The following is a 144,179-nucleotide window of genomic DNA, read 5'->3' as shown; positions in this document are numbered from 1 at the left end:
CACCACTGGAGTCAAGCTATCCAGGCTGATGAAGGCTGATAGCCAGAAACCGGTCCTTGGATGCTTGATTCCGGCCTGGGAAAGACATGGCTTGGTAGTTCGGACTGGACTGTTCCCATGAGGCACAGGGTCAGAGCTGATTTGCTTATAGCCAGTGTCTAACCCAGGGTGGTGTGGAGTGCAAAAAAACGATGGATTTAGGCCCAGATCCTTGTACTGGGGTGAATGTATGACATTGTTCTACATTCTTTCCATCAACTGTGTTTTTTGCAATTTTCACCCCGAGTGGGCTGGGTATGCTCAGACGTGAGTCCCAGGCTCTCCACACCACTGGAGTCAAGCTATCCAGGCTGATGAAGGCTGATAGCTAGAAACCGGTCCTTGGATGCTTGATTCCGGTCTGTGAAAGACATGGCTTGGTAGTTCGGACTAGACTGTTCCCATGAGGCACAGGGTCAGAGCTGATTTGCATATAGCCAGTGTCTAACCCAGGGTGGTGTGGAGTGCAAAAAAACGATGGATTTAGGCCCAGATCCTTGTACTGGGGTGAATGTATGACATTGTTCTACATTCTTTCCATCAACTGTGTTTTTTGCAATTTTCACCCCGAGTGGGCTGGGTATGCTCAGACGTGAGTCCCAGGCTCTCCACACCACTGGAGTCAAGCTATCCAGGCTGATGAAGGCTGATAGCCAGAAACCGGTCCTTGGATGCTTGATTCCGGCCTAGGAAAGACATGGCTTGGTAGTTCGGACTGGACTGTTCCCATGAGGCACAGGGTCAGAGCTGATTTGCTTATAGCCAGTGTCTAACCCAGGGTGGTGTGGAGTGCAAACAAACAATGGATTTATGCCCAGATCCTTGTACTGGGGTGAATGTATGACATTGTTCTACATTCTTTCCATCAACTGTGTTTTTTGCAATTTTCACCCCGAGTGGGCTGGGTATGCTCAGACTTGAGTCCCAGGCTCTCCACACCACTGGAGTCAAGCTATCCAGGCTGATGAAGGCTGATAGCCAGAAACCGGTCCTTGGATGCTTGATTCCGGCCTAGGAAAGACATGGCTTGGTAGTTCGGACTGGACTGTTCCCATGAGGCACAGGGTCAGAGCTGATTTGCTTATAGCCAGTGTCTAACCCAGGGTGGTGTGGAGTGCAAACAAACAATGGATTTATGCCCAGATCCTTGTACTGGGGTGAATGTATGACATTGTTCTACATTCTTTCCATCAACTGTGTTTTTTGCAATTTTCACCCCGAGTGGGCTGGGTATGCTCAGACGTGAGTCCCAGGCTCTCCACACCACTGGAGTCAAGCTATCCAGGCTGATGAAGGCTGATAGCCAGAAACCGGTCCTTGGATGCTTGATTCCGGCCTGGGAAAGACATGGCTTGGTAGTTCGGACTGGACTGTTCCCATGAGGCACAGGGTCAGAGCTGATTTGCTTATAGCCAGTGTCTAACCCAGGGTGGTGTGGAGTGCAAAAAAACGATGGATTTAGGCCCAGATCCTTGTACTGGGGTGAATGTATGACATTGTTCTACATTCTTTCCATCAACTGTGTTTTTTGCAATTTTCACCCCGAGTGGGCTGGGTATGCTCAGACGTGAGTCCCAGGCTCTCCACACCACTGGAGTCAAGCTATCCAGGCTGATGAAGGCTGATAGCTAGAAACCGGTCCTTGGATGCTTGATTCCGGTCTGTGAAAGACATGGCTTGGTAGTTCGGACTAGACTGTTCCCATGAGGCACAGGGTCAGAGCTGATTTGCATATAGCCAGTGTCTAACCCAGGGTGGTGTGGAGTGCAAAAAAACGATGGATTTAGGCCCAGATCCTTGTACTGGGGTGAATGTATGACATTGTTCTACATTCTTTCCATCAACTGTGTTTTTTGCAATTTTCACCCCGAGTGGGCTGGGTATGCTCAGACGTGAGTCCCAGGCTCTCCACACCACTGGAGTCAAGCTATCCAGGCTGATGAAGGCTGATAGCCAGAAACCGGTCCTTGGATGCTTGATTCCGGCCTAGGAAAGACATGGCTTGGTAGTTCGGACTGGACTGTTCCCATGAGGCACAGGGTCAGAGCTGATTTGCTTATAGCCAGTGTCTAACCCAGGGTGGTGTGGAGTGCAAACAAACAATGGATTTATGCCCAGATCCTTGTACTGGGGTGAATGTATGACATTGTTCTACATTCTTTCCATCAACTGTGTTTTTTGCAATTTTCACCCCGAGTGGGCTGGGTATGCTCAGACTTGAGTCCCAGGCTCTCCACACCACTGGAGTCAAGCTATCCAGGCTGATGAAGGCTGACAGCCAGAAACCGGTCCTTGGATGCTTGATTCTGGTCTGGGAAAGACATGGTTTGGTAGTTCGGACTGGACTGTTCCCATGAGGCACAGGGTCAGAGCTGATTTGCATATAGCCAGTGTCTAACCCAGGGTGATGTGGAGTGCAAAAAAACGATGGATTTAGGCCCAGATCCTTGTACTGGGATGAATGTATGACATTGTTCTACATTCTTTCCATCAACTGTGCTTTTTGCAATTTTCACCCCAAGTGGGCTGGGTATGCTCAGACGTGAGTCCCAGGCTCTCCACACAACTGGAGTCAAGCTATCCAGGCTGATGAAGGCTGATAGCCAGAAACCGGTCCTTGGATGCTTGATTCCGGTCTGGGAAAGACATGGCTTGGTAGTCCGGACTGGACTGTTCCCATGAGGCACAGGGTCAGAGCTGATTTGCATATAGCCAGTGTCTAACCCAGGGTGGTGTGGAGTGCAAAAAAACGATGGATTTAGGACCAGATCCTTGTACTGGGGTGAATGTATGACATTGTTCTACATTCTTTCCATCAACTGTGTTTTTTGCAATTTTCTCCCCGAGTGGGCTGGGTATGCTCAGACGTGAGACCCAAGCTCTCCACACCACTGGAATTAAGCTATCCAGGCTGATGAAGGCTGATAGCCAGAAACCGGTCCTTGGATGTTTGATTCCGGCCTGGGAAACACATGGCTTGGTAGTTTGGACTGGACTGTTCCCATGAGGCACAGGGTCAGAGCTGATTTGCATATAGCCAGTGTCTAACCCAGGGTGGTGTGGAGTGCAAAAAAACGATGGATTTAGGCCCAGATCCTTGTACTGGGGTGAATGTATGACATTGTTCTACATTCTTTCCATCAACTGTGTTTTTTGCAATTTTCACCCCGAGTGGGCTGGGTATGCTCAGACGTGAGTCCCAGGCTCTCCACACCACTGGAGTCAAGCTATCCAGGCTGATGAAGGCTGATAGCCAGAAACCGGTCCTTGGATGCTTGATTCCGGCCTGGGAAAGACATGGCTTGGTAGTTCGGACTGGACTGTTCCCATGAGGCACAGGGTCAGAGCTGATTTGCTTATAGCCAGTGTCTAACCCAGGGTGGTGTGGAGTGCAAAAAAACGATGGATTTAGGCCCAGATCCTTGTACTGGGGTGAATGTATGACATTGTTCTACATTCTTTCCATCAACTGTGTTTTTTGCAATTTTCACCCCGAGTGGGCTTGGTATGCTCAGACGTGAGTCCCAGGCTCTCCACACCACTGGAGTCAAGCTATCCAGGCTGATGAAGGCTGATAGCTAGAAACCGGTCCTTGGATGCTTGATTCCGGTCTGGGAAAGACATGGCTTGTTTTTTAGTTCGGACTAGACTGTTCCCATGAGGCACAGGGTCAGAGCTGATTTGCATATAGCCAGTGTCTAACCCAGGGTGGTGTGGAGTGCAAAAAAACGATGGATTTAGGCCCAGATCCTTGTACTGGGGTGAATGTATGACATTGTTCTACATTCTTTCCATCAACTGTGTTTTTTGCAATTTTCACCCCGAGTGGGCTGGGTATGCTCAGACGTGAGTCCCAGGCTCTCCACACCACTGGAGTCAAGCTATCCAGGCTGATGAAGGCTGATAGCCAGAAACCGGTCCTTGGATGCTTGATTCCGGCCTGGGAAAGACATGGCTTGGTAGTTCGGACTGGACTGTTCCCATGAGGCACAGGGTCAGAGCTGATTTGCTTATAGCCAGTGTCTAACCCAGGGTGGTGTGGAGTGCAAACAAACGATGGATTTAGGCCCAGATCCTTGTACTGGGGTGAATGTATGACATTGTTCTACATTCTTTCCATCAACTGTGTTTTTTGCAATTTTCACCCCGAGTGGGCTGGGTATGCTCAGACTTGAGTCCCAGGCTCTCCACACCACTGGAGTCAAGCTATCCAGGCTGATGAAGGCTGACAGCCAGAAACCGGTCCTTGGATGCTTGATTCTGGTCTGGGAAAGACATGGTTTGGTAGTTCGGACTGGACTGTTCCCATGAGGCACAGGGTCAGAGCTGATTTGCATATAGCCAGTGTCTAACCCAGGGTGATGTGGAGTGCAAAAAAACGATGGATTTAGGCCCAGATCCTTGTACTGGGATGAATGTATGACATTGTTCTACATTCTTTCCATCAACTGTGCTTTTTGCAATTTTCACCCCAAGTGGGCTGGGTATGCTCAGACGTGAGTCCCAGGCTCTCCACACCACTGGAGTCAAGCTATCCAGGCTGATGAAGGCTGATAGCCAGAAACCGGTCCTTGGGTGCTTGATTCCGGTCTGGGAAAGACATGGCTTGGTAGTCCGGACTGGACTGTTCCCATGAGGCACAGGGTCAGAGCTGATTTGCATATAGCCAGTGTCTAACCCAGGGTGGTGTGGAGTGCAAAAAAACGATGGATTTAGGCCCAGATCCTTGTACTGGGGTGAATGTATGACATTGTTCTACATTCTTTCCATCAACTGTGTTTTTTGCAATTTTCTCCCCGAGTGGGCTGGGTATGCTCAGACGTGAGACCCAAGCTCTCCACACCACTGGAATCAAGCTATCCAGGCTGATGAAGGCTGATAGCCAGAAACCGGTCCTTGGATGCTTGATTCCGGCCTGGGAAACACATGGCTTGGTAGTTCGGACAGGACTGTTCCCATGAGGCACAGGGTCAGAGCTGATTTGCTTATAGCCAGTGTCTAACCCAGGGTGGTGTGGAGTGCAAAAAAACGATGGATTTAGGCCCAGATCCTTGTACTGGGGTGAATGTATGACATTGTTCTACATTCTTTCCATCAACTGTGTTTTTTGCAATTTTCACCCCGAGTGGGCTGGGTATGCTCAGACGTGAGTCCCAGGCTCTCCACACCACTGGAGTCAAGCTATCCAGGCTGATGAAGGCTGACAGCCAGAAACCGGTCCTTGGATGCTTGATTCCGGCCTGGGAAAGACATGGCTTGGTAGTTCGGACTGGACTGTTCCCATGAGGCACAGGGTCAGAGCTGATTTGCTTATAGCCAGTGTCTAACCCAGGGTGGTGTGGAGTGCAAAAAAACGATGGATTTAGGCCCAGATCCTTGTACTGGGGTGAATGTATGACATTGTTCTACATTCTTTCCATCAACTGGGTGTTTTGCAATTTTCACCCCGAGTGGGCTGGGTATGCTCAGACGTGAGTCCCAGGCTCTCCACACCACTGGAGTCAAGCTATCCATGCTGATGAAGGCTGACAGCCAGAAACCGGTCCTTGGATGCTTGAATCCGGTCTGGGAAAGACATGGCTTGGTAGTTCGGACTGGACTGTTCCCATGAGGCACGAGGTCAGAGCTGATTTGCATATAACAATTATCAAAAATAGAATAACGGACACTAGTTACACCTTATGGCCTTTGGCATAAGGGATAAAGATCAAAGTAGCCTCAAAAAACTCTGTGTTTTGATTGGAAAAGGTGCGGTATATGTGTTTCGTCCGCCCCACACTAGAGTTGTGGCAGTTATCATTGGCTACTCTGAAGTAGTGGGTTTGCCAGCCTCGCCCGAGGCGCCTCTGGTCTAGGGTGCAGTGTCCAGAGATTTTTACGTGAAAAAAGGTGTAAAGAAAACTGTGCAAAAAAGGAACAAATATTTAAAAATAAGGGAGTAAACAGCCCCAAAGTTCTTTAATGGGGGGTGTTCCTCACCACAGGTTAAAATTAAGTGGTACGATCTTAGACCGAGTTACTAGGTCTGATAGTGTAATTAAAAGAAGTACGTCGACATGTTTCAGCTCCTGGGGCCTGGAAGGGTCTGCGGAGCTTTCGTCAGGACTCACAAAACATAACATAAAGGTATTGTACTCACACAATTTGTGCAGTCATTTTGGTACAAACACTCTTGTTCAGATTGTGTATTTGTTAGGGAATTTCCCTTCGTAATCTGCAATGGGATAAACAGAAGTACAGGTTGTGCATACACATATACGCCTTACACCTAATGATAGTGAATTTCATTATCAGCGTTTTGTGACATTTTCAGCAAAACTACTAGACTTTAAAAAATGGCAAATAATGGAGAGTAGAGATGCTAGGTTCTCTTATGTTAAAAACGAAATACTGGTTGATATCTTTGTTGTGTATACTTAATCTAAAGTGCGCGTTAGAACTGTACTCATATTACAAACAATTCTACGATCTTACAGTCTGGTAGGGTATAGAATGTAAACAAGGCACCCGGTGTATAGCAAAGCGTGGGGTCAGGCTGTATACATGGCGCTATTTTATCGCATAAGGCATGTGCAATGTTTTCATACCTGAAAGACAGTACGTATTCTGCCTCACCGGGGTCTCATTATTTTGAAGCCGCTTGAAGCTCAGAGCTGTCGTAGAGAGCGTTCCGTTAGTATTTGGAGGGAATTATTTGTCTTACCGGTATCTCTAGGTGATCGCCGCCATTACCCGCGTGTGTGGATGTTTCCGCCTTGTGCTGACTCTGCCCCGGGGTGTGGTTAGGATCGAGAGCACTGTGATTTAAAGGCGCCAGGCGCGTCAGATAGGCGTGCTGGTTTCATTGGAGTTTTTTTATTCATTGAGGTGATAGCTTTATTGATCCAAAGGAACAAATTTGTTATCGGGCGGTTTTATCATGAAAAACAGACTGTAGCTTATCAATGATCATTGTCAGGTGGCAAAACGGTGCCAAGGGATGGCGTCGTTCAGCCCGTATTCACAAGTTTTAAGGCGATCCACCCACCTTTGCTCTTTTTCAAACAAACGGCGCTCACAGTTTGTGTTTTTATCGGTGAGCATCTCCAGCACTGTCCATTGAAGCTCTTCACATGAATGGCCCATTTCAATGAAATGGGCACACAGTTTTGTAGTGTTTTTCTTAAGGCGGATATTACTTTTATGCTCTCCAATCCTCAATTTGATCTTGCGACATGTCATGCCAATGTATCTCTTGTTGCATTTGCAAGTAATCATGTATATGACATGTGACGAATTGCAGTTCGTATGCTGGCGTTGTGTCCATACCAATTTTTCAGTTAGCTGCAGTGTTTTAGACATGGTGGTGGTTCTGCAGACTACACATGAGCCACAAGGATAGTGGCCTGTCACTGGATTCATACTCACGTCCCTCGTGATGGTTAGTGGTTGTTTTTTCTGGGGACGGGTATGGACCAAAACATCTTTGATGTTCTTTGTTCTGCGGTTGGCAAACCTGGGCTTAGGCCAGTTGAAAACTCCAGTGTTCAGAATATGCCAGTTTTTCTTTATCAATTTGTTCACTTCATATGTTGAAGGGCAGAAAGTGGTGACACAGGTCGTCAGATCTTGTGTTTGTGTTTTGGGGTAGCTTTGTAAAAGGCACTCTCTAGGTTGATTGTTTGCTCTCTTTTTGCAGTATTTTATTGTTTTTTCTTTGTAGTTTCTTTTGGATAGTTTCAGGCTGAGCTCTTGTGCTTGGATCAAATAATCTTCTTTCTTGCTACAATTTCGTTTTAACCTGAGAAATTGGCTGAAAGGCAGATTGTCTTTTAGAGGTTTGGGGTGGTAGCTCTGGTAAGAAAGCAAACTATTTTTGGCCGTAGGCTTAGTATAGGTTTTTGTTTGTAAAGTTTTTTCTTCCACAAAGATTGTCAGATCCAAGAAATCCAAACTGTTATTACTGGAAGTGTAAGTGAACTTGAGCCAAGGGTCAAGATGGTTGAGCCAATGGATGAATTGTTCCAAATCAGCTGATGTGTCCCAAATTAGGATCACATCATCTATATATCTCCTCCAATAGAGAATGTTTGGAGAGAACTCATTGGCTGCATTGTAGATGAACTTATTCTCAAAATTACTCACATACAGCCCGGCTACCGATGGGGCAAAGGCACTGCCCATCGATGTTCCATGGGTCTGGAGATAAAGATCTTCCTCATAAGCAAAGAAATTTTCTTTTAGGGCTAGTTTGCAACACTCAAGAATAAAGTGCCTCGGTGTGGTATATTGCCATTCTTCTGAGTAGAGTATATCCGCAAACTTTGCGGACGAGTTCCTGAAACCTATTGTACAGAGAACACCATCATATCTAAAAGACACTCGAGATTTGCTAGTACAGATCCAAGAAAAAACCTTTGATCCAGACACTATGACCCTAGTAGGTCTGGATGTGGAATCTTTATTTACCAGCCTGCCACAAGATGACACACTACAAGTATTAGAAGATATACTCTACTCAGAAGAATGGCAATATACCACACCGAGGCACTTTATTCTTGAGTGTTGCAAACTAGCCCTAAAAGAAAATTTCTTTGCTTATGAGGAAGATCTTTATCTCCAGACCCATGGAACATCGATGGGCAGTGCCTTTGCCCCATCGGTAGCCGGGCTGTATGTGAGTAATTTTGAGAATAAGTTCATCTACAATGCAGCCAATGAGTTCTCTCCAAACATTCTCTATTGGAGGAGATATATAGATGATGTGATCCTAATTTGGGACACATCAGCTGATTTGGAACAATTCATCCATTGGCTCAACCATCTTGACCCTTGGCTCAAGTTCACTTACACTTCCAGTAATAACAGTTTGGATTTCTTGGATCTGACAATCTTTGTGGAAGAAAAAACTTTACAAACAAAAACCTATACTAAGCCTACGGCCAAAAATAGTTTGCTTTCTTACCAGAGCTACCACCCCAAACCTCTAAAAGACAATCTGCCTTTCAGCCAATTTCTCAGGTTAAAACGAAATTGTAGCAAGAAAGAAGATTATTTGATCCAAGCACAAGAGCTCAGCCTGAAACTATCCAAAAGAAACTACAAAGAAAAAACAATAAAATACTGCAAAAAGAGAGCAAACAATCAACCTAGAGAGTGCCTTTTACAAAGCTACCCCAAAACACAAACACAAGATCTGACGACCTGTGTCACCACTTTCTGCCCTTCAACATATGAAGTGAACAAATTGATAAAGAAAAACTGGCATATTCTGAACACTGGAGTTTTCAACTGGCCTAAGCCCAGGTTTGCCAACCGCAGAACAAAGAACATCAAAGATGTTTTGGTCCATACCCGTCCCCAGAAAAAACAACCACTAACCATCACGAGGGACGTGAGTATGAATCCAGTGACAGGCCACTATCCTTGTGGCTCATGTGTAGTCTGCAGAACCACCACCATGTCTAAAACACTGCAGCTAACTGAAAAATTGGTATGGACACAACGCCAGCATACGAACTGCAATTCGTCACATGTCATATACATGATTACTTGCAAATGCAACAAGAGATACATTGGCATGACATGTCGCAAGATCAAATTGAGGATTGGAGAGCATAAAAGTAATATCCGCCTTAAGAAAAACACTACAAAACTGTGTGCCCATTTCATTGAAATGGGCCATTCATGTGAAGAGCTTCAATGGACAGTGCTGGAGATGCTCACCGATAAAAACACAAACTGTGAGCGCCGTTTGTTTGAAAAAGAGCAAAGGTGGGTGGATCGCCTTAAAACTTGTGAATACGGGCTGAACGACGCCATCCCTTGGCACCGTTTTGCCACCTGACAATGATCATTGATAAGCTACAGTCTGTTTTTCATGATAAAACCGCCCGATAACAAATTTGTTCCTTTGGATCAATAAAGCTATCACCTCAATGAATAAAAAAACTCCAATGAAACCAGCACGCCTATCTGACGCGCCTGGCGCCTTTAAATCACAGTGCTCTCGATCCTAACCACACCCCGGGGCAGAGTCAGCACAAGGCGGAAACATCCACACACGCGGGTAATGGCGGCGATCACCTAGAGATACCGGTAAGACAAATAATTCCCTCCAAATACTAACGGAACGCTCTCTACGACAGCTCTGAGCTTCAAGCGGCTTCAAAATAATGAGACCCCGGTGAGGCAGAATACGTACTGTCTTTCAGGTATGAAAACATTGCACATGCCTTATGCGATAAAATAGCGCCATGTATACAGCCTGACCCCACGCTTTGCTATACACCGGGTGCCTTGTTTACATTCTATACCCTACCAGACTGTAAGATCGTAGAATTGTTTGTAATATGAGTACAGTTCTAACGCGCACTTTAGATTAAGTATACACAACAAAGATATCAACCAGTATTTCGTTTTTAACATAAGAGAACCTAGCATCTCTACTCTCCATTATTTGCCATTTTTTAAAGTCTAGTAGTTTTGCTGAAAATGTCACAAAACGCTGATAATGAAATTCACTATCATTAGGTGTAAGGCGTATATGTGTATGCACAACCTGTACTTCTGTTTATCCCATTGCAGATTACGAAGGGAAATTCCCTAACAAATACACAATCTGAACAAGAGTGTTTGTACCAAAATGACTGCACAAATTGTGTGAGTACAATACCTTTATGTTATGTTTTGTGAGTCCTGACGAAAGCTCCGCAGACCCTTCCAGGCCCCAGGAGCTGAAACATGTCGACGTACTTCTTTTAATTACACTATCAGACCTAGTAACTCGGTCTAAGATCGTACCACTTAATTTTAACCTGTGGTGAGGAACACCCCCCATTAAAGAACTTTGGGGCTGTTTACTCCCTTATTTTTAAATATTTGTTCCTTTTTTGCACAGTTTTCTTTACACCTTTTTTCACGTAAAAATCTCTGGACACTGCACCCTAGACCAGAGGCGCCTCGGGCGAGGCTGGCAAACCCACTACTTCAGAGTAGCCAATGATAACTGCCACAACTCTAGTGTGGGGCGGACGAAACACATATACCGCACCTTTTCCAATCAAAACACAGAGTTTTTTGAGGCTACTTTGATCTTTATCCCTTATGCCAAAGGCCATAAGGTGTAACTAGTGTCCGTTATTCTATTTTTGATAATTGTTAATTAACCATTGGGGAACGAAAACGGAACCTGATCCCTTATCCCTCCTTTTGATTAATTTCTGATTTGCATATAGCCAGTGTCTAAGCCAGGGTGGTGTGGAGTGCACAAAAACGATGGATTTAGGCCCAGATCCTTGTACTGGGGTGAATGTATGACATTGTTCTACATTCTTTCCATCAACTGTATTTTTTGCAATTTTCACCCCGAGTGGGCTGGGTATGCTCAGACGTGCGTCCCAGGCTCTCCACACCACTGGAGTCAAGCTATCCAGGCTGATGAAGGCTGACAGCCAGAAACCGGTCCTTGGATGCTTGATTCCGGCCTGGGAAAGACATGGCTTGGTAGTTCGGACTGGACTGTTCCCATGAGGCACAGGGTCAGAGCTGATTTGCTTATAGCCAGTGTCTAACCCAGGGTGGTGTGGAGTGCAAAAAAACGATGGATTTAGGCCAAGATCCTTGTACTGGGGTGAATGTATGACATTGTTCTACATTCTTTCCATCAACTGGGTGTTTTGCAATTTTCACCCCGAGTGGGCTGGGTATGCTCAGACGTGAGTCCCAGGCTCTCCACACCACTGGAGTCAAGCTATCCAGGCTGATGAAGGCTGATAGCCATAAACCGGTCCTTGGATGCTTGATTCCGGCCTGGGAAAGACATGGCTTGGTAGTTCGGACTGGACTGTTCCCATGAGGCACAGGGTCAGAGCTGATTTGCTTATAGCCAGTGTCTAACCCAGGGTGGTATGGAGTGCAAAAAATACGATGGATTTAGGCCCAGATCCTTGTACTGGGGTGAATGTATGTGGTAAGAAAGAGTACTCCCAATTAATTTCAGGTCCCGAGGGGGGAGAAACAAACCAAGCAGAGAAGTATACAACCTCAAATATGGACCTATATTTCTTTTAGCATTGAATAAATCTTAAAACACGTCCCCAGAACCCCCGGTCGAGAGTGTAGATCTGTGAGAGCCAGGTAAGACCACTTTGAAATTCTGCCGTATTCGCGCCGTGCCTGACTCCGACGGCTACATCGCAGAAAGATTATGTTAGTCTTTTTTAATCACTCGCACGCCGGCATCTGCACATAGCCACCATACTCAGCCCTAGCCATGGGTAGTGATCCAGCGGGCTATAGAAAATATATCATAAACTACGCTACCCAATTTCATAACCTATAAACAAAATTCTAAACTATACATGGACCCATTTATGAACCTGATATATTTTTGGGCCTACTGAATCAGGTGGTCAAATAAATCTATATACACATTATTTACAAACTATAAACATTTTATACATTTGCAGAAAGAATATTGTCATTAGAATAAAACCCAATCATTTAAATGACCACTATAGGCGACGTGATCTAGCTAAAGGTAACCTATACTTCTAAATAACCAAGACCAGCTTGTTTGTCAAAAGTAAGATTTTATTTTCTAAATTATGGTATATAAGTTGTAAGTTTTATAAATGAAATTTATTTGCAATAAAGCAAGCATGATGGTAAGAAATAAGAAAAGTACAATTTAAGCAATTGAATCAGTTTAAAGAAACTATATAAAGTTTAGCATTTCTAAAACCTATTTCCCTAACTGAGCTAAATAGACAGAAATTAAAGTAAAGATCTTTGAGGATTCTTACGTGCTCCACGCAAAGTCCAGCAGCACATCACCCTCATCGGAAAGTCAGAAAGCAGCAGCCAGCCCAACCCTAAGGGCATGACTTTTTATACCTTTCTACGCTAACTAAACTAGCGAAGGAAAATTTTCAGAAATACTCGACGTCCCATTGGCTGAGAGTGACAAGTGACATGTCACCCGATTCTTAAAAAGTTCCACAAAATCATGTCTTACAAAGACCATTGTCTCTTCCACGTGAAGCCAGAGGCTTCCTGCGATTGCAACTTTGTTTTAAGTCATCCTCGCAGCTTCCATAGTCTTTCAGTGCAACTTCCGCGGATGCCAAGTTAAGGACTGACAAAAAGTTCACTTTCGACCTTGGCCATGTCCGACAGAATGATGTCAGCTCATCAGTTTTTGCTTTGTGAATGCAGCTTCAATAAACGTTTTAATTCAGAATGGGCGTCTCGTGACTTTCTGCAGAATTATAGGTCAGCTTTTATTTTGCGGCTCAAATAGCTAGGCCTCAAAAGCAGGCAACTTATGATTTCTAGTATAAAACAAACACAAGAAAAGTATTAATGTAAGAAATAAAGTATATTCTGTATCCACCCCATGGTTTACTAATTAATTAACCCACCCGATTAATCAAATGTTACCTAGCCATTGCAAACAAATAAAGCAGCGTTTATATTTACCAGTCTCCGTTTTTCTATGAGACCCATATGCACCTAGAATAGTAGAAATGACATCACACAGACAAGGAAAAGCAAAACAAGCACATGCTTATTTTAAATATGCAGCAGTTAGTAATGACAAAAACGAAAACAATAAATTATTTTATTATTTTGCACGAACAAAAAGATGCAACATTTATGCACGTTTATGAGCACACATGTTAGTCCCCCCACGTGTAAAGTTTAATCTAGGTTGTATTAGCACGACATATCACACATCATTAATAATTTTATTCATGTTATGGAAATGTGACTTTGCGAGTTTAAACAAAATTTTGTTTTCTATCTCGCTCCATCAACTCCCTCATCTGGTGATTAACAAATCACCACACCAGCACTCAAAATTTTGGAAAATTTAATTTATAAGAAATCGATTCAAATTCATTGTATTAGTAAACCTAAAAGTCTGTTTCAGCATAATCCTTGCAATTAACATGACGCTCTCTATGTAACTCCTGCAACTCAATCTCCCTTTCCTCTTCTTTTCTGAGTTTATAAATTCTCTTCTTTTCTCTTAAATGCTTCTTTCTTTTATGCAACAAACAACCTACTTTAGTCAAAATAAAAATGAATATAATTATAATCAAAGGTGCCAGAATCTTGCCAAGAATTGAACTTCCGATATTATGAAACCAGTTTTTAATTGCTTGAAACCTATTTGAAAGTTTCCCAGTAAAATCTTCTTCTTCTAAAGGAATTATTTCAGAATGCATTTGTGTAATATTCTTAATATACATTTCAATATTTTTACTTTCATCCGGTATATATGTACAGCAATGTTGGACATGTAAAATGCCACAGACTCCTCCCTCCTTTGCTAGGAGTATGTCTAAAGCAAGACGGTCTTGAATTACCATGGATCTAATTGCAATAACTTCAACATTCACTAATTGAAATCCATCAGCAGTGTCAGTTGATAATCTATCAACTATAGTGGACAATTTTCTGATTCTCCCTGCATTTAGGGTTATACCAACAAAAGGTATTACAGCTTGGAAAATATCTCCCAGAACTTCAGTAAAAGTTTCTCTTTTAGCTCTATTTACATAATTATGAATTTTAAATAATCCTTCTGAATCTCTGTCAACATGAAACACTTTAGGAAAAACAATTCCCACATAACAAGTTCCATACCAATGGTCTGGAAGGTTGTAGTAGGCTTTGTCACCACAAACAAAATAAATTCCAGGAAAGATAGGATCTTTTCCACCTTTAAATCCCCAACCTCCCATAATCTGATAAGTATCTTCACAGTTGCTTGCACCTACAAAATAATTATCAAAAAGTGTGTTATCTCTTCTAATGCAAAGCTTTCCACTAACAGGTTTGTCTATGTGAATTGCAATATTTTCAAGCATTTTGCCATTTAGTTTCTCATCCTCTTTTTGCCAGAATGATGACTTAGTCTGCTTGACTAATTCATTTCTCTTATAAATTGCTCTTCTCTCCTCAACCATATTCAAAAATTTCTTTCCTTCAGCACTTAATTTACATGTTAGATTATTCTTATAAGCATACTCATAAGTGAGTTCGTTAGTAACAAGGAAATATTCTCTCATTTGTTTAGCTTTCTTATGCTTATTTAAAGCATTATCAATCTTGACATTAGCAAAAATCTCATCATAATTTGAATAGTAATATTCTAAACGACCAGTTTGATAAAATAAACTAGTTAATACACTACATGTAACAGCATAAGTGAGAGGAAGCATATTATATGTTACTCCCTCAGAAACAGAAGCGGGTAATTTAACGCATACATAACAATCCTTTGCATCCATTACCTTTACATATTCACTCAAAAGCTTTGTGAAAGTATTGCTTGAAAAATCACCTATTGATTTATCTTGATGAATGTTAGGCTGATGATCAATTACTTTTGCAGATGCACTATGTTTAGTTTGGCTAACCAGAGCTTTGCTTGTTAAATTAACTTTGTGTAATTCTCTATTCATTTCTAAAGGTATAATCACAGCTAGTACCAACCAGAGCAGAACTAAAATGAGCAGACACACCAGAGTCATCTTACAGCATCTTTTAAAAACAGAGCATTTTGAAGTGCTCTCCTTAATGTAAGGCATTTTTAGGTTAGTTTTAGCCTCAAAAATAAAATAAAAAATAAAAATAAATTTTAAAATTTATATACACCCCCCTTTTAAAATATTTTTCTTTTTATAACCCTAAACAAGATTTCTTCGACCTTATGTCATACATAAGTTTTTCTTCTACTAGACAGTTTTTCTTCGACCTTGTGTCAACTAACAGGATTTCTTCAGCCTTATGCCAATTTAATAAATTTGTACTTCAATCATTGTCACTAATTTCTTGGATTTCGTTTTCTTCTTCACTACTATCATATATGTCTATAACAGGTGGAATTACTAAGTAAGTCCACTCAGGAGACTTGTATTTCTGGTTCGGTCTAATTATTCTCTTCCCTTTTCTTGATATCACTTCTATTTTCCTTCCAACTCCAACCTCTTTTCCAGGACTCTTTTGACTACTGATTTCTTCAACTTGTTCTATTGGCTTTTTAATCAATCTGACTCTCAATCTTCCACCAGGCCAGTAGTCTGCTTTTCTTACGTACTTTTTCTTTGGTTCAGAATTATTCGATTCTGACTTCCAAGTCCTTTTCTTTCTGCTTTCACTTCCACCTTCCACGTCACTTTCCTCAGTTTCGTAGTCTGAAATTTCAATTGACTCAGGAACTTCTCTATTCGGCAATTTCACTCCTTCAGGAACTTCACTTTGTCTTCCATCACTGGTACTCGGTAATTCGTTCTCCTCCTCTTCCTCAATTACCTCTAGCTTCCCAGATTTCGGATTTTTGTTCCTTACTTCAGAGCTTGTTCTCTGCCTTTCGATACTCTCCTGGTCTGAAACTTCTTTTGGTTCAGCTTCTCTGTCTTCAACATAGACAACCGAATCCTCAGTTATCTTTCCTTTTAGCAGATTCTCTTCACCTTCAGAATCTATTTCAATTATTTCTAAGTCTTTTCTTGTCAGATTTCCATTCACTGGCACAGTTTCCAGATGTCGACTTTCTTGTCGATCTTCAGAATCTGGAATTACTTCACCTTCTGTTCTGTCTTCTGCTTCAGAATCAGAGTCATCTGTGGTATCACTTTCAACATCAGAACTCTCAGGAGTTGGTATTGGAATAGTATGACTTGGATGAATCCAACGCTTCAATCCTCTGCACTTTACAGCATTAGTAGTGATCAAGATTACCTGCCTAGGTTTCTGCCATCTAGGAGATAGACAATTCCTCCTCCGATGTACTTTCGTTCTGACCCAGTCTCCAGGTCTCAGATCATGTGTCAAAACTTTGTCATTTGATTGTGCTTCAGTTCCCACCTGATTAGACACAGAAGTTACCATATCAGATAACCTTTTACAGTAATCCAAAATTGCACTGTCATTTATGCTCAACAGTTTACCTACAGGTACAAAAGCTTGCCTCATAACTCTTCCCATCAAAATTTCATGAGGACTCAAACCTGTCTTTTTATCTGGTGTACTTCTTATTGACATCAAAACAAGTGGAAGAGCATCAGTCCACTTCACTCCTGTCTCTAGACACATTTTTCCAATTCTGTTTTTGATAGTTCCATTTATTTGTTCAACTACACCTGATGCCTCTGGTCTGTATGCACAGTGTATTTTCTGCTCAATGCTCATAGCTTCGCAAATTAACTTCAACAGTTTGTTATCAAAATGACTTCCTCCATCACTCTCAATAGTGACTGGAAAACCGTACCTTGGGATGATTTCTCTGAGCATTAGTTTTGCTACTGTAATTGAATCACAATGTCTTGTAGGAAAAGCTTCTACCCACCTTGAGAACAAGCATACAATTACAAGTACATATTTCAAACAGTTGTGTAAGGGCATTTCAATGAAATCTATTTGTAACCTGGTGAAGGGACCACCTTCTCGACCAATTATTCCTGTCCCCACCACTGATTTTCTGTTTGGATTCATTTGTTGGCATGACAAACACCTTTGACAAAAAGATTCTGCAATGGTTCTAAATTTAGTATTGAACCATGTTTCTTTAAACAGTCTGACCATAGAATCTCTTCCTAAATGTGCAGGACCATGATATAATCTGGCCATGTCAGAAATCATGCAATTTGGTAAAACTACTCTCCCATCTTTGTAAACCCACACTCCATCTTCATCACGTTGTCTACAATCTGATCTTAACCACTGGTCTTTTTCTTCATCATCTGCTTCGTTTTGTAAATCTCTAATCTCATTCCATGTTTCTACAATAGTTGTTAGCATTAATGAATTTGAATCAGTTTCTGTGCTTCTATTCCGATTGTAAGAATAATTTTTCCTTGCGCAGTACTTTGCTGTTTCGTCTGCGAAGGCATTTCCTTTGGAAATATAATCAGTCCCTCTAGTGTGTGCTGCACACTTGACTATGGCAATTTCTTTTGGCAATTGTATTGCTTCAATTAATCTTCTAATGAAAACTGCATTTTTAATTGGTGACCCTGTTGATGTCATGTATCCTCTCTGTGACCAGAGTTGTCCATAATCATGCACAACTCCGTACCCATACTGACTATCAGTAATGATGGTAACTCTTATATCCTTTGATACTTCACATGCACGAATTAAAGCAATCAATTCAGCTACTTGAGCTGAACGAACTCCTTCAAGACATGATGCTTCTTTAATGTTTTCGACTGTACAAACTGAGTATGAAGCTTTCAAGACACCACCTTCGGATCTTAAGCATGAGCCATCTACAAAGTAGACAAAATCCGATTCAGGCAAAGGTCTGTCTTTGATGTCTTTTCTTGGTTTTGTGCAGAATTCCATGACATCTAAACATTCATGTTCTGTCTCAATGTCATTAACGATTTCAGAATCAGGCAGTAATGTAGAAGGATTTAGATTCAAACATCTTGAAATCGAAACATTATCTGCTCCTAGTATGATTTTCTCATACTTTGTCAATCTGCTACTTGTTAAATGTTGAGTCTTACCTCTTGTCAGTAATATTTCAACTGAATGAGGCACAAAAACTTTTACAGGAAATCCCATAATGATTCCTTCACTTTGTTCAAGACTAATACTTGTAGCTGCAACCGCTTTTAAACAACCTGGTAATGCTTTTGCAATTGGATCAAGAACTGCAGAGAAATATGCAATAGGTTTCTTTAGGTTTCCATGTCTCTGAATTAACACAGATAATGCACATCCTTCTCTCTCACTGCAATACAGTTCAAAATCTTTCTCATAATTTGGCATACCCAAAGCAGGAGCTTGGCATAAGCTCTTTTTCAGGTTCTCAAAAGATTCCATCTCAACATCATTGAGAATAATTGGATCTTTTACATCTGATTTGGTCAGTCTTTGTAGTGGTTTCGCAATTACTGAAAATCCACTTATCCATTGTCGACAGTAACCTACCATTCCCAGGAACATTCTGACCTGTCTTTGTGTTCTTGGCGGTAACATTGCTTGAATCATTTTTATTCTCTCTATTGTTACTTGTCTTTTTCCCTTTGCAATTCTGTGACCAAGATATTTCACTTCCTGTTTGCAAAACTGTAGTTTTGCTGGGGACACTTTATGTCCTTCTTCTGCAAGGCGATTTAACAGAATTATTGTGTCTGTTACACAATTTTCTCTTGTCTTTGCAGCTATTAACAAATCATCAATATACTGCACCAACGTAGACCTACCTGGTAAGTCTAAATCTTCTAATGATCTTTTTAACAGTTCGTTAAAGATTGAAGGACTTTCTGTATAGCCCTGAGGGATTCTTGTCCATCCAAGGGTCTTACCTTGGAATCTGAAAGCAAAGATTTCATAACTGTCTGGGTGTAGAGGAACAGTAAAGAATGCATTGCAAAGGTCAATGACTGTGTACCATTCAGCATCATATGGAATCTGAAATAGAATCACTGCTGGATTTGGAACCACAGGACAACATGGAATAACAATTTGATTAACCTTTCTCAAATCTTGTACGATCCTAAATGTTCCGTTAGCCTTTTTAACTCCCATAATTGGTGAATTACAAGAGCTACTCTTCATTTCTTCCAATACACCTTGCTTGATTAATTTTTCAATTACAGGTGTAATACCTTCAATTGTCTCAGTTTTCATTTTATATTGTGGAGTGTTTGGAAATTCTATTCCCTGCTTCAATGCAATTTTAACAGGATCTACGTTTTTCATCAGACCCATCTCATTCCCAGTAAAATCCCATATTTCAGATTTCACTGTTTCTTTTAGCTCTTCAGGTAAATCTTTTTCTTCAAATGCAGGAAACAATTTTGTTTCTTCTGCTTCCATCATCATCATTGTCATTCTGTACAAACCATCTTCCTCCATTGTTTGTAACTCAACTCCTTCAGGAGAACAATATATTCTGCAATTCATTTTACATAGGATGTCTCTACCTAATAGATTTACTGGACTACTATTACAAACCACAAATCTGTGTTTGTCTCTGTAATTTCCAATTTCAACTGGTACTGGATCAGTTAAGTCTGTTTTAATTTGCTGATTACTTACTCCGACAACTTGGATGGTATCCCCAGAGAGAGGTAGGTTTTCAATTTCCACTGATCTAACAGTAGAACGGGTAGCACCAGTGTCCACTAGAAAAGTGATGTCTACATCATTAACTTTCCCGTTTACATAAGGACCGGACTGGTCAACCTCAAGAGTGGCTCCAACAACACACTCTTCCTCCTCTCTCGGGCACCGTCAGCAATAATCATCAGAATCACTGTCTTGGCTTTCTGTCAATAAAAACTGTTGTGAAGCATTTTGCATTTGAACCCTTTGCTGCTTTTGCTGTTTTTGTGGTTTTATTACCTGTTCACATCCCTGAAATCCCACGTTTGGATTATATTTTTGAACTCCCCCACAATTCGGAAAAGGTGGTTGTGGCAACTGGTCCTGACGATTATTCACCTGTTGTTGTTGCTGTTGTTGTAATTGTCGCTGAATATTAAATTCATTTAACCCCTGTTGCATCTGTAGCTGTTGCTGCACGTTAACACCATTCTGCATCTGTGGATTCAATAAGGGATTCTTTAAGTTTCTAGGAGGATGAGGACACTCGTCCCTCCAATGTCCAATTTCGCCACAATTAAAACAAGGTAATCTTTGTTTCAGCTCTTCTATTTTTGGGCTAAATTTCTTTTGGAAATTATTACCTTTAAACTTTCCTTGTATCTGGTTCGTATTTCCAGTTTGAACAAAATTAGTGTTCTTATTTCCCATGCTGGCAATCTGTTGCTCAGCTACCTTTACCTGTGCCCACATGGCTTTCTCCTTCAGCTTTTTCTGTTTTACTTCTAATTCATCGCTACAATATTTTGCCTTTCTCAGAATATCATCAATAGATAGTGCTTGCCATCCGACAATACTAGTTCTGATCATTTCTCCAATTTCAGGCTTTAGTCCATAAACAAATCTATAGATAAAATGACTCATGTCTTTCTCATCTAATTTTTCATAACCACTGTATTGTTTAAAGATTAACAGTAGTCTTTCATAAAAAGAATGAACTGATTCTTTTGTTTCCTGCTCTGTTCTTTCTATTTTAACCCAATCAACTTCTTTGGGTGGAATTTTGTTTTTCATCCAAACAATTACTTTCTCGTAAAAATCCATTACGAGTGGATTTGGGGCACCTGTTTCTTTAATTCGCTCAGGTTCTGTTTTTGGCCAACTAATAGAAATTTTACATTCTGTCCAAAGATCAGATGGAACAACAATGTCAAAAAATCCATCCAAATCAATCCACAGAACTTTTGACACTTTGATAAATCTATCGACTTGTCTGTACCACTCAACAGGTTTCTCTCTTAATTTAGGAAAGTCATTTGTAAATAACAAAATGTCCTGTCTCGACCATGGGACATGAACATATCCTCCACCTGCAACTTCTCTCATTGGAAATTGTTTTGACATTCTTTCTAATCTTTCATCTTCCTTCCTTTTAGTCCATTTCACTCTCCATTTGTTCAGTTCTCCTAGCTTTTTGATATAGACAATTAAATCTTTAATGTGAACTATTCTTCCCATTGAGTTCAAACTCTCAATGTCGCTTTCTGAGAAATCTAATCTGTAATGTTTTGCAAAATTCTTTTGTTTACTCACATCGATTTCAAGTTCTGCAGCTAGATCCTCTAATTGATCATATTTATTTTTCGTTTTCCATTGAATACTTTTGCAAATGAATAATAGTTCATCATCCCGATAGTAATTTAAACTATCTGGGCCAATTGTTCCGATTATTAATTCTTCTATATTCGCCTTTAATTTGGCCACATCAAGCTTTGGTGTAGTTACCCTGACTTCAGGACTTCCTACATCTGACATAGCACCCATTGGTGTTTTTGGAGATAAATCCTCATTAAAGGTTAAATCAGGCATTCTCGATCTAGAAGTGTTTAATTCAGTCAAGTCTGAATAAAATTTTTCAGCAGGCTTTTGAATTTCTGTATTTAAAGGAATAGTTAATCCAGTTTTGTTTGTATTTCTTTGATCAAATACAGGCTGAACAGGACCTATTGTTACTGGAACTGTGACAGCTTCCATGCCTTTTGTCATTCTTTTGACTAATTCTTCTTTAGACCTTAAGTATTCATTATAATCATCATCCTCAACATTTCTTGTTTCTCTTGTATAATCTTTTGGAGGTTCCCTTGCTCTTGGAGTCATTGAAAAATGTCTACCCTCATTTCGAGCATTCTCAAATTCTGGTCTTCTAGGAGTTTCAGTGATTTCACAATTATTTGGATAAAGTTTAGGAGCTTCACTAATTGGAGGTGCACTCGGTGAAGTTTCAGTAGAAACCACCGGAGTAGACCATGATCTAGGAGGTCTCAAAGGCTGATTAGGCTGTTTATTTCTAGCAGTTGTATATATTTCTTCCATAACTGCATCCTCAGATTCACTTTCCATAGATTTTCCTGTAGGAGAACCCATTACCATTTCATGAATTAAATACAATCCTTCACTCATGTTTCCCTGTCTCCACATTCGTAATCTATCTTCATGAGTTTCTCTTTTCCATGATGGATTTTTAGAAGGTCTTTTAATTCCACTAGCTTCTCTTTGTAACTGATACATTTCATCTTCCCACTCAACTAAAGCTTCAAATTGAGTTGGTCTCGGTTTTGGAACAAGAGCATTCATTTTCTCTCGTAAGTTTCTTAAAACTCTTACATTAAATGAACCATCATCAGGCCAAGCCAAAACACCATCGTTTTTAGTATAGCGTTTCCAACTGTCGAACCATAAGACAGTATGATATCCGTATTCACCTTCCATGTACGCTGCAGGTGTTTTATACTTATGAAGTAGTTTACCACCTCGCGTTTCGATTTTCTTGTCAGGTGAAAATAAATTCTTAAATTTCTGAAATAATGTTGTCTTTTTCTCAACATGTTTAAAATGATAACTCATTTTTAAAAGTTAAATTTAATTCACAAAATCGTTCGTAAAATATTTCCGGGATGTTCCGCAAAACAACCAATCCGTGCGCGAAACACACCAACAAGCCAATGGCAGTTGAGCTACGTCAGTTTCCTGCTCAACCAATAATTTTGGAGATTTTCCTAAGGACCAATCAGCTCACAGGGCCGTCAGAGACTCAGGAGCCAATCAGAATACAGCTTGTGACGTAGGTCACCCAATCCCAGCGCGGCTCTGTGACGTACACAGCAGCTGCGGTTTCTCGCTTCTCACTCCTGGCGCTTACCCCTCCTTCACAAAATCTTTTCACAGCGCCATTTTAAGAACACTTTTCAGTGTAAATTAATTCTTAACAATGACTTATAAAGACAACATCTGTTCGTTTCACTAATTAGGATAGTTTACATACATTCAAGTATCCACACTTCGGAATAGTCGGCGCTATTCACACTAAGGATAATATTCAATTGTCAGTAGAGTAACCTTACCCCACCCTTCTAACACGTATAATTATGAACTCGCTTTGCTCTGAACCCACCGCGAAGTGAAAGTTCTAAGAGTTCCACTTGAACATAAAATACAATTCAAACTCGCACTTTTACACGGAAAATTCCCTAAATTCAAACACACACGAAATCCGTACAGGACTCTCACCTGTTTATAGAAATCATGCACCGTTAGCAAAATAACGACGTTATCCGTACAGGGCTCTCACCTGTTTATAGATATGAAACATGTACCCGTACAGGACTCTAACCTGTTTATAGATAATCATGCACCGACGTTAAATTTTACCCTTCATTCAAGCTCGGATATAACTATTACTCTCATCACAGTGAGTTTTATGGAAGGCGCTTTGTCCCTATTCTCATGCTGCTTTGATTTCTTAGAAAATCCTCACTATACAAGATTCAGACCTAGCCCTAAAACTGTGCTGCTCGGCGACAACACTATGGTACACGGCGATACCTCTTGTGATACTCGGCGATATCACTACAAACGAACAGATGGCTTGCGTGACTAATTTCTCGCCACACAATCTATACCGGTATAGCTTACAGATAGGCACGAAAAACGAACTTAACGAGTGTTAAAACATTAATCCTATTTGCATACCATGACGCAATCCTTAGCAACCAACATGTTACCTTGGTTACCGCTTAGCAACCATCAATTTCTGCTACCAGATAATTGATCCAGCGGGCTATAGAAAATATATCATAAACTACGCTACCCAATTTCATAACCTATAAACAAAATTCTAAACTATACATGGACCCATTTATGAACCTGATATATTTTTGGGCCTACTGAATCAGGTGGTCAAATAAATCTATATACACATTATTTACAAACTATAAACATTTTATACATTTGCAGAAAGAATATTGTCATTAGAATAAAACCCAATCATTTAAATGACCACTATAGGCGACGTGATCTAGCTAAAGGTAACCTATACTTCTAAATAACCAAGACCAGCTTGTTTGTCAAAAGTAAGATTTTATTTTCTAAATTATGGTATATAAGTTGTAAGTTTTATAAATGAAATTTATTTGCAATAAAGCAAGCATGATGGTAAGAAATAAGAAAAGTACAATTTAAGCAATTGAATCAGTTTAAAGAAACTATATAAAGTTTAGCATTTCTAAAACCTATTTCCCTAACTGAGCTAAATAGACAGAAATTAAAGTAAAGATCTTTGAGGATTCTTACGTGCTCCACGCAAAGTCCAGCAGCACATCACCCTCATCGGAAAGTCAGAAAGCAGCAGCCAGCCCAACCCTAAGGGCATGACTTTTTATACCTTTCTACGCTAACTAAACTAGCGAAGGAAAATTTTCAGAAATACTCGACGTCCCATTGGCTGAGAGTGACAAGTGACATGTCACCCGATTCTTAAAAAGTTCCACAAAATCATGTCTTACAAAGACCATTGTCTCTTCCACGTGAAGCCAGAGGCTTCCTGCGATTGCAACTTTGTTTTAAGTCATCCTCGCAGCTTCCATAGTCTTTCAGTGCAACTTCCGCGGATGCCAAGTTAAGGACTGACAAAAAGTTCACTTTCGACCTTGGCCATGTCCGACAGAATGATGTCAGCTCATCAGTTTTTGCTTTGTGAATGCAGCTTCAATAAACGTTTTAATTCAGAATGGGCGTCTCGTGACTTTCTGCAGAATTATAGGTCAGCTTTTATTTTGCGGCTCAAATAGCTAGGCCTCAAAAGCAGGCAACTTATGATTTCTAGTATAAAACAAACACAAGAAAAGTATTAATGTAAGAAATAAAGTATATTCTGTATCCACCCCATGGTTTACTAATTAATTAACCCACCCGATTAATCAAATGTTACCTAGCCATTGCAAACAAATAAAGCAGCGTTTATATTTACCAGTCTCCGTTTTTCTATGAGACCCATATGCACCTAGAATAGTAGAAATGACATCACACAGACAAGGAAAAGCAAAACAAGCACATGCTTATTTTAAATATGCAGCAGTTAGTAATGACAAAAACGAAAACAATAAATTATTTTATTATTTTGCACGAACAAAAAGATGCAACATTTATGCACGTTTATGAGCACACATGTTAGTCCCCCCACGTGTAAAGTTTAATCTAGGTTGTATTAGCACGACATATCACACATCATTAATAATTTTATTCATGTTATGGAAATGTGACTTTGCGAGTTTAAACAAAATTTTGTTTTCTATCTCGCTCCATCAGTAGCACCCCCTAGTCTCGTGCTCAACGGTCTCTAGGCTACCGCCAAACCATTTGTATCGAGTTAAGCAATTATATCCTGCTCGCGCAAACTGGTATTCCAACTAGCGGGTCGCGTTAATAACATGCCAGAAACTAGCCAGCCGAACCTTTAAACTACACGAAGGACATCGGGCACTTCTCTAATTGCCACCAATGCTCTTTAGCTCAGCCATAGCTAGGCGCGACCACTATCGGCCAGCTGAACTGATCTCGTTCTTGTTTTTGTTTTTAATTTTTCAACCTTCAGGCTAGTTGCAAAGCTTCTGTTGTTGGTCCTACGGACCCCTGTTGTTGGGCTGCAATCCAGGAACCCCCAGTCTCGACGACGGCATATTTGAAAAAGGTGAGGCATGTAACTGAATTCGGCCGTCCTTTCGTTTATATCTCACATTTTGAGAATTAAACACCCACACCATTGGTGGCGCGCTAAAATTAGACCTTGAGGTCTAATAGCCGCATGAGTGACGTATTTAGATGAAATATTTTCGCCGATATTCACACAACTGGGCTCCCCCATATGTAACTCCCAACGCAATCTCCATAGTGCTCCAATTAGTAATATATGCACGCTCCCTCTCAATCTCTTTATCAAAAACGCCCTATGCTCTAAAAACTAGTATTAACATGCCTAGTACACCTAACTCTTTGTCTTTTTACATTCAGATAAACAAAATGTCAAAAAAGTAATACCGCAGAAAATAACACCTCTGAAATCAGTAACCATCAGGTAACTATATCTCTCTGTGGCTTTTCATTTTATGATATCCTTTGAACTGCACAGATACTTAACTGACTGCTCTTACCCCTCCACCCTTATAGAATTCACTTCGCACGTGCAACAGTCTCCTGACTCCATCACCCGACAGGAACCGCAATTAATATTCTTAAAGGGATGTCCAATCTGGAAACTGAGCTCATACCCTAAAGATATTACTTACCCAAACCGGTACTTGCAGTACCCTAATCATAGGTAAATTCATCCCCTTTATGTCAGTACGACACAATATAATTTGAGTAACACATCTTTTCAAGCACTGGAGTTTGCCTTTCTGAGCACATTAGGTGATTCATCGCTATGGGAAATTACTTTGCTCGGCATAACACCACTCTCTCTGGGTTTCCTCTGTCTTTCCCCTTTTCCTCTCTCGACCAGAACCCTATGACCACTTATAATTAAAATGGGCACAGGGTACCAACTATAGCTATGAGTACTAATACAATGTAAATTAATGAAACTTTGTACATAGCCGATGCCACTGATCTGCAAATGTCAAAACAAACCAGTAACAATGATATTTATATATGTCTTTCTTTGTTTACTTTTACAGAAAATTGCACTTTGCCCTCCATTTGTAATTCTATAAATATTTATGTTTTTTTGCTCACACTGTTCTTGGCCCTGAGGAAGGTGACATTCACCGAAACGTACGTCGGCCTAACATCTACTTGTTGTGGATACTTTCTGGTCAACTCCACCAACACCATCAGAACTTTATCATCTGGTTCTTTGAGTTCCCAACTCAACACACCTTAGAGCTGTCACTTATGTTTGTTCTATGTTGTGCTTCAGTTAGTATTTGAGTCTGTGTTGATAGGTTGTTTTTCTTACAAATAGGAATGGTATGATTGATTTACAAGTATGCAAGTATGAGTGGTAAAAATAGCTACTATTAGAGGGCACACTTTCAGCTTCAGAATCTCATCGTTTTTTGTGGAGAAAAAATATGTATATAAAAGTGATGTATTTCTGACTGACGATAAAATGTTAAGTTGTACAGATGCATGTAAGTTCTTTTAATGAAATATTTTTCTAAAAAAATAATAAACATATATGTTTTTATAATATTGTGAAACTTTCCTCTTTGGCATCCGCTTCTAATATTTTAAGATTTATTCAATGCTAAAAGAAATATAGGTCCATATTTGAGGTTGTATACTTCTCTGCCTGGGGTGAATGTATTACATTGTTCTACATTCTTTCCATCAACTGTGTTTTTTGCAATTTTCACCCCAAGTGGGCTGGGTATGCTCCGATGCGAGTCCCAGGCTCTCCACACCACTGGAGTCAAGCTATCCAGGCTGATGAAGGCTGATAGCCAGAAACCGGTCCTTGGATGCTTGATTCCGGTCTGGGAAAGACATGGCTTGGTAGTTCGGACTGGAATGTTCACATGAGGCACAGGGTCAGAGCTGATTTGCATATAGCCAGTGTCTAACCCAGGGTGGTGTGGAGTGCCAAAAAACGATGGATTTTAGCCCAGATCCTTGTACTGGGGTGAATGTATGACATTGGTCTACATTCTTTCCATCAACTGTGTTTTTTGCAATTTTCACCCCGAGTGGGCTGGCTATGATAAGACGTGAGTCCCAGGCTCTCCACACCACTGGAGTCAAGCTATTCAGGCTGATGAAGGCTGATAGCCAGAAACCGGTCCTTGGATGCTTGATTCCGGCCTGGGAAAGACATGGCTTGGTAGTTTGGACTGGACTGTTCCCATGAGGCACAGGGTCAGAGCTGATTTGCATATAGCCAGTGTCTAACCCAGGGTGGTGTGGAGTGCAAAAAAACGATGGATTTAGGCCCAGATTGTGGAAAAGTAAATTTTGCCATGTTCTGTGTCCCTACGTGTCCTCCATCTTATGTTATGTGTGCATGGTTAATATGCATATGTATTCCCCATGTTTGATTAAAGACGCAATTACAGTTGTGTCCATCTCTAGTATGCCAGTTCCCAGTTCTCGTGAAAGCTACGAGTATTAGGCCTATGTAAAGTTACGTTGCCACGTTTCTCAGTGTGCACGTTATTTCATTGTAAAGTCCCCGTTTCTAGGCCTCAAAAGGGCCTGAACACCAGATTCAGCTCCTGTCTCCTGAGCCCTCGCTGAGGAGCGATACAGCCCCCACCTGTATCCTCGACCCTTCACTTACTTCCTGCCTCACAGTGCCCGGCTCAGCCTGGCTCTGTCTACGAGTCTGCCAAGAGTATGTTATGATTCTAGTTATCAGTCCAGCCCTCCTTCTCTGCATTCCTAAACTACTGAATCGCATCAATAGTTTCCGTCACAGTCTAGCCCTTACGTCTCCATGTAAGAGAAATACTGTATTTATGGTCATTTAATATTATTCATCACGCACTACATGTAGAATAATGCATGCTCCAGTCTTAGAGTCTGTTAGCCTTTACCCCGATAACTTTTAGTTTATATCAACATGTTCCCTAAACATCAGATACTAGATATTGTTTAGGTACATGTCGCCCTGACTCTCCAGACTTCAGTCTCTACTCCTAGCACAGAGTTCATAGCCCCCAGCTTCTCCTAGTAACACGTCATTGTCAGTTTGCGCGCACCATTAGGTCAGAAGTCCCGGCTCCTTAGGTAGCCCCCTCCATGTTTCCGCCCCATTTATGACATATTCTGTTACGTTTACATCACATGTCCATGTATACGCCTCTTGTTACACCTACTTTCACCCTTATCTTTCGCGACTGCTATTGACCACACCCACTGCTCCGCCTATCATATGTATTGCAATGCAACTGTTTTAATATATATGCTTGTGTACTGTTATTAAAGTTAGCGCGCTCATCCCAGATCCAGCCCCGGCAGCTGCCGGGCCACGCCAGTCATTTCCTGTCCCCCCTGCCGGGCCCTGTCATCCTATTCCTGTGCAGGTTGTCCTGTTCCTGTCCTTTATGCTGTATTAAACCTGCAAACTCCTACTACCTCGAATCTTGACTCTTATTTATTGAGCTATCTGTTATTATTATGTCCAGTAAAACCTAGATCCGGTATTATTTATTTATATACCACATAATGGCGCCCGAACAGGGACTTGCCCTTTCCCCACGCGCCGGTGAAGCCACGCCGGCCCCCTGACCCTCTGCAGCCGTGACGGAACCATACCGTGCACGTGCAGATATTTCTGCTTCAAGTATCCCTCAGGCCCACGGAGGAGACGGAGGTGGCGGTCCAGCATCCAGACGAGGCGGTGGAGGAACGCGGCGAGTCCCGACCAGAGCCCAAGCCGAGAGTCCAAGGTCCGAGGTATCCGGAGGCCCACCCGTAACAGAAGTCCGAAGTTCGTCCGTCCGGCGTCGAAGCAGTCCAGTCCAGTCCGAGGCCTTCCGTTCTTGCTGCCCGGTGAGTACCGTTGCTGGGGTAGTATCTAGACAGGGTCAATCTAATTGTCTCTGGTCCGTGGGGTTTGGTGGTACACAGATCCCAAAACGAAGTGTCCACTCCGGTGGATGCGGGTCCTGACGTGTCTCTTTATGAGACCGGTAAGTTTCGTACTGTTTCAGCAGTGCATCTAGTCTCTGTTCTAGTCCGTTCTGTTCTCAAGAAGATTCATGTATTCTGTTTTCCGTATTCCAGGTAGTATTCTGTCCGAACTGTTATTTTAAATGTTCTTCATGTATTTTAATGTCGTGGTATGAATGTGGTGTAATTATCGTGTTCATTTTGTATTGTATTGTGTCTAGATTACAGTCCAGTCATGCCGTGGTTTTCCAAACTACGTCAGTTAAGAACTAGAAAAGGTCTGTTAGAAGAAGCAGTTCCTGTCCCGCCTAGGGACAGTCCAGGTCATTTTATGTATCAGAAGCATGGCATAAGTGCCATATTGTATCTAGATTTATGGGTAGAGTATACCAAACAGTTAGAAGAAAAGTATAGATGGCCCGTATCGGGTACATGGGATGCCGAGTGCATCATGCGAGTAGAAGAAGCATTATGGAAAAAGAAAGCTAGACAGTCACAGAAAGATGCCATCGAGTTATGGCGCAAAGAATCTCATAAAAGAACCGAAAAAGAAATCAGGAAGTCAGAATTAAGTAGAGAATCCTTAGAAAGAGCCCACGAAAGGGAATTAATCAAGATAGGTGAACGAGTTAAAATCGAACAGTCAGACAGACAGAGGCATGCCCTTATTAAGGGTATGTATCCTCTTCTTGCCGAGGGCTTGCCAAAAGCGACCCCGGAGGCATCCAGTAATTTTCCGCCACCATTGGTTCCGACCAAGCCACGTCACAAACCGACCGCAGCTGATATTTTCATCTCGTCCTACTTGGACGACACAGTCCCAGAATATGCAAATCCTGTTCCGCCAGTCCCTGTAAATCAAGCCATTCCTGTTCCTCCAGACACCGGAGTACCTGCTACGGTACCCCCGGTCCAGCCCACATTACAACTTCCCGCCACTCTGCCAGCACGAAGAGTATCAGTCGACGATTCTAGTTTAGGGGCCGCAGGAGGAGGTCCTCCTGGTACCCCGCCACCACACCAACGTTTAACATTAGTCGAGTTACATGAAAGTGCGTTACAGCGTACGCCCAAATATAAGTCCGTTGCAGAAATCCGACGAGCTCTTACTGAATGCCGCTATGATCCAGTTGCAGGTGATGATAGTACAGTTATATATTCCATCCGTGTAAGACGGGTGACCGGGTATTTGGACACCCTACCAGATATGAAAGAAGATCTAGACAGAATATATCGTTTCATCCGTACAGGGGATGATCCAGAAAGTATTGGCGAAGCCATGTCTCAAAGGAAAGCTGAGATCCAGCTCATGATATTAAAGTTTCTGATTAATTGTTTAATAAGGGAACAAGATTATCCGACCAAAGATCCGGCCGAAATGAGAATCCTGACAAGGTGGAGTGATAATATAGCCGAGGGTAAGCACAGAACTATCAGTAGTATAGAGAGTATGTACAAGAGAATCCGTAAGGAAATAATAAAGTTACACGAACAACGTAAAGCAGCACAAGTAAGCGAGAAAGAGAATGACTCTTCTACAGAAGAGGTAGAGGACGAGAATCCCGCCAGAATAGCGTATGTAGGAAAATCTAGATCTCCAGACCGCCATTTACGCCTAGAACACAAGTCAGTTTTTCATCATCCAGCACCGGAACAAGGTTCTCTAGAACAAGTATTTCAAGCTATCGATCACATTCTGAAATCACGAATCGGTTATAGTGAATTAAGTACTATGCATGAACAAGAACTAGCCCGATCAGCAGTCCGATGGATTACTGATTCTACCACTTTTCCAGACGAAATAGTGGCACAAATGTTTCTGAAACTGCCCCCAGCCGAGCAACGACTGGTGGGTATGTATATGGTCCAGCACCTCATTACTCTGTATGAGGGTCAACATTCTGATCCAGGTCCGTTACATGATGTCCTGAACGAGTTACTCCAGTATAGATGGAAAGGTTTAGGTACCGATTTAATTAGTGTCATTCTAGAACAGCGCCATAAATATAGTATGTTTCTGAACCCGCATTTTGTTCATGTTTCACCTCCAGAAAGTAAACCGTTTTACATAGACAGACAGAATCCGTTACGAGAAGTACACCCAGTCAGGACAACAGATGGTGAAATGCAACGAGTATTTGTTTACACCCCGATTACAAAGATGGAACTCTTAGAGATGAAGAAATTAATTCCCTGTCATGACAAAGATCCAGCAGGGTTCCACCGAGAATTAAAAGACATGCTCCGTATGGGAGAATACACGTATCCAGATATTATTAAAATGTTAAAGGTCCTGTTGCCCGCAGGGGTATACGAGAAACTCAAGGAAAAAGATTGGGAGGTGGGAGAGAAAAAGATCGATTGGGCAGTTTTAGAAACTGAAGATAAGATACGAGTACCAGGTACCGGTCTTGGAGAGAAATGTAAAGAATTACCAGAACTGTTAATACAAGTTTTGCCCAGATTATTAGCCACTAGAAAGGAAGACTGGGATGCAATCTCAGCCTGTAAACAGAAACAAGATGAAGACACTAGTGATTTTTATTCTAGATTTGAAAAATGTTTTATTATAAACAGTGGCCTCAAGACAAGTAGTGAGTCATACCCTCATCTTTTTGTTACTAAATTAGTCGAGAATTCAAGTCCACAAGTTAAGAATCGAGTTTTGAAAGTCGAAAGTACATGGCAAGCTAGTACCCCGTCCCAGATGTTACAGATGCTCCAGTACCACCAGAATAGAATCAGAGAAGAGCAAGAACACGAGAGAAAACGTATGAAAGACACGAAAATGAAAGTACTAGTTGCACAATCCGTTCCTCAAGACAGTCAGAAGAGGGGTCCGATTCAAGCCAGCCATCCAGTAGCTCCTGTTAAAGGGACATGCAATTATTGTAAACAGCCAGGTCATTTCATAAACGAGTGTGCAGTTCTGAAACACAATATAGCCACTGGTAAAACTAAAGAAAGACCACGTCCGCCTAGACAAGAACAAGTTTCACAGACTTCTCAGCCACAGAATGCACAACAGACAGTTCCAGCACCGCAGCCTATTGCTGCAACACAGCATGTTACACAGCAGATGTACCAGTATGCACAGTCCGAGTATCCAGAGTATCAGCCATATTCATGAAACAGCCTAGAGAGGGAGGTAGGCTTGCCTCTCATTGAGATTCCTGTAGATCAAGAAGGTCCCTATGTTCATAGTCAAGTACTAGGGAAAGACAGAAAGTTTCTGATTGATACAGGGGCAAGTAGGACCACCATCAGTCACGCCGAAGTTCCAGGGGCTCCGCTCTCAGGCTCTAGAAATGTTTCCCTTGGATTTTCAGGAAAGCCTATTGTAAACGAGATATCTAAGCCAGTTACTCTAGAAGTAGGTCCATTGTCCCGCACTACTGATCTGTTACTTACGAAGTCATGTCCAGAAAATTTGTTAGGCATTAAAACACTGAAAGAATTAGGTGCAGTTATTTGCTGCTCCCCAGAGGGAATACGATTGTTCCTACGTGACTTCAAGGGTCACTATGTATTACGAGATTTTGATCCAAGATTGTCTAATGTTCCGCAGCATCTATGGGCGCAAGGTCCAACTGATGTAGGTTATATGCAAATCACACCCCATCGTGTGACTCTCAAACCAGGTGTAGTGTTACCACGAATCAGACAGTACAGATTACCACCTGAGGCTGTAGCAGCCTTATCCAAAATTATTGACGAGCTCATCGCTCAAGGAGTAGTTGTAGAAACTGACTCCAATGTATGTAATTCTCCGATCATTCCAGTCATGAAACGTACTGATCCAAATGCACCCCCAGTATATCGATTAGTGATTGATCTGCGAGAACTTAATAAATGTATTATTCCCCAGTACCCAGTTGTCCCAGATATCTCTTCCCTATTGACAGCCATTGATTCCGAAGCCTCATTTTTCACAGTCATAGACCTCAAGAACGCGTTTTTCAGTGTCCCCATTCATCCAGACAGCCAGTTTCTTTTCGGATTTTGTTTAAATGGAAGAAGCTATATGTTCACACGAGCTCCTCAAGGTTTCACAGAAAGTCCTAGTATTTACAGTCAAGCACTTAAGAGACAACTAGACAATATTCACATGCCAACTGACACTGCCCTGCTCCAGTATGTCGATGATCTACTGATCACAGCCCGTTCTGAACGTGCTTGCGAGCGAGCATCACTTACAGTCTTGTATTTCCTTGCCGAGATGGGCACAAGGTGTCCCCTTCGAAGCTTCAATTCTGTGTCCAGCAAGTGATTTACTTAGGCCACTTACTGTCCAAGTGGGGTAGGCAGTTGACACCAGACCGTATCCAGTTAATAGCGAGTCTTCCTCAGCCCAAGACACAGAAGGAGGTACGTGCTTTTATCGGCCTTACTTCTTATTGTAGACAATGGATTCCTCAGTATGCATTTCTAGCCAAGCCACTGATACAGTTAACGACACAGGAGGCAGCCGTATCGACTGTCCTCCCTTGGACATCTGAACATACACTTAGTTTCAATGAGTTAAAGAAAGCTTTATTCCAAGCTCCAGTTCTAGCTACACCGAACTACAGTAAGCCTTTTACACTTTTCGTCACAGAACGCGAAGGTACAGCATTATCTGTTCTCACACAAGATCAAGCAGGACAATACAAGCCCTGTGCTTATTTTTCGAGCACATTAGATCCTGTAGCCCAGGCTCTGCCTGCATGCCTCAAGTCAGTTGCAGCCACAGCACTAGCTATCAGACAAAGTGATTCCATAGTATTAGGACATTCCCTGACAGTACAAGTTCCACACTCCGTGGAAGTTCTTTTAAACCGAACACAGACTCAGCACTTGACAATTGCACGTTTAACAGGTTATGAATTGACACTGTTCCAGCCACACATAGAAATCAGACGCTGCAACGTTCTAAATCCTGCTACACTGTTACCGTCAGTTAATTCGAATCCTGCCACACACGACTGTGTGGAAGTAGTTAACATTATGACTAAGCCAAGACAAGATCTGACAGATATTCCATTACCAGATCCCGACCTGACACTTTATGTGGATGGTTCATGTATGAGAACAAGTACAGGAGAACTAGTAGCCGCGTATGCAGTGACTACTGACACTGAAGTTATTGAAACACACCGTATTGACACCCTGTCTGCTCAAGCAGCAGAGCTAGTTGCTCTGACACAAGCCTGCATACACGCCAAGAACCTGAAAGTTAATGTTTACACAGATTCACGTTACGCATTTGGAGTTGTACACGACTTCGGAGTGCTCTGGCAGGAGAGAGGTTTCATGACTTCTCATGGAACCAAGATTCAGCATGGTCTCCTTATTCAAGCTCTGTTAGATGCCATACATTTACCGACATCCATTGCCATCATGAAATGCAAAGCACATACGAAAGTTACTGACACTATTTCTCAAGGTAATGATCTAGCAGATCGCACAGCCAAGCTTACAGCACAGACTCCAGACATGTCAGTTAATCCAACACAGACATATACTCCAGATCCGACTACATGCATGACAGTTAAGGACCCTACTCAAGATGTCATAGATATCCAGATACATGCTACTCCCGATGAAATCAAGAAATGGTCCGAACAAGGAGGGGTCCAGACAGATCAGGGATGGGTAACGAAGGGTAGAGCCACATGGTTTCTTCCCGATTCTATGGTTCAAGTCATTATCAATACCGCACATAGTCCAGCACATTTAGGAGAAAAAGCTATGTTAGACAGTATCCAGAACATTTGGTTCAACAAGCATTTACGAGCTGCAGCCAAGCAGAAAGTCCGTACCTGTATGATATGTTGCCAGTTTAATCCAGGTAAAAGTGTCCCGGTGGAACAAGGTGGATTCCAGCCCCCTGACCACCCTTTTGAAGTCCTCCAGATGGATTATATTCAGATGGAGCGATGTCGAGGTTTCAAGTATGTCCTTGTAGTTGTATGCGCTTTGTCCAGATGGACAGAGGCATATCCAGTCCCAGATTACACAGCCACGACCACTGCCAAGCAGCTGGTTCGTGAGTTCTTCCCCCGCTACGGACTCCCTAGAGTCGTATATTCTGATAACGGCCAGCCATTCTCATCTGAGCTTATGAAACACATTTCCCTTTTGTTAGGGTACCAGTGGAAGTTCCATTGTGTACGCCATCCTGAAGCAGCCGGTCTCGTAGAGAGACATAATCAGACCCTGAAAATCCGTATTGCTAAGATTTGTAAAGAAAAAGGTGTGGACTGGCTAGTAGCTCTGCCAGTCGCTTTATTTTATATGCGCATGGTCGCGCATTCCAGATCAGGTCTGTCCCCGTATGAGGTCGTATTCGGCCGCCCCCTAATATGTGGGGTACACCTAGACCCCGAAGTATTACCGATGTTTCAAGTAATATGCTGACAGATTACCTAGCTTCCTTGATGTCTGCCCTACACTCTTGTCGTTCACAGGTTGCCGCCGCATTTCCAGACAATACCGAGGTGGCACCGCATGAGATCGTTCCCGGAAATCTGGTTCTCGTGAGGAACTTTGATCGTTCAAGTCCGCTGGAGCCTCGCTGGAAGGAACCCCGACAGGTCCTCCTGGCCACCCGTACTGCCGTCAAGCTGGAAGGCAGGAAGGGCTGGGTCCACCTGTCTCATGTGAAAAGATTTTACGGACTAAAGCCTGTTTCAAAGAACATTTCCGAGGATTTAAAAGACTGCCAAAGTACTATTCTTAAGGACTGTCCCGCAAAAGACAATGATACTGAACCCTCCCTGTTAGAGAAAACTCCGCAACAGGAGTATAAGAAAAAATTAAGGTCTATTAAAATAAGTCAGCCAGTTTGATTGTCTAAGTCCTCCCCTAGGTGAAACGGTTAGACCGGTTTCTGACATGTATAAAATAGACCCCCATAGTGAGAGAGTTAGTCAAAACTCAATCCGATGTATCGTTTTTCTAAGTTTCATATTGTTTCTCAGCCTTATGACTACCTGCACCAGTTATGCTTTTTATTTGTATTTTCCAGTTTCTCATGTAAATAAGTCTTCCAATGATATGGTAGAGCACACGTTTAGTGATCTGCCTCCTCATGAACTCTCTTATCGCCTTGCTATGCGCAATAATTCCTTTATCCGCATGTTACATTATTCACACCAGACCAGCAATGCCACTAATTGTTGGGTATGTGGTCGACTCCCCCCTTTCCAGACACCGAAGGGAGTTCTGCCACTCTTTCCTTATCCATTTTCACATAATGGTTCATGTGGAGCATGGTCCACGTTAACGTCATCCTCAACAGATATGTCTTTTCTTAACAGTACATGTTTTCCAGACAAGCAAGGTCTTCCCCACAGAACAGGGTTAGATCTAGAAAATGAAGTTTATAATTTAGGTAATTATTCTTCGAATTTCATGGTCCTGAATGTTCAGTCTGATACTACTCCAGACTTACCTGCTATGTCAGTACTACCAGTTAAAGGCGAATTATGTGTCCGAAAGAATGGTTCCGTACATGTAGGACATAGTGATTGTACTACTATTGTCAAGTATAGTGACAGTAGGAAATCTATTTTTAAAGCTTCACGTCATTATTATTTTGTTTGTGGTCAGACCGCATATGTTCGTCTGCCCCTCGATTGGGAGGGAACCTGTTACATTGCCTTCCTACTGCCACCAGTTTTTCTAGCCCCACCTGACTATCATAGGAATTCCCACCTAGTACATACTAGACACAAGAGAGACCTCCCGATTGTCGATTATACTGAAACTGCTCTAGAACAATACATAGATATCAATAAAGGTGTCTTTCCCTATTTAGGTACTGTCGTGAATAGTAAACTGATACGTAGATTAACCAGAACCCTTGAAGCAGTAGTGATTGAGACTACTTCTGCTCTAGGTAACTTAACCGAAGAGCAATCCTTTATGAGAATTGTCGTGCTCCAGAATCGTCTCGTCCTTGACGTCATACTGGCCGATAGGGGCGGGGCATGTAGAGTCATCGGATCTAGTTGCTGCATTTTCATTCCTAATAACGCACCGTCTGTTTATTCAGCTATAACCAGACTTCATAAAATTGCCCATATGTTACACCAAGATCCAGGCACCTGGACATGGTCCGGTTGGTTCTGGAATATAATTTACGTCTGGGGATGGAAAGTCTTGTCATTTATAGGTATTGCAGTAGCGATCATATTCAGTTGCTGCCTCTGTATACAATGTGGCCCTGCGATTTGTGGCATTTGTGCTACCTCTTGTATTCCTAGTCCCAAGTCCCGTTCTAGATCCCGTTCCAAGAAAATTCGAGACGAGCAAATGATACTGTATGAAATGATAGATGGTATCATGAATATTGATGTTTCTTGATGGAAACGTAGTGACAAGGAGGGAATGTGGAAAAGTAAATTTTGCCATGTTCTGTGTCCCTACGTGTCCTCCATCTTATGTTATGTGTGCATGATTAATATGCATATGTATTCCCCATGTTTGATTAAAGACGCAATTACAGTTGTGTCCATCTCTAGTATGCCAGTTCCCAGTTCTCGTGAAAGCTACGAGTATTAGGCCTATGTAAAGTTACGTTGCCACGTTTCTCAGTGTGCACGTTATTTCATTGTAAAGTCCCCGTTTCTAGGCCTCAAAAGGGCCTGAACACCAGATTCAGCTCCTGTCTCCTGAGCCCTCGCTGAGGAGCGATACAGCCCCCACCTGTATCCTCGACCCTTCACTTACTTCCTGCCTCACAGTGCCCGGCTCAGACTGGCTCTGTCTACGAGTCTGCCAAGAGTATGTTATGATTCTAGTTATCAGTCCAGCCCTCCTTCTCTGCATTCCTAAACTACTGAATCGCATCAATAGTTTCCGTCACAGTCTAGCCCTTACGTCTCCATGTAAGAGAAATACTGTATTTATGGTCATTTAATATTATTCATCACGCACTACATGTAGAATAATGCATGCTCCAGTCTTAGAGTCTGTTAGCCTTTACCCCGATAACTTTTAGTTTATATCAACATGTTCCCTAAACATCAGATACTAGATATTGTTTAGGTACATGTCGCCCTGACTCTCCAGACTTCAGTCTCTACTCCTAGCACAGAGTTCATAGCCCCCAGCTTCTCCTAGTAACACGTCATTGTCAGTTTGCGCGCACCATTAGGTCAGAAGTCCCGGCTCCTTAGGTAGCCCCCTCCATGTTTCCGCCCCATTTATGACATATTCTGTTACGTTTACATCACATGTCCATGTATACGCCTCTTGTTACACCTACTTTCACCCTTATCTTTCGCGACTGCTATTGACCACACCCACTGCTCCGCCTATCATATGTATTGCAATGCAACTGTTTTAATATATATGCTTGTGTACTGTTATTAAAGTTAGCGCGCTCATCCCAGATCCAGCCCCGGCAGCTGCCGGGCCACGCCAGTCATTTCCTGTCCCCCCTGCCGGGCCCTGTCATCCTATTCCTGTGCAGGTTGTCCTGTTCCTGTCCTTTATGCTGTATTAAACCTGCAAACTCCTACTACCTCGAATCTTGACTCTTATTTATTGAGCTATCTGTTATTATTATGTCCAGTAAAACCTAGATCCGGTATTATTTATTTATATACCACAAGATCCTTGTACTGGGGTGAATGTATGACATTGTTCTACATTCTTTCCATCAACTGTGTTTTTTGCAATTTTCACCCCGAGTGGGCTGGGTATGCTCAGACGTGAGTCCCAGGCTCTCCACACAACTGGAGTCAAGCTATCCAGGCTGATGAAGGCTGATAGCCAGAAACCGGTCCTTGGATGCTTGATTCCGGCCTGGGAAAGACATGGCTTGGTAGTTCGGACTGGACTGTTCCCATGAGGCACAGGGTCAGAGCTGATTTGCTTATAGCCAGTGTCTAACCCAGGGTGGTGTGGAGTGCAAATAAACGATGGATTTAGGCCCAGATCCTTGTACTGGGGTGAATGTATGACATTGTTCTACATTCTTTCCATCAACTGTGTTTTTTGCAATTTTCACCCCGAGTGGGCAGGGTATGCTCAGACGTGAGTCCCAGGCTCTCCATACCACTGGAGTCAAGCTATCCAGAATGATGAAGGCTGATAGCCAGAAAACGGTCCTTGGATGCTTGATTCCGGTCGGGAAAGACATGGCTTGGTAGTTCGGACTGGACTGTTCCCATGAGGCACAGGGTCAGAGCTGATTTGCATATAGCCTGTGTCTAACCCAGGGTTGTGTGGAGTGCAAAAAAACAATGGATTTAGGCCCAGATCCTTGTACTGGGGTGAATGTATGACATTGTTCTACATTCTTTCCATCAACTGTGTTTTTTGCAATTTTCACCCCGAGTGGGCTGGGTATGCTCAGACGTGAGTCCCAGGCTCTCCACACCACTGGAGTCAAGCTATCCAGGCTGAAGAAGGCTGATAGCTAGAAACCGGTCCTTGGATGCTTGATTCCGGTCTGGGAAAGACATGGCTTGGTAGTTCGGACTAGACTGTTCCCATGAGGCACAGGGTCAGAGCTGATTTGCATATAGCCAGTGTCTAACCCAGGGTGGTGTGGAGTGCAAAAAAACGATGGATTTAGGCCCAGATCCTTGTACTGGGGTGAATGTATGACATTGTTCTACATTCTTTCCATCAACTGTGTTTTTTGCAATTTTCACCCCGAGTGGGCTGGGTATGCTCAGACGTGAGTCCCAGGCTCTCCACACCACTGGAGTCAAGCTATCCAGGCTGATGAAGGCTGATAGCCAGAAACCGGTCCTTGGATGCTTGATTCCGGCCTGGGAAAGACATGGCTTGGTAGTTCGGACTGGACTGTTCCCATGAGGTACGGGGTCAGAGCTGATTTGCTTATAGCCAGTGTCTAACCCAGGGTGGTGTGGAGTGCAAACAAACGATGGATTTAGGCCCAGATCCTTGTACTGGGGTGAATGTATGACATTGTTCTACATTCTTTCCATCAACTGTGTTTTTTGCAATTTTCACCCCGAGTGGGCTGGGTATGCTCAGACTTGAGTCCCAGGCTCTCCACACCACTGGAGTCAAGCTATCCAGGCTGATGAAGGCTGACAGCCAGAAACCGGTCCTTGGATGCTTGATTCTGGTCTGGGAAAGACATGGCTTGGTAGTTCGGACTGGACTGTTCCCATGAGGCACAGGGTCAGAGCTGATTTGCATATAGCCAGTGTCTAACCCAGGGTGATGTGGAGTGCAAAAAAACGATGGATTTAGGCCCAGATCCTTGTACTGGGATGAATGTATGACATTGTTCTACATTCTTTCCATCAACTGTGCTTTTTGCAATTTTCACCCCGAGTGGGCTGGGTATGCTCAGACGTGAGTCCCAGGCTCTCCACACCACTGGAGTCAAGCTATCCAGGCTGATGAAGGCTGATAGCCAGAAACCGGTCCTTGGATGCTTGATTCCGGTCTGGGAAAGACATGGCTTGGTAGTCCGGACTGGACTGTTCCCATGAGGCACAGGGTCAGAGCTGATTTGCATATAGCCAGTGTCTAACCCAGGGTGGTGTGGAGTGCAAAAAAACGATGGATTTAGGCCCAGATCCTTGTACTGGGGTGAATGTATGACATTGTTCTACATTCTTTCCATCAACTGTGTTTTTTGCAATTTTCTCCCCGAGTGGGCTGGGTATGCTCAGACGTGAGACCCAAGCTCTCCACACCACTGGAGTCAAGCTATCCAGGCTGATGAAGGCTGATAGCCAGAAACCGGTCCTTGGATGCTTGATTCCGGCCTGGGAAAGACATGGCTTGGTAGTTCGGACTGGACTGTTCCCATGAGGTACAGGGTCAGAGCTGATTTGCTTATAGCCAGTGTCTAACCCAGGGTGGTGTGGAGTGCAAAAAAACGATGGATTTAGGCCCAGATCCTTGTACTGGGGTGAATGTATGACATTGTTCTACATTCTTTCCATCAACTGTGTTTTTTGCAATTTTCACCCCGAGTGGGCAGGGTATGCTCAGACGTGAGTCCCAGGCTCTCCATACCACTGGAGTCAAGCTATCCAGAATGATGAAGGCTGATAGCCAGAAAACGGTCCTTGGATGCTTGATTCCGGTCGGGAAAGACATGGCTTGGTAGTTCGGACTGGACTGTTCCCATGAGGCACAGGGTCAGAGCTGATTTGCATATAGCCTGTGTCTAACCCAGGGTTGTGTGGAGTGCAAAAAAACAATGGATTTAGGCCCAGATCCTTGTACTGGGGTGAATGTATGACATTGTTCTACATTCTTTCCATCAACTGTGTTTTTTGCAATTTTCACCCCGAGTGGGCTGGGTATGCTCAGACGTGAGTCCCAGGCTCTCCACACCACTGGAGTCAAGCTATCCAGGCTGAAGAAGGCTGATAGCTAGAAACCGGTCCTTGGATGCTTGATTCCGGTCTGGGAAAGACATGGCTTGGTAGTTCGGACTAGACTGTTCCCATGAGGCACAGGGTCAGAGCTGATTTGCATATAGCCAGTGTCTAACCCAGGGTGGTGTGGAGTGCAAAAAAACGATGGATTTAGGCCCAGATCCTTGTACTGGGGTGAATGTATGACATTGTTCTACATTCTTTCCATCAACTGTGTTTTTTGCAATTTTCACCCCGAGTGGGCTGGGTATGCTCAGACGTGAGTCCCAGGCTCTCCACACCACTGGAGTCAAGCTATCCAGGCTGATGAAGGCTGATAGCCAGAAACCGGTCCTTGGATGCTTGATTCCGGCCTGGGAAAGACATGGCTTGGTAGTTCGGACTGGACTGTTCCCATGAGGTACGGGGTCAGAGCTGATTTGCTTATAGCCAGTGTCTAACCCAGGGTGGTGTGGAGTGCAAACAAACGATGGATTTAGGCCCAGATCCTTGTACTGGGGTGAATGTATGACATTGTTCTACATTCTTTCCATCAACTGTGTTTTTTGCAATTTTCACCCCGAGTGGGCTGGGTATGCTCAGACTTGAGTCCCAGGCTCTCCACACCACTGGAGTCAAGCTATCCAGGCTGATGAAGGCTGATAGCCAGAAACCGGTCCTTGGATGCTTGATTCCGGTCTGGGAAAGACATGGCTTGGTAGTTCGGACTGGACTGTTCCCATGAGGCACAGGGTCAGAGCTGATTTGCATATAGCCAGTGTCCAACCCAGGGTGGTGTGGAGTGCAAAAAAACGATGGATTTAGGCCCAGATCCTTGTACTGGGGTGAATGTATGACATTGTTCTACATTCTTTCCATCAACTGTGTTTTTTGCAATTTTCATCCCGAGTGGGCTGGGTATGCTCAGACGTGAGTCCCAGGCTCTCCACACCACTGGAGTCAAGCTATCCAGGCTGATGAAGGCTGATAGCCAGAAACCGGTCCTTGGATGCTTGATTCCGGTCTGGGAAAGACATGGCTTGGTAGTTCGGACTGGACTGTTCACATGAGGCACAGGGTCAGAGCTGATTTGCATATAGCCAGTGTCTAACCCAGGGTGGTGTGGACTGCAAATAAACGATGGATTTTGGCCCAGATCCTTGTACTGGGGTGAATGTATGACATTGTTCTACATTCTTTCCATCAACTGTGTTTTTTGCAATTTTCACCCCGAGTGGGCTGGCTATGCTCAGACGTGAGTCCCAGGCTCTCCACACCACTGGAGTCAAGCTATCCAGGCTGATGAAGGCTGATAGCCAGAAACCGGTCCTTGGATGCTTGATTCCGGTCTGGGAAAGACATGGCTTGGTAGTTCGGACTGGACTGTTTCCATGAAGCACAGGGTCAGAGCTGATTTGCATATAGCCAGTGTCTAACCTAGGGTGGTGTGGAGTGCAAAAAAACGATGGATTTAGGCCCAGATCCTTGTACTGGGGTGAATGTATGACATTGTTCTACATTCTTTCCATCAACTGTGTTTTTTGCAATTTTCACCCCGAGTGGGCTGGGTATCCTCAGACGTGAGTCCCTGGCTCTCCACATCACTGGAGTCAAGCTAACCAGGCTGATGAAGGCTGATAGCCAGAAACTGGTCCTTGGATGCTTGATTCCGGTCTGGTAAAAACATGGCTTGGTAGTTCGGACTGGACTGTTCCCATGAGGCACAGGGTCAGAGCTGATTTGCATATAGCCAGTGTCTAACCCAGGGTGGTGTGGAGTGCAAAAAAACGATGGATTTAGGCCCAGATCCTTGTACTGGGGTGAATGTATGACATTGTTCTACATTCTTTCCATCAACTGTGTTTTTTTAACAAATAATTCCATTCAGAAGGAGCAGATTGTGTACTGCAGAGTTGTAGGAGTACTTATGAGTCTCAGGACATAGGATACACCAACAGTGTTGGAGGGACCAGTGGACAGGCCATTGTGTAAAATAAGCTGCCAGCACAGGAGAGGATGCAGGGCGGGTGCTTAATCTGTGGCTCTCAGACACAATTGACATTGTTGTTCTCAAACCAGGGGATACAGGTACACCTTTTGGGGATGAGGGATATGCACAGGATGAAGTTTGCTTTGTTCATATTTTGCCCTGAAACACTGGCCCCTAATCAGTGAAAACATCAAGGAGACCCTCTACAAAGACTAATCCCCTCAGGCTCTGTGGCAGTTTTTAATGGCTAAATGGGACCTCGTATGGACCCACACAAGTGTTACCCTTGTCAAACCTGAGTACAGGATGCATAAATATTGGCAATGCAAATACATGTGGAACTGGGTATACTGTTCCGGTCTCACATGTGTCTCTTGTAACAGTGCAATGCTTTTTCATCAGCACATTACAATGCATCCGTCTCCCTTGATGTCCTTATACGTCTGACATTTAAAGTACAAATGCCATTAGTAGCCATGTGTATACTTTAGTGAGAAGTGTGGGGATGCATTTCAGGAGTAGTCTGCCCTCAGGTGGCCCACCAACACAATCTCGAGTCTTCACTTGGTGGGGCTATGGCCCTCTAAGCAATGGACTGACATTCAATGGCCATGCATCACAACAGTAACATATGAGCACTCAACACCTCCATCCAAGAGCAGTATCCAAGGGCAACAATGAGCGATCAGTGGCAACATTTACCTACAAAGGGCACTGATGCCCCACACACCTCAGACAAGGCAAGGCTAGGTAGAGGGACATGCCCTGTGATGCCTATAGGTTATGCATTGCTAGTGTTCACCTAGCAGCCATTTCCAGAATCTGTTGTGAACAATCAGTGGCAGACAGCAAGCTGCAGCTAACACATACTACATCCTCAACTTTCACCTGCCTACTGTTTTTGCATACTTACATCTACCAAATCTCCACATGTGTACATTTTGGCATTACCACTTGCCATGCATAGTCTATACTTATGCTGATCTGACCCCTCTCTCACCCACCTCAAAGTACATGCTCATCTCTCAAACTATCCATCATACAAAAGCTCTTCATAATCACCCTCTGGTGCAGCTATCCTGAAAACCATTTCAACCCTCCAAGCTCCAACCTTGTACTCTAACTCTTCCACCTAGACTCGCACAATCTCATACTGACGCTGCCCTTCTTACACCCACAGCTACATTCAAAGCACCACTTTTCATCACTATGTACACAACACCACTCCCATACATGATATATTAGCAATGTACTGTACTCAGCATCTCTTCAGCTGACGTTAAACTTATCATGTCAAATGTATACCTCTCATCACGATTTGGACCCTCACTAATGTCTTAGACTGCACTGCAGTTTGATCACAATGTACAGCATCACATCCAACTCTGAAATTCACATTCAACACTTCACCACATCTCTCACCTAGACATCATACATTGCTCAATGAATATGTCCTCATTCATTTGCATCTCGCCATTCACTCACTCTGCTCTGCTTAAGTTCTATTGTTAGACATTTCACAAACTACTGCAACCACAGATTCACACACAACATACAAAAACTGGAAAACACCTTTCATCTCCTCCTACAAAACCCTAACTTACACAACAGGTATATACCCTTGACATACCCTTATCCACTTTGTTACAATTAACATGTTTATCCTTGTCTCACTGTGACCCTCTCACATCCACATATTAGTTCCATGCTGCATACCTTTATTGACTTCGGTGCTTTAACATCTACCTTTATCAATGACACTGCCCTGTCGCAGCCTTCTCCCACCACAGTGCCATAGACTACAGCTCTCATCTCCTGCCAGCCTCCAACCTTGTCTAGTTGGTTCCGCTTCAATCACATCTACCTATTCCTAGCATACCTTTCCCAGACTTTGAACAGTCTTACAAGGTCACACCCTCTGATTCCCACACCCCAGCATTTCCAAACATTCACAGTGTAAGAATGTGAATACTTCACATCTTCTATACAATAAATGCCTTTGAACTTAACTCGTACCGTCTAGTCTCATAAAAATCCTAACTTGACTATTACGTATGAGTCTGAACTCCATTACCAAAATGGAAACAGAAGTCTCTCTCACCCCTACCCTTGTTAATCTAGCTCAGCCCATGTAACATCAATCTGGCAAAAAATATCTGCTCCTAGGCCTTACATTTCAAGTTCCATCTCCTCCCCATCTGTCAACTTAGTGCATGGGTGTGACGCAGGCTCCTGTAGCATCTGCAGAGCAGACAGACCCACAACAGTTCTGTGCACTCACAGTCCACTCAGCGTACCACATGTAGCACAGGGCAATCCAATAGACATAACAACACTCCTAGTTCATCTCTTTCTTATCTGGGACAGCATTAAGAATTGCTGAAAAGTACCCTATTTGCCATCTATGCACAAATGACAACCTTCACATAAATCATAAGCTCCACTACAAATGATGCGTTGTCAATAGTCCTAGCTTGTACAGACAAAACAATTGTCATTAGAAAAGTCTGCAAAAATGTAATATTTCAACCATTCTCAACTCTTCTCACTCGACACTCATCCCTGTTAAGCAGTGCCCAAAGTGCTATGATTAGATTCTGTCTGACGTACTTAAGCTGTAGGGGTGTACTATAGAATTCTCCGATGTTCATCCAGGCAGGGGCAGGTTGTAATCACATCCAAGTGATGTGGCTACATGCCGTAGTGATGATGATGCGTTTTGTCCGCTGTGTGAGGGGTGACCACAAGTCAAGTGTGGCATGAAAGACAATGCAGTTTTAAAAATGAAAATTCCAACCCGTATACGGAAGGTGCGTTTGTGCCAAACACATTAAGATCCCAGCCCATTTCTAAGTGTCCCAGGTGAGGGGTGTTGTGTATTGATTCTCCATCACCTTGATGCGCTATGGATGCAAACCCAAGGGAAGGGCCTGTCCACCTGTAGCTTGCAACAGTGACAGCACACTAAAGGCAGTGCTCTGTTGCTGGGCTCTGTAGCCAGTAGAATTTCTGAGGCCCTGGGCAGCTGACCGAGGGCATCGTCAGCCCAGACTGGCACACAGCATCCACCCTGAACTACATTAACTCTACAAAACTCCTGTTACCAACAACTGAGGTTCAGACTGCCTGCATGAACTGAGCAAAGAATGAGAATTTTGCCGTGCAGTGTCATGCTGAAAAGCTACACATTCTGCTGTGTCCCATGATGGGGCTACAAGGGGCATTGGATGACCAAGCGCACACAAACGTTGGTCACTCTGAATGCACTAACAGGACTTGACAGCCTAGCATTCCCAACTGGACAATTAGATAGACCGTTTGAAATGAATAGACTTTGCCTAGATGTCTGAAACCTAAATGACACACACAAACCATGCAGAACCCGCATTGTCCGTGAACAAGTAGATGAGAATCTTAGACACAACAAGCACAATCTACTGACAGTATAATGGCAACTACTAATCCATATGTAGTTAAGTCACATGTGTGTCACCTAACTGATAAGTCTATTACAGCCTTTGGTAAATACAAAATGTCTGCCATCTTAGGTACAATGTTACGTGTGTAATATCCCATCTCTGAATCATATGCCTGAAACAACAACATTTAGAACTTGTGCCATATGTGAAATGCACAAGCAAGTTGCTCAGTTGGGTGGAAAAGGTAGACCCGTACTCATGATACATATCCCTTTGACGGCACAGAAACAAACCCTTGCCAAAACAGGATACAAAGTAGGTTTCATTGAATGAACAACTTAAAGCTTTTCACAGTGCTAAAAACAAGTCGAACAAACAACAACGCCATCTTGGTTACAGTTAGCTTGGTCATGTAGAGACACTCAAAGTCACTTATCACACAAATACTTATTGAAAAGCTTGGACAACATATCACAACTAGCCTGGGATAGACCATACATCTCCATACCTCTGCTTAACATACTATTGTCTGGTATATCAAATATCTGGCTGTAGGAGCAAAAGCACAGCTATGTGTTCCCCAATGCAGAATCCAAAGGAACATCACATGAGCATGATGTGGCCAAAGTACTTTAGCCAGAATTGGGAAATGGCCTGACTCTCATACTCTAACAGTGGCTTAAGGTCACAATGAGATGCACATTACAATGCTAGGCACTGTACAACTCTACAATTCACGCGTGTCATCACTAGCATTTTAATTGTGTGACAACCATTCATGCACCATATGCTGTGCACACATGCAATGAACACCTACCACAATTGTGACTCTGTAAGGACTGTAGAACACTGTAACTTACTCTGACAGGTCCTGGACACACACTATCCACATGATGTCCAAAAACAAAATCAGGTAGAATTGACTGATCTCTCATTGTACAGGGCCTGGACAATACAGATCCCAGAAACCTTGGCTAGCAAGTATTTATGCAGAAAGTGGAGTCCTGGGAGGCAACAGGGTTGAGACACTGTCAGAATAATGCTTACCTCACACTCACCATGGGCACAGGAAATGTTTCATATGGGTACACAGCCTTGAAGGGTATTGGCCTACAGTGGTATGCCACCAGTGGCAAGGCTGTCATTGCCAGTAGTCTATAAGATATATAGAAGACACAGACATGGGTCCACCACTATCATGTCACATACAAGTATAGTACCATTACTTTGTATACATGGGTATGTCCCAAGTCACTACCATGCAGTCACAGTCCATATGGATCCAGGTGTATTGATTGGACAGGGTGTCTTTCAGCCCATTACAAACATATGCAGCATGCTTCTCCTAAAGTATGTTGACATCTGAAAGCATTAACCATGGGGAACTGTGTTTTCCTAAACAAAGCTTTGTGACTTCATGTCACACTCATAGACTAAACCAATGCTAACATTGACCACTAGCCAAAGTAGGGACAACAATCTAGGATACATACTAACCATGTTCTTGTACTCCATTGAACATATGCAATCCACGACACACTAACATCATTGTAAACTGACATCACAAATTACACCGCAATGACAGTTAACCCACCAATCCATTTTGAGGACACAAAAATGTGAAGAAATAAATAGGAAATGCTTTATTCAGCAAAATATATGATGATTGTGATGAGAAAAAGGCCAAAGGCCAGTCCAATTATGTCCACGGCTTTGAGGGCTACAAATGTCATGCCCTGCATTGTTTGCCTGCACTTCTCCTGCAAAGGGAAACTTCCCACGGTAGGGGCATCTAGGGGGCAGGCCAGACACCAAAGGGACAAAACTAGGGAGGGCTGAGATGGGTTTGTGGAGGAATGTAATCAGGTGGGGTGGTGGGCCATTAGCAGGGGTGGGTCAGATTGACGGGATGGGTCAACTGCAGTGGGAGGGTGAGATGGAGGGGGGTGGGTCAACTGCAGTGGGAGGGTCAGAAGGAGGGGGGTGGGTCAACTGAAGTGGGAAGGTCAGATGGAGGAGGAATGGGCTGAGCTTCACAAGTTTGGGGATTTTATAAATAGCAATCGTGTGAACGGGAAGAGGCAGGGGATTTGACTTCCTGGGGTATTTTTTTTATGGGTGTGGAAGTACTGGGCTTGGCTGGGGAGTATGGGTTTCTGGAAGGGGTTTGGACCTCGGAAACTGGGGGAACTTTCTTCTGGGGGTGATTTAGTTTTTTTCTCCTCAGTAGGTGGGGGCAGATGTAGGTGGCAGGGCCGGGGTGGGTTTTCTATTCTTCTTGGGCAGGGGGTTGGTAGGTTTGGGTAGGGAAGAGGTCAAGGGCACAGAGGGGGAGTGTCTTGGCAGAGGGGGTAACCAAAGAAGCAAGAGTAGGGGTTGTGGAGGCAGAGGGTTGTGAGGTCTGCGGCGTGTCTGTGGATGCTGATGTGGTATGTGGTGGTATGTCTGTGGGGATGAGTGTGCTGTCTGGCTTTTGAGTGTGTGTGTGTGTGTGCATGTGAGTTTGTCCTTGTGTCTGTGTGCTGTGTGTGGCTTTTGAGGTGGATGCCTGAGTATATTTGCGTGTGCTTGGATCAGGGAGGGTAGTTAGGCCTGTGAATGGGGAAGAGGCAGGATGGGGTGGGCCACCTAGGGTTGGCACACTGCTGCCATCAGTGTGGATGCCAGCACCTGATTGGATCTCTGTAGAGCAGAAATGTCACAGTGAATGCCCTTCAGTAATTATATCCTTTGAGTCAGATGATTGGCATGCACCTGGAGGACATTCAACACTGCTGTCTGCCCCACAGTGATCTGCCTCCGGATATCGATGGCCTCTACACTCAGGGCAGCAGAGGAGACAGGGGCTGGAGGTGAGGTACCTGGCACAAAGGAGATGCCTCCCCTTTGTGGGAGTGGCCACGGAGAGTGGGCTGGGGGAGCAACTGGGAGGGTGGAGATGGTAGGGGTGCTGGTGGACTCGAATGTACAGGATTCAGTCCCTGGGTCATCCACCACCACTTAGGAGTCCTCACTGGAGCTCGAACTGGTTGGTGATCCAACAGATGTTCTGTCCGATGTGCCCTCAGTGAGGCTCCGCTTACCCTCCATGCCACTGGTTCCCTCAGGCTAAGCACCGGAACTAATCTGGCGAGCTGCTTCCCATTTATCCGTGGGGCTGCCTCCTCAGCTGGCCAGTTCTGATGCTATGAACAAGAAGGAAAATGAATTGCATGAGTCGTCCTTATGTACTTGATACATAGACATCATCACAGATCTTCACAGATCAACATCAATTGGACTTGTGCAATTATATTTGATAATGTCCCATAAATAGCAATTGTTAGTATGCCAGTTAACCTATGCTCCCTCACACGTGATGTTGTCAGCGACTTTGGCTGTAGCAATATCAAAAGCAACAACCACAATGTCAACTATGCCACTGTGTACCTTCTGTTGTATTGTCTTTCGCTACTAACGGCCTTGTGTCATGACATACCTGTCTCATCTAATGCAAGGGAGTTTAGACCTCACAATGGGAATAGGAGTCACACAATTGAATTGAGACAAGCTATCCATTCTGCAATTCCTATTAATCAATTTGGGAACCATTGGGTCTAATGTTACAGGTCATATAACTTTCTTGTCAGGCATCAAGCTAACAAAGTCATTGCATATGTCATATCACACAGATAACAGTGATTGTGCTCATTTGTCCTGTAGCATAATTTCTTTCCTGTCCAGTCACACATCCAATTCTTATTGTGGTGACATCAAGGTAGTTGGCATATCTAGGGTCAGAGGTATGTGGCCCATAGTCTTGTGTTACATATGCACAATGTTAGGAAGATTACTCAGAATGTTGTGCACAATGATAACATCTCACAACTTTCACATGTGAACAATGCTCAATACACTGCCAAGTCCAATCACTGCATTTTCACAATGATTCAGGTGGACCATTATGCCACTGGGCCGTCTGGGTGTATTGTCTGTACAGACTATTAGAAATGAATATCTTTTCTTTAAGAGTTTAGTCAATAATGTGTACCATTCTGTCCAGATTGCAGAAGTCCACATTTGTAGAGGCCAAGTATGAATGTCCCTCACTTCTTTTTGTGATTGCGCACACTTTGTACAGCTCAAACTGCTCTTGTTTACCACCTCATTTTGTTTAATTAGTTCCAAATACTGCACATGTGACACCTCTGAATCTAACAGTGATGCATTGAAATATATTATTGAAAAACGCAACAAGTATGAGTAGTCAAGAGCATATACACACATAGAAACCATATGAATGTGTATCTAACATCATACCTTACTATTCCAGCCCTGTTTCCAACAGTGACCACCTTTGTTTGCCACAGAATAGCATGTGTCGTCACCATTACAGATTCAGCACATGGACTAATTCTTTGAAATAGAGAGAATGGAATCTTACACCCATTCATGTGAAAGGCCGGTGTGACAAGTGGCTGAGTTAGAAAATGTGTAATTGGTCCATGGGATACTTTGGAATACACTGAGCACCATGGCTGGGACCTAACATTGGCACACTGACGAAGCAAAACTCACCAAGGCCTCAACATAGACATCACCTGCTACCGGGATGTATAGCATGGGCTTTCTACACTGGAGTGCTCCAACATTAACATACTTCAAAGATTTGTTGTGACCTTACTGAGAACAGTTCAAACATTAGTCAATGTGCTGACACATGTTGGGCAATGGCATTATTCCTGCAGGTTATATCCATGCACATGTTGTTGTAATTTGTTCAGATCACATGAGCATGGCAGTACTGTCACTAACCTGACATTTTTTTCCTCACACGTTCCAGATGAAAGGGGCATAACTAGGCATTCCCTTATCCTTGTGCATATGCATCTTTTGACACTGAACATTGGTTTTGGGTGTCTTGCAACCTGTAAAAGGGCCAGCAAGCTAAGATACTTCAATGTGCATGGTTAAAAAGTTGTGAAAAAAGGCACATACCCCCTCCTCTGATGCTGTGGGGCTTTCAACTTCCCATCCAGCTTAGATAAGACCTCAGCAAGGATGTGGAGCATGTGTGGAGGTCAGAGTTCATTGTACACTCCTCTCGCTTGGAAGTGACAGACCAAGCTAGACTTCCGTGATCTTCTGCATTCAGACACGAAGGTCCTGCCACCATTTGCAGCAATGATGGGTGTTCCAATTGATGACCCTCACTGAGAGGACCTTCAGGGCGACGGTCCTTCACAGGTTGGCCTTCGGATGGGAGTTGACCTGTAAGGATGACATGGTGACAGACCCTTAGTTCACATGCAACATGTTTCAGAGTCAAAAACTGGTACACATAGGTCATGGCCAGATTGGCAACAATGTCTAAGGGGTGGGTAAGTGGCATTATGTGTAGATCGCCTGTGTTCAATGATGACTCCATACCCTGAGAACTGTTATAAGATGTTTACCCCAGTACACACACTTCTACAGCAGTGTACCTGCCCAGAACAGTTATCTACAGACTTTGAAATGTTAAAAACAAAAGTTTACATGCTTGTCTGTGAGATTCCTAATGCCAGTAGTGCATGGGTATTGCACATGTCAAATGACAATACCGTGTAATCATCACTCACCTGCTCCTCTGGTTTGCCATACAGCTGTCTGTACAGGGGCAGGAGGGTGTCTAGCAGCACCTGGTTTTCCTCCTGGGTGAAGGTTGGGGCCCTGCCCTCTGCACGTGCCATAGTGGATCCCAGAGGATGTGGACAGCAGCAAATAAATAGGGAGGTGCAGGAATAATGCAGGTAGCACAGGCAAGTGAATTCTCCGAGGAACATAGTCTTATATGTAAACCGCAGAGGCGGTCTTCAGTCCATGCGGCCAAAGCGATAGGCTCACTATGGTCGCATTTTCAGAATCGGTCAAATGTATTACATTTCATGCAGAGGACACGCTTACCATGTAGTTTGAAAAAATATCATCGAACCGTGAGTGACTTTGATACATTGGTAATGGGAGGTTACCGAGGCAGTTTCCACGCAAGGCGGACACAATCTGAAACCCACGTCTGTCACCATGACAACAGCCAATGTATGATTCTGAATTTGTTATGATGCACCCACTGAGTCTTTTGAATAGAAACCCGTATCTGTCACTATGACAACTAACAGCCTATATCTGTGTCTGAATCAGTTAGGATGCACCTCCTGCGTCCTTTTAATAAAAACCTTTGTCTGTCACCATAACAACTAACAGCCTATGCCTGTGTCCAAATCGGTTCGGATGCACCTACCGCATCTTTTGAGTAATCAGTTGGCAGGGCAGACACTTGTGTAAATGTTGTAATTTTATGAAAAGCCATGGCTGGATGCAGATTTTTCCTGGTGAAGATAGAGGACATCTAACTGAAACGCTCACACTTCTATGATGACCGAACCTTGAAGGGCACATGACACACAGGGGAATATTCTCAAGGAGCTATCACAGAGTTAATGTCAATTTATCACCCCATTCACAAGCTGGTGCTAACAGCCTATAGCACCAGCTTACCTGCAATAGCAGCCAAAAAACCCATCCCCACAGATGATCCCCGCAACTATCGCTAATGAGATGCAGAGTAGGCGTTCCCGAGCAAAAAGCCGCAACAACACCACTCCGCAATATTCTCAATGACCAGCCAGATCGGCGATAACATCACAAAACATGCGATTAGGACCGTTAGCAGCAGGAAACTAACACCTGCTCTGACCTGGTGTAAAGTCGGACTACAGCCTACACCACAAATGGGAGCCCAGCCCAGAGCCACACCTGAAGAGCAACAGATGCCATGGAGCCACTGATCATGCTGCCCGGACACCCAAGAGGGCCACAACAGCCACCGCCACCACCCCCAGGACATCCCCTACCCTGGCCCCACCTCTCCGAACAAAGACATGCCACATCAACTACACAGGATCATGTACCAAATATTCTGCCTGATGTCACACAATCACATCTGGTTACATGCATGTGTCGATACAAAAATGAGCATCACACATTCACCTTCGAAGCAACAAAGGAAAATGTATTAAAACAAACACAAAACAGAAATGAAGACACATGGCGGCACCCCTAGTGACACTCCGTAGGTCACAGTCTGCAAAACAAAATTCATGATGAGAAGGTGTGTCCTTCACACATCAAGGGACAGAGAGAAAGCGAAGGAGAAAGATAGAAAGAGAGGGATAGAGAGATAGACGGACAGAGAGGGGAGAGGGAGATAGACAGACAGAGAGGGGGAGAGAGAGCTAGACGGACAGAGAAGGGGAGAGAGAGATATACGGACAGAGAGAGAGCAAAGGAGAGAGAGAAACAGAGAGGGAGATAGATAGATGGACAGAGAGGGGGAGAGCGACACAGACAACAGAAGAGAGGGACAGAAAGTGCCAACACTGCGCACCCAGGCCACACTGCTCACCTGCTGCCACCGGTGTGTCTCCAACCACGTGCCGGTATGTAGTGCAGTTCACCAGGTCCCGCATCTGAGACAGACCCGTTATCTGAAACAGAGTCCAGATGCAGGAATGGCAAAGTACATACAATTGCACATGCCATCATTGCCTGCCCGCCCCTGAGTACCCAGGCAGCTGCACCCCAGCTCCTCCCGCTGCCCAGAGGTGCATGCCCGTCCCTGCACACTCAGGCCTCACTGCTAACCCTCCGCCAAAGGCGTGTAGAAAGGAGGGCCCACGATGTCCCACTGCGAGCCACAAGCCCAGTGCCCGCGGCCATGGCACCCTCCATATCATGCAGCCATGCTCCGCAGGCCCCCAGGTCTAACATTTGGTGCTGGGTCTTGATTTCTCCATGTAAGAGGACATACCAGTGCACCCGGCATCATCGCAGGCTGCACACCCGCTCAGCCTCATAGGTGCCACTAACTCTGTGATCCAGGAGCCAATGCCACATGGTGGTAGGCCCACACTTCCCGCTGGCTCAGGCCTACACTGCGGTCCAGCAGGGCCCACAAAACCTGAGCTGTCCGGACCTCTGGGACAGGGCATCATCGCAGGCTGCACACCCGCTCAGCACTTAAGGTCCCCCTACCTCAGTGCTCCGAAAGTCACTATCCTGTGGCGGTGTGCCTGTGCCGGCCACAGTGTATCCGGTGTCACCAAGTCTGTGTCCCGCTAGTCATGGACCCTCTATGATTGGGTATCGGGGTGCGGACGCCATCATGTCTCCTCCGGGCCTGCGGAATGCGATGTTGCAGACCCCTAGGCCCCCATGCCTACATGCACACCACATGGATACACCCTGAGAGAGGTTGGAAATGGTATTGTGCACGTGCGCCCGGCCCTTTTTATTGGCAGGGTCACATGTGCTGTGACGCATATGCTGGATTGGTGTGGTGTGGGTGTAAACCAGCCATGAGGGAGTGGCGGTGGCATTCTGACAACTAGACCTGTGAGCAGCAGATAACTACAGGATAGACCTGAGATATGAGGCGTTGTTGTCCCCCCCCGGAGCATAAGCGTAGTGGGCTGGCCTGGCATATGCCAGTCCAGCGTAAAGGTGTGAACATTGACCCCGGGGCCCTAGGCATTGTTCCGTATGGGGCTGGACAAGGAAGTAACAAATGCATGTGTTGCTGTTGTTGCGTCGGCGCCACCCAGACAACATTCGGCAATGGGTCACCCAGTGACCCAAGTTCAACGACATGAGCCACATGGACGTAGGGGGAATTCACTGACCCTAAATTCATCAATACTCCCACACATGAAAGACCATAAACAAAACACATCTGTGTGAATCGGAATGTTTAATGCACATTCAGTGGAGTGTTGCATCTGGAGCAGTAAAGGGCCATGCAAACCCCACTTTACAATGTTGGCCCATGGAGGGCCAGCCAGAGTCCTTAAGGGAATGACAAGTCCAAAGGCAGAGGAAGAGTTCTGTCTGCAGTCTGATTGCTGTGTGATTTTCTGTCAAACAGAATATGGCACTCCATTGCGAGGTCCAAGATGAGTGTCTCTGAGTGTATCGGGGGACAGTGGAAGGTGGTGATGCAGAGGACCGAACCAAGCTGAAACCGGCCATATGGTGGAGATGAATGCTACTGCGTACTTCTACCATGATGGCGCTTTCATCCGCCTCTTCGTCCTCTGCTGTTCCATGTGCCTCACGCGTGGGTGGTGCTGAGCTTTCTTCAGCACAGTGTGGCAGTGACACCTTAGGGTGCAGAGATGTAAATGGAGTGGCGGCAGCAGCATGCATCAGCGCCAGACCTTGTGGCAGCAATGCCATGAGGATGGTTATGAGGTCATTGAGGAACCCAGCTAATACTCACTGGTGTGCAGTTGTGGCAGCCGCTCTTTCCACATTGGCCCGCTCCATGGTCTCCATGAGTCTCAGCATGTTTCCCACCTCCTGGGCGAGCTCGATGGAGCCACTCTGACTAGTCAGTCATTCTTGTCTCTGAGTCAGGACATGCGGTCAAAGCCCACCCGCACCTGTTTAGCCAGCTGCTCCTGGCATCCCAACACACGGCATTGGAAAGCCATGTGTTCTTTGTGGGGGTCCTGGGAGGCAGCCATGGTGGTGGGTGCTGCCTGCTGTGTGGTCTGTGCAGGTGGTGGGGTCTCCTTTTAGCAGCTGGACTGCCCTGCTCCTTGAGGTGGGTTGCGGAGGCTCTCCATGAGCTGTTGGAGGGCGTCGGAGTCGAAGCTGTGGTGGTCTTCTTTGTCATCAGAGAAGAGAGGTTTGGGCTGCTCTGCAGGAGGTGTTGTTTGTCCCTCTGCAATGTGAAGCGGAAATGCAGTTTAACAGTGTGTTCACATGTGTGTTGTCGCATTGTACATGTTTACATACAGACTGCATGACTGTGTACATCGTGGCTGTTTGGGAGGAGCTGCCTATTTGAATGGGGGACATTTGACACTTCGACAACAGACGTTGTCATCTTACATTTCCCTGCAATGCCACTTGTGATGGCCCAGTGTCTACACCCAGTCGGCACGAGTTGTGTCCTGTGTTCTGTTGTGGACGTGTTGCGGCTTGTGCCACATTGTTGTCAGTGTTGGTGTGCTCTGCATGTTATGTGTGTGTGCTGCATTTTGGGAGTGTGGCCCCTGCTGCTCTGTTTTGCCACCCCTTATCCCTTTCATGCAATGTGCCTTTGCCTTCTGTGCTTATATAGTGCTGAGATGTTGCATACTTGGGTACATTGGTCTTTTGGTAGGAGTTGGGGTCTGGGGCATGGTTTGTCCGCAGATATGCTCAGCTCAATTGTGCATTTGTGCCATTGTGCCAAACTCCCCCCGTCCCCCCAGTCCCTGGTCGTTACTTACCCTGGTGCTGTTGTGTCCGGTCATGTTGAGCAGCGTCCAGTCCCCCGACTCCAGTCACTGTCTCCCCACTAATGACTGTGGACACCATTTCCTCCATCTCGTCCAGCTCCTCCTGTGGCGCTGGACTCCCACCTCCAGTCTGTATTGCTGCCTTCCGGTTGTTGGCGAGTAACAGCTTGGTTTTTCGCTTGACGTCATTCCAGCGCCTCTTGACCTCTTCCATTGTCCTCTTCAGCACTCCAACTGAATTTCACCTTGTCCACATAGCCTGCCATAGTCCATTTTTGGTTGCCAATGACACAGTGGAGGTGACGAACAGTTGTTGATGGTGTCCGACCACCTCTGTTATCAGGATCCTGTTTTCCTGTGGACTGAAGCGCTTCTTCCTACTCTTCTTCTCCTTGGCATTCCCTGACCCCGAGGCCCCAGTCAGGTCCTGCGGGGGATTGTGGGGTTCTGGTTCTCCTCCGTACTTGCTTCGGCAACATCCATTGTGTTTCGCTGTTGGTTGGCATTTGTTTGTCCGTTTTATTTAAACTTTTATGGTGATTCTTCCCGCCTGATGCATGTCAATTGCAGGCATGTAAACTGGTTTTCGCTGATTCCAGTATCGTGATTGGCCTCATTGCAGCTTTTTTTGCGTTCACGTTTTGCATTTTTGCGGCGTGGCGTTGATTTTAAAGCGGTCATTTGACGCGTTATCTGGAGACTATCGCATGGTACCGCCGTGTTGAAAATGCTTGGTTAACACAGCTTAATTTTCCCGCGATACACTACGATTTTGGAAGTTGCGTTAAGTTACTTTTGTGATGGTTATCACACGTTCTTGAGAATATGACCCCCTGTTTGGGAGAATAATACCAACTGGGAAACAAACGTCTCCATTTAGCTCTTAGGGTTGGTCACAGTCACAATGCGTTTTTGGGACAATACATGTACAGTCTTTACCTAGTCACTGCATTATGGGAAAGTGAGACCCAGTGTGCAATCTGTGTGAAGTGAGACTGGAAAGGTGGTGTGTTTTTCAAATCTTGGATAATGCTTTTACCATAGAATGACTACACCATGACATTAAGCAGCCACATAAGCTTAGGTGTGATATGTGATTTTCTAGTGTATCTTTGTGGCTCACTCTTAACTGGACAAACGCATTATATGGGACTCCTACATAGTTCATGGTTTATGTATGTGATTGTATGTGTTTTGAAGACATGACAACATGACAGTGTCCACCCTGTGACAGTAGTGTGCAAGATTACTATTTTGAGACGCTGTGTGAATGTGGTGTCCCATATATCAGACATTGCATGATCCTATTGTGGGTACATTTGAACCAAGTGATTGTTCTCACAAAACTATATCTAGGCCTATTTGTTTGTGAGTTGTAAAGTATGCCATGCTAGCTTTACATGAACAGTGATAGGCACTAGTGAAGTTTACACTACTTCACTCAAATTGTTGTGTCACCTTGCCTTGGAAACATGTCCATCAAGGGTCAGTATGCTGTGATATGTATGTGAGGACAACCACATTCATTGAAAAGTGTATTTCCATTTACATCCAGTTTTAGGTGTGGTCATCTTTGATTTGCGGTTGGTGGAAGTGCGTGTTCCTTGGTACATTGTGAACTAACACCATCTGTGTTTACACTTTACACATAGGTATCACAGAGAACCTCCAGTGTACAGGTCCTGTCCTGACCTACAAACTATGAGTGAACAGGACATAATAAAGAAATATTGTTACACAATGGCAACAAATGAAGAGTTATGCCAGCAGTTGTCATCTCATTTGCAGGCTGGACGCACTTATCCAACAGCCCTCACCCCCCAAAGTGAAGGTGATGGCAGCATTGTATTTCTTTGCCACTGGGACATTCCAGTACACATACATGCTTGTAGGGCAACCACCTCAGTTTGGTCTAGTAATACACAATGAGCAATGGGCTTTACGTATGTGATAGATTTTAGATTCTGAGAGGCTTAATTTCATGGACTTTTTAGAAAAATCTAAAGACCATGGGCCTGATTCACCAAGGCAATCTAAGACTAAAGTCAAACTTTACGACTTTTGGTATTCACAGAGGTAATTTATGAGTCATATCTTTAGGTACACAGTTAGGCTAGAATCTCTGGCATGGGCCGTACTCTCTGCACCCGGGCCATACTCTCTGGCTCGGACGTACTCTCCGGCTTTGGCCAGATGAAGAGCAATCAATGGACCAGAATGCAATTTTAACAAAAAAGGAACATTAGGAACATGTGATAAATGGTAGAGGAGGTCCTGAAAATCATTTTCGGCATGGAAAAGAGTATGGCCGGACACCACATCATATCCCAGAAAAGTTTGTTCCCTTCCATCATGGTACATACAGTCTACAATTTGCGCTCCCCTCAGTGTTGACTCTAGTGTCAACACAACAGTCAGCACTAAGAGCTCTCCACTTAGTGTTGACTATAGTATTGAGAGTATGGCCCGAGCCTGAGAGTATTGCCTGATTGTGACCGTAAAGATACGACTGATAAATGACCTATGTGAATACCAAAAGTCGTCAAGTTAGTCTTTTTTCTCAGATTACCTTTGTGAATCGGGCTCCATTACTTTAATATCAACGATCTTCAAAATTCATTTTCCAGCACTAGATAATTTATTTCTTGTTTGTCTATTCACAAACCTTTTGTGCCGCACAATTTCATCGTCCTATATAGGTTTCTGTTAAGAGGGATGTAAGCATCAGGTAGACTGATGGACTGCTGCCCTGTCATGCCACTGGATCATGTGTGAAATATCACCCAGGGAAATTTTGAAAACTGTAAATATATAAATGAACCTTTGCGCTTCTTAATTTGTATTGTCCAATTTCGTTCATGGCATCTTTGTGAGCTTTGGTTGGTTGTTAACACTATTGATATATGTCCCTAAAGTCTGCTATGCTGTGCCTTTCTGACTTTCCCTTTCATACATGTGTTTACTTTTTGAGCATGAAGCACTAAAGTAATGAATATATCTAAATCATGAACACACATTTTCCCTAGTTAACCACATGCGGAGCATAAAATAGCCATAAGTTAGTCGAGCTGCTTAAATCAAATGGCTTTACATTTAGCTCTTAGTTCAGCTTGTTTCAGAATTTAAAGGAGTTCATATTCCACATTATTTTGCCTTGTAATTGACTTGGTAACTCAACTATATCACTTTGTCTTAAGGCCTGAGCACTCACCTTTTTATGCCGGAAGGCCATCCACAAGGAAGCTTATGGCCTTTCTCCATGTTAAAAAGATAGACTTTTTTTCGAATGCATGACGTTACAATGAATTCCGTTGCAACGCATGCCTTTACCACGCATGCGCTACAACGGAATTCGTTTACCACACATAACCTTTACCTCGACTACTTGCGTGGTGACGTCACACGTCGTTAAGAGGAAACGGAATTTTTTTTCCGATTTCTCTTAAACGACGCTGATTATGTGCAGATCCCGACGTGACTTCTGTTGAGTTTTTTTATTTGGGGGCGAGACCCCCCCAAGCTCCCCCCGTTTTACTTTTTACCTTTACCACATATGCCTTTACTACAAACCTCGTAGTAAAGGTATGCGTGGTAAAGGCTTTAGTGGTAACCACGCATGCGTTGTACTGCATGCGTGGTTAAAGATTTTGTGGAAACGGCTTTGTTGTAAAGGCCGTTTCCCCTTTTTTTCATTTGGAAATTTAGACTTTGGCTGTGGCTCTGCCCAAAATCACATGTGAAAAAGTCCTGCAGATTGAGACTATTAAGGGACATTATTAGGCATTACATCCTTCCGCAGTGTGCCTCATGGACCGGCTGTAAGGAATGATTCCTTCTATGGATCAGAGGTACTGTATGGAAGTAGGGCAGAAGACACTGCTTACAGCTCAGGATGGATTGAGCGTGGTGAAGGAATACTTCAAATCCACTTTTGCTAAGTTTATCTCAGGAAAAGAAAGTGTGTCAGTCATTGTGGATAAAAAAAAATCAAATATCAGGCACGTCCACCAATCCACCTATAAAAAGAGCAAACAAATTACCATGATCCTTTTGCTCATGCAATACTACCACCAGCCAGTAGATGAGTCTGTCCACATTCCCTGCTCTGTGCTTTCCAAAAAACACCACAGCGGTATAAGCGAAAAAGAGAGTCACACCACTCCTTAGGTTCTGCTGGATGGCGGGACTCTATATTCAAATTTAGCAAGACTCTCTTTTTGCACACATTCATGACTTTTGGGAAAATACTTGAAGGCTGCTACAAAGCGTGAGTTAAAGAAAGCTTCAAGTAATACATTCAGAAGCTGAAACATGTTGACCTTTAGCAATTAGGATGTATCTGGTCAATCTAGTCAGGCGTTGTAGCACACCAGAGATGCAGTAGGCATCTCTGGTGGAACCCTATGATGAAGCATGTCACCAACTAGGTTGGTGAGTGAGGGTTCTTTTATTAAATCTGAGTGATTTTTCCACTTTTTGTTTTCTGTTTTGGACATTCTCTTTTTTTTTGTTTGACAAGTACAGTCTAGGGGGACTAAGAGTGGCTCCTTGCCCTCTCTCTCTTGTTGTTTGTTCATTTTTGTCTGACTTGCCCACAACCCCCATCATGGCTTTGTGCTTTGAACACCAGTTCCCAGTGTCAGTCATTTTGGCGGTACATTTTCACTCACTGTCAGGAAAGCATGGTTCCTGGTAGGCTTGTTGGGCTGAGTGGGAGGAGGAGTGTTTGCAATGACTACATCTCCCATCAGGCCCTGTCCAACACACACTTTCCCACCCAGGCCAGCCAGCCCCCCTGAAACTCTGCTCTCCTGATAGTGAATGGAAATGTACTGTCAGGATGTCGGACAGTGGTGCCTGGTGTCTGAGTCGACCACAAATCCCATCATGGCCTTGTGCTCTAAACACCAGGCACCAGTGTCAGCCATCTTGCCAGTACATTTCCACTCACTCTCAGGAAAGCATAGTTACAGGGAGGCTGTTTCAGCTTGGTGGATTGGTGTTTTTAGGACAGGGCCTGATGGGTGTTGGAGTAAGGGCAAACACTCTCCTCCCACCCAGCACAAACAGCTCATCTGGGCCTAGGGGTACCTAACAGTAAATGGAAGTGAACTATCAAGATGGCTGACACTGGTGACTGGTGAATGGAGCACAAAGCCTTAAGGGGAGTTGGCTTCAAGTTCAACACCATGGACCAGTGTCAGCCATTTTGCTGGTCCATTTTCACTCGTTGCCAGCTAGCCATAGGCTCAGATGAAGTGGTTGTGCCGGATGGGAGGATGAGTCTTTGCAATGGCTACAACTCCCATCAGGCCCTGTACTACACACACCTTCCCACCCAGGCCAAACAGCACACCTGGAACTATGCATACCTAAGAGTGAGTGGAAATGTACTGGCAAGATGGCTGACAATGGGCACTGGGATTTGGAGCACAAGTGACTCTTCACTCGATGCCTGATTGCAAAGCGTGGGTTAGAGTTACTCACATTATCAATAATCAAACAATCAACGGTCACCACAGTTAAACAATGATGCATATTTTTTTTAACAAATGCTTTAGCCTTTATTAGGCCAATAATTCTTTTGAAATTCAACTGTTGCAGAAATATTTTTAATCACAATGTCCCAAAGATGAATGTGGTATGAACATCACACTGTCCCTGTAACAGAATCAATTACAGATATCCAAAAAAAATAGCATTGCCCAATGAATTTCGAAGTTATCAAATCCTTTCTTCAGCAGACTCTGAAAGAAAAAATTTAAACAGATTTCAATAAGACGAAATGATATCCACATTCAATATATAGGGATAGGTATTGTAGCACCAGAGATGCACATAGACATGGCAACAGTGCTCAAGCCAGTGACATATACGCATTAGTTCAGGAGACAACCACCTTCAACATACAGGGAGGCTCAATACCTCAACAATTGAGACAATTGAAATTCATCACCAGAAGAGTACTTAGTCAAATTTACATGCGTCTACTTTGATACAGTGCCATACGAAACAAAGGCTACCATGCGGCTTAAGATTACCGATTAAACCGTTGTTCATGTTCTTCATGGAGAAGTGGCAAGTGGTTTTAAATAAGTGCTCATTAGATTAAATCTTATTATTAATAGAAGACCTTTCTTGCACCGTTCAGGATCTAGAAGAAGAAGGAGAAACCATCAAGGCAGATTTGTCAACCAGGTGTGAACCAGAATATTGGAAAATCATACTTGACGATTTGAACAACAAATTGGATGCGTGTGGAAAAGATTTTCAAGAACGTAAGCTAAGGAAATTCCGTAGAGACACAATAGATTATAAATTGAATGAGGTGCACACCTGGGCAGAGGGGTAAGCTCGGAGGAAAATTCCACAAAAAACAGTATCATCATCCCAAGAAAGTGTGGTTTCCGACCAGGATTTGAAAACAAATAGAACTCTGTGAAGTACAGGCCAACACACAGCAGCTACCAGTTTACAATCATCAGGATCACTTACAAGTGAGATTCCAGCATCGTCTTCTTTGTCGGTTCCTTTTTTAACCAGCGGCAAAGCAGCCGGACATCCACCGATCAAAGTGTCTCAAAAAAACACGGAGAGGCAAAAGAAAAGGATCAAGATGGTCTCAACTACGGAGCAAGATCAAGATCTAATTATTAACATTGCATCAATTGAATTGACCCCATTACAAAGACGCACATTGAGTAAAGGGACATCCTTTGTACCAACATACCAAAAAAACGCTTTGGAAATTGAAGTATCAATATTTAAATTAATGAGGAACCTTCGACCCCCATCATGTTTTTACCAACATGTTACCATGTCCGATTCAACTGAACCCGATTGTTTTATACGGACGGAGACTCAGTATATAGAGTTTAAACCCCAGAGTGCGTTAGTGGTAATGGACACATGTTTTTCTAAAACAAAAGTCTTTGAACATTTACAGGCCACAAACAAGTACATCAATTTGGACCAGGAACCCACCTATCATTGGATCACATCCTAGACAAAGCTTTGGAGATGAAGTGGATTTCCACCAACACCAGGAAATTTCCCAAAGTTCAATATCCCAGACGACCGCGACTATATATATTGCCCAAAGTGCACAAAAATGTATATGATCCGCCAATCATACCCATCATATCTGGGTGCAGTTCCGTCTTTGAACCAGCTGGGCAGTATGTTGACCATTTTTTACAATCATTTGTTCAAAATTGGAAAAGTTACATCAAAGATATCACAAATGTTCTTTAATTACTCAGCAATGTGGACACTCAAAAGTATGAACATTAGCTGTTATGCTCTATTGATGCAACAGCTTTATACTCCTTAATACCATTGCAAGAGGGTTTGGATACATGCGAGTGGGCTTTGCTTCAACTTCCTGAGATAGGAGCCAACAAAGTATTCATCCTTAAACTTTTACATATTTGTTTACAACACAGTTATTTGGAGTGGATGGAACAATTTTAACTGCAAATAAGGGGCACATGTATGGGCTTTTCTGGGGCACCTGCGTATGCCAACATCTTAATGTCATCATCAGACATTTGTAAAGTGCGCTTCTCACCTGTGAGGGTCTCAAGGCACTGGAGGGAGATGGAAAGACACAGCTACTGATCGAACAGCCAGGTTTTGAGGAGTCTCCTGAAGGTCAGCAGGTCCTGGGTCTGCCACAGGTGGATGGGGAGGGTGTTCCATGTCTTGGCTTCGAGGTGGGAGAATGATCTGCCACCGGTGGTCGTACAGTGGATGAGTGGGACGGTGGCAAGGGCGAGGTCAGTGGAACACAGCTGGCAGTTTGGGCGTAGAAGGAGAGTCGTTTGTTGAGGTAGGCTGGTCCGGTGTTGTGGAGAGCCTTGTGAGTGTGGGTGAGGAGTTTGAAGGTGATCCTCTTGTTGACCGGGAGCCAGTGCAGGTCTCTCAGGTGGGCGGTGATGTGGCAGTGGCGAGGGAGTCCAAGGATGAGGCATGCGGAGGCGTTCTGTATTCGTTGAAGTTGTTTCTGGAGTTTGGCTGTGGTTCCAGCATAAAGGGCGTTGCCGTTGTCCGGTCTGCTGCGGACGAGGGCTTGGGTGACCGTCTTTCTGGTTTCGGTGAGGATCCATCTGTAGATTTTGCAGAGCATGCAGTGGGTGTTGAAGCAGGAGGAGGAGACAGCGTTGACTTGCTGGACCATAGAGAACGTTGAGTCCAGGATGAACCCCAGGTTGCGTGCGTGGTTGGTGAGTATCGGGGCAGCTCCCAGCGTGGTCGGCCATCAGGAGTCATCCCACACGTAGGTTCTGGAGCTGAGGATGAGGACCTCCATTTTGTCAGAGTTCAGTTTCAGATGGCTGGGCTACATCCACTCTGCGACGGCCTTCATTCCCTCGTACAGGTTGGATTTGGCGAAGGCTGGGTCCTTGGTGAGGGAGAGGATCAGCTGGGTGCAAATTTGAACAAGACCATATTTTCTCAGATGTAGAATGGCACTTAAATTTAGTTTTCTATTGCAGATTCATAAATGAAATTTTTTTTAATATGGAACAATTCTCAAATTCAAGTGGAACATAAGATTCAAGCACTAAATCAGAGGAATCCACGCATTCAATTCACTCATACTATAAGCAAGACATGTATGTCTTTCTTGGATATGCTGATTACTAGAGGATCAAACAACTTGGATACTACTGTTTTCAAGTAACAGACAGATAAGAACAATTTGCTGTTATTCTCAAGTTTTCATCCTCCCAGCCTTCTTCATAATCTACTGTTTTTGCACTTGCTGAGAACTAAGAGAATTGTATCTACTGAAGAAGCCTTGACCGGGTCCATTGAAAGCCAAATTATAAACTCTGTCTGATGCTGTAACAAGAATTTCTACCAAGCGCAGAAAAGATTTACTTTCAACACAATTGAAGATGCCACAAGATCGTCTTATTGAAATTGGTCTTCATTATATCTTTCAGAGGCCTCTGAAGAAGGGATTTGATGATCTCGAAATGTATTGGGCAATGCTATTTTTTGGATGTCTGTAATTGATTCTGTTACATGGAGAGTGTGATGTTGACACTACCTTCATCTTTGTGACATTGTGCTTAAAAATATTTCTGCAACGGTTGAATTTCGAAAGAATTATTGGCCTAATAAAGTCTAAGACATTTGTTAAAAAGAGAAATGCATCATTGTTTAACTGTGGTGACCCGTTGTGTACATTGATTGTTGGATTTTTGATAATATGAGTAACTCTAACCCATGCTGTGCAATCAGACACCGAGTGAAGAGTCACTTGCACATATCGCATGTTTGAGGGACGGGCTACCCCTTTCTGGTGTGCACGCATACAAGCTCAGTAAGTGTCATTTATTGAAACATTGGTTTTATACGTAGAGGTGTGCGCTAACACATCAATTTGTTTGGAGCACAAAGCCATGATGGGAGTTGTGGTCAAGTCAAACAACAGGCACCAGTGTTAGACCTCTTGCCAGTTCACTCTCCATCATTTTGCAAGTCCATTTCCACTCACTGTCAGAAAGCAGAGTGCCAGATAGGTTTGTTGGGCTGGGTGGGAGTAGGAGTGTAAGTTACACAAATAGACCATAAGCAATCAAACCTTAGCTCATGGAATTAGTTAGGCACAAAATAGCAGCAAGCAGAGTTTGTTATCTAGTCTGACTCTGGAGTAAATTTACAAAATACATCATCTGTGTAGGCACAAAGCTAACCTGTCACACATTTGGCGCCTTACAGGCATTCACTTTTGTGATATGAGATGAGAACAATAATCACCTCACCCACACATTGACCACAACATTCAGGGGAAAAGAACAGACAGTAAGTGTGTAGGCAGCCACACCTATGTGACTGCTGAGACATGGACTAAGCCCAGTATTCAGGCATGACAAACTCCAATATCAAAAACGAAAGAGTACGTACGTCACAGTAAAAGCACAGATGTAGAGAACACCATCCCACCAGTATCTTCCATAGTGTGTCAGGTACCGGTCAATGTCAGGTCAATGAGAAATAAGCACAACGTTCCCATTTATGCACATAGGTGGACATGTGGACTTGGCCTGGGCGGGGAACTTCGCTCCGTTCACGGAGTTTGCAAAGTTTTCTCCACTTCGTGATGTTCAGCTGAGATTTTCCCCTCTTGTGATTGCGAATGGTAAGTTTGTGAGCGCGAGCTGCCGCTAGGGTAAAAATTCTACCTGAGTGGCAGGAATACCAGCACAAACTTCAGTTTGCACTGCACTCCGTGAACTATGCCAAGGCCTGATGTTGACCAATCCACATCTTGTCAGAATTGCATTGTTCTCCAAAAACAGAGACCAACATCATGGATGAAGGAGTCCCAACCTGGCCCATCAGGTTTGGGTTGGCACACATCCCCAGCACCTGCAGCACGATCCACTGTGACCACTCCCATCTCTGCTGACAACACCCAGCTGACCCCTCGTCTGATGGACACAGCAGCCTGAGACACCACCAAAAGCACAGCAAAACAGAGCACTCTGGAGCTGACTGACAAGAACACCCTCGTCAACGAGGAAGGAGGCTCAGTGTTGACTGTGCCTGCTCAGGTGGGTTGGGGTGGTGGGAGGAGCTGTAGGGATTTGTGCCGTTAAGCAGCTGGTGCTGCCAATGATGATCACCCAAACCTCTCATGGGTGATCAATGCCTACCAGGCTTACCAGGGAGAAATGGGCATGGTAATCCAGATCCTTCATAACATCGAGCAGCTGCAGACAGGCCAGAACCAATAGCTACACTCATTTATTCAGAAAATTAATGATATGACTGGGGTGCTGTGGGGCTTTGGTACCAGCCTCTGCAAGATAGCAACTCACCCGACCATTCCTCCATGAGTACCGACAACGTATGGTGCATCAACATCTGCACAAGCATCAGGATTGTGTAGTCTGGCGGAGAGTCCCCAGTACTCCAGGAGACTGCAGCTGCGGGTCCGCCTGCCAAACGTGGGATGGGTAGTCTGCGGAAAAATTTGTGAGAGTAAGATGGCAATGCTCCACCCCAGGAAGCGTCAATGTGCCCCTGATATGCTCCAGTGTGTGTCAAGCGTTCACTTTGCTGACTATCAACAAGAACTTTCCCACATTGGATGGAGAGTTAACATTGGACTTTGGACTCAAACAACTGTGGCTTTACCTTGGAGAATTTCATCTAAAAACACTATCAACTCCTGTCAGCACGCTCTGTTTTTTTATTTTTGAGCACACCACCATTGTGTGGCTTTTTTTTCTCACTTTATGCACAAAAAGAAAACATTTTACACTGTAATACTTGTTCATGTCGTGACTTTGAATTCCAAAGGTACATATTGTAATGACTCACAAAATCACAAAGAAGAAAATGTCAACAACATTGGTAACAAAACACAACCAAAAAGTAAACTAAGGACTCGTGCGTAAATGTACCTTAGCACAGCATGATAGATATACACAGCCAGGGTATCACACAATCCATAGTACATAGTACAGATTCAATGGAAGTCTATTGTCTACAAACAATCAACATTTGCCAGCACAGTCATCAATCATGGTTAGCAAACCATCTCATCATGGTCAACTTTGATTAGAAAACTCTTTTGATGTATGATAACTAAACCCGGGTAGCATAATCCACTCCGCCAGCGGAGTTTGCAGAGTTTTACCAACTCCGCGCTATTCTGGGAAAGCAAAGTTGCAGCAAAACTATGACTTTGTGGCGGAGCTGAGAACGCCCCAAAGCCCCCTGCCTCAAGGCCCAAAAAAGAGTAAAAAAAAACCACTTACTTTCTCTTCTGTCATCTGCGGGCAGCCCTCCTCGCCGCGGTGTTTCCTTGCCATCGTCCTTCTCCTCGCGTTGCTGGTCACAACCTCACTACATTTTACATCTTGTGTGAAATGTGCATGCACAGTTCACACAAGTCGTAAAACATAGGCGCTGCGACCAGCAACGCCGTTGTGTATCGATTTAGATTCCGTATGCATTTCCCGATTCATGCCCTTATATAGGTACAATTCACATTGCCCTTATATAAGCATAGACATCCAGTCCTTATTTTGGCATAGCCCATGCTACCCAAATACAGGCATGGCTAATTCCATCCGTTCATCTACGTCACAACGGGTTCTTGGAAGACCAGACTCCTAAGCGGTTAGGGACTTCTCCTTGCTTGAATATTGATTTCTCCAAGAAACTCATTATTATGCATGAACATGTATTCCTTAGAGGTTCATTCATGACGCTCATATACCCGACTCTTACGTTAATACAGGCATTCCTAAACACCTTCAAGGTATAAATATACCTTCACTTGCTATGGCAAAGCACAGTGTGATTTGGTGCAGTGTGACTACTTACTCGCATGACCCAGCTCGCTACAGCAAGTGCCGAAGGAAGCCAACTCCACAGCTGATGCACTACCTAGAAGCTGTCATCCTCCTGCCGAGAATCCAGCTCCAGTGTTTCTGAGTACCCTTGCGGAGTGTTGGGAGATGCAGTCCAGGGAAAGAGATACAAACCTCTCTCATTCTAAGGTATGGAGCTGATTAGAACCTAGAGAAACCTTTGGCAATTTTTGGCAGAACTAAACGATAACTAAAGACAGCACCTACTTCTTCCTTCGTACTAGACCTAGGTTAGGTACACAGGGGTAGGCGTATTTTAAAAGCACCAGTTGAGTATTTTAGTCTGTGTTATTTATTTATGTATGTATGTATTTTTATATATGTCATAGCAACAGACAATCCTATTGCATTATTTTTTTATATTACTGTTTACGCTGTACGCATTATACTTCGCATTCTGTCTAACGATTGTAGCAGTTCACCTCTCTTGCATGAGAAAGAAGGCTGTTCAGTAAATCCTTTTATTGAAACGCCTGTCTCTCTATTTCTCTGCAACTCTGTAGAAACGAAGCATGCACGATTGACTGAGTGAAATAGTTATCTATTGTTTCCACAACTCTGAAGATACTGTTCCAATTCCAGGGGAAACAAAGTTGTCAAGTTTATGCGGTTGTCAGAAACGAATCCCTTCTTGTTTATTCGAGAATGTTTCTAGTGACCTCTGAGTTAGCTGGCATACACACAATTAAGTGTAATATACTCGATGGAGACATACAGATCTCAGTCTTATGTCAAAACTATAGTGTATATTCTTCCAATGCGCAGAGACTATTGGGAATATAGGAACTACACTACATGGCGCCCAACGGTTTGGTAAGGTACTAATTTAACACTAGATACTGAAGTAACTAAGTCGTGCTTTTCTCAGAGACCCCATACTCATAATACTCAAAAAGACGTCTGGAGTGGGGAAGGGATAATATCTGCCATAGCTGAGTAGGACGAACAATCCTATGTATTCGTTTTTGGTTTGTTCAACGTTGAAGGATTCAAGGTTCTAAAATATTGTGCACCTTATCTTTGTTCCCTTGAATCTTGCTCTGCAAAACTTTCATTAAATAAAATGTCTCTAAATGGGGATAATAACACCAAAACTGGCGGAGCTACAGGCGACAACGCCATACTAGCTTTTAATCAAACAGGTTTCCAACAAACCAACAAGAATGCTGTAATAATTCCTCAAACTTTAAGGAAAGCCATTACTATAAAACTTATAAAACATGGCTTTTACTTCCAATTTTAAATTTGATCATTTTCCATTAGTGTAAATTTTCAGTGTGTTTTTAGCATATTATCATATTTGTATCTTTGTAATGGTTTTAATTAACTATACAATAAAGTTTTTCACTTTATAAAACATGGCCTATCATCAAGAAGTGGTACAGCAGTTTTTGTGATAGAGGCACATGAATATCACCGGACAGAGGTATTCTATTCATGGATAGTATGCCCAGAATCAAATCCAATAACATATTTGTTTCACTTCTTCAAAAAAGATGAGCCACCGGATGAGTATATTCCTTTCGAGAATATAGAAATTCCACTCACATACCAGGAGCATGAGCTCTGGTTTAATAGTGCCCTAAAACATTTAAATCACATTACCAAGCTCGGTCCACTAGGTACACCAGGAGCAACATGGGTAGACCAGGAGACACATGGTCGGCCTCATCCGGCTACACACCTGACCCTGACATTGAAGCAATGTCGGATGATGAATTACTTAGTAATATACAAAGATTAGTTGAATTATACAGTTAAACCACAACTGTCTGAAAGACTGAAAAGGTCTTTTCTAAAAACACTCCTACATCTTCTCAAAAGAAGTGGGAAAATAGCAAACAAACTTCTAAAGAGAAGCATTCTCAATCCAGAGGTAGGTCTCCTCTAAAGGAGCCCTCTGAAAGGAGGTATTACTTCAGGAATAGGGATAATTTGAGAAAATCTGATGGATATCAAGATACTGATACACGTTTCTCTCGTACGTTTCAGACTTCGTCACAGAAATCCGAAAGAAGAGGACGGTCAGAAAACAAAGAGGAACGCGTGAAGTCCAAAGACGATCAACACGTTCAGAAAAGTAAACCAAAAACTCAATTCACCAAAAAGAATGTAGCAGCTATAAAAATCAGACATGTCGAGGTTCTTGAGGACACAACTCAAGAACGGGGAATGGGCTCAGACAATGCTAGACAGCGCATCAGAAGTGACAATAGCCTTCCAGAACCTGAAGGGACTTCTAGAGACAGTGGACTTGAATGAAGAAATTGAAGTTGAAACTGAGGATACCAGGGTTAGTGCTCCACATAGGTTATATGAAATAACACTCCGGATAGAGGGAGACATACCAAGCAAAATGAAAAGACTCTTTTAGGAGCGACTTTCCAAGGGTTACAATGTACTTCTGGCTGAAAAAGACTGGCCACCAACATTTGTCAGGGAGTGCCCACATGGCGAAGACATCATTATGCCAGCCTTCTCTAACCATATTCCAATTCATTTAAAGTATACATCTGCCAGGAAATGGGCAGCCGCTCAAGCCCCAGCATTATGAGGACTCGCCTCACCATAAAATCCAACTAAAAAAGCAACCAACTGCACAAAGGCAGTACCCAGTTAAGCAAGAAGCTAAAACACAGGTCAGGGAGATATTAGATCAACTTGAATATCAAGGGGTGATTGAAACATGCACCTCATCAATGAACAATCCTTTCTTTCCTGTCTCCAAACCAGACAATACATATTGTCTAGTGTTGGATTACAGACATCTAAACTCTTGTTGCAAAACATTTGCAGTGCAAAATGCACCCAGTACAGCATTAATGAATAACATTGTGCATAAAAAATATGAAACCACATTAGATATTTCTAACGGTTTCTTTTGTCAAAATATTGCACCTGAAAGTAGGTATTTGACCGCTTTCTCAATAATGGGGACACATCGTCACTTCTGTCGTCTCCCTCAAGGATTCAATAACAGTCCTTGGTTATTCTAAGCGAGGGTAACAGAGTTACTACACACTTATGATGATTAAGCATTGTCATATGTGGATGACATCTATCTGACAGATGATGACTTGGACAGGCACTTGAATAGGGTGAATACCATTACACTTGGATTCGCCTCTGAGGGTTTCAAAAAATCTAGAATTGCCCATTTAAATGTCCTCTTTATAGGATATGAACTTTCAAGTGCAGGCAAAAGCCTGGCAGCCAACTTTTTAGAAAAGTGTGCGCTGCTCCAACCTCCAAAAACGCTGAAAAACTTACAGTCAATTCTAGGTTTCATAAGTTTCGGAAGTACTTACATTCTAAACTACGCAGAAAGGGTTAAACCTCACTACGAATTAATCAAACCTGATTTTAGAACAGTAAATTGGACACAAAAACACACAGACATTTTGCGTTCATTACAAAAAGACATGTTAGCAACTACACATTTGCAAACACGCGTAAAGGGACGCAACTTAGTGATCCGAATAATTCTGGGTCAATGCGGATTCCCCTACTTAAATTTTAACGAAGGTGAAAAAGTACCGATCGCATACAAATCACATTTGTATACACAAGCAGAAATGAAATTCACTACTACAGAAAAAATTCTGACTGCTGTTCAGACCGCTGTAGCAAAAAAAAGCCCTAGCACAGGGGAATGCATTATGGTCGTAAATCCTGTACCTGCCTTAGAGGCAGTGACAAAAGCAAGCATTTTTACGGCTAAAGCTTTACATCCGAGATGGATACAATGGGTTAATTCTCTTACTGCAACAGATATTGAATACGTTTTTTAACCATAGCCATAGTTTATTTTATTTTATTTTGAAGGTTTTATATAGCGCAAACAAGACCCTTGCATGTATCAGAGTGCTTTACAGGGTAGATGTAAGAAACAAATACAAGCATAGATAAGTATAAGGAATTCAAATATATGGTGATAACTAATATAAACTAGTAATTATATTATAGTGATAAGTAAGTTGTTCAGGTAAATGTAGCCATGAGAATCGATTTCACTTCTTTTTTGAAGAAGGCAGTAGCAGAGTTCTGTTTTGTTTCTGTGGGCAAAGCATTCCAGATCCTGGGACCAATTCCTGAAGTGGCCTGGTTGTAAGTTTTCTTCTTGGCAAATCGTTGTGGTTTCAGAACAAGATTCCTGGAGCTCCTGGGGGATCTTTTACCTCAAGAGAATGCTAGTTTCTGAGCTAGATAACTCTGAGTATTGTGATGTAAGTCCTTGTTCGTCATACATTTGATTTTCAGTGGAATTCTAGCCTCAAACCATAGCCAGTTGAGGGTTTTAATGTCTGGGGAGATGTGACAGTTTTTTTTGGAGGCTGTGATGAGTCTAGCAGCTGAGTTGATTGAGGCTCTTAGAGGGGCCGTCCTCGATCTGGAAAGGCCGCATAGAGCGATACTCCCATATTTCACTCTTGGGACTACTGGAGCTTGTACTGCCTAATTGAAGTCATTTGCTGGCAGGAAGGGTTACAGTCTTCTCAGGGTGTTCATGTGGAAAGTTGCTCCTTTTGTAGAGGCGCTGATATGTTTCTGCATGTTTAGGTTTCTGTCCAGCATTACTCCCAGTGATTTCGCTGAGTTGACAATGAGAGGTTGCCCTTTGAGTGCTGTTAGGTGATTCAGCCAGTCAAGGAGTTGATTTGATATGAATTTACTATTTATAGAGCGCAGCGAATGCCGAGGCGCTAACTGTGATACATAGGTGACTGGAGCGACCTGACTCTAGATGTTTAGGTTTTAGCAAACAGACAAGTTTTTAGTTATTTCCTAATCCTCATCCAATTTGGTTGAAGACGTAAGGTGGATGGCATCTGATTCCAGAGTTTTGCCGCACAGAAAGTTAGTGTGCGCCCCCCATCTTACCTTGCCTGTTTTTGGAACACAGACGAGTCACTCTGTAGAAGATCTGAGAGTGCAGGAGAATACCAGGTGAAAAGTTTCCGTATCTCCCCGGAGATTCCTCCATAGAGGTCCTTATGCACTAAACAAAGAGACTTAAAATTGGCTCTTTGATGGACAGGGAGCCAATGTAGTGCTCTAATAGCCTCTGAGGTAGGGCAACCCTTAGGGACGTTCATGAGCAATCTGTCAGCAGCATTTTGCAGTGATTGTTACTTCCTCTTGTGTGCCTTATCAATTCCCATAAAGAGTGTGTTGCAGTAATTGTCAGATGCCTAGGATAATCCACAGGAGGGACAATCGTCCCACTGCCTCACCACCTCAACCGCCACCCGATAATGTAATCAAGGTAACGTCTAAATCAGGGGGAAAGGGGAAGTGGAAGAGAAAAAGAGACAGCCTCTGTCTTGCGTAGTTGTAATCTTCTTCACTCCTGGGTCTATAGAGAGCTCTCTAGTACTGCACCTAAAGAAAGACACAATGTATAACACACAACCAAAGCTATACTGTATATTAACTATTTCGTTTAAAATGTCTTTTAACCTCTAGACCAAGGCTATGGCTTCTCTCTTGGGTGGTAATTAATGCTTTTCTTTAAACACTTTCTGTGGAGGAAGACAATAATTTTCAGCTATTGGTTATAAGATTTGTAATAAACATGTTTCCCAATGCACCTTAATATTACCCTTGTTACCTGTTTGCTGTTTAATATTCAAGCTTAGTATTGCTTCAACTGAAGTCTTCTCTTGTTTATTTATTTGAGTGTTTCGGTTTCAATGAGTTTTCTAACCCCCCCTATAAGTAAACTATGACTAACCTAATAAGTCTATCTATGAACTATAAACAGTTTCCTGCTTTTAACATAAGGGAAAAGTCAATACCTCGGCTGTTTAGAATTAAGTTCTCTCAGCAATTTCTGATATCTGGAATTTACGTTGCATGCAGGTCTGAACAACTTCTTAGTCTTCCGTTAACAAGCAGACTAATTCTAACCGCTACTGAACAGGGAGAGTTCCACATTGTGCATGATTTACCTCCGCCTGCAAATCCTGAAAACTCCTTTGGCGCCTTTCATTTAAGCCCTTTCGATAGACTGTAATTTCTCTGAGCAACCAGACGCAAAAGGAGACGCTTTTCCTCTCAGGCACGGCTACAGTTGAAGTGCGCAGTTCTTCTTAGGAACACGCACTTCGTTTTCTGTTCCGATCTTGTGCCCAGAAACACTAGACCAGCAACCTTATTCTCGCCATGTCTTTCCTGATCCGCCATTTTCCACACTGGAGTCTATTAATACTGCCATACATTGTTTCAAGATGAGTTTAGAAACCAAATGTTTCTTCCTCCAATGCGGATATCTGGACATTTATTTTAAACATGTCTTTTTCCTTACGCTGAATCTCACATAATGAGTAGTAGCCACTGAGGTCTTGACAGTAATCTGGGATGATAGTCGATTGGTTGGGGGGAGTTGAAAAGTGTGGGTGAGAGGGATGATCCCTGCGGTACTCCTAAAATGACTGGGACGGGTTTGGATAAGGATTGATTAACCTTGAATCTTTGAGATCTGTATTGGAGTAAAGAGTTGAACCAAGTAAGCACAGATCCAGATAATCCCATTCTGTATTTCAGGAGCTCTAGCAGGTTGTTGTGCATGATGGTGTCAAATGCGGATGAAAGGTCAAGTAAGATTAGTAAACAGGCTTCGTTTTGGTCAAGGACTTTTAGTGAGTCGTTAATTATGTGTGTCATCGTTGATTCCATAATGTGACCTGCATGGAAACCTGATTGGTATTGGTTGAGCAGGTTGAATTGTTCAATGTGGTTGCTAAGCTGTCTATGAACAAATTATTTCAAGACTTTGGCCAGAGTGGAGATGTTTGATATTGTGCGATAGTTATTTAAGTCCGATGGGTCGGACGTTGGTTTCTTTAAGATAGGGGATACTTGTCCTGTTTTAAGGATTTCTGGGATGGTTCCTTGAAGGAGGGAGGTATTTATAATCCTAATCCATAGAGGCAGTAACAGTGGAATGAAGTCTTTAAGTAGTTTGCGGGAAGAGGGTCTGTGAAGTGGCTGTAGGGATTCAAAGCTGTTAGTGTTTTTAGTACAATTTTTTCACTGTAGGTGTTGAAGGAGGACCAGGATGCATTGTTTTTAAGGTCGAACTTTGCGGAGCATATGAGTGGGGCTCCTTTCAGGGGCAATGACATGTTCCTCTGAGTGTTAGTAAGGAATATATGGTTGTTGGCCAGGTCGGTCTTTATGGTTTCTGTCTTCATAGGCATGGGGTTTGATTAGTTCAAATAACTTTTTGGGACGGTTCTTGGCTTGGTCTAGTTGATTACTGAAGAAGTCGGCTTTAGATCGTCTGATCTTTCTAAAGTAGGAGTTTCTCATGGTTCTTAGTAACTTGAGGTGGTCAGACGCTGTTGCAGATCTCCATTGTCGTTCAGTTAATCTTAGGGGTCATCTGTCTTCATTTAGCCTACCATCATACCAGGGTTTTGTGTCTTTTGTGGGGACTCTTTTCAATTCTAACGGAGCTATTTTGTCTAGGACCATGTTCATGGAGTGGAGGTAATGGTTAGTTAGACCTTGTACATCGGATAGGCCTTCAGGGGAAAGCAGGATGTCAGGATTAGAGGTTGAGAGTAGGTCAGAACCAACAAATTTTAGATTCCTCTTCCAAATCTTCTTTCTCGTGGGTTGTGCAGAGAGTAGTTTAATTGATTCCTTGACGTGGAATGTAATCATTTGATGTTCAGACAAGTCACAAGGGAGGATCGATTCAAGCTGAGTGGAGTCAACTTTTGAAATGGTTAGATGGAGGGTTGAGCATTTTTCATGTGTGGGGCTGTTACAGATTTCGTTAAGGTTAAGGTATGAGAGGAAAGCTTTGAGGCTATTGACCCCAGGGTCGTTCTGGTTATCCCAATGGAGATTGAAGTCACCAAGGAATATTTGAATATTTTTTTGTCAGTCATTGTAGCTAGAATATCCATGAAGTGTTCTATGAAGGTGAGGTTATCCCCTGGAGAGTGGTAGAATGTGTGTAGTGAACATATTGATTTGCTATTACTAGAGAGGTCTAGACAAAGGTATTCACAGAAGGATAGAACAGGGGAGTTTGAGCTAGTCACGGTTACATTGATCTGATGTACGCAGGCGATACCAACCCCTGGCCTATCAATTCTGTCTAGTCTTGTAATGTCATAGTTTGGGGGTACCAGTATGTCCAGGATGGGCGTAGATGATTCGTTTAGCTATGGGTCCGTCATGATTAGTAAGTCAGGTGTATTACCGAGTATGAGGCAAGCTATATTGGTTGTATGTCTTGATGCCGACCTACAGTTTAGGAGTATACATTTTAGCCGTGTCTTGGTGGTTGTTGTGTTGGGTTCAAGCATGAGGGTGTTCGCGTGAGGGTGTTTTCAACTATGCCTCTAGAATTGTGTCTTGTAGCTCTGTGGGTATTGGTAGGGATGGATTGGATTAGGGAATGTTTATGTAAGCTATCTGGGTACCCAGAGTTAAGTGGGAGGTACGGTAGCTCATACGAACTGAGTAGGGAGATCAAGCCTTTAGTTGATAGAGGGTTTTTCATCCTGACCAGACAGGATGAGGCGTTGGGGTAGGGCACTGTTCTCCATCTTGGGGGCTCATGATTCTGGGAACTTACGTGTAGTTGTAGGGTGAGTTTTACATTTTTGCTGTGTAGGTATGTTCTGGATTCTTGATCAGGGCGTGCAAAGTTCGGTTGTTGAAGAATCAGATCATGTAGAGTTTGGATGTCAGCTTTGACATGTTGAAGTGATAGTAATATTTTGTCTAGTCTGGGGTCCTGGAGTGGCAGGTGCCATATTTAATATATGGACTGTAGGTGAGGGAGGCGTAGTTGAGTCATGTACGTAGTTTGAGGGGGAATCGTAAACAGGTTCTTTGTATTTAAATGTTCCTGTGTGGTTATCTATGGGGGGGGAGTATAAAGGCAGGGTGTGAGGGGGTCTAGATATGGGTTATGTATGGGATACACTCATCTTTCGCTTTCCATTAAGTGGTCCTCTTGGGGTGTAGTCCTGTTTCTGTGTTTATCTGCACTGTAGTGAGTGGTCCTTTCTTTGTTTTCGATGTAGTGAGTAATATGGAGAAGTCCTATGACTCTTTCTGATTAAATCCATGCTTGGTAGTCCTTTCTCCCTGTTTATAACTATTGCTGCCATTTTGAGTGGTGTGTAGAGGCAACTGGTGATCTTCGCCCAAACCTATGTGGCTAGGATCCCAAAATGGGTTCCCCAGCATTTTCAAACCCGTCTGTGGTAAACCAACAATCCCACCAAGGTCATGTAAACCTCGATATGATTCTCCTATTGTGCTCCGGCGATTGTAGTCTACAGTGTGGCTTGCGTGCACAAAGTGGGAGCCATGAAAGTCATAGACTGCAATCCTCAATCATAGCAGGAATGAGGGCCCATCTAAGTTAGGAGTCCAGCATGCCTACAATCCCAGTCTACACATGAGTATAGTAGAATTTGCAATGCCTGCAGTCTTTTTTTTTTTTTTTTTTTAATCCTCATTAGCCTTTACGCAACCCAATGTTCGGTTGTTTCCGCCCTGGGCTGTTATCTCATATGCTGGCTGTAGACTCGGGCATATGCGGCTCTCCAGCCTGCACTGGGCCAAAGCCCTCTATACCGCCCTGTAGAACAGTGGCACAGCCCTGCTGGAGGCCGCAGCCCGGTCTCCGACTCCGCCTTCACGAAGGACGGACCTACTCAACACGCCTGCGAGATAGGCCAAGGCCTTAATCATAGGATTTGTTTTGTGTCCTGATCTCTTACAATATGCCAAGGCGAAGGCCCACTCGTTACCCAAAATGTTGCAAAAAAAGTGACCAAAATCTTTGCTTCCTGTTCATACGACCCTTGGAATCTAGTGTCGCAAAATATCTCATGCTCTTTAACCAATCCATAAGTGTCGGTGCCATAGCTTCTACCCATACCTTACAGATTTCCCTGCGAGCAAGCAGAACCCCATAAAAGACTAACTTTACTTTATCATTTATTCTGTTATCCTGTAGATCGTGTCTCCCAGTAATAATTAATTCAGGGCTTACCTCTATCGTGCAGCCAATTGATTGTGACAAACAGTTGCTTACCGCCTCCCAAAATTCCCTGATGTTCGAGCATTCCACGAACATGTGCAGGTCGTCCACATTTATATTTCTACACTTTGGGCACTCAACCCGTCCGCCGGCCTTAAACTTCGATAGTCTACGGGGTGTGCAGTCTAAATATCGAGTTTTTTATTTCGAATGGACATAATATCGACTCCAGAATATCGATATGGCATTAATATCGAGGTAAGTAATATCGAAGTATTTTTTATCGATTCTTATGTATGTTATAAAATATCGATAGTTAAAATATCGAGTATGTAATATCGTTAGTAAAAAATATCGATTTTTTTAGTAGTTAAAAAATATCGAAAGTTGTGTTATCGACAGTCATGATATCGACTGTCATGATATCGACTAATAATATGGATATAAATAATATCTAATAGTTAAATGTACACTGTTTTTATGTTTTATAAATACATTTATTGTTAAAATATATGTTATTTATTTATTTATTTATATAGAAATAATTTAAAAAATAATTAATAATTTTAATAAATAATTCAAATACTATAATAATTTCTAGGAGCGGGTAGTGGGTTTTTAGGGGAATAGGGTGGGAAGTATTTTAAATATAATTAATGAAATATGTAAATTTATTAATTGGTATTAATATTTAAATAATTGTTAATTACATTTTTTTTTAAATATATAATATTTAATTGGTAATTAATTAAATTAAATACATTATTTGCTAATTATGTTCATTCAAATAATTTATGTTATGTAGCGGGTTGTGGGTTTATAGGGGAATAGGGTGGGAAGTAATTTAATTATAAATAATTAAATAAGTAAATTAATTAATTGGTATTAATATTAAATTAATTGTTAATTAATTAAAATATGTTATTTTATATATAATTTAATTGGTAATTAATGTAATTTAATTGAATAATTGCTAATAATGAAAAAGTAAATATTTTATGTCATGTAGCGGGTTGTGGGTTTATAGGGGAATAGGGTGGGAAGTAATTTAATTTTAGATAATTAAATATGTAATTTTCTTAATTGGTAGTTAAATGTAAATAATTGTTACTTAAATCATATATTGAAATCATATAAAATTTAATTGGTATATAATTTAATTTATTAATAGCTAATTATGTGAATTTATAAATTTTATGTCATGTAGTGGGTTGTGGGTTTATAGGGGAATAGGGTGGGAAGTATTTTTATTATAATTATTTACAAAAGCTTAAATTATTAATTGGTAGTAATAATTTAATAATTGTCAATTAAATAATGTATTGAAATTATATAAATTTAAATTGGTAATTAATATAATTTTATTGAGTAATTGCTAATTATGTTATTTTAAATAATGTATGTGATGTAGGGGGTTGTGAGTTTATAGGGGAATAGGGTGGGAAGTAATTTAATTATAATCAATTAAATATGTAAAATTATTATTTGGTAGTAATATTTAATTAAATGTTAATTAAAAAAATAATGTTCATTAATTAAAATATAATTGGTAAATTATTTTATCTAATTGATTATTAGCTAATTATGTTACATACATTTTTTACTTTTCTGTAGTGGGTTGTCTGTTTATATGGGAATAGAGTGGGAAGTAATATAATAATAAATAAGGAAAAAATAATATTTACTTAAGGTATACAACGTTTAGCACACAACGTTTAAAATGCAATACCTTTACAATTAAACTTTTACAACGCTAAAACCATAGCAACGCATGTATTTAGATCAAATGTTTTTAGTTTGCAGGTATTTTTACAACGCATACCATTACAACGTAAGTGTTGGTAAGTATATAATTATATTTAAAATCTTATAGCTTTGGATTGTTGGGTAAAAGGGTATTTTTAGGGTTCAGGGTCAGTTTTCAGTTTGTGGGTAAAGGGGTATTTTAAGGGGTGAGGGTCAGTTTTTAGTTTTTCGCTAAAGGGGTATTTTTAGGGTTCAGGTCAGTTTTCTGTTTGTGGGTAAAGGGGTATTTTTAGGGTTCAGGGTCAGTTTTCAGTTTGTGGGTAAAGGGGTATTTTTAGGGTTCAGGGTCAGTTTTCAGTTTTTGGGTAAAGGGGTATTTTTAGGGTTCAGGGTCAGTTTTCAGTTTGTGGGTAAAGGGGTATTTTTAGGGTCGAGGGTCAGTTTTCAGTTTCTTGCTAAAGGGGTATTTTTAGGGTTCAGGGTCAGTTTTCAGTTTGTGTGTAAAGGGGTATTTTTAGGGTTGAGGGTCAGTTTTCTGTTTCTTGCTAAAGGGGTATTTTTAGGGTTCAGGGTCAGTTTTCAGTTTGTGGGTAAAGGGGTATTTTAAGGGGTGAGGGTCAGTTTTTAGTTTTTCGCTAAAGGGGTATTTTTAGGGTTCAGGGTCAGTTTTCTGTTTGTGGGTAAAGGGGTATTTTTAGGGTTCAGGGTCAGTTTTCAGTTTGTGGGTAAAGGGGTATTTTTAGAGTTCAGGGTCAGTTTTCAGTTTTTGGGTAAAGGGATATTTTTAGGGTTCAGGGTCAGTTTTCAGTTTGTGGGTAAAGGGGTATTTTTAGGGTTGAGGGTCAGTTTTCAGTTTCTTGCTAAAGGGGTATTTTTAGGGTTCAGGGTCAGTTTTCAGTTTGTGGGTAAAGGGGTATTTTTAGGGTTGAGGGTCAGTTTTCTGTTTCTTGCTAAAGGGGTATTTTTAGGGTTCAGGGTCAGTTTTCAGTTTGTGGGTAAAGGGGTATTTTTAGGGTTCTGGGTCCGTTTTTAGTTTTTGGGTAAAGGGGTATTTTTAGAGTTCAGGGTCAGTTTTCATTTTGTGGGTAAAGGGGTATTTTTAGGGTTCAGGGTCAGTTTTCAGTTTGTGGGTAAAGGGGTATTTTTAGGGTTCAGGGTCAGTTTTCAGTTTCTTGCTAAAGGGGTATTTTTAGGGTTCAGGGTCAGTTTTCATTTTGTGGGTAAAGGGGTATTTTTTGGGTTCAGGGTCAGTTTTCAGTTTGTGGGTAAAGGGGTGTTTTTAGGGTTCAGGGTCAGTTTGGGGTTTTAGGGTAGAGGGGTAAAGGGTAAAAATAAGGTCAATTTAAATTTTCTAAAAATTAAATAATTTTTAATACTTTTTATTAAATTATTTTCTATTAATTTACATTAAATAATATATTATATAATTATAAATACTTATATTGTAATGCTATGCGTTGTAAAGGTATTTGCTTTGTAAAAACATTCGTTGTAAATAAATGCGCTGTAATGCTATTTGCGTTGTGAAAATTTTGTTGTAAAGGTATGCGTTGTAAAAGTATGTGTTCAAACGTCATACATCTTTTATTTTATTGTATTTAATAGAAAAGAAATTACATTTAATTTATAATTATCAAAATAATTATTGGTAATTAGTTCTAAATTAGTAGTAATAGGTAAGTAATAGAAATAACTATAGTTGTTTAGTAATTTGGATATATTAATTATTATGTTAAATTAAATAGTTAATCATTTGTTAACAAAATTATATTGATAATATTTTGTTATTTATTTATTAATATATGAAGTATTTACTTTCCCTACTGTTGCACCCATTGGAGTGGAAATAGTAATTAGTATGGGTTCAGTGTCCAGCACCTTCCATGACTTTACAATTGGTGAAATGGGAATTGTAATTTGTATGGTTTTAATGTGTAGTATTGTTTTGTAAATTTATAATTGGTGCAGTGGAAATAAGAAAACATTTTTTATATAAAAAAATATTATTGGTAGGATACTATAATAAAGTTTTTACATTACATAGAAACATTTTGTTTTAATTATAATTATTGTTATTGTACTACTTAAAAGATTAATAAATGTTTACAAATATTAAAATTTAAAATGCATTTTTATATAGAATATTTCATATGCAATTTATATTTATATACAATAATAAAGAAGGAAACATATACAGGGTTAAATGCAATAAATGAAAAACAGTTTAGTAACATTTAAAAAATAAATTGTAAGTAGAGATTTATTTTTTATTTCAATTGAAATGTTTAACTAAACAGTTTTTATTATCCCAAAAAATATATGAAGTGCATATATATGTTTTTAACACGTAAATGATATTAACATATTTTTATGTTTATTAACATATATTGTAATTTAAATAGTTAAAGAAACAAATTGGTAATATGTACTTTTCATTTAATAACAAATATTTTATTCACATATACATTGAATATATTGTCATAGATAAATATGTACAATTTTTTTATAACAGTTACATTTTTGTTTTTGACAAAGAAATCATATTTTTTTTAAATTAATATTATGAATATTGAAAATATTTATAATATTAATTTTTACATAGATAAACACAAAAATACATTTGTATATACATACATAATGTTTCAACTAATATTTGCTATTTTTATAAACAAATTATTTGTAACAAAGTTATAGATGCAATTTTTTTTAACATATAGATTATTTTCTAAATGTATATATAAATCATCAAATATTATTTAAAGTATCATATAACAGTTGAATAATTATTTGAAAGGAATGAATATTTAAGAAATAATTTTCTACTATTTAAATAATTATTTACACTTAATATAATACTCAGTGTATTTTTTTAAGTGTTGGAATATAGAAATTAAAGAGGATTTTGCTGTATACAGGGACTACTTTTTAACTGCGTAATGTTACAAAGGCTTATTTGGTGCTTCAACAGATCGCGGTTGGATGCTGCTTCGCGTTAGAGAGGGTAAGTTTGTTTTAATTGTATTTTACAAGTTAATGAAGTTATTGTTAGTGTATGTGTGGTGTGTTTACGTTTATGTAGATAGGGTTATTAAGAGAAGATTGTGTGTTCGGTGTTAGGTAGAGTGTACGATATTTGATTTTTACCGCGTTTTAGTTGTAGGTGTGTGAGGTGAGGTAATATGTTTAAATGTTACTAAGATAATATGTTTGGTGTACAAATATGTGTATTTATATATGTATGGGTGTTTTTGTGTGGGTGGGTATGTATTTTATTTTTTCCAGGTTATCGTCGCGTTTTACTGTTTTTGAGGAGGTCCTTCTTTTTCGATCAGAGTTGTGTGACGAGTATTATATACTCTTATTTTTGCACACAATTTTTTGGGATTTCAAGTTTTCCTGGAGCGTTTTTTTTTCAACAGTACTTTTTTCGGGTTTTCTATCGTATCTTGTGTCTATTACATTGGAAAGGAGTCGCTATGGATTTGCTTGTATTTTTGTATTTTTTTTTGGGCTTCCATGGATTGTATGGGTTTTTGCAATGGTGTCGTATGGATTGTTTGGAATTGGATTACGTTTGAAGCTGCTACAGAAATGTAAGTATTTTCTAATAATTTTATGGGTGGGTAAACTGTTTAAATTTTGCTTCACTTACGTTGTATGTAACATTTTGTAAATACATTATCTAAATAAATTTTATTTATGTTAATATTATGTATTTGATAATTTAATTGCAAATTGTTACATGTTAAAATCAAGGATTTTAGAAACAAAATGCTTAATTTAATGTGTATAGTTATGTAATGTTTTAAAGAATAGTTTTGGCAATCATTGATAGATATTCTAGTCCTTTGCTAGTTGGATAGAGGGTAACTTGACTTTGGAGTGTGTTATACATTTTTTTAGTTTCTTTGGTGAGTTTAGGTCCGATCAAAGTTACTGATTGCTCCATTCGGAGCTCCTGGTAACTTTGTTCTTTTTGTAAGGATTGTAATAATTTGTGAAGGGTAGGCGTTCCTCGGCCTGTAGTTGCTTGGAAGGCATTGTGCCATCCTTCAACTGCATTGTTTGTTTTAGCTTCCTTATTTAGTGTGCTAAGGTAGACATTCCACCAAGCTATTTGGTATTTGGGTTGTCTTCTATGGCCTGATCTGTGTAGCCTTCCTACCCATGTGTCTTCGAAGTAGTCAAGCATAGGGCTTAGTCTTTCTTCGTTTCTTTTATAGTAGGGGCTGTCTATTAATAAGTTATAGTGCTCAGTTACATCTGTTAGTGGAACATAGGCTAGGGCGATGAGTTTTTTTATTTGATAAGCAAATGTGCTATCAGTGGCGTATTGGATACTCAAGGTTGATTTTTGTAGATGTCGCCAGATACATTGATTAAAATGGTAATAACAACCTTGTATTGCTGTGTGTGGGTATGTTTTAAGGATGCTGTTTATCATTGCTTTTTCAAAGTCAATGATAATGTTTTGTGGAAAATAGTTGTTAGTATGTTGAATGACTTCAGTTAGTATTTCTTGATAGGTAGCTTGCTGTTTGTTTGGTAGAAGGGCATAAAGGAATGGAATATTTGCATTTTGGAAATGACCATGGATGGTGTATAATTGATAAAAAGGTTTGGGGCATACAGAAAAAGTACCGTCCATCATCCAAGTTTGGCATTGGGTAAGTTTAGTCATGTTGTTTGCTGTGGCAAACACTATAATTCTTTTATCTTTAGATTTGTTGTCATAGAGTATAAAATTATCTTTATTGTGAGTTACAGAGAGTTCAGGGGGAATTTGCACTTCTTCAAAAGTTTTTGGTGTGGGAGGAGTAGTGCATGTTGCTCTTTTTTGTCTAGCTACAGTTCTTTTAAGGGATTCGATAGATGGTAATTGGCTAGAAGCATGTTGGGGAAGTACACTTAAATGGTGTTTCAGAATAGCAGTTGTTGGTTGATCTGTTCTAGTACTAGCTTCTTTAAGGGAATCTAGCATTTGTCTAATCTCTATTTCTGTTACATTGGGTGGGAGATTATGTTCTTTAGTATAAGTAACAGTAGTTTCCTGAGTTATAGCTCTACCATAACATTTGTTGGCATAATATTTCGTACACTTCCAAAACACTTTCAAATCTTTTTGTTTCTCTTGAGTGTAGACATATCCCATGTAACAAAGAAGCATGTTCCCTTTTTGTGAATAAATGAATTTAGCTCCTTCAGTCATGATAGTATTGTACTTCTAGGAGGTAATTAAAAGAGAATGTCATTACAATTTTAGAAAAAATAATGTTGTATTCTAATAATACAGTTTAATACATTTTTACCTGTAATTCTTTTGTTGAATTCAAGTAGTTCTTTTCAGGTGTTGATGTTCTTTAAAATGTTATTTTCTGTGTATATCTTTTTGTACCTGTGGAAGTAGAGAAAATGTGTACAAATATTTTATAACTATTTATGATATTTTGATAGAGGTGTTTTAGCTAGTTTCTATTTAGTTACCTATCTATTAAATGTCTAATTTACATTTCAATTATATACTTACTTATTTATATTAAACTTTTGATGTCCAGGTGTTGTGTAGGTCTTCTGTATTTTCTTTTTGTCTGTAGGATAAGTAGTAAAAAAAAAACATATTTTAGGTATTTGGCTTTTAAACATAGGTGTGAGGTTTGAGAGTTACATTTTGGATGGCTAATAATGTAGTAGTACTTACTTTAGATAGGTGTAGCTGTCTTTATGTTGAAGTCAATCAGTTTTCTTTCAGAAATCCTGCAGAGTTTCGTCTTCCTTTAGTTAGGAGATGTAGCCTGCATTTTTAGTTTGTTGTAATCTTGTTTATATAGTATTAGTCTAATTGTTTCCGAAATAGGACTGGTTGTTTAAATTGATAGTCTGTTTTTATTTGTGGATTTGAATTTTTTTATCTCTTATGCTAATTGCTTTCCTTATATGGGTGATGCCAATTAACGTTTTTGTAATGTGTAAGGCCTTATTTAGTATAGGTAATGTTATTTTTATATTTGTAAAGTGGAGAAATATATATAATTTGCAGTAAGAAATGTTTAGTCGTTCAAAACATTGTTTATGTATTATAAAATGTATGTTTGTATTTATTGTGTGTTATAAATGTTAGGAAAATATATAATATATTTTATACATTTATATAAACAATATTTGAATAATTATGATTAGTATGACTCAATTTTAAATAATAAAGTGATTTATTCAAGGAAGTAGTAATGTCGATATTTTAAAAAATCGATCAATTTGCTATCTATATTTTTGTATTCGATATTTTGACTGTTTTTCATTTAAATATGTGATTATCGATGTTTTAGAAATCGATATTGTTGTTAGTCGATATTGTTGTAGTCGTTGTTTTTTGTAGTCGATATTGTGGTTTCGATATTTTTGTGGTTTGTTGTTTAAGTATAGGCAATCGATAATTTTGTTGTCGATAATTTGTCATCGATATTTTGTCCACTCGATATTCGGTCTGTCGAGGTTATGTCAGTGATCCAGTCTACGGGGAGTCCAAGAGGCTCTATGGATAGTAAACAGAACATTCCGCCTTAAATTTGCAAATTTTACAGTTTTATAAAGTATAGTCATCATTACTTGCCATTGGTTTTCTGTAGCGATGTCCGGCAAGCAATCACCCCATAGCAGTTCCGGCAGTGTAAACAGGCCATCTTCCATCTCCACCATTGCCCAGTACCATATCGCGACTTCCTGTGGTAGAAATATTTTGTCTTCCAAGTCATTCTGGAGACCGATACCCGTATCCAACTTGTTTACCCAACTTTGCATCTGCAAGTATTTAAATTTAGATAACCCTTTACCCCACACCTGTGCCCCTTGTATCCAGCCAATCAGCTTTCCTTCTGGGAATAGGTCTCCCCAAGTTTTTAAACTTGCTATTCTCAACGGGATAGCCAATGCATCCTCTGCCCAAGACGGTGTTCCTGGTGTATCCCAAATAGACGACCTATACCCATAATAACTCAACTTTGCTTGTTTCCTGATTTTATACCAGAGCTCTGCCGCTTCCCGTAAGGTTTTCAATTTCACCTTTTTGAAAAATTTTGGGTCTGAAAATGTATACATGAATCCGTCCTCATCATAGTTGCTCAAGCTTAACATAGCCAAAAAGATATACCCGTTGGTTGTAACCTTCGGTACTCCCATAAGCTCTCTCAAATTTTTTAAACGAAAAGCCCAGTCATTTAACAAAAAGTCTGGGGCTGCCAGCCCGCCCTTGTCCCATCTTCTTCTAATTTTCTTCCAAGATAGGCAAGATCCCTTAGAGCCCCAAATGAAAGAACAAATCTCGCTTTGTAATCTCTTAAGTCCATTCTTGTCAAAGTCCCAGGGAATTGTTTCAAACAGAAAAGTAAGTTTTGGTAAAATCACCATTTTAATCAAGTTAGTACGACCAATCAGGGTGAGCGGTAGATGACTCCAATTTCGCAATATAGTCCCTATTTCTTTCTTCACCCTAAAAAAATTAGTTTTTGTTAAATCCGCTATATTCTGCGTTATTCTCACGCAACAATGCCTGCAGTCTTGTCTGCATTCACATCGGGTGCCTCTGTATCCCCGGGAGATCACAAGTCTGCCTTTTGTCTCCTGAGTGTGAATTAGCCTCTGCCTCCACCACAGTCAACTTCTACAGTTGCTCCGGATCACTAGCGAGAGGGGCTGGGGAGGCGCCAACCCTGCGCTTTGCCTAAATCTGGGCGAGCCGGACCGAGCAGATCCACATGTCGGGTGGCCTGTACCGTCCTGTCTCCCGGGAGGTGTGCATGTCCTCACCAGTTGGAAACTCTCTGCTGATGCGGGGAGCCTCAACGACCCAGGAGGCCTTGTCTCTCCTGGTCACGGTCTTCAGGGAGGGGACATTGCGGCATGGAGCTAGCAAGGAGACAGCAAGGAGACAACGTTGAGTGCCACCCGAGTCCTGGATCTATGGCCCACTGCAGTCATCTCGCAGTCGTGGCCTCACAGCAAGCGGGGGAGACCTCCTCCTGGTTTCTCCCCCCCAACATCGCCCCTGGTCACGTCTGGATGTAGGGGGGATCACAGCAGGTAACCAGCACGGAAACAGTGCTGAGTGCCCCGGATCCGGGGCCAACCGCAAGGGTCATGCAGTCGTCGTGGTTTCACAGCGAGCCGGGGGTGATCATGTCTTCATTGCGATCCAACATTCAAGGAGATGTCCTCCCCTTTTCACCCCTTTAACCTCACCCCTGGTCATTGTCTAGAGGAAGGGGGGATCGTGGCGATGTACCAGCAGGGAGACAATGCTGATTACCCACTGAGTCCTGGAATCAGGAACCGCCGCAAGCGACATACCGTCATGGGCTCTCAGCCTACGGGGGCAATCAGTTCTTCATGGAGGATATCTCACAGTTTGCTGGCCTCGCGCCCACAATCAAGCGTGGTCCTGTGATCGGGCACTCACTGCGGATGGAGACCAGTAGTGGAACCACCACTATAGATGCCTCCGGGTCACCTAGGTCTGTGTCGCCGCAGGACAGCGATGATTGCTGGTTCCAGACCTCCCACTCTGCTATGTTGTTGTAGAGGTGAGAGATGGGAAATTTGTCTTCAATGTATTTGGTCCTATTACTTGTGGTGTTCTTTCTTCTTCTCACTATGTCCAGTAAAAATTCCATTAGGGCTAACAGGGATATCACGAAAAGCGACCACAAGCAAGCAGAGCTTTCCTTGTGAGCTCCTCTCCAGTCGGCCATTTTGCGAATACATATGAAAATCAGTCTTGACCCTGTGCCTCATAGGAATAGTCCAGACCGAACTGCCAAGCCAGGTTCTACCTGGACTGGAAACAAGCATCCTGAGACAGTTTTTGGGGTATGTCACCCATCATCAGCCAGCCTAGCCTGAATCCAGTGGGACAGTGAGCAAGGCCCCATGTCTGGATGTACCTGTCTCACTTAGGGCGAAAAGTGTAACTGCAACAAATGATGGACGGAATGCTGAATGATTCAAACATTCTCCCCCAGTCAAGAGATCTAGGTGAAATCCATTGTTCTTTTGCCCACTACGCCACCCCAGTTTGGACTAAGCTATATGCAAATCAGGCTTGACCCTATGCCTAACGGGAACAGTCCAGACCCAACTGCCAATCCAGGGCCTCCTTGGACCGGAAACAAGCATCCTGGGACCAGTTTCGGGGTATGTCATCCTTCATCAGCCACGCTAGCCTGAATCCAGTGGAACAGTGAGTAGCAGGGCAGTCCTTCTTATCCTTGTAGTTTCAGGAAGGGATTTCTTGTAGCTCTTTTCTACCTGTTGCTATCAGGGAGTTACTCCTTAAGCCTTGTTAATCAAGGGAAAGGTATTTGGGCCGCAGTTCCAAAGTGTGCAGCAGGTGAAGTCCTTATGAGTGCAATCCTCTTGGGGTGCAGACTAGGGGTTCCAGCAGGGCAGTCCTTCCTCTCTTGATTATTCTAGGCAGGGATCTGAGTTGCTTGGCAACTCTTCCATAGGTGTTCAGTGTTCCTGGGTGCCAAGTAGGGGACACCCCTAACCAATGGGTTGCAGGGATTGCCCCAGGTGAATGACTACTTTCTCCTAAGTGTGGCTTATTATTTTCCCAGAAAGCACTATTGTTCCAAAATCTAAAATGAAGAAAATCTCTCCTAAAGAGTTACATGTGGCTTAGCCAATGCCCTGGTATTGCTAAGATTTTCTAACACTTCCTGTTCAACCCCTTCACTAATCTAATTACAGGGGCTTCTGTGTGGCGGGGGTGCAGAATGTGGGGGTGAGCCTGTGCTGTCCTAAAGTGTCATTATTCCTTTGAAGACAAGTTTGTCCACTTTGCCTCTCCCCCATCCTGACATCTGCTTCTGTAGTTTTAGTTCTCCTCCCACAGGAAGTCCATTGTCTCTCTAGCAGGCCACTTCACACCTCATTAAGGTAGCTTGGTAAAGCTGACCAATCAGGAGAGGACATCTGGTAGGCTGGACTTTGGCTTACAGAAAAGGAAGTTCGATAACTTATTTTCTGTAATATTTATTATAAATCCAACAGTGGCAAGTTGTTAGATTTATCATAACTATCATTTTGAGTCCGTAAATGACATTTCTAGCTCGCTCCTGTCAATTTCTATACTTAAATAAGATATTCCCATGTTAACCTACGGAGCTAGTTTTTTACAATGGTGAAAACGAAATTGGCAGTTTTTCCCTCACCAGGGCTTATAAAACATATTTTACAATGTCCCTGCTTATAGCCACAAGATACCCTGTCCCTGGGTCACCATAGCAGTCTCAAGTCCAGTTCCACACTGCACATCAAAACCGCCATTGACTTCAATGGAATGGTCCTAATGCTGGGGATGCAGGATGCTGAGGATGCTGAAAGAGGCTCTGGATGCTGTACGGTTGACAGGGTAGTCCTTGCAGTTATTTCTTGGTTCACCAGTAAGGTCGGATGACTTTGACCACGGGGTTGGTGTCCCTCAAAGTCCTCTTTGAGCAAGCAGAAGGCCAGTAGTGGCTGGGTTTCCAATCTGTACACAGCGGGCCCAGTGGTATCCTGTGGTGAAGGCTGGTGTCCCTCTTTGTTGTCCATCCTGGGCTCTGACAACACTCTGGTTCTAGCAGACTTGGGTACAACTTTTGGCAGTCTGGGATCGGTCTCTTGGTTGCCCAGCGGCGGTCAGCAGAGATACACAGAAAGTGGCTACTGACTTGCCGGAATAGACTACTCAGCTTTGATGGCCCGGGGCTGGTTTCAGGAGGTCAGCCAACTGACATTTGGAGTCACTCTTCCAGTCTGGTGCTCAGCAGCAATTTTTCCATGAGCCAAGAGTCACAGACACAGTCCTCTCTTTGCCAGCACAAGGTGAGGCAGGTGCTGTCCAGCAGTTGGTACAACCTCTCTTGCTAGGCCCAAGGGCCAGGAAGGCAGTCCTTCTTCAGTCCTTCCTCCAGTTCCGTCGTGATTTGAGGTGCAAGGGGCCAGTGGCTCCATATTTAAGCCCAGGAAGTACCCTGGGGGGATTATGCAGTCACTAGCCAATTTGCTCCAGAACCCATTCTGCTCTGCAGTGACTCCAGCAATGTGTGTCCTCTAGCAATCCCAGAGTGCACTCTTCTAACCACTCCTAAGATGCCTGAACATTTCCTTGGATGTTAGGAGCTTGGTAGCCCACCCTGGCCACCCTCAGGAATTCCTCTTTGACCACTGGTCTCCCCACCCTTTTCCCACCACTTGCCGGTTTACCTGACCAAAGGGGAAACCCTTCAGCAGTGTGAACACCATTTGCACACCAAAGGTGGCTTTGCCTTTAAAGCTCATCTTCTGGGCCAACACCCTGAGTGTCTTCCTTCAAGGGGGAGGTGATCCTCTCCCTGTAGCAAGCTTCTATTGTTCCTGAGCCAGCCCGGAGGGCAGAAGGCTGATAGTGGCCAGCAACTATGCGAGGCCACTGGACAAACTGGGCAACAGAGCTGCAAATTTCTAAAAGTTGCCTTCCCTTAAAAGGGACATCAAATTCAACTTAGGCATCAAGTCAAGTTCAATACCATTTGATACCTTAAAGTACCCATTTTTGTAGCCCCATTTTAAAGTTAGCTGGGCTAGGGAGATTAACCTGTAACTCTGTGTTGGCCAATGGCAACTTTTCTACAGCAAAAATGACATTGTGGAAGTTTTGCTGTCAGAACACATTAAAAGTATTTGTCCATAGGCCTTCCTTAGGGGATACTTACATGTATTGTTAAGGGAAGTGGGGGCTTTACCATTATTTTAAATAGCAAAGTTGAACTAGCAGTTTCAAACTGCTCTTTCAGGTTGCAGTGGCAGTCTGTGAACCTTTATGTACTTTGTCACACACAGGGTGGCACTACCTGGGGTTGTACTCTGTCTTACATGCTTTGGGTATGATATACCATGGACTTATAAGTTAGTCAGCTCATGCCAATTGGGCGTGGTCAAAACAACGTGCATTTTATAAGGAACACTCGCAGTGTGGTCTGGTTACCAGACCTCACTACACTGTCAGAGTCAGAAAACCAGCAGCATCAGTCTTGGGGGTGATTATGCAAAAAGAGGCATGTCCTTACAGGCCCTCCTCTCCCTTGTGGGCCACAGGTAGGAGGGCGACCATAGGTGGAAAAAAGACTCAGCAGAAGGTAAGGGATTTTTTGATCTGGGTCATGTGGTGCCCTGAGGGAAAAGGGATTACCTCAAAGTGGCAATTACTAGGAAGAGGAAGGATAAACAGATTAATTGAGTAAGTAATCGAGACATTGCATTGGTGGGAGACAACAAGTATGCCAACAGCATAAAAATGTTGCAAATATACAAACAGCAGTTTTTTAAACTCAAGATTTTATTACATTGGTCTAAACCTGAGTTTCCATGCTCTCCACAACCCAGGAGTTTCACATTACGAGAATAATGAGTTTGTGTTTTTTTTCTCTTGCACCTCATCAATATAACTAATTGGAGACAACGGGAGCTTACTAGCAAAACGATATATTGCACAATGTGGCATGTATTAATGGATAACATTACAAGAGCCTAATTGCAATTCTTTGGGAGGCTGAGATGCACTTACGCAGGTGTGGCGGATTCAGAACTAGCATATTTCAGAAATAAGAATTCTTCAAAATAGGAGAAATATTCAGTTCTCTATATTTGTTTTAGTTGGAATGCGAAAAAAATGCAATCATCAATCACAAAGAACTGTTTTGCACATCAAACCATCTTTTGATTTGGACCAGTTGAGTTAGAGGTGCTATCAGGCCAAGCTTCTTTTACAGATGGGTCACTTGATGTAGAAATCAAATCGATCGGTAGAAACATATAATTTCAAAGGTGATGTACATTAAACCTATGTTCCTCAATGTATGTACACAGGGACGCCTTTGCTCTGCTGTAAGAACATAACCACTGCAATCCTCTGGCATTATTTCATCCGCTCCACTGGCAGCATTGTTAAAGTGCCATGATGAGATTAGGAAGAGCACTCAAGTACTTGGACGATGACATTGACTTGGAATGTCTCTTCATGCTTGGTCATCGTGACATATTATTTGTTGAAGGCCTTCTTTCTTTCATTTATTTCAGACATCTTCTCTAAAAGGTAATCTTCGTCTTGGATGTATCATATCCTGCTTGGGCAACAGTCGTAAACTTCGCAGAAATAAATGAACAAAATGTATGCGTTGAGATAACACAGGTATCACTCCTGCAAGGTTTGAAGTTGATGTATTTATTTGGAAAACTATGTTTACTTTGTCCAGCACAACACATGGGACTGTGTTGCTCCAATCTGTATGGAACAACACAAAGGATTACTATTGAATCCTGTACAAATGTATAACAAATGTGATGATCTCATATATTAATCCATGCAATGTACGAAGATATAAGACAAATGCAATACGTAGCACCACTATTTATATTTGCAACAACCAGTGTGTTAAGCAAGACCCTTAATGAGGGACTAGAAGCTGCCTCTTTATACAGAACCAGTAAGTGGCAAGTGTGGGAGAGATATGTATGTATATCTATGAAATTAATTGGTTACTTATGGTTTCGTGTTTTTAAAATCATGTATACGATTCTAGATACCCGTTATCTTATGTGATTAATCCTTTATGATTAAGAAGGGAAATGTTTCCCTCAGTATAGATAAATAAGGTACGAAAAATATGAATTGACCAAATACAATATTTGATACTTTGATCAAAACTGCTCTGAGCCCATTGCACATTCATGTGATTTCAGGATGTTCTTTGAGTAATTTGAAAAGGTTAGACTGTCTTTTTATCTTAGATGGTCTTACACATCTAAGCACAATGTAACAATCTTTCCTACAATGTAAACAATTCTCTTCTGAATGTATACTTTAGGCCCAGTTTTGTGTGATTGAGTTAAATTGCACCTCCTACTGCTGACAAGGTTGAGTCATATTGAAGTTTAGTTATAGCAACAGGTGAGACAGGCTAACTGGTAAGGCTGGGACTTTACAGTTTAACAATGCTGCTCAGTTCCAAATGAGAACACCAGGCACTTGTAACTTTTGGAAGTGGACACCACTAAGGGCCATATGCATGAACGCTTTTTCCCAGTGACACAGAATGGGCAAAACCCTTTGATGCATCTGGCCCTAAGGGATAACCTTTAGGGGTAGATTTACTTAAACGTTCTACTATTGCATAGGTATTCAAAGTGGGGCATACCAGCTCAAAGTCTAGGAAGGTGTACCTTTCAGTGTGCTTGAAGGGTGCCCTTTTCTCTATACAAATTGCATTATGAGCTACTTTGCACTAATTTGCATCGAGGAGTTGTCACAAGGGAGGTACACAGGGCAATATGACACGAGCATCTAAAGATTTTGACGCAAAACCCAATCTACTAAGATTGTCACTGAATTGTCCATACAAAAATAATGCCTCCTTGAAGCAGACCCAAAGCTAGGAGAGTTTTTTTCTCCAAGTATTGCCAACATTGCATGTATGCGTCACTCTACCTCACACGTCCAAAGTGTGGAATGTTTTAGAAATTGCCTAAGTATAGGATTTTGTAGTGCCAGAGCATACTTCCAGCACAAAAACTATGAAAGGCATCACACACACAGCTTTGCACCAAGGTTTGTATGCGCCGCATCCGCCTCTTTAATAAAAAGCGAGTAGGATGTAAGCAGCATCAGGACATTTTTAGTAAATAAGACTTTGAGTATCTCTCTCCCCCATTCACAAAGAGGCACAGACATTTGTATTGCTGCGCTGCATTGTACTTCAGTTAAGTAAATCTTCCCTTCACTTGTTAATCTGCTCACCAAGAGGCCTTGCTATCAAACGGCCATGGCATGGGGATCAGTGATAGCTGGCAGTTCTAGAAACTGGACTCATATTACAGTACAGCGGGAGAGTCCTCCTAAGTTCATTTTCCTGGTGGAACACGTTTAGGTAAGCTGGTAGAGCGTGCATTCATGCATGTTGGTGATTTTTGAAAGTCGCACACTCATCCACACAGAAATGCACACTTACCCACACACACAGACTCACACGTGTAAGGAAAATAGCAACATCCCAATGGAGAAATAATAATAACTATTTGCATCCATGACAAGAGCACAGAAACTCTGAGGTCTTACCAACTAAGAAATTGGAAACTACCATGATAGCACAAGGGGGGGGGGGGACAATAACACATTAAATAAAGTTTCATCTTCTGAGCACAGCAATACAACAGGCATTGTCCATTATCACATTAACTGAAATCCCTTTTATATACCCATATTTTGGACAAACATAAATCTTTGAATGTTGGAAAGTGCAAATGTGTGTAGTAAAGACCAGGTAGTCCCTGTCTGACAGGAAGCCACCAACTAGCAGGTTATGTTTTGGATGTGCTCTGCCATTCTTTCAGAAACCTGTGTTTCGGAAGTCTGTGAGTGACATTTAGAGTTTGGTAGAATGATGCAACCATCAGCCAATGGTGGATGTACCATTTCACCAAACATGTGGTTTACCTATCTCATTTGGACACTGGGGATCGCAGGGCTCACAGTGGTGAAGACTCAGATGGTTCCGTCGCTAAACACCTTAGGCCTGCCACAGGACATTCGTTCCGCAGTGATGGTCACCTGCCACATTCAGGAAACCTTTCCAGGGCTGCCATTTCTCGAATAACAGTCCTGGAAAGGAAATCACACTTTATCCTCCAACCGTTAGAGAAGCTCCTTGTGCATCGGCCCCTGGTTATTTTGTTCTGCAAGAACAAAGTCACACTTTCTGAATTAGTTCTTGCAGAACAAAATATTTTGATGAGTGGGTGCATGGTGCTCCACAGCAAATTTCAAGTCTGTTGGGAAATATCCGCTTAAGGCACGGAGATTCCTGCCTACTTTGTGGGGAGCACCTAATTTGGTAGGCAGTCTTCCACCAGACGAGCAGCAGCAGTCGTCTCCACTTAGGTGGTTAGACTGCAGGCCACCTGCAACGGTCTAAGTGACCCTGCTAGTCCTCACTTTAAATCTTTTAATCGTGATCGTCCTTCCCGTCATTATCTATTCCCACCTCTTTCAAAAGAAAGTCCTTGTCGTTCACATTTCCTTTTTCCTCCTCGGTTTTGATTGTCTTTTCAAAAGTAACAATTAATGGGAAACATCCATAACAACGCGGGCATTATCCCGCACTGCTATTACAACGCTGCTATTACAACGCAAGTCGTTACAACGACTTGCGCTGGAGTGAGCTGTAGGATAGGGAATAGTTTAATTTTCTATCCAACACCTTGCCTACTGTCAACGTGGGCTGGAGTTGGAATAGAAAATTAAACTATTCCACTATCCAGTGCCCCCGTTGTAAAAACTGTGTTGTAATGGCATGCGAGGTAAAAGCCCGCGTTGTAATGCCGTACAACCTCCCATCTCTTTCAAAAGAAAGTCCTTGTGGTTCACATTTCCTTTTTCATCCTCGGTTTTGATTGTCTACTCAAAAGTAACAATTCTCCCTAGCCTGCTTTCACTGTCATATTACAATAAGCCTCTTGCCCTTCATTCTCTATTCACGTCTCAGCATTCAAAACAAAAACATGGCCTGATGTTCTGCATCTCTCCTAACAGTCACAATTCACTCTTAAAGTCTCTACTCACCTGCAGTCTCATGAAAAATAAAATACCTACTGCTCAACTCTCATGTCCAGCTCCTTCTGCTAAATATAGCAACAATCTGCTTTTCTCTGGTCCTCTATTCCTCGCAATGTTACTAGCAATGGCATGCCAATCTCAGCTTATTTTCCCTGAGACTGTCCTGCAATCATATGCCTCCTACTCTATACAAATGATGACCCATGTCAACTTGTATCAATGGTCGTAATCAGTTCAGCCTGGTGCCAAATACAAATAGCCTTCCTTGAAATCCTCAATCACTGTGCCCTCTTGATATTATGTACAGTGCTTCATATAGGGATGCGCTCTGTATACCACTCATCACTAGACCCCCCTCTCAAAAGTTTTAATAAATATCCACAAACAGACAGACACACACACACAGGCTTATTTACAAGAGGTCTGCACTACCAGAGCATCACTTTTTGATAATCTGGTGGTGCAGGCCTCTCAATTATATCCATGAGGCGACACAAAGCCACCCTGCATGCAAAGCTCTGTGTTGCCCTACTCCTGTGTGAAGGAGGCATTCTGGTGGATGTTCCCTTGCAACACCCATGGATTTTGATGCTGACCCATATTTACCAAATTGCGTAAACCTGGGGTAGCGCCAAACTCTTATGCCTCCTCAGTGAAGGCATAACGAGGAGAACTGTTTTCATTTCTCCTCGTTTTTTCCTCTTTCCATGTGTGCTGCATTCTGCAGCACACATAGAATGAGGTTAATGCCTACATTGTTTTTGTGCAGTAAGGTTTCCCTTCCTGCACAAAAACAATCCTACCTGCAATGAAGGCACCCTTGCACCGTGCTTACATTGATGCCAAGCAACAATGTGCACTAGTGCAGGGGGAAAGGACAGGGATGCACCATATTTCATTAATACAGTGCATTCCTGCCCTTTCATGTTAGTGTAGGGCAGCACAGCAAGAGGACTTGTGGCGCTGCCCCAAACCAATTTGTCATAAGTGAGGCCCACAGTCTCCTGTTTATTATTGAAAAAACAAGTGATGACAATGTAATGTAGGTGAACGAATCTTGTAGTCTATAAATTGCCCATTTTACTTCACATTTGTTATCATGGCCTTTTCAACAAGAGGGTGTTCTTGTCTGTGAAATTGGATAAAAGGCATGAGTCTGAAATTCCCAAACAATCTGGCAGATGCATCAACGTAGCCTTTTGCTATTCCTAAATAGCGATTTTTAAGGAATCGCTATTTAGGAATAGCAAAAGCCTATGCATGTAGGAATCGCTGTTAAAATAGCGATTCCTAAACATTCCTTAATTGCTACTCGCAAATTGCTAGTCGCAATTAAGGAATGCTGTACCATTAATTCCTATGGGCCTACAGGCCCATAGGAATGAATTGGAGATTGCAAGAGCAATTTGCGAGTCCCAGTAGGTACTCGCAAATTGCTCATGCAATTTCAAGGGTGCAAGGGTGTCAAAATGACACCCTGTTGCACCCCTGAAATTGATCTCTGCACATATGTTGCACACACACATGCCATAAGGGCATGTGTGTGCGTAACATGAAACTTTGAAAAATGCACAAAAGTGCTTTTTTCAAAGTTTAAGCAAATTACCATGAAGTTCAACTTCATGGTAATTTGCTACTCCTATTAGGGTATTCACTATTTTTTTGACTTTCATGCATTGCATTTAAGGAATCTCAATTTGGGATCCCTTAAATGCAATCGCAATTTGAGGAATCTCAATTTAGAGATTCCTTAAATTGCGATTTTGGTATTTGGGATGATGCATCCCAAATGCAAAAATACTGGTCGCAAAGGGGCAGATTCTGAGAATCTGCCCATTTGCGACCGGTATTTACTTTGATGCATATGCCTGAATATGTTGTACCTGACTAAAACTTAAGGTGCAATGATCTAGTGATGGACTCGCTGGAGAGTGTCAATGATGAGGATTTGGATATGGGGAGAGTAGAGATTATACACTGCCAGTGTCAGAAATTGGCTTAATGGTGGACTGGTGGAGCAACAACCACAATCCTTGTCATGGTAAGGCATAAGTAAACCCCAAATTAACCTGGGCTCAACCCTCTGGTAGCTTATCACAAAGCAGTCAGGCTTAATTTAGAGGCAATGTGTAAAGTATGTGTGCAACACTTCAAACAGTAAAAGAGTGAAAGCACCATGCAAAAATATCCCACACCAAATTAGAAAAATAGAGTAATATGTATTAAATCAAACAGGACCAAAAACACAAAAATACAATCTGTAGATCTAGAGTTATACATTAAAAAAAAAATTAAGTGCAAAATAGTGCCTAAAAGCACACAGAGCTAACTGCGGCTATCTGGTAATACTGAACAGGGTCAAATTAAAAAGTTCAGTCCAACAACGATGGAGGACGTTCAGATACAGTCCCAGGTTAGCCTTGCTGAAGGTTTACCTTTTCGAGTTTTGTTGCAAGAGTCCTTTTCGTGTTAGAGAGTACCACAAGGATCATTGTCAGCATCAGAGGAGGCTGTCGGTGTGGGGCAACAAAAGAGTCTGGGAGTGTGAGTGGAGGGGTCTTGTTATGAAAAGGGTCTGTTCACAGTTGTGAAGAGCCCAAAAACTTGATTTAAGCTCTCTGAGCCACAGCAAGGATCCAGGACCTGAGGGGCAGCACTTGGGGGTCAGGAACACACTGCAGCTGGGTCCATGAGCTGATTGTGGAGACTTTTATGTCCCTGAGGGTCAGAATAGGAGGCCTGCCAACTAGCCCTTGGATTCACTCTGGGGTCCTGGGTTCAAGATGGGAAGTTTCAGGTACAGTTCACCTTCCCCATGCACGAGGGCATCAAGCAGAAGGTCAGAACAGCAGTGCAGAATTTCTTTTGGAGCAGCAATCCAGCAGAGTGGCTGGCAGCACAGCAGTCCTTCTTCCTGACAGAGTATCCACAGGTCAAGAAGTGTACTAAAGAGTTGGTGTCTGAGCTCCAGTGTTTATACATAGTTGTGCCTCTGAAATGGTTATGAAGCAAGATGAGGCATGCATTTCCGAGTGCACAGATGCCTTGTCTTCCTGGTCCTGACTTCGGAGTAACTACAGGGGATATGCAGCTGTTTGTTTGGAGACAGGACACAGTATATTCAAGTGTAAGTGGATCTGGGCCCAGCTCCACCCACTCATCTTGTCAGTGTTAGCCCATCCAGGCACACCTAAGCTCTCCGTTGTGTGTGGTTGTGTAGGAAGAATACACAAGGCCCAACTAACTATCAGCTACAGCAAGTTATGAGGCCCAGAGATCGACTGCAGGCACCAAATGGCTAAAGGAAGAAAATGGCAATTTTCTAAAAGTGGCATTTTCAGAATACCACTTTAAAGTCCAACTTTACCATAAGTTAGGAATTTAAATTGTGATTCCAGAGACACCAAAAATGAACTGCTTACCTATTTCCATATGGAAATTACAGTTATAAAACATAATAAGGTAACTCCAATGTTATCCTAAAGGGAAAGGTAGGCCTTGCCATAATAAAAATGAATTAAAGAGGTTTTCACAACCAGGGCATGTAAAACGTAATAGTACATGTCCTGCTGTTTAATTACATTGACCCTGGCCCTCTGGGCTGTGCTGGGCCACCCTAACGGTGATTTATATGTATTAAAAACCAAAGTTTTGGCCTGGCTAGAGGCTTATTTGGGGTTGTGTAGCAGGCATTTGTAAATATGTTGTTATAACATACAAGCTGAATACTTTTCTATTTATTTTCTTAAATCAATGTTGGTTTAATATGGTACATGGATTTGGGGGCACAAAGGGCTGCAGTATCTATTGATGGTGTTTTCAGCACACTCACTTACAGAGTGTTTGTTACACATGGTTTATTGTTTTTTTTCTTTGCAGTTCAATATAGCTCAAAATTGACCCGCAGGTATTGAAGTGCTTTACATGAGCACCAGTTACATTACACAAGGACACATTCATTTTTGGTAGGTACTGGGAGATTAAGTGAATTTTCCAGAGTCACAAGATTTTGAGCCGACCCCGAGACTTGAACCTGGTTCCCCAGCTTCAAAGCTGGCAGCTCTGACTGTTACACCACATCCTCTCCCCAATGCTTGATTTATGTTTAAGTTTCATGACTACATTTATTGTCCCTGTTGTGTTTTCTTATACTATAGTTACCCTTGAGGTAGGGCAGTAAGTCCAAAATCCATTGGGTGTACAGTTGCACGGTTACCCAGGATGAAATATGATGTTGTATGTGTTGTATGTGCTGTAGAAAAAAAGCCTGGATGGGCATTTCTTGAGCATTCAAAGTTTGGAATCACATTGCTTCTACAATGGATTTAAACATCACATAAGAATTTTGAACATATATGGCTTAAAAAGGATTACTATGGTGAAAATTGGACTCTCATTTCCTAATTGCTATACTTTATGGGCTGTGTGGCTTGAGTCTGGTACTTGATGGTGAGTTAATTACTTTTGCAAGAGGTTTATTTTGCCAGGTCGAAATAGCCATTTAAAAAACTGGACACACAACGCTGGAATAGCAGGACTGAGATATGTTTGAAGGGCTACTTAAGTGGATGGCACAATTAGTGCTGCAAGCCCACTAGTAACATTTAACTTACATGCCCTAGGCACATGTAGTTACACTTTACTAGGGAGTTACAAGTAAACTACATAGTTCAATTGGATATAGGCTAATCTAACATTTTTTTGAGGAGAGAACACTAACACTTTAGGACTGGTTAGCAGTGGTAAGGTGTGCAGAGTCCTGAAGCCAACAAAAATATATTCTGTAAAAAATGGAGAAGTGAAGGGAAAAAGGTTCGAGTATGACCCTGCAGAAAGAGCAGAGTCCAACAACCAGTATGAAGAAGGATTATATTGTAAAACGGGCACAAAATGTCTATGAGCCTTCAAACCTATACAAGCATTGAAGTCTTTTTGTTTCTTATGAAGAGCTTGAGGACACTTGGCAATAGACTGGCGAGCTGAACAGGTTAACCCCTTGGCTGCGGCACTAATTCCGCCGTGGCGCTGGGGGATTGGGGGGTGAGCGCGGTGCCGCCATGCTCGTGATGGAACCACGTCATCATACGTCACGGGTGAGCTGTGCTCATGACGGCATGGTTCTGTCACGACCCCGCCCACTGACTAATTCGCCCGCACAGGCGGGGAATCAGTGCCGCGTGGGAGGAGCGGCTGCAGCATGACAGAACCACGCCGTCATGAGCACACGCCGCCTGTGGCTCATGACGGCGTGGTTCCATCATGAGCAGGGAAGGGGTTAAATGTCCTTATCACAAAATGCAGTCAGCAGGTTGTGTGCCAAACCAATTTTTACATAAAATGCATATTACAGGTTCCAATGTGAGTCAGATAAATTAGTTGCTAGTGCACAAGCTCCGCATGTACCACATCATTGCGTGCATGGGATTCGGTCAAAGAAGATAATAAATATATATATGATGAGTAGGCAGTGGTCACAAACGTGTTATTGGAACTTTACAATACAGACCCTGAGGTACATGCTTTTATATTGCACATAGTTATTACACTACAATTATATATAGCTTAAGGTACAGGACTATACACTTATATTTTGCTTGAACTCCACCTCTTCACAACAGTTCAGCTTCTGTTTTCAGAGCAGAAAATGCTGGAAGCTTGGCCTTGTGTTTTCCGTGCAGCAGGCCATTGCAGAAGCATAAGATCCCATAGCATGCTGATGAAACCTCTTTCTTTTCCCTTGCTCTATGTTTTTTGGAGAGAAATGATGGGTTTGTTTGACTGACCACTTCAGTGGGTCAGAGGCACACACATGCAGCTGTATTAGGTGTATTGCTGAAAACGGTTGTGTACGCGGCTAAACTCGATTCAGAGTCCCTGGATGCAACTAATGACCTGATTATGCATATGTTAGGTGGATTGATGTTCCACACGCCTGCTTCCCATTATTTAACACTATATTTTTATACTGAACACAGTTTTTATTTCAAAACCAATCGTATTGTGTTGTTTGTTTTCATGTGCATCATTTATGACCTTTTTTCTCCCTTCCGTAGTGGCGGCTCCTTCGCTATGGCAGACGAGCGTTGCCCACTGCTTTTGAGAAGTGTAAAGGAAAGGAAATATGAAATGATAATAACTTTAAGTTATTATCATTTTATGTTTCCTTTGCGGGCGGATGGGCGATGCTGCTCTGCTCATGGATCAGGGCAGAGAAGGATTGGTTTGTCCACTCCTAAGTGCATAATGACTGTTTAGTTGGCCACCTCGGGTTGACCAAACCAGTCATGTGTACTTTCCCCATTCTCCATGCAAGCTGCATTAAGCACTGCATGGAGAACAGGCCCAGGCCCCCATTCCATGGTTGAACGTCAAACCAGGACGCTCAAAACCAATCACAAAGCTGCATTGCAGCTGTTCTTCCTGGTTTCCTGTCCCTCAAGCAGAGCAGGAGTAAGGAGCAGAGATGCGGAACCAGGTGGCAAGGTAAGTGTATAATTTTTATTTTTATTTTTTTGTTTTACATTGTGCAACCTCACCCCTCCCGGGCACACCCTCGCCCGTGATGACCCAGCCCCCGCCCACCACCCGTGTGTCATTCCAGCCACCAGGGCTTCACATTTATGCTTATTACTCTTTCTCTTTTCTATCCTGTTAGCATGATACTTGTTTCTCTTTGAACAGCATTTTTTATTAAATAAATCCTTAATATAGCAATTTATTTCTATTTGTTAGGGATGGTATAATGGTACAATTTCTACTCAGACATGATGTACACTGTGTCCGAGAATGCATATCTCCAGAACATGCCGTAGTCCGCATTGCTCTCTACCATTCCTATGTGACTTTTAGAGTATATCCAGTCTTACCCCTTCCCTATGTATATAGAGATAACTCTAATCACTAGTTTATGCAGGAGTCTGCTGTGCTCTCTACCATTCCTATTTGACTCTTAGAGTATATCCATGTGTATCCCCTCCCTAAGTAGATAGAGATATCTCTAGTATATGCCTAGAATTTATCCATTTGTATCTCCTCCTTGTGTGACTTTATCTCTTGTACATTTGCAATTTTTTCCGTTTGTACCTTTTTATAACGTATGTAATCCTAAGTCCGTATGTTTCCAACTGGTTCTTATGTAAGTCAAAAATGTGCACATTTTTTGTCCGCTTGTAACCTTCAGTCCTTATGTTTGAAACTGGGTCCTATGTAAAGCGCTCTGACACCTTCGGGTAAAGTTCGCGCTATATAAAATCACACAAATAAATAAATAAATAAATAAATAAAATCTCTTACCTGTAGGAAGACACACTCTTAACAGGCAAAATGTGAATGCCTAGGGAAAGGCGAGGCAAATCAGGGGAGTCTCTCCAAAGGATGTCCAGCAAACAAATCTGTTTGTGACACACAATAGCTGCAAATGTATTACATTAAATGTAAAAATGAATCAAGAAAATCACTGTTCCTCAGCATTGAGCTGGTTTTAAACTCCATTAGAAGAATCTTTAAATGTTTCAGTATTTAGCTACTCACTTCTTTCCAAAGAAGTCTCTTTCCTATCACAGAATGCATTGTACACAAACATTCTGCTTCTGTAAAGATGATTGGATAATTCCTTAATTACTATAATTGTACAGTACTTCACTGCATGAAGTCAAGAACACCAGTGGGAGGACTGTCATTGTGGTTTCATGTAATGAATTCATTCACAGCAGTCACCAGTAGAGATAAAAGTCAGCTTTAATTTCTCATAAGATTTTAAAACTCATCCTCTTAAATGTGTTATCTGTGATTTTATATAGCACATAACATTCTCAAAGACATCAAAGCCCTTTGCATGGAACAAATGAAGGCACATGTTCATTTGACCCACAGTGGCTCGCTTTCAAATCGGAGTGGAAAATGCCTCTCTTTCGCAGATTTCATAAATAGGTGTCATTGGGACTCGATATCCATGTTACAGTGTATAAAATATTTCGAATGAACAAGTTAGCCAACTTATTTGTTCACTTGGAGCCTCATCGCATAAATAAAAAGTTGGTGGCTCTGTGTTTTAGGAACTGATCTACAAAAGTACTTTTTTTCACTTCTGTCTGAGAAGCTCAATAGTGATGAATCAAGGATGTTTCAGACCCTAAAACAAGCAGCCAAAATTGCCCCTCCCGTTACTCCAATGGGGCAGTTGAATACAGACACAACTAAGGTGCAGTGAGTCCCTCAAACCCCTTGGACCCTGAGCAACGCAGCTGCTGTAATATTTATAACTAAACTTATGACACAGAGCTGACATCATTTTTTAAGCATTCCTCTTAGCCATTTCTTCCTTAAGGTGTGCTGCTCACCCCGTTCACCTGGAGGCCTATGGATGATCTTTCTGAACCACATGTAATTTTCCAATTATTTCCCGGAGGTAGTGCATATGTCTTCTGTAAAAAACTAGGGGCCTCATTTACAATATTTTGATGCATGGCAGCGCAGCAAGCCTTCCTGCTGCGCTGCCGTGCATCAACAGAAAAGGGCAGAAGTGCGCATTCCTGTCCTTTTCCCCTGTGCTGAAGCATAAATGGGCTATTATTCACCAACGCAGGCATCCTTGTGCCATGGTGCAAGTGTGTCTGCATTGTAGGGGTGATTATTTTTGTGCAGGAAGGGACACCATCCTGCACAAAAACAATTACAAGAGGTGTTTCCTACTTCCTATGTGTGCTTCAGAATGCAGCAAACTTGAAAAACGAAAAACAAGGCGAAATAAATGAATTTCTCCTTGTTGCCGCTTCCTTCCTCCCCTGGGGAGGCGTAGGAATCTGACGCATTCCCAGGTTTACAAAACCTTGTAAATCTAGAAATGTATCATGTTCCATCGATGTTGCATGGGAAGACCCACAGCAGCACCCATGGAATGACCCTTTCACACAGAGTAATGCGTGAAAGGGGGCCATATTTGCAAGGCGATGAAAAGCCACGCAGAATGGCTTTACATGACTTTGTAAATATGGGCAGGCACACCATGCCACCAGTGCATCTAAAAAAGTGATGCACCGCTGCACGATGGGCTTGTAAATAAGAACTTAGATTAATATTTGGATTGGGCAACTCTCCAAATCAAGAAATAATGACAATGTTTGTCAGGATTAACCCTTAAAGTCACTAAATTAGCCAAAGCTCAGTCCCCTGGTAGTTATGGTACAGAGCAGACATTCTTAATTTAGGGCAATGCGTAAAGTATTTATGCAGTATCAAAACAGAAATAAAATCAAAATACCAAGCAATAAAAACCATAAACCTAATTCAAAACCAAGGGACAAGTTTACTGAACAAAATGACACCAACCTATCAAAAATCCAACAAAGGAAATCAGTGATATGAATTTTTAAAGATTTAGGTGAAAATAGTGCCAAAAGCAAAAAGCACCAATGGTTGTCAATGGTCACAGTAAAGTGGTACCTAGGAGTCATTAGAGGCCAACTGTTAAGGAGCCAAGGTCAGATACACTAAGTGGATTGGTCTTGATGGAAGTTTGAAAGTCAGATTGCAGAAACATCTGGTGACTGCAGCAGATGAAAGATGAACAGTTACAAAGCAGAGCCTATATTGTGGCCAGTATTTATACTGCTGGAAGTGAATATGCATCACATGTTTGTCAATTAAGTCAGGTGTAAGTGACTGTTTTCCCTACCGAGCATATGTTTTCTTGCTGCATGTGGAGGGGTCCACCCCAGTTGCGGAGAGCCACGGCCCAGTTTCAGAGGTACTTCCGGTTGTAGAATCCCTGCCAAAGGTATGGAGCATAAAATACAGTTGTAAAATTTGTACTAGTAATTTGTGGTCACACATTACATTTGTGAAGACTCTGATGGAGAGAGATACTGAATGAAATTTTGTTCAAACTCGCAAAGTTAAACTTCCATAAAACTGTAACCGTATTAACAAGCATGTGATGAAATTATTAATCAACTTAGTTTAAAATGCATTTACACAGAAACACGAGGGACTAACTTATGTGCTCTATGTTGCAAGTGCGTAGAACATAATAAACTAACCTTGTCTATTGTCTTTGTCAGTATTAAATGCGGCTGATTAACTAATGGCATGTGCTTATTTGTGTGCTTATGTTATGTCTTTTTAGTGACAAGTTGCATAAAAGAGTTCCTGCAGTCCTTAAAAGAAGAAGGTAGATATAAATGCTGCTTTGTTTGCACAGCCAGGTAACATAAATTAACGGGTTAATAATTAGCAAAGGGGGTGGGAAACAGAATGAGTCTCAATTCTCTAATTAATTAATGCTTTGTGTTTGTTTGAATAATAGTTTCCGAAAGAGGCCTAAAGGCCTACAAAAGATGGTGTTTCGAATCTTGTGCAGAGAGGAGCATTGCACAGAAGTGGAAACCTTTACCACGTCGACAATTTTGTCATAAAAATGCAGTTTAATAAGTTGTGCTAAACGTTCTCTTGGAGAGAAAGGCTCAAGGACAGGAAGCGACAAGATAGGTAAGCCAAGGAAGTCATGAACTGTAACTTGAGTGTAAAGTAACATTTTCGAGGAAGCTAAGGACAATAGGGCTAAAGAAAAGCCCGATCTTGGTTTGGAAACGGTGATGGCCTAATGTGAACTGACATAAGACAGCCAATGAGAGCCCTCGATGGCAAAGAAAAGTGTACAATTTTGAGAAGATTAACTAGTTAGAAAGGTATAAAACCTGGCCCCATGGGCAGGAGGGCGTTTTCTCGCTTTCCGATTCCTGAAGGGCGTGACGTGCTGTCGGACTCTTTGACGCACATAGGGACAGCAGACATTTGACATTTAAAGATTATTCTTTGAGGTGGAGCAAGTTTTAGACAGGGAGATAGAATTTAGGGAATGGAAACTGTTATTTGCTTTAATTCATGCTAATTGATTTGCCTTTAAAATGTCATTCTAATAAGTCTTTTCCTTAATAAAATGCTGCTTTTACATTGCTAATAAAATAAAGATTTATAACCGAAAATGCTCTTTCTTTGAATAATAAAGATAATAAAAATTAGATTTTGAAACGACAAGCTGGTCTTGTTTATTCATGGTCTAGTTACCATTAGTTGATCCATTTGCCTTAGTGACTTAATTAAATGATATATGTTTAAAACCATGGTAAGAAATGATATACTGCAGTTGTATATAAATATGTAAATAGTTTGTGAATAGTTCTGATTAATTAGGTAACATGATTCAGACGCTCAAAAATTGTCTCGTTGGTTTATGGGCCTTGGTAAGTGATTCATGATTAATGGTGAGTATTGTGGAGATAGGTAGCGTTGGTGAGACAGTTTTTCATTAGGAGCGCTGGATCAATAAATTGGTAGCAGACTTACGGTTACTATGGGAACGGACATGCTACATGGTAATTAGATAGGATCGATGACTAACACATGTTAAGTTTGTCCTGTTGTTATATGTAGTCGAACGTTTTTTTCCAGCAGTGTGAAAATTCCTGGTTTGCCGGCAAGTAAATAGTGTAGTGTAACAGGTGAAGTTGCACAGTGCATTTGTTCTGTTTCAAAATAGTGGTATTGTCATATATCACTAGTGTTGTGGACGTACAGCACAAATTTAGGGATTTTAGGTGTGTAAGGTAGAATGTATAGTGAGGATTGTCTATGAAATTGTAGCTTTTGAGTAGAGGGACACCTGTCCTGTTTTAAAACTCACTGTGAAAAGAGTTGTAGAATTTATCCAAGCTTGAGTGAAGGGTAAGGAAGCGTCGTCTATCTTACTGGCAAGTGAGGATTTCTATCGTGGGTTAAAGTCCTACCAAGATTCATGCATGCATGGTTAGGGATTTTTCTGTTTGAATGTGCGTAAATGATTTTGTAATATACGATCAAGTGAAACTTTGAATTGAAATGAAATGAAATGAAATGAAAAATTACATTTCTATAGCGCATAACTACCCGGAGGCCTCGCAGCGCTTAATTGTCACTATATGTGCATTCAGAGAGGAACGAGAGAGGAACGAGTTTGTTATTACCTGTTAGAAGGGTAGAGTAGCCTTACTTTATCAACTAATTTAAATATTCTGTGAGAATAGCGTCATCTATTTCACGCAAAAGAATACCTGAATGAGTGAAAAAGCTATCACTTTATTTTAGCGAAACAGACAAATGGTTTGTTTTTCTGGAGTTACTAACTGAAATCCATTGAAAAAATGTGTACAAAAATGGTGCTGTGAAAATATTTTGTAAAGGAGGTGTCAGTGTCAGAGCGGAGCGAGGTCAGAGAAGCTGCAGCGGCAGTATACATCACTAGTGTTGTGCTGTGATTGGCTAGCATACGTCACAGTATTCGCGCACTGATTGGCTCATGTGACTAGGCAGGTTTGCAGCTGATTGGCTTAACCTGAAAAAACAGTAATTCTATTGGTTGAGCAGAATAGTGACGAAGCTTAACTTGATTGGCTTGTTGGTGAGTTTCGCGTACGGATTGGTTGGTTTTGCGGAACAACCAGGAAATAGTTACGGTCTTTTCCAAAGGAAGCGGAATTGTTTAAAAACATGGATTATTATTCCATGAAAGAGAAAAGGAAGCTTTCATGGTTTCAGAAATTGAAAAATAAATTGAAACCTGACAAGAAAATTGAAACGCGAGGTGGAAGATTACTTCATAAGTACAAAACACCTGCAGCTTATATGTTAGGTGAATATGGTTATCATACTTGTCTATGGATGGAGAATTGGATGGAATATACCAAAAATGATGGTGTATTAGCATGGCCGGAAGATGGGACATTTAACATTAAGGTTTTGAAAAACTTAAGAGAAAAAATGATGACTCTTGTACCAAAGCCTAGACCTACTCAATTTGAGGCTTTAGATGAATGGGAGGATGAGATGTTTGAATTAGAACGTGAAAGCAGAGGTGTAACAAAAGGTACTAGATTAGACATAAATAGGGAAACTCATGATGATAGAATGCATCGATGGAGACGTGCAGATATGTGTGATGGTCTGTATCCAGCGAGATTTGGTGAGGCAACTGGTCAAAAGGATACCCAAAAGAGAAATAATAATGCCGAAGATAATGATTTAGAAGATGCGGTTTTAGAAGAGATTTATATTACAAAACCGAAACCGCCACCTTACCAACCAGTTTGTTCATGGTCTTCCCCGAGAGTTTCACCAGGAACTTCCCCAAGTGCTCCTCCTAGAGAAATTATTGATGAGACACCGCCCAGATTAAATCAGAATAATGCGAAAACTCCCGGAAGAGTAGAAACAAGAACTAATTCTAGTATATCAGGAGAAAATAGAAATTATGTTGAAACCCCAGTTCAGAGAAATGAAACCCCAAGAAATGTAATGAGAACAGAAAGATGTGAGGAAATACCAAATACCTCAGAATATTTCCGATCAAAAGATGAATTAATACAGCAGTTAACTAAAAGCATGGAAGCAGTAACAGTACCAGTAACGATTGGACCTGTTCTTCCAGTATTTGATCAAAGGGAAGTTAGACATGCAGCTTTGACTGTTCCATTAAATGCAGAAATTCAGAAAGTAGCTGAAAATTTTTATTCAGATTTATCAGAAATTCACCAAGAGAAAACAATGATGCCTGATTTAACTTCTAATCAAAGTTGGACAAGTAAAACTCCAACTGGTGCAGAATCTGATTCTGGATCTCCAGAAAAGAATATAAATAAAATAGATTTAACGCACACCCCAGAGACCCCAGAATTTAAATTACTGGATGTTGCAAAACTGAAAGCAGATTTGGAGGAATTGATTATTAGCACAATTGGACCTGACAGTTTAAAGCTATATCAGGATGATGAATTATTATTTATTTGTAGAAGCATACAATGGAAAACGAAAACCAAGTATGACCAATTAGAGAAAATGGGTGCTGAATTAGAAGTTGATTTGAGTAGACAGAAAAATTTGCCGAAACATTACAGAGTGGATTTCTCTGAAAAAGACATTGAAAACATGAATACCACAGGAAGAATAATTCATATAAAATAATTGTGTTCCTAAAAAGATTAGGTGAATTAAGTAAATGGAGAGTAAAATGGACAAAGAAAAGAGAGGAAGACAGAAGAGAAAGAGGAGAAGTAGCAAATGAGTTTCCAATGAGAGAAATACCTGGAGGAAGGAATGTGCATGTTCCATGGACAAGACAGGATATTTTACTGTTTACAAATGATTTTCCTCGGCTTAGCGAAAAACCTGTGGAATGGCATCGACAGGTAGACAGATTTGTTAAGGTTTCAAAAGTTCTGTGGATTGATCTTGATGGATTCTTTGATATTGTTGTCCCATCGGATCTTTGGACAGAATGTAAAATCTCTATAGATTGGCCCAAAGATGAACCCACCCGAGATAGAGTAACAGGTGCACCTTCTGCAGATGTTATGAATCTGTACGATAAGGTAATTGTGTGGTTGAAAAACAAGATTAGAAGTAGATTGGGTTAAAATAGATAGAACAAATCAAGAGCCAAAAGAATCAGTACATTCATTCTATGAAAGATTACTGCTGGTATTTAAACAATACAGTGGTCATGAAAAATTGAGTGAGAAGGATATGAGCCACTTCATATACAAATTTGTTTATGGCTTAAGACCTGAAATTGGTGAAATGATTAGGTCTGGAATAGTTGTCTGGCAATCACTTTCAGTGCATGACATTTTGAGAAAAGCAAAATATTGCAGTGATGAAATAGATGCTAAACAAAAGAAGTTAAAGGAAAAAGCTATGTGGGCACAGGTAAAAGTGGCTGAACAACAAATAGCAAATTTGGAAAACAAAAATGTTCATCAGAATCAAGGTAAATTTAAAGGTAATTTTAATAAGCCAAAATTGATGGGAAATATTGAAGAGTTAAAGCAGAAACTCCCATGTTTTAATTGCGGCAAAATTGAACACTGGAAGCGCGAATGTAAAAATCCGCCCAGAAATTTTAAAAATGCATCATTAAATCCACAGATGCAAAATGAGATAAATCAGCAGCAACAGCTACAGCGACAGGTAGTGATTCAGCAAAGTCAGATTCCACAACCGCCACTTCCAAACTGTGCGAATGTGCAGAGATACAGTACAGAAACAGGATTCTGCAGAGGTGAACAGGCAAACAGACCGCCAAGAGTGAATGTGTCAAATGTTTCTCAACAATATTGGATGAAAGAAAATGGAGGGAGTGATTCTGAGGATTACTTATGACAGTGCCTGAGAGAGGAGGAAGAGTGTGTGCTTGGAGCCACTCTTGAGGTAGATCAGTTTGGTCCATTTGTAAATGGTAAAGTGAATGATGTAGAAATCACTTTTCTAATGGACACAGGTGCTACCCGTTCTACTGTTAGATCAGTGGAAATAGAAAACCTACCTCTCTCTGGTGAGAAAATCCAAGTAGTTGGTGTAGCTAATCAGCAAATTAAAACAGATTTAACAGAACCAGTAAAAGTTGAAATTGGCAAATTTAAGGACAAGCATAGATTTGTAGTTTGTAACAGCAGTCCTTTAAACCTGTTAGGAAGGGACATCCTTTGCAAGATGAACTGTAAAATATATTGCTCACCGGAAGAAGAAGATGGGCTTTACAGGTAAACAATGTTAATGGTTGAAGCAGAGGAAAGTAAATTATTTCCTGCATTTGATAAAAATAATCTACCTGAAGAATTAAAAGAAACAGTTAATGCTAAAATTTGGGATTTGACAGGAGATGAAATGGGTTTGATGAAAAATGTAGACCCAGTAAAAATAACAGTAAAACAAGGAGCAGATTATCCAAATATTAATCAGTATAAAATGAAAGCAGAAGTTATTGAAGGTGTCATACCTGTAATTGACAAATTCATAAAACAAGGTGTTCTAAAAGAAATTGAACGCAGTCCATGTAATTCACTGATTATGGGAATTAAAAAGCCAAATGGAACGTTCAGGATTGTTCAAGACCTGAGAAAGGTTAATCAAATAGTTGTTCCATGTTGCCCAGTTGTACCAAACCCAGCGGTAATTCTATATCAGATTCCGCATGATGCAGAATGGTATACAGTTATAGATCTTTGTAATGCATTCTTTACTGTTCCATTGCATCCAGAAAGCCAACAATTTTTTGCGTTCAGGTTCCAAGAGCGTATCCTAGCATGGTGTCGTATCCCTCAAAGGTATACAGAGAGTCCATCTATTTTTAATCAGTTGCTAAAGAAATCCTTGGAAAATCTAGATCTACCTGGAAAATCAACGTTAGTGCAGTATATTGATGATCTCCTAGTGGCTGCAAAAACACGAGATAACTGTGTTGTGGTATATAAATAAATAATACCGGATCTATTTTTGTCTAGGCATAGCAATAACAGATAGCTCAATAAATACCGGATCTATTTTTGTCTAGGCATAGCAATAACAGATAGCTCAATAAATAAGAGTCAAGATTCGAGGTAGTAGGAGTTTTGCAGGTTTATTACAGCATAAAGGACAGGAACAGGACAACCTGCACAGGAATAGGATGGCAGGGCCCGGCAGCTGCCGGGGCTGGATCTGGGATGAGCGCGTGCTCTGGGGAAAGGACTGGCGTAACATTTAATAACAATACACAAGCATATATAGTAAAACAGTTGCATTACAGTACATACGATAGGCGGAGCAGTGGGTGTGGTCAATAGCAGTCGCGAAAGATAAGGGTGAAAATAGGTGTAACAGAGGCGTATACATAGACATGTGATGCAAACGTAACAAAATATGTCATGAATGGGGCGGAAACATGGAGGGGGCTACCTAAGGAGCCGGGACCTCTAACCTAATGGTGCGCGCAAACTGACAATGACGTGTTACTAGGAGAAGCTGGGGGCTACGAACTCTGTGCTAGGAGCAGAGACTGAAGTCTGGAGAGTCAGGGCGACATGTACCTAAGCAGTATCTAGTATCTGATGTTTAGAGAACATGTTGATAGAAAAGGGGTAAAGGCGAACAGACTCTAAGACTGGAGCATGCATTATTCTACATGTAGTGCGTGATGAAGAATATTAAATGATCATTAATACAGTATTTCTCTAACATGGAGACGTAAAGGCTAGACTATGATGGTAACTATTGATGCAGTTCAGTAGCTTTAGGAATGCAGAGAAGGAGGACTAACTGATAACTGGAATCATAACATACTCTTGGCAGACTCAGAGGCAGAGCCAGGCTGAACCGGGCACTGCAAGGCTGGAAGTAAGTGAAGGGTCAGGAACACAGGTGGGGGCTGTATCGCTCCTCAGCGAGGCTCAGGAGACAGAAGCTGAATCTGGTGTCCAGGCCCTTTTGAGGCCTAGAAACGGGGACTTTACAATGGAATAACGTGCACACTGAGAAACGTGGCAATGTAGCTTTACATAGGCCTGATATTCGTAGTATTCACGAGAACTGGAAACTGGCATACTAGAGGTGGGCACAAATATAATTGCGTCTTTAATCGAACATGGGGAATACATATGCATATTAATCATGCACACATAACATATGATGGAGGACGCGTAGGGACACAGAACATGGCAAAATTTACTTTTCCACATTCCCTCCTTGTCACTACGTTTCCATCAGGAAACATCAATATTCATGATACCATCTATCATTTCATACAGTATCATTTGCTCGTCTCGAATTTTCTTGGAACGGGATTTAGAACGGGACTTGGGACTAGGAATACAAGAGGTAGCACAAATGCCGCAAATCGCAGGGCCACATTGTATACAGAGGCAGCAGCTGAATATGATCGCTACTGCAATACCTAGAAAGGACAAGACTTTCCATCCCCAAGCGGAAATTATATTCCAGAACCAACCGGACCATGTCCAGGTGCCTGGATCTTGGTGTAACAGATGGGCAATTTTATGGAGTCTGGTTATAGCTGAATAAACAGACGGTGCGTTATTTGGAATGAAAATGCAGCAACTAGATCCGATGACTCTACAGGCCCCACCCCTATCGGCCAATATGACGTCAAGGACGAGACGATTCTGTAAAACGACAAATCTCATAGCAGATTGCTCTTCAGTTAAGTTACCTAGAGCAGAGGCAGTCTCATTGACTACTGCTTCAAGGGTTCTGGTTAACCTACGAATTAGCTTACTATTCTGGATAGGTCCTATAAAGAAGAAGAAACCTCTATTGAAATCTGTATACTGTTCTAGAGCAGTTTCAGTATAATCGACAATGGGGGACTCCCTTCTATGTCTAATGTGTACTAGATGTGTGTTTCTGTGATAATCAGATGGAGCTAGGAAAACAGGTGGCAGTAGGAAGGCAATGTAACAGGTTCCCTCCCAATCGAGGGGCAGACGAACATATGCGGTCTGACCACAAATAAAATAAGAATGACGTGAAGCTTTGAAAATAGATTTCCCACTGTCACTGTACTTGACAATAGTAGTACAATCGCTGTGTCCTACATGTACGGAACCATTATTTCTAACACATAATTCGCCTTTGACTGGTAGTACTGAAATAGCAGGTAAGTCTGGAGTGGAATCAGACTGAACATTCAGGACCATGAAATTCGAAGAATAATTACCTAAATTGTAAACTTCGTTTTCTAGATCTAACCCTGTTCTGTGGGGAGGACCTTGCTTGTCTGGGAAACATGTACTGTTAAGAAAAGACATATCTGTTGAAGATGACGTTAACGTGGACCATGCTCCACACGAACCATTATGTGAAAATGGATAAGGAAAGAGTGGCAGAACTCCCTTCGGTGTCTGGAAAGGGGGGAGTCGACCACACACCCAACAATTAGTGGCATTGCTGGTCTGGTGTGAATAATGTAACATGCGGATAAAAGAATTGTTACGCATAGCGAGGCGGTAAGAGAGTTCATGAGGAGGCAGATCACTAAACGTGTGCTCTACTGTAACATTAGAAGACTTATTTACATGAGAAACTGGAAAATACAGGTAAAATGCATAACTGGTGCAGGAAATCATAATACTGAGAAATAATATGAAACATAGAAAAACGATACATCGGATTGAGTTTTGACTAACTCTCTCACTATGGGGGTCTATTTTATACATGTCAGAAACCGGTCTAACCGTTTCACCTAGGGGAGGACTTAGACAATCAAACTGGCTGACTTATTTTACTAGACCTTAATTTCTTCTTATACTCCTGTTGCGGAGTTTTCTCTAACAGGGAGGGTGCAGTATCAGTGTCTTTTGCGGGACAGTCCTTAAGAATAGTACTTTGGCAGTCCTTTAAATCCTCGGAAATGTTCTTTGAAACTGGTTTCAATCCATAAAACCTTTTGATATGCGAAAGATGCACCCAGCCTTTGCGTCCCTCCAACTTCACGGCTGTGCGGGTGGCCAAGAGGACCTGTCGGGGCTCCTTCCAGCGAGGCTCCAGCGGACTTGAACGATCAAAATTTCGCACTAGGACCATGGATCAGGGAACGATTTCATGCGGTGCCACCTCGGTATTGTCTGGAAATGCGGCGGCAACCTGTGAACGACAAGAGTTGAGGGCAGACATCAAGGAAGCTAGGTAATCTGTCAGCATATTACTTGAAACATCGGTAATACTTCGGGGTCTAGGAGTACCCCACATGTTAGGGGGGCGGCCGAAAACGACCTCATACGGGGACAGACCTGATCTGGAATGTGCGACCATGCGCATATAGAACAGGGCGACCGGCAGAGCTACTAGCCAGTCCACACCTTTCTCTTGACAAACTTTTGCAATTCGAATTTTCAGGGTCTGATTATGTCTCTCTACGAGACCGGCTGCTTCAGGATGGCGTACACAATGGAACTTCCACTGGTACCCTAACAAAAGGGACACGTGTTTCATGAGTTCAGATGAGAATGGCTGGCCGTTGTCTGAATACACGACCCTAGGGAGTCCATAACGGGGGAAGAATTCACGAACCAACTGCTTGGCAGTGGTCGCGGCTGTGTAGTCTGGAACTGGATATGCCTCCGTCCACCTGGACAAAGCGCATACAACTACAAGGACATACTTGAAACCTCGACATCGCTCCATCTGAATATAATCCATCTGGAGGACCTCAAAAGGGTGGTCAGGGGGCTGGAATCCACCTTGTTCCACCGGGACACTTTTACCTGGATTAAACTGACAACATATCATACAGGTACGGACTTTCTGCTTGGCTGCAGCTCGTAAATGCTTGTTGAACCAAATATTCTGGATACTGTCTAACATCGCTTTTTCTCCTAAATGTGCTGGACTATGTGCGGTATTGATAATGACTTGAACCATGGAGTCGGGGAGAAACCATGTGGCTTTACCCTTTGTTACCCATCCCTGATCTGTCTGGACCCCTCCTTGTTCGGACCATTTCTTGATTTCATCGGGAGTAGCATGTAACTGGATATCTATGACATCTTGTGTAGGGTCTTTAACTGTCATACATGTAGTCGGATCTGGAGTGTGTGTCGGTGTCTTATTAACTGGAATGTCTGGTGTCTGTGCTGTAAGCTTGGCTGTGCGATCTGCTAGATCATTACCTTGAGAAATAGTGTCAGTAACTTTCGTATGTGCTTTGCATTTCATGATAGCAATGGATGTCGGTAAGTGTATGGCATCTAACAGAGCTTGAATAAGGAGACCATGCTGAATCTTGGTTCCATGAGAAGTCATGAAACCTCTCTCTTGCCAGAGCACTCCGAAGTCGTGTACAACTCCAAATGCGTAACGTGAATCTGTATAAACATTAACTTTCAGGTTCTTGGCGTGTATGCAGGCTTGTGTCAGAGCAACTAGCTCTGCTGCTTGAGCAGACAGGGTGTCAATACGGTGTGTTTCAATAACTTCAGTGTCAGTAGTCACTGCATACGCGGCTACTAGTTCTCCTGTACTTGTTCTCATACATGAACCATCCACATAAAGTGTCAGGTCGGGATCTGGTAATGGAATATCTGTCAGATCTTGTCTTGGCTTTGTCATGATGTTAACTACTTCCACACAGTCGTGTGTGGCAGAATTCGAAGTAACTGATGGTAACAATGTAGCAGGATTTAAAACGTTGCAGCGTCTGATTTCTATGTGTGGCTGGAACAGTGTCAATTCATAACCTGTTAAACGTGCAATCGTCAAGTGCTGAGTTTGTGTTCGGTTCAAAAGAACTTCCACGGAGTGTGGAACTTGTACTGTCAAGGAATGTCCTAATACTATGGAATCACTTTGTCTGATAGCAAGTGCTGTGGCTGCAACTGACTTAAGGCACGCAGGCAGAGCCTGGGCTACAGGATCTAATGTGCTCGAAAAATAAGCACAAGGCTTGTATTGTCCTGCTTGATCTTGTGTGAGGACAGATAATGCTGTACCTTCGCGTTCTGTGACGAAAAGTGTAAAAGACTTACTGTAGTTCGGTGTTGCTAGAACTGGAGCTTGACATAGGGCTTTCTTTAACTCATTAAAACTAAATGTATGTTCAGATGTCCAAGGGAGGACAGTCGATACGGCTGCCTCCTGTGTCGTTAACTGTATCAGTGGTTTAGCTAGAAATGCATACTGAGGAATCCATTGTCTGCAGTAAGAAGTGAGGCCAATAAAAGCACGTACCTCCTTCTGGGTCCTTGGCTGAGGAAGACTCGCTATTAACTGGATACGGTCTGGTGTCAACTGCCTACCCCTCTTGGACAGTAAGTGTCCTAAGTAGACCACTTGCTGGACACAGAATTGAAGCTTAGAAGGGGACACCTTGTGTCCCATCTCGGCTAGGAAATACAAGACTGTAAGTGATGCTCGCTCGCAAGCACGTTCAGAACGGGCTGTGATCAGTAGATCATCGACATACTGGAGCAGGGCAGTGTCAGTTGGCATGTGAATGTTGTCTAGTTGTCTCTTGAGTGCTTGACTGGAAATACTAGGACTTTCTGTGAAACCTTGAGGAGCGCGTGTGAACATATAGCTCCTTCCATTTAAACAAAATCCGAAAAGAAACTGGCTGTCTGGATGAATGGGGACACTGAAAAACGCATTCTTGAGGTCTATGACAGTGAAAAATGAAGCTTCGGAATCAATGACTGTCAATAGGGAAGAGATATCTGGGACAACTGGGTACTGGGGAATAATACATTTATTAAGTTCTCGAAGGTCAATCACTAATCGATATACTGGGGGTGCATTTGGATCAGTACGTTTCATAACAGGAATGATCGGAGAATTGCATACATTGGAGTCAGTTTCTACAACTACTCCTTGAGCGATGAGCTCGTCAATAATTTTGGATAAGGCTGCTACAGCCTCTGGTGGCAATCTGTACTGTCTGATTCGTGGTAACACTACACCTGGCTTGAGAGTCACACGATGGGGTGTGATTTGCATAAAGCCAACATCAGTTGGACCTTGCGCCCATAGATGCTGCGGAACATTAGACAATCTCGGATCAAAATCTCGTAATACATAGTGACCCTTGAAGTCACGTAGGAACAATCGTATTCCCTCTGGGGAGCAGCATATGACTGCACCTAACTCTTTCAGTGTCTTAATGCCTAATAGATTTTCTGGACATGACTTAGTAAGTAACAGGTCAGTAGTGCGGGACAATGGACCTACTTCTAGAGTAACTGGCTTTGATATTTCATTTACAATAGGTTTTCCTGAAAATCCAAGGGAAACATTTCTAGAGCCTGAGAGCGGAGCCCCTGGAACTTCGGCGTGACTTATAGTGGTCCTACTTGCCCCTGTATCAATCAGAAACTTTCTGTCTTTCCCTAATACTTGACTGTGAACATAGGGACCTTCTTGATCTACAGGTATCTCGATGAGAGGCAAGCCTACCTCCCTCTCTAGGCTGTTTCATGAATATGGCTGATACTCTGGATACTCAGACTGTGCATACTGGTACATCTGCTGTGTAACATGCTGTGTTGCAGCGATAGGCTGCGGTGCTGTAACTGTCTGTGGTGCATTCTGTGACTGAGGAGTCTGTGTAACTTGTTCTTGTCTAGGCGGACGTGGTCTTTCTTTAGTCTTACCGGTAGCTATGTTGTGTTTCAGAACTGCACACTCGTTTATAAAATGACCTGGCTGTTTACAATAATTGCAGTTTCCTTTAACGGGAGCTGCAGGATGACTGGCTTGATTTGGTCCCCTCTTCTGACTGTCTTGAGGAACAGATTGTGCAACTAGTACTTTCATTTTCGTGTCTTTCATACGTTTCCTTTCATGATCTTGCTCTTCTCTGATTCTATTCTGGTGGTATTGAAGCATCTGTAACATCTGGGACGGGGTATTAGCTTGCCAGGTACTTTCGACTTTCAAAACTCGATTTTTAATTTGTGGACTTGAATTCTCGACTAATTTAGTAACAAAAAGATGAGGGTATGACTCGCTACTTGTCTTGAGGCCACTGTTTATGGTAAAACATTTCTCAAATCTGGAATAATAATCACTAATATCTTCATCTTGTTTCTGTTTACAGGCTGAGATTGCATCCCAGTCTTCCTTTCTAGTTGTCAATAACCTAGGCAAAACTTGTATTAACAGTTCAGGTAATTCTTTACATTTATCTCCAAGACCGGTACCTGGTACTCGTGCCTTATCTTCGGCTTCTAGAACTGTCCAATCGATCTTTTTCTCTCCCACCTCCCATTCTTTTTCTTTGAGTTTCTCATATACCCCTGCGGGCAACAAGACTTTTAACATTTTAATGATATCTGGATACGTGTATTCTCCCATACGGAGCATGTCTTTTAATTCTCGGTGGAACCCTGCTGGATCTTTATCATGACAGGGAATACATTTTTTCATCTCTAAGAGTTCCATCTTTGTGATAGGGGTGTAAACAAACACTCGTTGCATTTCACCACCCTCTGTCTTAACTGGATGCACTTCTCGTAACGGATTCTGTCTGTCTATGTAAAAGGGTTTACTTTCTGGGGGTGAGACATGAACAAAATGTGGGTTCAGAAACGTTCTGTATTTGTGGCGCTGTTCTAGAATGACACTAATCAAATCGGTACCTAAACCTTTCCATTTGTACTGGAGTAACTCGTTCAAGACATCGTGTAACGGACCTGGATCAGAATGTTGATCCTCATACAATGTGATGAGGTGCTGGATCATATACATACCCGCCAGTCGTTGCTCGGCTGGGGGCATTTTCAGAAACATTTGGGCCACTATTTCGTCTGGAAAAGTGGTAGAATCAGTAATCCATCGGACTGCTGATCGGACTAGTTCTTGTTCATGCATGGTACTTAACTCGCTATAACCGATTCGTGATTTCAGAATATGATCGGTAGCTTGAAATACTTGTTCTAGAGAACCTTGTTCTGATGCTGGATGGTGAAAAACTGGCTTGTATTCTAGACGTGAATGGCGATCTGGAAATCTAGATTTTCCTACATACGCTATTCTGGCGGGATTCTCGTCGTCTACCTCTTCAGTATCAGAGTTATTTTCTTTCTCGTTTACTTGTGCTTCTTTGCGTTGTTCGTGTATCCTTATTATTTCTTTACGAATCTTCTTGTACATACTCTCTATACTACTGATGGTCTTATGCTTACCCTCGGCTATATTATCACTCCACCTTGTCAGGATTTTCATTTCGGCTCGATCTTTGGTCGGATAATCTTGTTCTCGTATTAAACAATTAATCAGAAACTTTAATACCATGAGCTGGATCTCAGCTTTCCTTTGAGACATGACTTCACTAATACTTTCTGGATCATTCCCTGTACGGATGAAACGATATATTCTGTCTAGATCTTCTTTCATATCTGGTAGGGTGACTAGATACTCGGTCACCTTTCTCACGCGTAATGAATATAAAACCATATTATCCTCGCCTGGGACTGGATCATAGCCACATTCGGTAAGGGCTTTTCTTATTTCTGCAACAGACTGATATCTGGGCGTACGCTGTGACGCTTGTGCATGTAATTCGGCTAACGTTAAACGCTTGTGTGGCGGCGGGGTTCCTGGAGGACCTCCCCCTGCGGCCCCTAAACTAGAGTCGTCTACTGATGCTCTTCGTCCTGGCAGAGTGGGAAATGGAAATGCAGGCTGGACTTGTATGGCGGGCTGGACCGGGGGTACCGTAACAGGTACTCCGGTGTCTGGAGGAGCGGGAAGTGCCTGATTTACAGGGACTGGCGGAGCAGGAACAGGATTTGCATATTCTGGGACTGTGTCGTCCAAATAGGACGAAATGAAAATATCAGCTGCGGTCGGTTTGTGACGTAGCTTGGTCGGAACTAGTGGTGGCGGGAAATTACTGAATGCCTCCGGGGTCGCTTTTGGCAAGCCCTCGGCAAGAAGAGGATACATACCCTTAATAAGAGCATGCCTCTGTCTGTCTGACTGTTCGGTTTTAACTCGTTCACCAATCTCGATTAATTCCCTTTCTTGGGCCCGCTCTAAGGATTCTCTACTTAATTCTGACTTTCTGATTTCTTTTTCGGTTCTTTTATGAGATTCTTTGCGCCATAACTCGATGGCATCTTTCTGTGACTGTCTGGCTTTCTTTTTCCATAATGCTTCTTCTACTCTCATGATGCACTCGGCATCCCATGTACCCGATACGGGCCATCTATACTTTTCCTCTAACTGTTTGGTATACTCTACCCATAAATCTAGATACAATATGGCGCTTATGCCATGCTTTTGATACATGAAATGACCTGGACTGTCCCTAGGCGGAACAGGAACTGCTTCTTCTAGCAGACCCTTTCTAGTTTTTAACTGACGTAATCTCGAAAAGAGGGACATTGCAAACTTGAATCTGAACACAATACAATACACGAGGAACAATAACAATTGAGAAAACAATTCAGGCATACCACAACATTGAAAATACATTGAATAACATTATGAAGCAACAGTTCGGACAGAATACTACCTGGAATACGGAAAACAGAATACATGAATTTTCTCGAGAACAGAACTGACTAGAACAGAAACTAGATGCACTGCTGAAACAGTACGAAACTTACCGGTCTCATACAGAGACACGTCAGGACCCGCATCCACGGAAGTGGACACTTCGTTTTGTGGGTCTGTGTACCACCAACCCACGGACCAGAGTCAATTAGATTGACCCTGTCTAGATACTACCCCAGCAACGGTACTCACCGGGCAGCAAGAACGGAAGGCCTCGGACTGGACTGGACTGCTTCGACGCCGGACGGACGAACTTCGGACTTCTGTTACGGGTGGGCCTCCGGATACCTCGGACCTTGGACTCTCGGCTTGGGCTCTGGTCGGGACTCGCCGCGTTCCTCCACCGTCTCGTCTGGATGCTGGACCGCCTCCTCCGTCTCCTCCGTGGGCCTGAGGGATACTTAAAGCAGAAATATCTGCCGGTGCGCAGAAGAGTTCCGTCACGACTGCAGAGGGTCAGGGGGTCGGCGTGGCTTCACCGACGCGTGGGGAAAGGGCAAGTCCCTATTCGGGCGCCATTATGTGGTATATAAATAAATAATACCGGATCTATTTTTGTCTAGGCATAGCAATAACAGATAGCTCAATAAATAAGAGTCAAGATTCGAGGTAGTAGGAGTTTTGCAGGTTTATTACAGCATAAAGGACAGGAACAGGACAACCTGCACAGGAATAGGATGGCAGGGCCCGGCAGCTGCCGGGGCTGGATCTGGGATGAGCGCGTGCTCTGGGGAAAGGACTGGCGTAACATTTAATAACAATACACAAGCATATATAGTAAAACAGTTGCATTACAGTACATACGATAGGCGGAGCAGTGGGTGTGGTCAATAGCAGTCGCGAAAGATAAGGGTGAAAATAGGTGTAACAGAGGCGTATACATAGACATGTGATGCAAACGTAACAGAATATGTCATGAATGGGGCGGAAACATGGAGGGGGCTACCTAAGGAGCCGGGACCTCTAACCTAATGGTGCGCGCAAACTGACAATGACGTGTTACTAGGAGAAGCTGGGGGCTACGAACTCTGTGCTAGGAGCAGAGACTGAAGTCTGGAGAGTCAGGGCGACATGTACCTAAGCAGTATCTAGTATCTGATGTTTAGAGAACATGTTGATAGAATCCAAAAGTTATCGGGGTAAAGGCGAACAGACTCTAAGACTGGAGCATGCATTATTCTACATGTAGTGCGTGATGAAGAATATTAAATGATCATTAATACAGTATTTCTCTAACATGGAGACGTAAAGGCTAGACTATGATGGTAACTATTGATGCAGTTCAGTAGCTTTAGGAATGCAGAGAAGGAGGACTAACTGATAACTGGAATCATAACATACTCTTGGCAGACTCAGAGGCAGAGCCAGGCTGAACCGGGCACTGCAAGGCAGGAAGTAAGTGAAGGGTCAGGAACACAGGTGGGGGCTGTATCGCTCCTCAGCGAGGCTCAGGAGACAGAACCTGAATCTGGTGTCCAGGCCCTTTTGAGGCCTAGAAACGGGGACTTTACAATGGAATAACGTGCACACTGAGAAACGTGGCAATGTAGCTTTACATAGGCCTGATATTCGTAGTATTCACGAGAACTGGAAACTGGCATACTAGAGGTGGGCACAAATATAATTGCGTCTTTAATCGAACATGGGGAATACATATGCATATTAATCATGCACACATAACATATGATGGAGGACGCGTAGGGACACAGAATATGGCAAAATTTACTTTTCCACAGTGTGACAGATACCATTACTCTTTTGAATCATCTGGCAGATGAGGGACATAAAGTATGTCCTGCAAAATTACAGTTTTGCAAACAAGACATAAAATATCTTGGTCAAAGAATTGCAAGAGGAATCAGGCAAGTGACAATTGAGAGAATTAAAATGATTCAGGGTATGCAACCTCCAAAAACACAGAGACAGGTCAGAATGTTTCTAGGTATGGTAGGTTATTGTCGTCAATGGATTAGTGGATTTTCAGTAATTGCAAAACCATTGCAGAGACTGACAAAAGCAGACATAAAAGACCTGATTACCTTAACTGAAACTGAGTTAGAAGCTTTTGAACAGTTAAAAAGAAGTTTGTGTGAAGCTCCAGCATTGGGAATGCCAGATTATGAAAAGGAATTTGAGCTGTATTGCAGTGAAAGAGAAGGTTGTGCATTATCATTCCTGATTCAAAGACATGGAAGACTGAGAAAGCCAATAGCATATTTCTCAGCAGTTCCTGATCCTGTTGCAAAAGCATAACCAGGCTGCTTAAAAGCAGTAGCTGCAACAAGTCTAAGTTTGGAACAAAGTGAAGGGATAATAATGGGATTCCCTGTAAAAGTATATGTACCCCATTCAGTTGAAATTCTCCTTACCAGAAGTAAAACACAGCATTTGACAAGTAACAACCTAACAAAATATGAAAAAGTTATTCTGGGATCAGATAATGTTTCGATTGCGAGATGCATGAATTTAAATCCTTCCACATTATTGCCTGATGGTACTGTAACTGAAATCAAAAATGAAAATGATATTGATCATGAATGCTTGGATGTTTTAGAATATTGCACCAAACCCAGGCAGGACATTAAAGATGTCCCATTAACTGAATCAGATTTTGTTTATTTTGTTGATGGTTCATGCTTAAGAACAAATGAAGGTGCTCTGAGCGCAGCATACTCTGTCTGCACAGCTGCAGATGTAGTTGAAGCCTCCTGTCTCAAAGGAATTCGTTCAGCTCAAGTAGCAGAATTGATTGCTTTGATTCGTGCATGTGAAAGAGCAAAAGAGTTAAAAGTTACCATAGTGACTGATAGTCAGTATGGATATGGCGTAGTCCATGACTATGGCCAGCTCTGGTCTCAAAGAGGTTATTTAACTTCTGCGGGAACTCCTATCAGGAATGCAAAATTGATCAAAAGGCTGATCGATGGTATTCAGCTACCAGAGAAAATTGCTGTCGTGAAGTGCACGGCGCACAAGAAGGGTGACGATTACATGACAAAAGGAAATGCATATGCTGATGAAATTGCGAACTTCTGCGCAAAGAATAATATGTCAATTAATCGGGAAAAAGACAATGAACATGTTTTGAACTCACTTATGCTAACATCTGTAGTTGAGACATGGCAAGGAGTAACAGATTTACAAGATGAGGCAGATGATGAGGAAAAAGACACATGGTTAAAAGCAGGTTGCAGACAGCGAGAAGAAGATTAGATTTGGGTTTACAAAGATGAGAGACCAGTAATGCCAGATAGCATGATTGCTGACATGGCACGAATGTATCATGGTCCAGGAGATTTAGGAAGAGATCCAATGATCAGGTTGTTTAGGCAAACATGGTACAATCCAAAATTTAGACTGATTGCAGAATCTTTTTGTCAGAGATGCTTGATCTGCCAGCAGATCAATCCAAACAGAAAAACAGTTGTGAGCATGGGAACCATAGGACGGGAGGGTGGTCCTTTTACCAGATTACAGCTTGATTTCATTGACCTGCCACCTCAAGTTGAGATACGTCTTGGTGATAATCTGTCTGTTTTCAAGATGGGTGGAAGCGTTCCCAACTCGTCACAATGATTCAGTTACTGTGGCAAAATTGCTTTTGAGAGAAATCATACCTAGGTATGGATTTCCGGTGACGGTCGAGACTGATCGTGGCACAGATTTTGAAAACAGATTGTTACAATTGATTTGTGAAGCACTGGACATAAAGCAAAAGTTACACTGTGCTTACAGACCAGAGCATCAGGTATTGTTGATCAAGTGAATGGCACAATAAAGAATAGAATAGCTAAAATTTGTCTAGCTACAGGAATGAAGTAGACAGACGCACTTCCACTTGTTTTGATGTCTTTGAGAAGTACTCCAGATAGAAACACAGGGTTAAGTCCACATAAGATACTCATGGGCAGAGTCATGAGACAAGCATTTGTTCCAGTTGACAAACTATTGAGCATTAATGATAGCGTCATATTGGAATACTGCAAGAACTTATCTGACGTGGTGACTTCTGTGTTCCATCAGGTGGGAACTGAAGTGATTATGAAAGAAAAGGAACAAGCTCATGGTCTGTTACCCGGAGAATGGGTGAGGACAAAAGAAGAAGAAACTGCCTAGTACCCAGGAGGCAAAAGGAAAGACAGGTGATACATGTCACAACAAATGCAGTAAAGTGTAAAGGTTTGAAGAGATGGATTCATGCTAGTCACACCATTCGTGTGCCAGCTCCTGAAAATCCTGACGAAGGTGACACTACAGCTGATTCAGATTCTGAAGAAGAACCTGAAAGAAATCCAAATCCTGAAGACTGACAAGAAAGTCGACATCTGGAAGAAAATTCAAATGCGAATGAGGCATTGAATAAAGAAATTGAAGAAATTGTGATATAAGACTCTGAAAATGATGAAGGTCTGCTAGAAAAAGAAGCAGAAAAGGAGTCTGAACAAAAAGTGATTCAAGATCAGGAGAGTATTGAAAAGCAGATTGGAAGCTCTGGAAGAAGGAACGAAAATTCTGAAACTGGTTGATTGGAAGTGATAGAAGAAGAAGAAGACGAATTACCAAGTACCAGCTATAAGGATGATGTTCCTAACAGAGTGAAGCTGCCGAGTAAAGAAATACCTGAATCTAGAGCTGATATCACAGAAAGTGAAACTGATGAAAGTGATGATGAATCCAAAGTGAAAAGATCAAGGAAAAGAGCTTGGAGAGTAGAGTGTAATCTAACTGAACCGAAAAAGAAATTATCAAGAAAAGGAGATAATTGGCCTGAGGAAAATGAGTGTCTAAAATTCAAATTAGTAGACAGATCAAAAGAGCAGGTTAATGAAGTCTCAAGTCAGAAAGGAGACTCAGATAAGAAAAATCAAGCAGGAAAGAAAATTGAAGTGATTAGCAGTAGAGCAAAGAGGGTGATAAAGCCAAATCAAAAGTATAAGTCACCTGAATGGACCTACATCATATTACCATCAGTAGTGGAAGTGAATAGCAGTAGTCAAGAAGATTTAGATGACACAAGTGATAATGATTGATTTTGTTTTTACACAAGGTTGAAACAATTGTATTTTACATAAGGTCGAAGAAATTGTGTTAGGTGACACAAGGTCGAAGAAATTGTGTTAGCTGGAAAAACACATTGATGTAAGACGTAAGGTCGAAGAAAAGCTGTTAGAAAGTAGGGTTTTCTCTTTTAAAAAAAAAAAAGGAAAAACAGGGGTGTGTATATTTAGTGATTTTTAATTTTTGATTTTTTTTTGTAAGGCTCTTGTTTCTAAGTAAAGATGCCTTCTACTAATAGCAATTCGAGATGCTCTATTTTAAGAAAATGTTGCAAAATGTCTTCTATTTGTGTGATTCTAATAATTTTGGTTTGGTTAATTTTAGCTGTCATTTTTCCTTTTGGAATTGATAAAGAATTGTACAAAACTAACATGACTAGTAAAATTGTGGCTAAACAAGATAACCATGATGTGGTAGGCAAGTCTAACAAAGTTATTGAGCACAAACCAGAGATCCACCAAGATAGATCTGTTGGTGATTTTTCTAGTAATACCTTTTCAAGACTTTTATCTAAATATGTTAAGGTGATGGATGTGAAAGATTGTTACATTTGTGTGAAACTACCTACTTCTGTCTCAGAAGGCATCACCTACAACATGCTTCCTCTTACTTATGGCATCACTTGCAGTGTAATAGCTAGTTTATTTTATCGGACAGGTCATTTAGAGTATTACTACTCTAATTATGACGAGATTTTTGCAAATTTAAAAGTTGACAACAGCCTGAACAAACTGAAACATGCTAAACAGAGGAGGGAATTTTTCATAGTAACTAATGTACTTACTTATGAGTATGCATTTAGAAATAATCTAACATGCAAATTGAGAACGGAGGAAAAATCTTTCTTAAACATGGTTGAAGAGAGAAGGGCAATTTATAAGCGAAACGAGATGCTGAAACAAACCAAATCTAAGTTTTGGCAGATTGAGGATGAAAAGCTCAATGCTAGAACTGAGAATGCCGCAATTCACATAGATAAACCTGTTAGCGGAAAGTTTTGTATTAGAAGAGATAACACATTGTTTGACAATTACTTTGTAGGTGCTAGTCAATGTGAAGATACTTATCAAATCTTAGGCGGATGGGGATTCAAAGGTGGCAAAGAACCAATTTTTCCTGGAATTTATTTTGTGTGTGGGAACAAAGCTTATTACAATCTCCCAGACCACTGGTATGGGACCTGTTATATTGGTTTAGTTTTTCCAGAAATGTTTCATGTAGAAAGAGATGCAAAGGGTTCATTTGAAATTAGCAATCATCTGAGTAGATTCAGAAGGGAAAGCTTTTCAGAAATTTTAGGTGACATATTTGGTGCAGTAATACCTATGGTGGGTATAACCCTGAATGCAGTTAAAATGAGAAAAATGTGTACAATTGTTGATAGATAGATTGTCTACTGATACTGCTAGTGGATTCCAATTAGTAAATACTGAACTTATTGCCATGAGGACGATGGTAATGCAGAACCGTCTTGCTTTAGACATTCTGCTAGCTAAAGAAGGAGGAGTCTGTGGAATTTCGCATGTCCAGCATTGCTGTACATATATCCCAGACAAGAGCCAGAACATAGAATTGTATATTAAAAATATTACCGAATTACATGCTGAGATAGAACCTATGGAAGATGAACATTTTACAGAACGTTTGAGCAAAAGATTTGCAACAATCAAAAACTGTTTTTTAGAGATTCGTAGTTCATTTCTAGGCAAAATACTGTGTCCTTTAATAGTCATTGTCATTGTGATACTTTTGTTAAAAATTAGTTGCATGATACACAAGAGAAAGAAATATCTAAGGGAAAAGAAAAGAATTTACAGACTCAGAAAAGAACAGGAAAAAGAAATAGAATTAGAAGAGTTCCGTAGATCTCAATATGAGAGTTACAAACTAACAGATGAATCAAAAGTTTAGAAACACTAATACTGTGAAGGTCCAAAACATGTTCAAGGGTTGAACATTTTTTGCTAAAAATTTTGGGTGTAGTTTGGTGATTTTGAAATCACCAGATGAGGGAGTTGATGGAGCGAGATACTGAATGAAATTTTGTTCAAACTCACTAAGTTAAACTTCATAAAACTGTAACCGTATTAACAAGCATGTGATGAAATTATTAATCAACTTAGTTTAAAATGCATTTACACAGAAACACGAGGGACTAACTTATGTGCTCTATGTTGCAAATGCGTAGAAAATAATAAACGAACCTTGTCTATTGTCTTTGTCAGTATTAAATGCGGCTGATTAACTAAAGGCATGTGCTTATTTGTGTGCTTATGTTATGTCATTTTCGTGACAAGTTGCATAAAAGAGTTCCTGCTGTCCTTAAAAGAAGAAGGTAGATATAAATGCTGCTTTGTGTGCACAGCCAGGTAACATAAATTACCGGGTTAATAATTAGCAAAGGGGGTGGGAAACAGAAAGGGTCTCAATTCTCTAATTAATGTTTTGTGTTTATTTGAATAATAGTTTCCGAAAGAGGCCTAAAGGCCTACAAAAGATGATGTTTCAAATCTTGTCCAGAGAGGAGCCTTGCACAGAAGTGGAAACCTTTACCCCGTCGACAATTTTGTCAGAAAAATGCAGTTTAATAAGTTATGCTAAACGTTCTCTTGGAGAGAAAGGCTCAAGGACAGGAAGCGGCAAGATAGCTAAGCCAAGGAAGTCATGAACTGTAACTCGAGTGTAAAGTAACATTTTCGAGGAAGCTAAATGACACGAAAGCAAAGGACAATAGGGCTAAAGAAAAGCCCACTCTTGGTTAGGAAACGGTGATGACCTAATGTGGACTGACATAAGACAGCCAATGAGAGCTCTGGATGGCAAAGAAAAGTGTACAATTTTGAGAAGATTAGCTAGTTAGAAAGGTATAAAACCTGGCCCCATGGGCAGAAGGGTGTTTTCTCGCTTTCCGATTCCTGAAGGGCGTGACGTGCTGTTGGACTCTTTGGCGCACGTAAGGACAGCAGACATTTAAAGATTATTCTTTTAGGTGGAGCAAGTTTTAGACAGGGAGATACAATTTAGGGAATGGAAACTGTTATTTGCTTTAATTCATGCTAATTGATTTGCCTTTAAAATGTCAGTCTAATAAGTCTTTTCCATAATAAAATGCTGCTTTCATATTGCTAATAAAATAAAATTTATCCTCCAAGTAACTCCAATCACTAAAGTGAGGGGATAAAGCCAAGTAAGCCGACATCTAGCAGTAACTTTACACTTGGAGAAATTTAAGTTAAATAAAAAGTTATATAAAGTTACTTCTAGGTGTAACAGTAAATTTGCACATTAATCTTCACATGTAAATTAACGTTAGAGCCTTGTCTGTTTCCACACTTATACAGTGCATACTTTTATTCTGAGGCCACATCAAGGCTAGATAGATAGATAGATAGATAGATAGATAGATAGATAGATAGATAGATAGATAGATAGATAGATAGATAGATAGGTAGATAGATAGATAGATAGATAGATTTTGTGTGAATAATTCATATCATCACAAAAATATCATTCAAGTTTCAACAGCACCGCAGAGACTCTCTTGACTCATAAGAGGGGTCATTCAGCTAAACATAGGGCAGTCTGTGTTTAATGATACGATTGTACTGATTTACAAGGTACTAATATGCAGGCCTTAGGTTGTTTTGCCTTCTGTTTACCATACCTCAGGTGTGTCTCTTACACAATGGTGGGCTCTTTGGTGGATTTAATTTATTTAGGATCATTTTGCTATACTTCAGGAAGCAGGCTGTAACTTGAATTGAAATCCCTTTCAAGCAGCACTGTACTCCATCATTACCGGATTGAAATCTTTCAGCTTCATAATAATGAAAGTAACCAGTACTTTCTTTTTTTTATAAACAATTTTTATTGTCAGCAAGAGAGAATTGTTTACACATTATGTTGAAAAGTATCTTGAGTTCTCAAGAAAAAAAGTAAAAAAGAACCCTCTTAAGAACAAATGTCCACACATATACAAACATTCTTTACATAATATTACATTTGAAGTAAAAAAGAAACAATACTTACAATCTTGAAGCTAACAGTCATTTGCTAGTTACAGGAGGGGAGGCCCAAACATGCATATTTTAAATACCCCATACAGTTCTTTAGTCTTGTGCATCTAATGCAATGCTTGCCCATATTGCCTTTAGTTTCAACAAAGAGCGAATTCCCCTTGCCTTAGCATGAGCTTTTTCCATTTCATACATTTCCCTAACTATAGCCCACCATTCGCTTATAGAGGGGGGTTTGGGAGATACCTATGCCCGGGTGATTGTAAGCCTAGCAGGGACTAGTAAGATTGAGAGGAGCTGCGTAAGTCCATGGCTCTCCTTCTTGTAACCCATCATAATCTCCGTAGCTGTAGGGGGTTAGTCTATGTTTAGTTTCTGGCTCAAAACCTGGCCTATATTTCCTCCAAAAGTTCCCAGTTCCGGGCAAGTTACAAACATATGCTCTATACTAGCAGCATACATACCACATTTAGGACATTTCTTCCGGTCTCCTCCCGAATCCCTCTGAGACCAACTTGCATTTTTTTGGGCGTGTAATAGAGCATGCATATTGTACAAAATTGCTGTAGTCTCAGGCTACCAGAATGAATTGAGTCATCCATGGTTCTGAGTGCTTGTTTGCTATACTTCAGGAAGTGGGCTGCAAATTGACTTGAAATTCCATTTAAGCAGCACTCTACTCCATCATTACCACAGAGAATCTTTCAGCTACAAAATAATGAAAGTAACAAGTACTTTCTTCAACTAAGCAGTTTGTTGCAGATGCATATGATGTTGCTTAATGATTCCTTTACTGTCCTACACAATATGCAGGTCTCATCAGAGTCACTATTAAGTCTACCGTACCACTATGCCTTTAGAGGGTTTACTCCAAATTTCAGTATAATTAGCTGCATTTTTAAATCTAAGGGGAGTAGATTTTTTAATATACTAGAGCTACATCAAAAATCACCCCAATGTTGAACAGTACAAGTGGAGTGTTTTAAATTTACTTTTACAACATTTTTTTTTTTCTATTTTTGTTAATTCTTTCATTTCTCAATGTGGCTCTCTCCTCTAATTTCCAACCTGAAATATTCCATCTAATAACTTATCTTCTTTGTCTGTCATCTAGAGCTCTAGCTTTGTGTTTCTACATTGATACGCTGTTTATCTCATTCACAACAAGGTTGTCAATTTGGATTTATACTGTTTCAGCATTTCAAGAAATATTTTTTGTTAAGGGATTCATTAAATTCCTTATCTTGCTTTTAAGAAATTCACACATTTGTGTCCTTCAGCATCCAGTAATCAATTAATAAGATTTATAAAGTGTGGCTAAGCACCCAACAGGGTATCGAGGCGCTTGCAGGCCCCGGAGGCTTATACAAACTGCCATGTCTTGAGGGCCATACAGAATTCCGGAAATGAGGTGATGTCCGGTGTGTGGGGAGGCTTTTTCAGGTCTTTGCTGTGATGTTTGAAAAGGAGCATCTTTCACTTCTGTTCCGGTAGATGCGGTAAGTATGGGCAAGAGAAAGGGAGGTGGAGCATAGTCTTCTTGATGGTTGGTAGAAGCTTATGCAGTGGTTAATGTAGTCAGGTCCTTGGTTGTGTAGAGCCTTGTGTGCATGAGTCAGCAGCTTGAATTAGCATCTATTCTGTACGTGGAACCAGTGGAGTTTCCTGAGGGGGTAGGTTATGGATTCCTCAAGAAAAGCCAAGTATGAATGTGGCTGTGGCATTCTGTATTGACTGAACTCTCTGTAGAAAGTGGGCTATGATTCCTACATAGAGTGGATTGCCTTAGTCCATTTGGTGTGTGATGGGGCTTGTGTCACGTTGTGTCTTGTATGTAGGGGTTGCCACTTGAAGATCTAATGTAGCATGCACAGAGTGAGGAAGCAGGTGCAGGAGATAGCATTGATCTGTGATTTTATGGTGAGCTTGCTGTCAATGATGATTCTCAGGTTTCTGCCGTGGTTGGAGGGAGTGGGTGCAGGTCCTAGTTCTGAGGGCCATGAGGAGTTGTTCCATGTGTTGCTGTTATTGCCAAAAAACAGTACTTCTGACGTTTCTGTGTTCAGCTGCAGGCAGTTTTCTTCATCCAGTTTGTTAAGCATCTGTGGAAGTTGGCTCTGGTGGTGGTGAGGTCGTTGGTGAATGAGAGGATGATTTGGGACAGTAAGATCTGATGCTGTGGTCCAGGGGGTCATATATGTGTTGAAGAGCGTGGGGCTGAGGGATGGATGTATGACATTACAACGCATGCTTTTACAACGCATCCCTTTACAACGCGGTATTTACAACGCATGCCTTTACAACGCATAGCGCTTTGGGGTGCTGGATAGTGAATAGTTTAATTTACTATTCCAACTCCAGTCCCCATGGATAGTAGGGAAGGTGTTGGATAGTAAATTAAATCTATTCCCTATCCTAGAGCGCACCCCAGCGCAATGCGTTGTAATGGTTTGCGTTGTAAAAGTTGCGTCGTAAAGGCACTGCGTGGTAAAAGTTGCGTTGTAAAGGATGTTTCCCCTGAGGGATGAGCCCTGGGGGGGGGGAGGGGGTTCAGAGGTAAAAGGTGGGAAGTGGATCCTCTGGGTTCTTCTGTTGTTGAAGGAGGTGATCCAGTTGAGCATGTCCCCTTGGATGCTGATGTGGTGGAGGCTTTAAATCAGTGTGTGGTGTGGTGAGATACGGTGTTGAAGGCTGCCAATACATCGAGGAGGATCACAGCTGCTGTTTCTCCTACATTGAGGAGGGCTTGATGTCATTGGTGGCTGTGATCACAGCAATGTTGATGTTGTGATTGCTGGTGAAGCTGGATTGGGAGGTGTCCAGTAGCTGATTCTGTTTCAGGTGTGTCATGAGTTGATGGTTGATGACATTTTCCAGTACCTTCACTGGGAATGATTATGCTAGATTTGGACAGCTACTGAAGACATGGCTCTTTAAACAGGCCTACCAATAACTGTGGATCAATGTTGCATCAGCTACCTAGTGCCAATTCGTAGTAACTTAACATAACATAACATAACATAACAATGGGAGCAAGGAGATTATCTGGTAGTTTTTGAGGTTGCTGCAGTCAGCATAGGATTTTTTGAGTAGTGGTCTGACTCAGGCGTGTTTCCAGGCATCAGGAAATGTTGCACCTCATGCCTCCTTAATCCACTACCAGGCACTTCCTTCTCCTTTATCTCACTCTTTTAGGTTTCTGCTTTCTCCCTGAATGGCAATATCTCAATATTTCTCTTCTTCTGTCTTTCTACTTTAGTTTTCTCGCTCTTGCTCTTGGTAAATGCCTGATGCAGAAAAATAAGTGCCAGTACCCAACAACAAGGGTAAGTTGCCCTCACTGCAAACCACTGGCTTAAATTAAACACTGCTTAGCTCCCTATCTACATTTGCTCCATTTCTGCCCAATCCTGTTTCCTTTGGACTGCATGCTAGACTTTTATCAACGTTCTTTCTTTGCCCTCTGCCTTTCTCGATTCATCTTTCATGGTCTCTGCTTCCTTTAACGTTCCGTTGCCTCAGTCCCCGTTATCACCATCAATCACATCTCATAATGCCAGTTGGGCATCATCAATTTACCAATTTGTCCATAGGTAGCATGCCTCTCGCACATTTGGCAGTGTGCTAAACGTGGATGCTGTAGGCACACACATACACAACTGTAGTGTCTCTCCCTGTGACAATATATAATCTGTGTACAAATTAGTACATATAATAATATTCATTTGTGGAACTGGCATTCAGTTCTGTGCCCTTTCAGCGTGATCATCTCCATTTTGTTTGGACAGATGCTATAGGTTTTTGTACTCTGTACATTGGGGCACTGCTAATCAGTCCAAGTGTACGTAAATGTCATATTTAAATGTTCTATAAGATCATAGGTTAAGGTGCAGAAATACCCCCACAGTATGAAAGTTAAATGACACCTGTGGACTTCAGAACTTATTCTGTCATCTACTAATGTGACTGATAAAATGTCTTTATGCCTTCCAGTGAAACCTGCAGCCCGATATTTCAAAATAAGCCTTTTAGACAGGGAAAAGAATATTTTACCACATGGCATTGTGCATGGTATTTAAAAATGGGACATGTAGACATATAATATTACTATGTCCTATAGTGACAAGGCCCCAACAACTATTTTCAATGTGAAAAATTTCTGACCTGTAAATTAAGGGAGACTACACATTAAAACAATATTTCTGCTATTTCAGGTTTGGAACCTGGTAGAGAAATAGTTCAACCACTATTTTAAATATTTATTAAAAGTCCAATTCAATAGAGAAATGTGACTTTTACTGAATTTATAGGAAAAGTACACATAGTGCAGGGAAATGTCAACCTATATTTTGTATTGCGGCAGGGGCTGCTGACCGCATCCCCACCGCAATACAAAATATAGGGAATGAGCCCACCATGGTGGCGGTCGCATTGTAATTCGGTATGTGGGACTGCCGCCTTTTAGGCAGGCGCCCCCAAATACGAAAGGATGGCGGACGGACTGATGTCTGTCCCCCATGGTTATCAGCCCCTAAGTTACGTTTTCCCAGTGTGAAGCTCCTAAATGCTAATTTACATTTGCTGAGACCTCTTGGTGTGTACATAGGCTCTGCAGAAGGAAGGAAGGGTTCCCCCTACATTCTGGGAGTAAGGTGCTCAGTGAAATTATTTATGGGCACACAGGAACTGCTGTAAAAGTAGATAGGGTTAGCTTCTTGTGACTTTTACCCCATTTTTAGAGATGAACCAGGAGACACCAACTATATCTGGTGCAAACCATAAATGTGGCATCCCAAGGTGCCCTATTTAAAACACTCACTCGACCTGGGGAAAAACAGAAGGACTGTAACTGCTGCTTGAGACATGTGAGGAACCCTAAAGCGCTGGACCTGTTCCCACTTGTTGCCATGGCAAAGACGTGTACTTCAACTGTCAGTTGGCTGGCCTCCAGTGGGGCTACATGGTGCCACTAGTTGAATGAAGCCTTTACCCTATGGCAACTGGTCCTGGAATGTACCCTGCTGGTGGCTTCTGCTGGAATAAGTATTGATACACATCTGCTGATCCTGACGTCCTGGGACCATTGACTGTGTTAAACAGGACTTCAGACAACTCAAAAAAGTTGACCCATGCAAGTCCACTAAAGGAGCAGCTTTGCCGGGCTAAATAAACAGATTTCTCCTAATTGCAGCTTCTCTGCAGCAGAAAATCCACTTCAGATGTCCTTTGTAGAGAAGGTATCCAGCCTCATGGAAGTTGTCAGATGTAGCCTGCAGCATGTCGCACGATAAGAATCTGAGTTCTGAAAGAGAGACTAAGGTGCCAATTTAGATATGGGTCAGAAGCCCGTTTCTCCATCACGGAGAAGGAGTAAATTATGCCATCTCGCCTAATTTAGAAATGAACATCAATCTGGCAGTCATTTTTGAAGCATTGGTAGGAACTCTTATCACTGTGGCACCTGTTAATGCTTCTTGCAGTTCGGTGCTGGGTTCCAACAACATGACAAAGCCCTACACCAAATCTGAAGCAGGATTTTCTTTTTGAAACAAAAAAAGAAAAGAAAAAGCTCAGCTCTCCATGGGAGTCCTCTCCCATGGTAAGGGGAGCATTTAGCAGTTTTTACTGGCTCTCACCACCAGGATTTTGCTGGTGGTGACAGGTAGAAAGAACTTAAATTCCATTCATCTCAATTCGGTGGGTGGAATTACAGGTCTGCCTTAATGGCCCTCACTCCACCAACGCTTCAGTGGACTTCAGCCAATGTCTAATCAGCTTTGAGCGGATGGCCTCTAATACAGCCTACAACCTAACCCCGCTGGAAGATTTTGATTTCCATCCCACAGACTTAAGTCCCAAGGTAACATCTCTGACTGGGACAAACCTGGATATTGCATTCAACTTGTGCTCTAATGTGGTCAGCTTAAGTCGCTCCAAGGTACCACAACCATTGACTATCATTGGCTCACGGTTTTTTGGTGCACTTTTTCCTTAAATCTTCTGGAATTCACATCTCTTGTTGCACTTATTGAATTTTGCAATTTTGATGTTGTTTTGTTTATTAAATTGTACTTTATTTATTTTTAAATTGGAGTGGGTTTTATTGTGTTGTGATTTTGACTCTTGAACTGTTTTGGTACTTCTATATGCTTTAAACATTTTCTTAAGTTAAGCCTGACTGGTCAGTGCCATGGCTACCAGTACTTGAGCTTTGTTTTAAATTACTGAAACTTTGACAGAACCTAACAGGTTAGTGACATTATTACTTGTAGGAGACAGAGGCATGACTCCACAAGAGAAGGCAACACGCTCTGCACCTGTGGAGGCCCCCCTGCACCTGATGGACTGCGACTCACCCCAGACCAGAGACTGATTCCAAAAGGAAGGTAATCCCCTCTGCAATTGAAAGCCTTCACCAATACTCCTTAGGGCTAGAGGGTCTAGTCCCCTGCAGTCAGCAGGCACAAACCGCACTTCCAAGATCAAAAGAAAGACTGTCCACGAGGCTCTATTAAGGACAAGCCGAGTCACCGCATTCCCAGGACTTCTGGAAGAACATTTGCTTCATTGCTGCATTTGCTGTGGATAAGGCATCTTCAACCCTCTACTTCTGTGCCTCAGTTGCCTAGTACTTGCTTCCCACACCGATCTGCTTTGGCACGCCTAGTAAAGTTATCCCCTGCAGCTCTCCTTCAGCACCACAGATAGCTAAGCACACCTCTGCACCCGAGAACCCGGAGCTGGGTAGAGCCATTCTGCCTGTTGATTCCTGATCCTGGAGCCCCTCCAAGCTTAACGTTCAATGGGCACCCCTGAACTCAACCTGCATGTGATCGAGTGTCACAAGTGTGCTATTGACAGCTCCTGCACTTCCCCGTTCAGCACCAAAGACAGTCATGTCACCTTTGCACCTGAACTCCCTTGGCAAGGTAAAATTGTTCTGACTGTCGAGGCTTGATCAGTTGACCCGCAAGACCTTAAGTCCAAATGGTTCAGTTGAACTCACAAGTGACCGAGTGTCACCTTGTGATTTCTCCATTGACACTCAAAGGTACATTTTAACAGCTCTTTAAAGTACGGACTTTCTGAACACTTTAAAATCGATAAGTCCAATTATAGGTCTTGTACTGATTACATTTTTTCTGCCTAAATTTATATAAAAATAAGCTCTAGTCTTATAAGCTAGTGTCAGATTTCTTTTAAGTCGTGTAAATCACTTATCATCCATGTTTGTGCCCTGGAATGCTTAACACATGCTCCTCTAAGCAAGCCTCACTGCTCTTTGCTACTCTATCAGGATTGAGCAAAGGATTACCAGTGTAAATCTGAGGTCCACTTTTGGGTATTGTGTTAATATTACACGGTAAGTCTCCCTAGCCATACCACATAATATTGCCACCTTGCTAAAGGCAGTATTTATTAAGGGCATTATTTCAAGTGGGGCCTCTCCCATCCTGGACCCTTGGAATTGGTGTTAAAGCTGCCCAGATAGCCCAAATAAAAAACTTGGGTCCTAGAAAATGTTTATGCCAAAAATGCTTAGAGAACTGAGAGGAGACCGGCACCCACCTGCTTGTCGATCCACCCAAGGTGTATCACCGGTTGGCCTGACTACACAACAGCTCCCTCTATGTTCTTCTTCACAGCAGCAAATCCCCATCCCATTAATCAGCTCCTTGCAGAAAGGGTTTCCGGCTGTGTGGAGCCCTCATTGGCTAAAGCCTGCAGCTCCGACCCGCTGGAGATATTTGACTTCCAAAAAAAGATACTAAGGAGCATTTACAAAGAAGTGACGAAGCACAGTGTTAGTTTTCTTGGCTTAACGCCATGCTCCACCACTTCTGAAACATAGGGCTTCACCGTATTTAAAATACAGTGCAGCCCTGCATTTACCCCTACTCTGGTGCTAATTATAGCTGCCTAGTTCCAATCCAGGCTCCCTTACACCATAGTGCAAGGGTGCCTGCATTGTGGGGAATGATTGTTTACGTTCAGGAAAGTGCCCTTTCCTGCACATAAACATCATTTTTTTAAACTATTTTTTTATTAGCATTTAATAATAATGACATTTACGCAGATACATATACAGTATATATCTTGGGCACTTGCCCAAAGAGGATAGGAACATTGTGGCACATATCCTCGCTCGATAAGGACATTACATATATTTTACATGTAGAACGCGTCAGGTCAACATGCAAAGTACATAATATCAATCTCATGTTAACACAGATAATCTCGCCCATAAAACACGAGGCACTTATCCGTAGGCACTATCCAGGGCCGGACTGGGAACCAAAATCGTCCCGGGCAAAGTGCTCAACTGCCCCCCCCCCCCCACCCCCCAGGGGGTGCCACAGAGCTCTTTGCCGGGGCCTGTTTTCGGCCGATTTTCTTACAGGGCCGATTTTGCCTGTAACAAAAACGGACCCAGGGTCCCAAAACCGGCCCCCACCCGTGCGGCGCACCAGGGGATTGCCCGGTGCCCGCTACGGCCAGTCCGGCCCTGGCACTATCCAAATAAACTTTATTGTGCTTCAGACGTATTCCATTGATTCATGGTTCTATTGTCTATTTTTAACTTAAACAAAATAACGCAGACATTTCAGCAGTCATTGGTGGTAATGGCATAATGCAATAGTATTTTTTTTCTTTCTTAGCATTTAGATGGACCTGAGTATATGTTAGCAGCTGTCTCCCCACTGTCCCATCCCACAGATGTGACAACCCCACTAGTTCTGGACAAGGAAGGATAATGCTGTGAGGGACAGGCAACAGAGAGTTAATGCAGCTAATATGAGTAGGCATGGGATCAACGGGTGCACTGTTGTGTCCTACCGAGGCCCCACATAAGGGAAATGCACCTGACATAAACAATCTTAAATTGTGATTTGTAGCTTCTATGTGTGCTGCATTGTGCAGTACACATAGAACATGCAACTGGTCATTTTAAAAATGATTGTTTATGTGCAGGAAAGGACACCTTCCTATACATAAATCATTCATGGTGTTTTACTTTTTATGTGTGTGCTGCACAATATAGCACACATAAAAACAAAAAAAGCATTTCTCCTCGTTGTGACCTGTTAAGATCAGGTTTTCGCTGGTCTTAATTTTGGTGCTGCCCCACATTTACGCCACTCTTGTAAATATGGGGCAGCATATAAATCAATGGGTGTTGCATCGGAACGCCCACTCCAACACCCATTGTCCACCCCTTTTACGCTAGGTATATCGTGAAAGGGTGCCTTATTTTCAAGGCAGCGTTAAGCCACATTAAGTGGCTTAATGCTACCTTGTAAATAAGGTGAAGCCTATATCACTACCACAAAGTCAAAGAAGTGACGTTCTGGTGGCGATAGGGGCTTGTAAATATGCCCTAAGATTTAATATAGGGATCTACAATTCGAATTTGTCCAGCTGTTCCCCAGCAATGACGCCTCCTCTTTGGACCATGCCATCCCATGCTGAACTTTATATTCTCAGACATTTTCTTCCTAACATTTTTCTGAGTGCGCAGATAAGCGGAGATGTCGATGTCCGGGGTTGGTGCTTTGATCTTTTAGCCAATATTTTTTTACTTTAAACATTAAAAAATTCACAACTCCCATTCTACTAATTGGACTTTTATCATTTTGGTGTCAAATAAATTATTATAATTTACTCTATTTTGAAAATAGGTATAAGATTTTTCTTGTGTTGTGTTTTAACTTTATTGCTGTTTAAGTGCTGCATAATTACTTTACACATCGTCTCTAACTTAAACCTGACTTGCTTAGCTACTAGAGTGTTAAGCACAGGTTTACTTAGTGACTTTTGTGGCTCACCATAACAAGGATTGTGGTTGTTGCTTGAGAAGGGTGCACACCTCCCTCAACCAACAGCCTAATTTCTCTCAGACATCAGTTAGCATACCTTTTCGAATAGGTTGTCATTAGTACAGGGATTTGTGTTAGTGAACAGAGTCTCCTCGCAGTTCAAGATATCAATTGCAAATCATTTTCTTTGAGTGTATGGATGAGGAGGCAGCATTCACCTTATCGACAATTCTGACAAACATCTCAGATCTGTTTCGTGATTGTTTTCGGAACCTAAGCGCCAAATAGCTCAGTCTCTACCCTACTTAATTCACTCACCAGTACAGTTTGCTCATCGCGGGCATATTTACATAGAATTGGCAGAGCGCTGGGTTAGCCCCCTTGGCTTAATGCTGCCACTTCTGAAATGCAGAGCTGCACCATGTTTGCAACAATATGGCGAAGCCCTGCTTTTCCCCTGCACTGGTGCTACATTTACCTGCCTGGCGCCAATGCAGGCACCCTTGAACCATAGTGCAAGGGTGTCTGCGATATAGGTGAAGATTGTTTAGGTG

The sequence above is a fragment of the Lissotriton helveticus genome, chromosome 5_1, assembly GCF_964261635.1.
Source record: "Lissotriton helveticus chromosome 5_1, aLisHel1.1, whole genome shotgun sequence".
Taxonomy (NCBI): Eukaryota; Metazoa; Chordata; class Amphibia; order Caudata; family Salamandridae; genus Lissotriton; species Lissotriton helveticus.
This window is presented reverse-complemented; position numbering follows the sequence as displayed.